Source organism: Scardinius erythrophthalmus, assembly GCF_964197995.2.
Source record: "Scardinius erythrophthalmus genome assembly, chromosome: 14".
Lineage (NCBI taxonomy): Eukaryota > Metazoa > Chordata > Actinopteri > Cypriniformes > Leuciscidae > Scardinius > Scardinius erythrophthalmus.
In genome coordinates, this window is record NC_138234.1 from 13,328,010 (window position 1) to 13,450,858 (window position 122,849).

Consider the following 122,849-nt stretch of genomic DNA (forward strand, 5'->3'; position numbering starts at 1 on the left):
GGTGTACTCTCAACTCTGTATACTGTATTCAATGTATGATTTGGATTTCACTTACTCTAATTTTGCATACAGTTTAGAAAGTATAGTATGCAAATTGGTCATTAAGTAACATTGTTGGCTGTGTTTGTAAGCGGGGAGTTAGTCGTGGAAACTTTGCATAGATGCTCTCACAGTTCCCATGGCGATTTGGTTCCCAATTGGTTGCTATGTGCCATCTGTAGTCATATTTCCTAAGCGATGCCTTTGTAGAGGAAAAGATGTGAATGACTGACTGATGTGCTTCAGAATATTCTTCAATGCCATATGATTCACTCAGCTAACAATGAAATCGTTTCAGGAAATCACAACTAAGACCTTTCAGGCGTTTCTCTTGGACAGCAGTGAGGTTAAATGGGGAGCAACTGGAGATGTTTGCTGAAATCCCCTAGCTTATGTTTCTCCTGAGAAAAAATATATCTTAATATGTGTCTCCACAAAACATCTCAACTGTGCCGAAATTTACCAAGACAACAAAATCTGCACTCAAAAGCAGAAACTCCCTCTTGTGCTTACTCCCTAAACTTGGCTCATTTTAGGCCTCTAAATGCTTATGTTAACAGACCAAACCAAAATGTCAAAGGACAGGTATGTTGTTTCAATCTGGCATTGACATGCAAGTTGTTTATTCAAGGATAAACATCACACCAGAAAGCCTTCAAATGCAATATACGTCCAAAACGTAATCTAGCAAAGCGAATATTCGAGCGTGACTTCTCAACGAAAATCTAAACCTGGCATCAATTATTCATTCTGTCCAAATGTGTTGTTATTGAAAAGCGATGAGACAGATTGTACTGCCAATAGAGACACTGATGTGTTCAATGAGTTCTGGATGGGCTCCGACTGCAGTCCTGAGAGAAGAATCCAAACTCTGAGCAGAACTTCTGCTTCTCTAATGGATGAACATTCGCCACAAGCACAACACATGGTGTTATCAGTTACATCGAATCAATGATGATTCACTTCTTCAGCCCTCGCCGGAGCTTTCAACACCGGAGGGGATGAAAACATTTTTCAAGTCAACGCTCTAACTCTCCTTTCATTTTCAATGAGGCAGAATGTATACAGCTTACATTTTCAACTCCCATTAAATCTAAAATACAGATTCAGTGTATGATAACAGTCAAACTCTAAAACACAATAGTCAGACTTTAGAAAATCATACTGACTTAAACCTTGAGATAAAACAGATATCATTTATCTCTGTCAACAACAAAGGACGTTTTCATATTCAGAATATAACTTTTAACCTTTCACAAAGCCATCATCCTCAGAAAATCAGCTAAAAAATGAAATAAACAACAGTAAATAAATAAAGGATAAACTGCTTTTTTCTCAGACTTTCTATAAATGTTCTATAAGACAGAGTTGAGACAAACCTTATCAAATGTGATGAAACCACAACCCTAGTTCACAAATATAAAAATTCCTTAAACTTTGCATCATATCTATGAATAACAATATTCAAAATATGACCTTTAACCACTTAAAAGTAATGTTAGCAGGTCCTTAAACTTGCAATGTCTCGGTCATCATAAATCCAATAAAAAAGTTAAGAAAAAGCTCAAATAAGGAACAAAAACTGTCAATTAATAACAATGGAAAAAATGCTGTTCATGGGTGCAACATTCTGTTGGAATTAGCGTTTGATAACATGTTTTCTGAATTGAATTTTGAAACTAAGGGCACGTTTACATGACAACAAAGTACTAAAAACGGAAAAGTTTTTTCCTTTGCATTTTTCGCGTACAGACAACAATGTTGTCAAAACTATCGCCGTTCACAAGGATCCGTGGAAAAAAATTCAAACGCTGTATTATTCACGCCAGGCCAGTAGTTGGCGATGTCACTTTGTGAATCGCACCTATAGACTGAACACCATTCAAAATAGTTTCTGACCTTTCATTATAACTATAACAAATGGTGCACTTTTTTAGTTTTTCAATATTGTTCTAAAAATATATGATGTTTTATTAACAAGGTTCGGGAGGAGCAGGTGAAGATAATTAACCCAATCCGCACAAGTGGAGATCAATCAGTAATCAACTCAGGACAAGATAAATAACAGCAGAACCCACCTCTGTTCCTTGACAGTTTATCAGTATCCCACCTCCACCCCATCTCCTCACTTTAGTTCCATCTCCTCACTTCTAGTTCCATCTACTCTTACCAAATGGGGGAGTACTCTGGGTTCGGGCAGAAATTCCGAGCTCGGAGCCCTCCACCCGGACATCACGCCAAATACGCATAACCTTAACCGTAATAATTATATGTAGATGTGAACTCATGAAATGGATGAGATACTGTTGTGAATAGCACATGTACGTCTGCAAGATGTCTGATCACTTCATCTGGAAAGCATCTGCTGTTTCAAAGCATCTGATAGACATCTTTAAGATGTCAGTTTTACATAGGCTACATTCTAAATCATAAACATCTTAAAGAAATTTTCTAAACGTCTATTGACATCTTACAGAAAACGTCCTATAGACGTATTTGCAGATGAGCACACTCTAAAAAATACATCAAATAGACGTCTCCGTGATGTGCGCTATCAGGGTATATCCGTCAACAACAATACGCATGGATCCAATTTAGCATTACGAATTTCTGAGTCAAAAGACAAACAATTCTGAGAAAAATCTTTGTTATCTCGTTGTACGTTCGTCATTTTCTTATAATTTTCTCCATTTAAAATGTTTTACAGGATACAGAACTCACCTGCCGTTTAAAAGCGCGAGCAGCTCGCCCGCGTGGTACAGGTCGTTGCGCGTCACGCGGCCGAAGCGGAAAGAGTTCAGGTTGCAGAAGGTGATGGCAGGAAACGCCATCATTGGTGCTGAGATCTCGTCCAGCTTGGTGACATGAGGATACTGAAAGTAAAACTTGATGCGGTCAGCGCAAACAAGCACCAGGAACGAAAAAGACCCCAAGAAAAAGATGATCCAGAGGCACCGTTTGATGTACTGGCGTTCATAACTGAACATATGTGAGATGCCATGGAGCGTGGACCTGCTGGCAAAAACTTCAATGGGTGCGGGCTGCTCACAGTCCAGGTTATCATCAGACTCGGTTTTAATATCCATGGTTATTGAAGTTTAAAAAATCTCTGAATGAAGCAGAAGGAGATACTTAGAAGATTGGAGGAAGTTACGCCCTCAGATGGTCAGTTGATCTTTACAAGCATGTTCATAAATAAACCTGGTAGACAGAAAGCAGTTGCAACAATCCATGCAACATCTTCACGATGTTCATCCAGCGTTTCAGCAAGTTTCTGCTGTGTAAAGTGAAATGGGACCTACTTCTACCCGATCTAAAATTATGTTTGTTGATCTAAGATATATTCAGGTTGATTTGGTCATATTAAATCACATTTCTGACTTGAATAAAACCGGTGACGTTAGATATTACCACATTAAGCGCATTTAAGCTACTCAAATTAGCAATAAAAGAACAGTTTGAAGAAATCAACCAATAATACGAATTGTTACGGATATATTAGCTCCGATGTTCCCAGGATCTTCAATAAAATAACTCCGTAGTTGCGAGAGTATCATCAATTCATTGTCCGTCCCGTCGATTCAGCGCAAATTACAGAAAAACAAGCGTGATGATAACGCTTCCCCTTACAACTACTGTCATTTATTTGCATACATCCATACAAGGTGTTATAGACAACTGAAACGCATCGCTCGATGTAAAGAGAATGTCTTCACATCTATTCACAACACTAGACACATCCGCGGTGTCAAAACGGCACAGATCGTGTTTCAAGCTCGATACAATAAGCGATCCGCAATCCAACTTCACCACGCGCGCTGTTAACGGCAACACAGATGCTCTCTGGATGTTGGCATCACTAAAATGTCCCCCTCTTTAATTAATGCAGCACGGCGTGCGTATCCATATCAGATAAAGTGTCGGGTTGTAAGTTATATAGTCCCCTTCCGTCCCGTCCTGTGGGTTGGTTTAGATGTAGACAGACACGTCAGGAATGAACGCTGCACACTGCGACGAAGCCTCCATCCAAGTGCCCTACTGTCTGTCTGAGCATCACTGTCTATATGACCCGACCATTTCTTAAGAGAGAGAGAGAGAGAGAGAGAGAGAGAGAGAGAGAGAGAGAGAGAGAGAGAGAGAGAGAGAGAGAGAGATTTCGGTGTAGCCTATCATTATACATCAACTATATTTTATTATAGATGTTTTATTATTAGCGTATTTTATTTATTTTTTAACCTTTTATTCTTTAATATCACACTTTTTATTAGCTATTTATTATTCAGCTATCTTGTTGACTTTTGTTATGTTTTGTTATTTTAGACATTAATTAATTCACATTAAAACAACAATACATGTTTTAGTTATTCTTATTATGTTGCATATTTTATACAATTTGTATTATACATTATTATTTGCATTGTCATTATTATTATCTGTTATACCTGTATGTATAATTTTATTATTCTTATTCCTGTGTCTTTCACTGTAAATCACTCTGTTTATTTCCTTTAGATAATGCAATAAAAAATTGCCCTCGAAGGGACAATAAATACACACTATACAGCTACGAATGTCAGAAACAAACTAAAGTGATGTGCAGTTATTACTGTATGTATATCTGAACTGACAGTCCTGCTGACCAGGAGGTGCTTGAGTGATAAATGAGCATGTATGGAAATACTGATCAGTATTATTTGAGAAACTCACAGCCGAGGGGTGAAAGGGAACCCACCCATGAAATTACACCGAGTGCATTTTAATCCAGGTTTGTGACAGTATTGGCTAACGCTGGGTGTCGCTGTCACTGACCGAATCAATAGCTGTGATGATGTGGCCCACAGCTGATTATCAACTTTCAGATACACGCTTAAGTGTCAGTCTGTTAATGGACTCGAATGAACTCCACGAACTGAAGCAAAATCCCTTACAGCTTCAGCTGAGGTTTAAACGGTCTGTCCAGGTATGAGTCTGTTTGTGACCTGGTTCACTTTGGAGTCTATAAAAAAGGTTTAAATATGATCTGGATGTTTATTGATCCATCATGAGGATGTGGAATATGAAACCAGGCTCTTGAAGTAAGGTGAAGGGTTATTCGCTGATCTACTGTGTCATTAGGACTATATATCATATGTGTGCCTATGGCCTGAAACACACTCTAAGCAAGTATCAAGCTCGATTTTATGATATATAATTCCACATTCGCTATAAATATCTCAGAGTGTATGTAGTATCCACAACGCCATGTTTGTCATGGCAAACCAATTTTTAAGAAAGCCAATAAACGCAGTTTTTACTGCAACAACCTTGAATCTCCACTGATACTGTAAGATAAACGGCTTACAAGAACACATGCTATAAGATGCCGAAGGGAAAAGTTACTTCTAAAAAGAAATCAGGAAACTTTCAGCGATGCTAAATGCTTATATTTAAAAGGATTTCCTGGACACCATTAGTATAACAGCATCCATCTATTATTCACATTTGAAATAAATGGCTCATTGGTCAGAAATTGCAGTTTCCACCCAAAGCATTAGAAACTTATGCAATTTGGCATGTTTCCTAATAATGTCCTGTTGTCCATGTATGCCAACTTTTGTAAAGTTTGGATATTGTTATCACAAAAAACGCCAATAAAACCTTTTAAAATCATTCAACTCTTTTCCTGCCATTGACATAATTTTCTGTAATTTATGACAATACTTGCCTGCCACTGATAGTTTTCACTGTTAAAGGGCTTAGTCTTTGACAAAAACACATTTTTTTTTTATTTGGCTTTTTTAGTGAGACTTTTTGTTTAAAAAGAATGCATGAAGCTAGAAAAGTTTTTGTCGTTGTTGTTTTGTTTAAAAGCAGAGGCTCTGTCCTTTCTTTTATTGTATTTTCAGATATTCATACAACAAAATATACTGGAGGCCATGAAAGTCTTGATCAAACTTAATTAGGAGAGTTAATGTGATAGCACATATTCTGAACAGGTTTTGGTTTATGAGGCAACCAGGTATCTCAGATCGTCTCTGGTGAGCTGAATGCAAGTGGCCTATACAGCTCTTCCCAGAAACATCTGTTTGCAGCTTGTTTCAACTCCCATCATGCTCTACTTGCACCATAACGCATGTCTACAGATGCGCTGTGCGACAAATCAAATGGCTCGTGCACCAAAGCGAAGATAGGCAGGTGAGGAAGGTGACAGGATGCTGATAGCAAAAGGAAAGAGTTTCTCAATGGCATCCTGGGTGCTTTTACCACAGAGTAGTGAAGCGGCAGCTACATGAGGACAGAAGGATACCATGGAAGATAGACTCTAGAAATCAACTGAATCGTCAAGGGGCCGGAAATGGATTATTAAAAGCATGGTTACTCAAAACTTGTGATCTTTCACCGCAGGGAAGTTATAGAGCCATAATCTTCAGAAGAAAAAAAAAACTGTCAGTACGCAAAATAAGCTCGAGCACTTGAGCTAAAGTGGAAAAACTGCAAGCAGAGCAGATTTAAGTTGAAGCACACTGCCAGTAAAGCAGATGTTGGAGACGTGGACTAGCAGTTAGCGTGTGTACTCAGATCAGAGTTGGGGGAAACGACTCAAAAAGTTTGACAAGCTACTCAAAATTCAAATGTATCTTTCCCTGCAAAGTCAACAATCTTGAATCTCAACTGATACTTTAAGTTAGGGTTGGATGAAACACTTTACAAGAATACATAGTTCCCAAAGAGAAAACTAACTTCAAAAAGGAAATCAGGAAACTTTCATCCATTAACATTAATGCAAAATGCTTAAACTTAAAATGATTTCCTTTCTAATGGACAACATTAGTATCACAGACTTATCTGTTATTCACATCTGAAATAAATGGCCCCTTGGTCAGAAATTGGCATGTTGCCTTGGCGTAATGCCTTGTTGTTTTGTGAAGTTTGGACATTGTGCTGACAGGATACAAGCCGATAAGTCATTATGGACCACACCCAAATACATTTCGGATCATATTTGCTAAACGATTAAATGAATCAAAGCTTCTTTTGATAACATTTTGTCAGGAGCATCTTAAGATGGTTCCATTTTCATCAAATTCCTGTGTTAAATCAGGGATTTCATTGATTTACATTGACCTAGTAACTCTAACTATCATTCCGAATCACTAACCGGTGCAAGAGTACTGAGTATGTATTTAAAACAGAGCCAGTTCTGAAAAACAAAAGATGTACAGAAAGTCTTTGTTATGCTCCTTGCTGAGAATTCAAGCAGATGTGGCCTTTCACAGCCTGCCAGATCTCAGGGAACAGGATCTGAGATGAATGAACTTGTGTCTGGTTGACATCCATGTGGCAATTTCTGGATTCCAAGAAGCAAAAAGGCTGTTGACCCCACTGTGTTGTAACCTCAAGCTTCGGCAAACCACAAGCCAGCAAGCATGTCCAAAAGACTGTCGTCTTGGCATTTCGATTGCAAGCCAAGTGACCAGAGTTGAGAGAATGTTGGCCGGCCCTTGAGGGATGGACAGATGGACGATTAGCTATAATGAGGTCCTGCAGGGATCAGTGTGACATGGAGCAAAGACAAGAGACTGCCCAAGGACATACTTGTCTCTGGGAGAATGGAAGCCATTTTAATATCTTTTGGTTTGGGGGAAAAATTTAAACTCAGGGAGTCTTGAATGTTCTGGATCACAAATGCCTCAACACTAAAGCTTTGTTCAGCGTACAACACTATTAAATGTGACGGATACAAGAGAGTACATTGTGTGAGATGCAGTAATACGAGACCAAATTAACCAAACTGGTTTAGTGGTTCATTGGAGATTAATACAATTCTTGATGTTTCATTATTGGTTTTTCAGATAAGTGGGGTTTTTTTTGTTTTGTTTTTTTAACCCTTGTGCATCCTTGAGGACATTTTTGTCCTTTTCAGTTTTGTTTTTTTGATCACTTTGCCTGTGTTAATGCTAACTGCATAAAATTTGGCACAGGTGTGTGTATTTTTATTGGAATTTTACTATTTCATCACCATTTCCTTTAAAAAATCTATTTTGCACTAGTTACACAAAAAACTTCCTCTCAGCGCCTTTTGGACAAAAATGTCCCCATTGAATCCCATTAAAACTGCATTTTTTAATCCCTGTGCCGTTTAACTATAAAATGATGCAATCTTTTTTAATAGGCTTTCATTCTGTTGGCAAGGCTTCAAAATTGACATTTTTACCATTTTTTATCAGATGGTGCCATTTTTTCAGGTTAGGCCTATAAAGCAAATACTCGCTTTATTCCTGTTTTCTGCTTCGGCATATTATAGAGCCAACTGGATAAATTATGCTACGATAATTGTGTGGGTTTGTTGGTATGGATGTCTAAGTGTGGTTTGTATGTGTGTAATAAAATAAAAAGTGTGTTTGTGTGCTTGTAATATTTGAGAGAGAAAAACTCAACTGCAAATCGAAAATCCAATCACTGTGTTCACCAGTGGAGTTTTGCTGGCATCCAATGGGGAAAGTCTGGTACTGCGCCCAAACAAAATCTTACTGAAAGCTCATTTTTTGAGATATCATCCTCAAATTCGGAACACAACCTGTTTAGATTTATGGCTTTGAATTTATATCAGTTTTAGAGTTCCAAATGTTTTATAAAATATATTTTTTATATAAAATATTGATTATAATGTTCATAAATATTTTTCATAAACTTAAACTTCTATAACATTTTTTTGGTTGCACTTTTTTCAAATTTTTCACTTCAACAACAATCCGCCAAGGGTCATCTTTAAAATGAGACCAAACTTAAGTATTTGCTCCCAAGCATAACATTTTTATGAGAGTTTTTTGACTTGGACATTTTTGTCCCTTTTGGACCTATGTGAAAGTTTTTTTTTTTTTTTTTTTTTTTTTTATGTTAACTGCATTAAATTTTGGCACAGGTGTCTATTTTTATTGTAATTTTACTATTTCACCCCCATTTCATTTGAAAAAAAAAATGTTGCACCAGTTATACAAAATACTTGTATATATTTTATATAAAATATTAATTTTAATGTTCATAAATATTTTTCATAAACTTAAACTTCTATAAAAAAAAATTGGTTGCACGTTTTTCACTTTTTTCACTTCAACAACAATCTGCAAAGGGTCTTCTTTAAAATGAGACCAAACTTAAGTTTTTGCTCCCAAGCATAACATTTTTATGAGAGTTTTTTGACATGGACATTTTTGTCCCTTTTGGACCTATGATTAAGTTTTTGTTTTTTGTTACTGTTAACTGCATGAATTTTGAGCTATTATAGAGCCAACTGGATAAATTATGCAATGATAATTGTGTGGGTGTGTTGGTATGGATGTCAGAGTGTGGTTGGTATGTGTGTTATATAAAAAAAAAATGTGTTTGTGTGTTTGTAGTATTGATAGAGAAAAACTCAACTGCAAATAACAAAGCCAATCACTGTGTGACCAGAGGAGTTTTGCTGGGATCCAATGGGGAAAGTTTGGTACTGCGCCCAAACAAAATCTTACTGAAAGCTCATTTTTTGAGATATCAACCTCAAATTTGGAACACAACTTATTTAGATTTATTGCTTTGATTTTCTAGCCGTTTTAGAGTTCAACTTGTTTCATAAAATATATATTTTATATAAAATAATATTCATAAATAATTTTCATAAACTTAAACCTATATAACTTTTTTTTGGATTTACTTATAAAAAAAATTTAACTTCAGCAATAATCTGCCAAGGGTATTCTTTAAAATGATACCAAAGTTAAGTCTGTGCTCCCAAGCTTCAACTTTTTATGACCGTTTTTTGACATGGACATTTTTGTCCTCTTTGGACATATGAGTAACTTTTTTAAATTGATGCACAAGGGTTAAAGAAGCAGAATGTAGATGATCTTAAAAAAAGAGCAAAATCCTTAAATGTTCCTTATAATGTATCACATCTTTATTTTATCCAATGTTGGTTCTTCTGAGGACTTTCTGGTGAGGTTGAGTGTGTGGATGTCCTAAATGACTCCCACAGGGATTTTCCACATTCAGCTCTTTGACACAACTTCTCGCTTAGTTCATGCCAGAGAAATGTTCATCTGTAGGTTAACAACCCACACGCATACATATATATAATTCATGAGCAAGAGAGTTAACTTGCATAGATTTGCACTTTGAGCCACTATCACTGTCAACAGCAGATCTGTATGGCACTTTTTTATGCTGTCCAAAAGACACCTCTTTTGTGAAATGTTGAAGTGTACCCGATTATTCCACTGTTACCGTTTTTTTTTTATTATTATTATTACAGTTAGATTGGGAAATTGGGAAGCAATTTGTGTCTTCCTCCGTGTAAGTCTGATCGGGGCTTTACCTTACGCCACTTCCAACATCCATTTGAGAAATGTCATTAGTTTTTCTCTAAAGCTGTAACAGTCAAAGGTTCACTCACCTTAGCTTTTTCATTATCACTTCATGCTTGTCTTGCATTTGAAGTGCTGAGAGATGAATTATGAAGGTATTTTAATGAAATACCATGTGCACCACACATTCTGTCCTCCTGAATTGTGTTCTTGTCATTATTTCTTTCAGGTGCAGCTCCATTTCAATTTGCAACTCTTCAAGCGAGTAATTCCTAAAAGTTATAAATCAATTCATTTATTTATGTTCTGCAAATAAAATAAGACGCCTGGATGCAAAATGAGCACTTTGTCATTGATGTTTGTGTGCAAGACAGTAGCCATTTAGAATTCAGGATCAATTTACTAACTCAATGCAAGGTAAACATTATATTTGGAACTTACCAAAGATTGGTGTTGGGATAATTGCTTGTTTTGCCAATTAAGGGTGAAATTGGTTAAATAAGCAGTTTAATCAGCAGTTTATTATGAAGAAACTACAGACAAAAACTCAAAGATGCCAGTTTGTTAGTCTCTGGCTTGTCTGTCAGGAGGTCAAACTAAATAATGTATGATTGGTTTTATTTGAAATATTTATCATATTTCATTTATGTAAGATTCCAAAATAGAGGCATAAATACATTTTAAAACCTGTTGTTTTGTTATTTTTTTTACACATACACTTTAGAAAAAGTCTATAAAAATAAGGCCCATTTTTTTAAACAGGTTGTATATTAAATGCATTGCATTGTTTTGTGTTCTCTGTAAACTTAACGAATAATGTCTTGGTCGAAAATGAACAGTACCTTTACCTTACCCTACTCGTACAGTGTCAATATTAAATACGCCTACATATGAAAGTTTAATATTAATAAAAACGAGATTCATAGTGCCATCAAATACACTGTGATCTTCTCACAGACAACTAACATTCTGAACAAGATTTCTTTCCTGATTCACAGCTCATATCCAAGCTTCACGATCAATACGGTACAGGCCTCATTCTGTCTGACTTCACCTTTACTAGAAAAAGTGTTCAATACTCGAAATGATAACAGCCTCTGAAATAATCCACAGGTTTAGCTCAGCGTCAGTCCGCTAGACTGTGAACGCAAGCGTGAGGTTAAGTTACTCCACCTTCAGTCAAAAGCGCGGGTGAATGTTGATACCTGGAGACCGCGCGGTCGAAACGCTCCAGCCAAAAATGCCACCGTTTAAATTTGATTGACATAATTCACAATGGATTCAGAGAACAAAGGTTCCCTGAATGTCAAGATTATGGAGCGGAATACACAAGCCTTTCACATCTCCCGGCCGGACGGGTGAGAAACACGTCGTCTATTACAGGATTTGAGCTGCATGTATTAATTGGTTTTCTTAATTAACACAGCATGCGCGGGCATTAATATTCACGCCTCATAAGATAGTGACGCTCCTCATTCAGCGCTAAATTATTTAGCTGCACTCGGAGCCGGGAACGTGCAGGAAAATTTACATTTTGGCCGATATGTTGACAAAACTGCAATTAGGAGCTGTCTTTTTGTGTTTTTTAATGATTAAAACTTCTGCTGTCTTTCATTAATTATATGTATAGCGACAATAAATAGGATGTTAATAACATTGAAAAACAAAACATCTCCAAACAGACAGAATACATATGCAAATAGCTTAAACAGCGATTAACTCTACGTGCAAACACTTTCCATGTAAACAAGTGAAAATAATTAAAGTTTAAAATGATGTATTATCCTTATCTGCCAGTTTGACGACTTATTCAATTTGACAAGTTATGAGTGTCAACTAGCACTGAATAATAACCTCATTTCTACCTCATTGTCAGTAAGACATTAATTTGCTGTTTGACAGGTTTGGGGCTGAAGAACAAGAGGATAAGACCTACCTGTCAGAAAGAAAAATCACAAATGACTAAATGAAATGAAGTTGACATACTTATCCTTGAAACAGGAAGTTAGCGCAGGACAAGTCGGGAAAAGTCGAGGCCACTTCCTTCACAATTACACAATAAAGACAAACAACAAACAATTTTCTAGTTGTTATTGCTAGTCAGAGGCAGGTCATGTTTCATATTTAGGGGGAGGGGCAATGTCATTCACAAGAGCATTTTACTGGACTAAAATATGGAGTGCAGGATGATGTCATCAATGTTTTTGGTCTGTTTTTCCTAAACAAAAATAGAGAATGTGAACAGTCAATTTTTATAAGTGGACTAAAATATAGAATAAGTGCAACCAGACAAACCATAAAACTCCATTGAGAGTCAATTGAGAGATCTTGAGGTTTCAGACATTGCTCAGAATTGCCAGCAAATATGCAATGAAAAGTCATATATCTCAATATGAACTAGAATATTTCTCATTCAAGATCAAATATCTGAGCTGCCATTTCATTTTTTTAAAGTTGATACTTCAATAAAACACAACTCTTATTTTACTTTAATTAGCTATTTAAGAGCAACAAAACTTTCCTGAGGCAAGAGTTGTTCTCGTGAAGTTGGTCTCTCCAAAACAAATCAGCACGAAGCAGGGCCGTGTCATCAGCAAAGCCTGAATAAATGATGATGTAAAATATCGCCTGTGCCGTTGAGGGTGGGACAACAAATCAGGCCGCAGTCCTCCGCGGCCGCTGACACATTCTGACACTGATAGATCCGCGCGAAGGGCCGCTCTTAATTACCTTTTAGCCCAGCGCTGAAGAGAGAGAGCGAGGTTTAGAGGCGGCCATCGGCCGAACGGCAGCGACAGAGATGAATGCTCAAGACTTCCCACGATCAATCAGCCACTCCGGCCTCCTCTGGATCATCTGTCACGTCCCCATGGAAAAGAAAGAAAGAGAAAGCTCTCATTCTCACCCGTTTCACAAAGAAAAGACACGGAAAGAGAGCGACAAGAGATAAAGTGAAAGACAGTTTGGAGGTGTTTAAGAGGAGACTGCGAAAAGCTCAAGGTGGCGCGCCAACACAGGCTGATATAGTTAGTTAACATGCACTTATCAATCGCCTCTGCTGTGGTTTAATTGCAATTAAAGGTTGCAAATTGGCCCGTGATAATTTTCACCAGCGCCAGGATGCATGAGGACATTGATATCTCACACACACACACACACACACACACACACACACACACACACACACACACACACACACACACACACACACACACACACACACACACACACACACACAATTACTTAACTAATTAAATGAGGACAAACTATAAAAATCTTGTTAAAAGGCAGACATTCAGAAAGACAGACAGACAGACATTCAGAAAGACAGACAGAGATAGATAGACGGACAGATAGATAGATCGATCTCTTGTTTCTGCAGCATGTGATGGATCTGTTGATTGGTTTTGTCGAGCAGTTTCAGGGTCACTGACTGGTGCCTCGACCTTGCTCTCGGACTCGCATCAACATGGTCACATGACCCTGACCTGTGACATCACTCAAGACCACCTACAGACAGAAGAACGAAGAAGTCAATAGACTGCACACCCGAATATCAGCCAGCACCAATCAATCAAAACATCATCCAGAGCTTCGCTCAGATCATTTATGGAAATGCAGGGCTGCCTACTGTAGCTCACATTCTGAAATTCACACATCCAAAGTGTGGATACATGTACCTCTGATGAAGAGTTGCCTCTAATCTGTGTGATTTTCTGCACTGCAAACAAATTGGATGCAAGTCAAAATCTTGAATATTTGTATGTATAACTAGATGCTTACAAACTCACACTCTAGCATTGCAAGTAGTTGCTGGCATCGTTTTACAGTTGCTAAGGAGTATTGAGTGTTTTATAGTGTTGCTATGCGGTTGCTAGGGTGCTCTGGCTGGTTGCACAAGTTTAATACTTGTGGATTTGTTCAAATCACCCTAAATGCAATGTTTCTAAATCAATGAATAACACACAAATACACAATTCTGATCTTACTATACAGTCCTCTCACAATAATTTATACAGAGTTAAAATGGCAGGGGTTTTCTAACCATTTCTTCTAAGACTTATAATAAACAAAAAGTATGTTCATTAAAATGTGACTTGAATAGGCTTAGGCAAAGTTATGTTAAACACATATGCAATGCTTGAAGCTCAAATGTGTGACCTTCTGAGTTTACCATATTTGATGCTAAATTTAAACTTTCATTTTGGGTGTACTATACACATTATACGTTTTGTTGCATTTTTGTATTGCAATATATTGTGACACGATATATTGTTATACCCCATAAATAAATGTATGTGGATAAAGCAGCATGAAGTGTGTTTGACCTCTGTGAATGTGGCGTGTCTCTCGGGGAACACGCGGCTGTTGACATGACGCGCCGTGACGAGTGTGTCCACTCTGAGAGCTTTCACCTGTACCTGCATCAGAGCGCACAGGGGACGCTGTCCGCGGGGGTCACGGCGAGTGTGTGAGATGGAGAGCGAATCCTCGAACCCCGCGGGACCTGCAGCGTTCTTAGCAGCTCGCCAGACAGCGAGGCGCTATCAGTGATGAAAAAAGCTCCTGATGTGGCGTCAAGTTTCCAGTTATCTGATGGAAAACTGGATGATGTGCCGGTACACAGCAGCCTCTGGTGACACTCTCATGACGACAGGACACAGCGGAAGAGAGACAGGCAGAGAGAGAGAGAGACACAGGTTGAAAAAGAGAAAGGCAGAAAGAGAGACAGGTGGAAGAGAGAGAGGCTGAGAGAGAGAAGTTGAGAGAGAGACAGGTTGAGAGAGAGAAAGACCGAGAGAGAGACAGGCCGAGAGAGAGAAAGGTTGAGAGAGAGACTGGTGGAAGAGAGAGAGGCCGAGAGATAGAGGTTGAGAGAGAGACAGGTTGAGAGACAGGCCGAGAAAGAGACAAGTTGAGAGATAGGCAGAGAGAGAGAGAGACACAGGTTGAAAAAGAGAAAGGCAGAGAGAGAGAGACAGGTGGAAGAGAGAGAGGCTGAGAGAGAGAAGTTGAGAGAGAGACAGGTTAAGAGAAAGACAGGCAGAGAGAGACAGATTGAGAGAGAGACAGGCCGAGAGAAAGACAGGCTGAGAGAGAGACAGGTTGAGAGAAAGACAGGTTGAGAGAAAGACAGGCAGAGAGAGAGACAGGTTAAGAGAGAGACAGGCCGAGGGAGAGACAGGTTGAGAGAGAGACAGGCCGAGAGAGAGACAGGTTGAGAGAAAGACAGGTTGAGAGAAAGACAGGCGAGAGAGAGACAGGTTGAGAGAGAGACAGGCCGAGAGAGAGACAGGTTGAGAGAGAGACAGGCCGAGGGAGAGACAGGTTGAGAGAGAGACAGGCCGAGAGAGAGACAGGCCGAGAGAGAGACAGGTCCCTCCTGTCTTTCTTCTCTGGTCTGGACTGCATTTAACGCCATGAAAGAACCTTAGAGAAGATAATGATAAAATTATTAAATGAGTGAGGATCATTCTGCAATAGTGCTGCATAAAAATATTATCATAAATTTTTGTAAATATATATATTATTATATAATATAATATGTGTATGTGTATGTATATATACATATATATTTAAGTTTTATCAAAAACTTTCAACTTAATATTCAATAATAAAGGTTTGTTTTATAAATATATTTAATTTTATAAAATATATGATCAAAATGTATTTTATAATCAATATATAAATAAAAAGCTGAATAAATATGAATGTATGTTATGCACAATATATATGCATAATCTTTATACTCCACAAGAAACTTGGATATAACTCAAAAGTTAAAGCACATTTTCCCAGCTGGTTTGAAGCTGTCTGCAAATCGACATTCATGATTTTTACACTCTGGTATTTACTATCTCTCTTCATCTAAAATTCTGAAATATCTACAGCAAATCAAGTCATCTACTCTCTTAAAAGAGACTTTTATTTTTAGCCTTTAAGTTTTAAGTTTAAGTTTTAGCTTTAAAAATGTTTCAGCAGACGAACCAAAGAGATTACAAAATACATTTCCAGAACACCAATAAAATATCATCTCAATCCCACCAGTATCAGAGCCACATCTGAACATGATGTTTCACACGGCGTACACTGAAAGTATGAAAGGAATCTGCGTTTTGCTGCAGAACTCTCAACTCAGGTACTTAAACTTCTTGGGATCTGATGTGAACCAAACTTCTCACTAAATCTTGACTCTTTTCATTCTCCGTACATGGGAAACTCTTGGAAATGTTCTGAACGCCCCGCCATGAATTTCATCAGAACAAGTCATTAACTTTCAAACCCCACAAACTCATTTGCGGGAGCTCAAATCCTCCCTTCATTAAGTGATGACATTCTATCATGAACAAACATCTTTAATTAAAGCATCAGATCCGCACGTTTGACTCTCAGAGGTGTCGTGAGAGCGACGGATGATCGTGTGGAGTCGTGGACGGGACGCTCCTGCTCTCAGCCCAGAGGCCCTGATGTTGGCATCAATTACCAGTCGGGACGGCTATCTTTCTAATGGACTCTGATAAGAGAATAATCCAAACGCAGGCGCTTTAATGACTTCTGCTTTAATTAGTGACAGTATAAAAGGTGATTTGGTGTTTCTATTGTGCTCGGGTCTTTTGTGCGAGCGATCACGTGTTTGAACGGCCGCTGTTTGCATGGTGAAGTGGTGTGAAAGGAGTTTTTATGAGCTCTGGGATGAAGACTGAGCTGGGAATGAACTGAATGAACCTACAACCAAAGTCAGGGCCAATGTCAAAGAGTTAGACATTCATGCAAGAAACAACGAGAGAAAGTCATGTGTTGAATCAGTTGAATCAGATTCAAAAAACATTGTTACAGTGTTCAAAGTCATAATTTGTATCATATTTTCAAGTTATGTCATATTAGTCAAACCAAAAATGATTCAGACACTAGATATATTTTTTTTACTATGGGTGCAGGACACTATAGTTCATTTATGTAAGTGAGGATAGCAAGGTGTCTGAATAAACTTTGGTTTGACTGTATATATATATATATATATATATATATATATATATATATATATATATATATATATATCCATTGTATATATGCATATGTATATATTTACAATAATGTTAGTTATATTTATTCACAATTATGTATCAATTATTACATTATTAATATTACATATTATAAGATTACAAATCTTACCATATCTATATCTATCCACCATATATATCTATAGAAATGTGTGTGTTATTGAAAGATCTACAAAAATAATAGAAAAACAGGTTTAAACACACACACACACACACATAAGATAAACAATTCAGTCCGACCTGATCAGATTATTCTTGAAGGCACTTCAGTGACCAGCGTGTGACCTTTCATAGGAAGACTAGAGGTGAGAAGAATAAATGTTTTCAGTCGTGGTGAAAGGTCACGTCATCACATTGAGGTCAGCAACTCAAAAAAACACTATCAGTGTAGCGTACCTGTAAACTAGATCTATCTATCTATCTATCTATCTATCTATCTATCTATCTATCTATCTATCTATCTATCTATCTATCTATCTATCTATCTATCTATCTATCTATCTATCTATCTATCTATCTATCTATCTATCTATCTATCTATCTGGTGTTTGCTTCAGCATGGAAAAAGAAAAGAAGTGATGGAAAAAGAAAAGAAGTTAACAGAAGAGTCTGAGTGACACCAATGGAAGTTTCTAGAAGAGTTAGTTCAGTCTGCAGGTTTCAGTTTGCTGTGCGCTGCCTCCCTCTAGTGTTCAACAGGAAAACTGTCACTGCACAACATTCACACAGATGAAGTTATCAATCCTATTTACAGTAGTTCAGCACTGATATAGTGACATGTTCAAGAAGATCAAATCATAGTATCTCTGTAAATGTGTTTAGAGTTTGGTATAGAGCGCAGAAATCTTGCAAAAGAGATCTTGTATAACGCCTCATTCTAATCAACAGGTGACATTTGTGACTAAACTCCTGGAAAAGCCAAATATAAGTCTTATCATGCTGAGGTCACAATTTCCTTATCAATATCAGCACTAAACCTACAAACACGCTCCCTGTGATTCACAAAAGAACAGATCCGTCAGCATAATTAAGAGCGCTAGTTTATTAAAACTTGATCACTTAAACAGCTTATTTAGATTTACTTATAAATTATTTTAAATATTTCCACGCTACATGATAAAAATGTCTAGTACATAAAATGGCAATAAAATATATAAAAATATACACAATTATAGAAAATAATAATTATTGTTTTATAAATATTTTATAATTTTTACTTGTTTTAATATACTTTATATAAATAAATAAATAAATAAATAAATAAATAAATAGTTGACATGAAATACTTTCATTTGCAAGTTCTGTAGTGTGACATGCTGCATCTACAACTACACAAGCTAAACGGCTAAAACAACAGCATTTTTATAATTCTTTAATAATTATTATGCATGCAATGTTTATAGTTGCATATAGTAGGTTTGTTTTTGTATATATTTGGAATTTCATACTTTTAAAAACTTACTTAAAATATACACGTTCTTTATAGGTTCACATAAATAGTACATTAATATCTTGATGTTGACAAAAATTATAAATAAATTTTAATTAAATTAACAAATTCATAACAAATTTACGAATTTAAGTAATACATGACGAAATGCACATTAAACCATGCATGAACTTTATATCAGGTGCAAAAGTGAGATGCTGAGATGTCTCAACTCAAAGCTAACGCAGGTCAAGCCTTTGTGCCAAACTAGATAAACAAGTTTATTCTGCAACTGGAACATTGGCCTTGGCAGTGGTGATATCTGTGGGATTCACACACCTGTGGGCATCAGCCATGAGTAAACACCTGTTCCGTACGGTGCTGTGAACTTCTGAGGGCATATATATGGACGATGGAACAGTTCAGAGTGCAGAAAGACCAGACAGACTGCAAACATGCTGAGGATCTTGTTGTTGAGTGTGCTGGCCGCCCTGGGTAAGACGCCTCTCTCTTTCTGTTGAGAAAACCACTAAATCACTTTTTTTAGTGATTAAACGATTAAACGATTTTACCAAGTTAATAAATGTGAATGTACTCAGCTCAGTCTATATGGGCTCAAACTACAAAATTACTACACTCCTAGTATGTCTAAGTGTGTATTTTTTTTGTGTCCAGCGCTGGCTGAGCCCAGATACATGGAGGATCAGACCATTGAGGAGCGGGTTGTGGGTGGAGAGGTGGCAAGACCCAACTCCTGGCCTTGGCAGGTACGACATTTTTAACATTAACTCAATGCTTTTTTTTGGTGGTTTTCCACAACTTAATGGACATGGTTGTACCAACTTAAGGTGGTCAAGCTATTTTTCTAAATATGGTAAAGGTTTGTTGGTGTCCCACTAACAAGATCAAGATGGTGGTCTACAAATCAGGTTGACCTCGGCAACACAATAATGGCCATAAATGTATAGCTTTATACCAAGTGAAAACTTGAAGCTGATTATAACTGGATTTTCCTACATCAGTAATATCGAATCGGCCCGTTAAGTTACTAAAATACCACTCATATTGAAATTGATAATCCTTTCATATTTTCAAATTCTAACTAAATCACCATCTCTTTCTCAGATCTCTCTCCAGTACCTGTCCGGCGGCAGCTACCATCATACCTGTGGTGGGTCTCTGGTCAGAAGGAACTGGGTGATGACCGCTGCTCACTGCGTTGACACGTAATGAATACACGTCTTTTGTATCTAAATGGTTAAGAAACAACACAAACATCTGATAAACTGAGACAGATCACATGATGAGTATGAATCTGAAGGAGTTTGAGGTCTCTGCAGAACAAAAGTGGGCGTTTCTAAATTTGTGGCCGTTTTCAAACCGAACCGGTGGGGATTTCTAAATCATGGAATTAAAATGATGCGCTTTACCTGACCCAACCCAAACCCTACTGTCACTGTGACGTGGGCAAATCAGGTAACGTGGTTGAAAACACCCCATTATGTCCTGCAGAGACCTGTTGACCTTATTCAGAGCAGCGCCATGCCAGGTATGCAAGCAAGGCTGTGAGCCATAGACTGTGTTAATAGCATTTACTGTAAACAGAATTTACCACAGCTCATGTTGTCCTGAGATTTTTTCCTGTAAAAATATTTTTGCAGTGTTCAACAGCAGAACAATCCCAAAACACATTAAATAACAGTACAACCCTCTGACTGAAGAGATTAATGTATATTCCTCACAGCCTCGCTTTCATTCCCGTTTAAAATCAAAGATGGCGCTGCTGTGAATAAGGTCTATTCTTGATCTGAAGCGCGCCTCATAGGACTGGTGCAGTTCGCCCTCTGGCGGCAGATGTAATACACATTCAATGTGTTTGCAAAACATTTTTGATAGTAGCCTACTCATACAATGGATTCAGATAGCTGTGTATTAACAATCAAAACTGTGATAATTTTGTCAATTTTTCACATTTAATCAGGACCCACACTGACTAGTTAATGGAAGTGTCGTGCCTTTAAGACAGCGTCAATAAAAAAGTGTTCACTTGAACGTGTTTCCTCAGATCGAGAACTTGGCGTATTGTCCTGGGCGACCACGACATCTACAACCACGAGGGTCGCGAGCAGTACATGACCGTCAGTCAAGTCATCATCCACCCCAACTGGAACAGAAACAATGTGGCCTCTGGGTGCGTATAACACTGTATATACAGGAATCTAGAGTAGACTGTATCGATTATACAACGAAACACAAACAACAATAGTCTACTATTTTAATACTATATAAAGTAAATACATTTACTGTAATATATGACTGTCTCGACCATTTAACGTGCGCAGCACACTCAGTTGTATTGATAATTCTTCGCGGCTTTCGGAAATGCTCAATTGTGATTGGTCAACCGTAGCATTTAGCTGTCACAGGTTTACTATTAATAACTTTCACCTGTTCACCCATAGCAACGTTGTAGCCTATATTATTCGGCTGATTTTTTGGCGCCATTTTCATATCTTGTATCACTCCGCTAGCGCTAACAAATTACATCTTGAATACTAGTTTTGTAGTCAAAATACCCTTGAAGGACTTTAGTAGTAGTATAAGTAAAACTCTACATTATTGCAGAGTTTTTTCTACATTATAATGGACCACTTTTTATTAGCGGAAGACTTAAAGATAACAGTAATATACAGGTAAAATTATAAATAAAATAAAAAAAACTCAGATCAATATTTCATGTTCAACACTTAGGGTTCAGTCAGACCACCTTCTCTATTTATTATTTTGTTATTTTTGGTTACACTTTATTTTATAGTGTCCTTGTTACATATGTTACATGTACTTACATAGTAATAGCAGTAAATTATGCATAATTATATGCAGCTAACCCTCAACCAAACCCTAGTCCTACCCTAACATTATAGTAAGTACATGCAGTTAATTATTAATACTCAGTACTAAAATATATAATTACACTGTAACAATGGCACCTTAAAATAAAGTGTAACCCTTTATTTTAAGGTGATGTAGTTATGTTGTACTTACTCAAACAAGTAAGTAATAACTATACTTACTATAGAGTTATGGTTAGGGTTTGGTTTAGGCTTAGTTACTTGTGATTATGCATCATTTGCTGTTATTACCATAGTTGTACATAAAAAGTACATAACATGTAACTACATCACCTTAAAATGATGTGTTACCTTATTTTTGCAGTAATGACAGTAAACACATCATATATCAACAATTACGCATTTAACTTTAAGGCCGCACATGCAACTACTGTATATCTGCAATTACACATAATATCAAAGCAGCATAGAGAATGAGTTTTTGACATAAGTTGCATGACTACCTGGACTTACATCATCGACACAACATCCATGATGGTATTAAAGATTTTCGAAAGTTATAGCGCCCCCTAGTATGAGAAATGAAATGCGCCTTCTAGACTGTGATGTGTCCTTTGTTTTACAGATATGATATCGCTCTTATGCGTCTGTCCTCTGATGCCTCTCTGAACACGTATGTGCAGCTGGCCGCCCTTCCACCCTCTGGACAGGTTCTGCCCCACAACAACAACTGTTACATCACCGGCTGGGGCCGCACTCAGAGTCAGTTTCACTTCACATAGCTTTGACGTTGCCTGAAATCATTTGCATGTACTCATTTCTGATTCCTTCCTCTTATGGATGTGATCTTCATTTAGCTGGTGGGTCACTCTCCGCTCAGCTGAAACAGGCCTACCTGCCCGTGGTGGCCCACAGTACCTGCTCTCGTAGCGACTGGTGGGGAAGCACCGTGAAGAACACCATGGTGTGCGCTGGTGGCGGCAGCTTGTCTGGATGCCAGGTGAGAAAGACTGGCTGACAAACAGATCATGAAGAGTTTCATACTGCAGTAAAATGTCTAATTTTGTCTCCTGTTGTGTTGTTTTTAGGGTGACTCTGGCGGTCCTCTGAACTGTCAGGTCAGCGGTCAGTACGTCGTCCATGGTGTGACCAGCTTTGTGTCATCATCGGGTTGTAATGCCTACCAGAAGCCAACAGTCTTCACTCGTGTGTCTGCCTACAGCAGCTGGATTAGTGGAGTAAGTGCAATTATATCATGATTATAATAAAACTTTACATAAGTAACTAACAAGCAATCAATGTCATGACTGTATCTTATAATACTCTGTTTTCATTTCATATTTCTTGTGCCATTTTGTTCATTTCAGATCATTGGATAAGTGGACAAACTGAGAAGATGAAAGAAAAACATCCTCCATTTATCAGCGCTTAACATCTGCAATGGCAAACAATATTTACAATAAACTTTACATCTAATCTTGGGCTGCTTTTGAATCATTTTAAAGATGTGTGTCCTCGTTTCTGTCACATACTGCACTGAGACACAAAGGTTGAGGATCCAAATGGAGTTTTATTGAACAGAGGGTAGACGTAATCCAGAAAACAGGCAATATGCCAAAAACATTGGGTAATCAGTCCAAACAATAACAGGGGCACAGGGGCACAGGCCTAAAAAGGAAAATCCAAGGACAGGCAGAGATCAAAACCAAGAACATGGGAATAACAGACAGAACGCTCAGAATCGCAGTACAAGCACTAAACAAGACTTCGCAGGGAATAAATGTGAAAACCAGGCTATTATAGGGTGAGTTAAACAAGGTAATGAGACACAGGTGAACGTGATAATGGATGATAGTCTGAACTAAGGATTATGGGGAATGGAGTCTGTGGATGTGTGGTATTGTCCTGGTGGAGTACCCTCTGATGGTAATCCCAGGCACTCTCACTGGTAATCATTACATAGCCCCCCTCCTAAGGAGCGGCTTCCAGACGGCCCAGGCTTGGTAGTCATAATGTGAAGAAACTTAGTCTTGGTAGAGACAATGTGGAGAGGTTCTGGTGTGGGAACCAAAGGACAGGGAGGCACATTAAACACAGGACTAGCAATCATCAGAACTGGGCATGCTGGTGACTGTGGTGGGCCAAGCTCCGTGGACACTGGATCTTGGAGTGTGGTGCCCCTCCCCAAAAAACGTTTAGGGGACATGTCCTCCTCAACCTCCCCAACAGTGAAGGAGGAACCAGTCAAATGAAGGGAACCTAGGAATTCGCACAATGATCCTCGAGGACCACCACGGATAAGCTTAGTAAGGAAACAATCATTGAGTCCGTAACAAAAGAAGTCAACGAGAGCATAGTCAGGAAGGCCAGAGAAATTTGCAATGTTTAAGAAGTCCTGGATGTGGTCCTCAAGGGACAGATTACCTTGCCTCAAACTAATGATTTGCACTGCTGTATCCATTGGAGGCAAAGTCTTCTGTCACGTACTGCTCCGAGACACGAAGGTTGAGGATTCAAATGCAGTTTTATTGAACAGAGACGTAATCCAGAAAACAGGCAAGAGGTCAGAAACACTGGGTAATCAGTAGTGAAGGCAATTTCAAAACACTGCTTCATGAAGCATCGAAATCTTTACGAATCTTTTGTGCCGAATCAATGGTTCGGAGCGTGTATCAAACTGCCAGAGTCACGTGATTTCAGTAAACAAGGCTTCATTATGTCATAACTGTTTCGAAACACTTTGAAATTTCAATTGTTCACCACTGGGGGGCGATGCTCTCTGTCAACACATGAATCAGGAAGAGTCACTGAGAACCAATGAACAAGTGTCTGTGGGTTTTACCTGATCTCTGATCAGTTTAATTAATTTGTAGACGTTTTAATTAGACAGTATAATTAAAATGAATAGTCTCTTATTGGACTGTTAGCTGAGCCATTAATATAACAAACAAAACCAACCCTGACATTTGATAAAAGAACATATAGACACTTGATAATCTTAAAAGACGATTAGATAATTGCATTTAAAAGATTGCAATAGATTTGTAAAAGGTGTTTTTCTGCATGTTTGGTCCGGGTTTTTGTTGCATTTAAACTGTTCTGACCACTAGGGGTCACAGAGAAGACGGATGTCGGATTGTTTCGAAGCTTCGACACAATACGGCACATTTGCTTCAACTGTTTCACAAAGCCTCGACCTGCCCACCACTAGTAATCAGCCCACACAATAACAGGGGCACAGGGGCACAGGCAAAAAGGAAAACCCATGGACAGGCAGAGATCAAAACCAAGAACATGGGAATAACAGACAGAATGCTCAGAATTGCAGAAAAAACAAAAAAATACTTTGCAGGGAAAGAATGTGAAAACCAGGCTATTATAGTGTGAGTTAAATAATGTAATGAGACTCAGGTGAATGTGATAATGGATGATAGTTTGAACTAAGGATTATGGGGAATGGAGTCTGTGGATGTGTTGTATTGTCCTGGTGGAGTACCCTCTGATGGTAATCCTGGACACTCTCACTGGTGATCGTTACAGTTTATTCCAGTTTGATTAAAGGCAATAAATACATTTAGTAGGGCACTTAACTATTTGAAGTTTTTTTTTTTTTTAAAGTGGAACTTTAAATTGTTCATACGTAATGGTCCCGACATATTAACCAGTTCACCCATTCAGACCTTGTGGCCATTGGAATGGACATTGTTTTTTGTTTTTAAACCAATGCACTTTTATGTTTTATATAATATGAGTAATGCATGGTCACTGATTGGTCCCTGATAAACCAAACCAATAACAATTAATGAAAATATGGTGTCCTTTGTTGTGGAGATGTAAAAAAAAATCTAATTCAAATTAATTAATGAGTTCATAAAAATGTGGGTTTTTTTGGGGGGGGGTTTTAGATACATTTTTACATTTAAGATGAGCAAATATCAAGTAGGTAAAAAATGTTTTTGATCAGTGGTAAAAAAAAAAAAAAGGTCTGTAGGGGATAACAACATTTTGGTGAAATTTTGTGAGCAAAAAGGTCCATTGTCAATAGTGACAAACAATGGTTATGTTGACTGTACCTTAAAACTGTATTTTGTTGAAGTAAACTTGAGAATATTTTAGTTTTTACTATCTTTCCAGAACAGACTTCATCAGATTGTGGTTTACAAACCACATTAAGATATTAAGATATTAATACCAGCAGTATATCTGTCTTATATGAATATTTATTAATTGAACAGATATTTTTCACAAATTATTTTGAAATGAGAATAAAATAAAAGCCATTCATCCAAGGAGCACACATACAAGCAGTGAAATAAAAAAAAAAAAAAAAAAAAAAACAGACCCGCAATAAAACTCGAAGCAGACTCATTATAACCTCATTAATATTCAAACTGATAATATTACCAATTATAAATCATTGTCCAATTGACAAGAGTCAGGCAGATTTCAGCCAATAAGAAATATAGCACTGTCTAATACAAAACACACAGTAACAAATACAGTACATTTATGGTCCATACACTAACAAGTTAATGACTGTAGTAAAATAAATTCATAAATATAATATAAAAAATATATGACAATTTCAGTTATTATCACATATGTGCACAAGCACCAAATTAAAATAATTATAAATTCTCTAAAATTGTTTACATGATGTCATACAAAATGTGCAAAAACACACAGTTATATTTAAGCGTATACCTCCTGCTCATCCCCTCTGTCTGTATTTCTTTCTCTCTCTGTAACAAAACAAGCTATAGGTGAAAAAGGTTGATGTCACAGCTACTATTTATAATAAGTGTCAATGTGCAACCAATAACCATGTTTAAAAACCAAGCATTTCTACCTGATCAAAAGAACACTCAAAATAATACACTGCTGAGTGTCAAACCGTAAAGTTAAAATTAACTCTTGGTAGGCTTACTTATAGTTGTCTCTTTACACTGTATTGTGTTTTGTGTGTTATAAAAAAATAAAAACTGTTGCACTGGACACAGTATGAATGACCACGGGACTTCACTTCAGCAGCAAAATGGACATGCGGTTGACATATCACACAAGGACAATGATAACACCACTCCGCCACAACAACCTCTGCTCACGGACTCAATCTCAGCTGAACCCTGCCCACAGAGCTTACCACAGACAGACATATCAGAACTGCTTGAAGATTCAGCACCCAAGGATGACTTCCTGGAAAACAGCCAGGGAAGTCAGGACAGCATATTACAGCCTCCTATAACACCAGAGCAACAGCCCCTTTCACCAGACACGTTATCCCTCTCTCCAGCATCGCCACTTCTGTGCTTCTCACAGAAAATGGAAGAACGGTGTATGCTGGAACCAGACTATCCCACTCTTTTGCTGCAAGCCCCCAGATACCAACCAAAAAAAGACAGGCACCATTACCACCAAAGCCTGCGGGCCCAGCTCGCCCTCCCCCTCCTGTGAGAGCTCTTCGGCCTCTGCCACAACGCCAGGGCCCACACCCTCCTCCATCTGCTCGAGGTGAACCAAAAATTGATTTTAAAGTATTATTACTGGTATATAAATCATTCAATGGCCTAGGACCTCAATACATTGCAGATCCACTGAATATAAACCCAACAGATCACTCAGATCATTAGGATCATATCAGCTAGAAAGACCAAGGGTTCACTCTAAGCATGGCGAGTCCGCCTTTAGCTATTATGCCAGCCGCAGCTGGAACCAGCTTCCAGAGGAGATCAGATGTGCTCCTACAGTAGTCACTTTCAAATCCAGACTCAAAACACATCTGTTTAACTATGCATTTACTGAATGAGCACTGTGCCAATGTTCGTCCGACTGTTTGTACTGTACTGTACTGTACTGTACTGTATTTTTTATTTTTCTAAACTGTTTTAATTATTCTTATTTCTTTTTATAATTTTAATTTCTTCTATGTAAAGCACTTTGAATTGCCATTGTGTATGAAATGTGCTATATAAATAAACTTGCCTTGCCTTGCCTTGCACTTTATATATTTAGCACCTTATAATATTGCAACTAGCTAATTTTTGCAAACAAATTGGTAATTTGCACTTTATATTTGTATATTGTACCCTCTCTGTAAATTGTTTTTTATATTGTATTAACTGTCTTTGCTATGTTATTTTAACTTTGTTATGTAATTTTAACTGTGTAGGACCAGTGGCGTACCGCACATCTCTGAGGCCCCCCCGCAAAGAAGGCGACGGGGCCCCTCCCACCAGCAGTGATGCTAATAATTCTAATTTTGTCAAGAATTATAAAAAATCGTCAATAAGCTCATAATTTGTAAATAGTCTAAATGTTTAGTTTTAACAACAATTTTAAAAAGCTGGCTATGTCTATTTTGATGTTTCTGTGCAAGTTCAGCAGACAGTGAGGTTCGGGTTTGTTCCGAGCTCGTGAGCGGAGAGCTGAACCTATTCCGCTCCGCTCACTCATTCCGCAGGGTCGCTCGCTCAACCCAGAATGGCCTGCTGGTTCGAAAATATGTGGAATAAGGGCTACCTCCGACTAATTTTTTTTTTTCTAGTCGACTAGTAGTTGTTCATTTAAGCCATTCGTGGACAAATCGCCCCTTTATATTAATTTAATTAGCCTACTTAAATAGGCTATAGCCTATGGATAATAAGCGTTATGACCGCACGCATAAAGCTTGCCACAAAGAACCGGTTAAAGTAATGATTATGAATGTGTCTAAATTAGCAAGGAGACGTTTAATTGTTTAGTAATAAACTGGTGTTTTCTGTGTCGCTGCAAAGATGAAGTTGACAATTCGGACTCGCCATGAACGCCAGAGAGAAATGCACATTTCATTTGGATTACATAATCAGAGAGTAGCCTATTTATTTTGGTTTGAATATTTTCGTTTAAAAGTAGACAATTGATTGATAAAACATTGATCAAAATTAAGATACAATTTATACAAAACGAAAATCTTTTAAAAAGAGTTTTCAATAAAACAAAACGTCGTCAAAATCATGTTTTACCAAAAACAGCGCCGTTGGAGGGCGCCAGCGCCTCTGCCTCTCAGCGGCTCTGTCTCGCGAGTGGATGATGATAGCCCTGAAGACGCCTAGCAATGATAGCCTATACATTAGTGGTAGTATACCTTTAGTTAAGTTATACCTTAAGAGTCTTCGTAGCGCGCTAATAGACAATATTTTCGGAAAATGCAGCCCAGGTATGATGCGTAATGGAGATTCGAAAGCGCTCTTCTTTGGTCAGAACCATGGAGAGCGATCGCGGATAGGTCCGTCCTATATGCACCGAAACTTTTAACAATGCAACAAAATATTTAAAGAGCATCAAGCTATTAAAATCTATATTATGTATACGCACGCACAGATAATAACAGCTATATTAGTCAATTTTTTTTTTATTAAGTTAAGCAGTGATTGGATAACGTTTTTTATTTTTTTATTTTACGTTTTTAATTTAAGGCCCACCCACAATTGGTCTGGCTTATCCAAAACTGAAATCCTGGCGCTGTGCCTGGTTGGTCGTGCCAGTTTTGTGGCTATCAAATGTGTAAATAGCATCGCAAGAAGTACACATGACAAAACCAGCACTTTGGTCATCATCTTTCATTATTTCGGCAAATGTCTCCCACACTCCCACAGCTTCCACTCCCCAGTCTTCACCTTTTCTCTTGCCGCCTCCATCTCTACCTGCAGACTGAGTCGTGCGTCATCATACTTCTTGCCAGTTATTCAGCCAATAAAGTGTAGACCTATGTATTTCATTGAAAATAGTGTCTAGTAATATATAAATTACAAAGGTTTAATTGGCATCTTTATTTCAAACGACCCGACCGACCGCGACCCGAATATCATTAAAAATATTTTTGGATGACTCGTAACCGCGGGTGACCGCAGGCACCCGCTCATTTCGGATCAACCCGCGCATCACTGTAGGCTATAGTGTTAATGACAAGTCAAATGTAAGAGAAAATTGATTTTCCCTGATTGCTGTTTTAGAAAATTATTTAGCATTATTAAGAGTTTTTCACGTACTTTTTCAATCATTGCACTACCTTCACGCTTTGCGTGACGTTTCTCCAGCATGACACGGCATTCTAAATTCATCTCAAATTCCATTTGCCGCGTCTTGAGTTTTTCAAAGCAAAAACACGTTCTATCCTATGTGGTGTGTGAACGCCTTTTAGAAGGGCCTGGGCGGGGCCCTCCAAAGAGGCGGGGCCCCCACGCACCGCGGGGGCTGCGGGGGTGTCCGGTACGCCACTGTGTAGGACTACAGATGGAAATTAGCATAGTGCTAAATCTGGTGCAGCCATCTTTTTAATGTAACTGCACATTGTCCTGATATAAATAAACTAAACTAAACTAAACTATAAAGCTGAGAAAGGATAAAGTGTTTTATAACAAAAAGAGTAACATATTTTAACTTTAAACTTGAACAATTTAAATTAATTTTAATAAACTACAATATGTTCATTTCAGAGTGTCTGTACACAGAGCCAAAATAAAAAAAGATCACCATGTTACTCACCATGGATTGTAACTTTATATCTCTTGTATTAAAAGCATCAAAACAGTGCTAAATATGATTGTGTCACTCACCGTGGGCAATCACCATGAATCTCTTGCATGTGATCTTTTTGCCGCTGGTGATTTGTAGTGTATAAACGTCTGAATGTGCTCTGCTGATGTTCCTGATGGTCAGATCTCCAGTTCGCTGGTTTAACTGTAATCTGTCTCTGAATCTCCCATCAGGACCTTCATAGAATAAGGCCTGATTGGTGGCTGCGTTGAGTTCAGCTATGAACGTTTCTTTATCGCTAAACTTCCACAGTATCCGATCATCATTCTTCAGTTCGGAAACACCAGTTTGTAGAGTCACAGAATCTCCAACTGTATATTTCAGCGTATTCACTGCCAAAGAGAGAGAAACATATAGAAGAAACATGTGAATGTGAAAGTAAACCGCACTCTCAATACTGTGATTATCTTGAGCTACTTACGCCAAACAAGAATGTTGAATTTCTTGCATGAAGCTTTATTGCTGCTCTTCATCTGTACTTCGTAAACTCCAGAGTCGCTGCTTTTGGTGTTTGTAATGGTGAGATCTCCAGTTCGACTGTCCAGCTCCAGTCTGTCTTTGAATCTCTCGTCGTCAACATCATAGACGCTGGTCTCATTGATCCATCAACTTGTCTATGAGGGTGTTTTTAGGTTCAAACTTCCTCAGAATCACATCATCTTTCTGTATTTCGGTAATACCAGTCTGCAGATGGACAGACTCTCCCTCCGTGAATTTCAGTGTGTCCACTTCATTTCATAAAGAAATAGAAACAAAATGTGTTGATATGTGCAGATGAACAACTTAGAATCAGAATCAGCTTTTATTGCCAAACATGCACAAGGAATTGTAATAAGAAATAACAATAATAATAATAAATAAATAAATACATACATAAATAAAACAAGGAATACAAATATTATTAATAAAAATAGACATCTATTTTACAATTTAACTGTACATTTAATTGTACATTACTGTAATGAGTGCAAAAAGTCACAGTTTGAACTTTGAAGAATATACAACATAGACTGAGTAGTGTGCGATTAATGTAATTTGTGTGAAGCAGTGTTGATGAGGCCAGTTGCAGATGGAAAGATATTGGCGTGAGGTTTTATTCTTGATGGACTGCAGTCTCCTGCCTGAAGGAGTGCCTCAAAAAGTTTGTGTCCAGGGTGAGAGAGATCAGCCACAATCTTCACTGCCTGCTTTAGAATGGTGGAATTGTCCGGGTCCTGAAGAGATTGCAAATTACAGCCAAATGACCTTCTCAGCAGAGCGAATGACACGATTTAGTCTACTTTTATCTTTGGCAGTGGTGGCAGCGTAGCAGATGGTGAGGGAGGAGGCGAGTATGGATTCGATAGAAGTGCACCATTGTTGTCTTCGGCAGGTTAAACTTCTTCAACTGCCGCAAGAAGTACATCCGCTGATGAGCTTTATTGATCAGAGAGTTGATGTTTAGCTCCCACTTGAGGTCCTGGGTGATAGTTCCCAGGAAGTGAAAAGAGTCCACAGTATATTGATTGGGGAGTCACGCAGTGTGGTGGGGGTATATGGTGGTGGGTTCTTCCTTAAGTCTACCACCATTTCCACTGTTTTTACAGCATTAAAAAAGGATCTTTTTTACTTTGCATCTGCATAACGTACGTGTGGATAAACGCCTGGATAACATACGTGTGGATAAATGTGTGGATATCAAATATTTAGGCTAAATTCAATTATCTTAACAATTGTACCCTTTTTATTTTGGATATGATCAGAACACACACTGTTTTCATGTTTTTGTGGGTTGTACAACAGTGTAGACACTATTAGTAATATATATCTAATTTATACGTATATGCATATAAAGTGGAAAATGTTTGTCATTGATCTTTTTTTTGTACGTTTAAAGGTGATATTACTGTTTAGGTAAATCAAAAATAGAAGAAAGGTAAAAATAAAGAAAGGTATTCATTTTTTTGAACTGGTCATTGACTGATTTTAACTTAGGCTACCTGTTAAACGTAATTTTTTATGGGTTTCTCTGTCTGTTCTGTATATTCTGCATGTCTCCTCAATCAAAACCATCTGATTCTGTCACGAACTGCTCCGAGACATGAAGGTTAGATCCAAACGCAGCTTTTATTTAAGGGGCAATCCAAAGGCGTAATCCAAAGTACAGGCAAAGTCAAACACAGGCAGTACAACAAAACAAAACAAAACAGGCAGGAGGCAGGGAACATCAACATCAACATCAACATCAACTGAGAGTGGAAGTTCTCCCCTTATAAGACATTCTCTGCTTTTATACAGATGTGCGATTGTGTGGTCTGTTCCCAGGCCCGGCTGCAGGATGAAATGACTGAGGGGGCATGTGAAATTGTTAAGGGGGCTTAACTTTATACCATCAATGAACAAACACACTGATAACTCGCTTAATAAAAAGATAAGCCATTTATTATGCATATATTAACCCTTTCACGCTTAATTTTGTAAAATATTCTAACTGACTCCCCAGAGTGAGTTTTTTCAAGGCGACTGTAATTTTAGAACGTCCCCCCTTAATGTTTCCATGGCGACGCGTCATATTTGTCACGTGACACACCGCAGCCACAATAACACTGTATGACAGATCGCTTTTATTTCCTTTTTTATTTCAAAATATTCACAAACTTGTTTACCATGTCATCAACTATCTGATATTCCGATTCTCAAAATTGTGTAAGTGAGTGTGTTTGGATGGGGCTAATATTGGATAAATTGAGGACAAATTACACTATAACATTCAGTGTTAAAATTCTTCCTTTTTTTGGTAAATCTGTTTTTAGTGCTTAAACTTAAACTTCTATTAATTAAATTGAAAAATCTGAATTTATAATAATATACTAACATGAATGATTATATTAATGAATACAAATAAATGTTTATAAATTATATCTAATTAAATGTCTATTTTTGATTAATTTAAAAAAATACATGACATGTAGAAATGCACATTAAACCATGCACAAACTTTATATCAGATGCAAAAGAGAGATACTGTTAGATGCTGAGATGTTAACTCAAAGCTAACGCAGGTCAAGCCTTTGTGCCTAACAAGTTAAACAAGTTTATTCTGCAACTGGAACATTGGCCTTGGCAGTGGTGATATCTGTGGGATTCACACACCTGTGGGCATCAGCCATGAGTAAACACCTGTTCCGTACAGCGCTGCAAATTTCTGTGGGCATATATATGGACGATGGAACAGTTCAGAGTGCAGAAAGAACAGACAGACTGCAAACATGCTGAGGATCTTGTTGTTGAGTGTGCTGGCCGCCCTGGGTAAGACGCCTCTCTCTTTCTGTTGAGAAAACCACTAAATCACTTCGATTTACCAAGTTAACAAATGCGAATGTACTCAGCTCAGTCTATATGGGCTCAAACTACAAAATTACTACACTCCTAGTATGTCTAAGTGTGTATTTTGTGTCCAGCGCTGGCTGAGCCCAGATACATGGAGGATCAGACCATTGAGGAGCGGGTTGTGGGTGGAGAGGTGGCAAGACCCAACTCCTGGCCCTGGCAGGTATGACATTTTTTAACATAAACTCAATACAAATCCTTTAAAAACTCAATCCTTTAAAAAAAAAAAATTGTGTGGTTTTCCACAACTAAATGGACATGGTTGTACCAGCTTAAGGTGGTCAAGCTATTTTTCTAAATATGGTAAAGGTTGGTGGTGTCCCACTAACAAGATCAAGATGGTGGTCTACAAAGCAGGTTGACCTTGGCAACACAATAATGTCCATAAATGTATAGCTTTATACCTAGTAAAACTTGAAGCTGACTATAACTGGATTTTCCAACATCAATAATATCTAATCCGCCCGTTAAGATATTAAAATACCACTAGTGAATTTCATAATCCTTTCATATTTTCAAATTCTAACTAAATCACTGTCCCTTTCTCAGGTCTCTCTCCAGTACCTGTCCGGCAACAACTACTATCATACCTGTGGTGGGACTCTGATCAGAAAGAATTGGGTGATGACCGCCGCCCATTGCGTTGACACGTAATGAATCCACGTTTTTTTTTATCTAAATGGTTAAGAAACAACACAAACATCTGATAAACTGAGACAGATCACATGATGAGCATGAATCTGAAGAAGTTTGAGGTCTCTGCAGAACAAAAGTGTGTGTTTCTAAATTTGTGGCCGTTTTCAAACTGGTGGGTGATTCTAAATCATAAAATGAAAATGATCTGCTTTACCCCTAAACCCTACAGTCACTGTGACGGGGGCAAATCAGGTAACGCGGTATATAACACCCCTCCATTGGCCAACTCCCATTACTGTCCTGCAGAGACCTTGACCTTATTCAAAGCAGCGCCATGACAGGTATAAAAGCAAGGCTCTGAGCAATAGACCGTGTTTTCAATAGCATCTGCTGTAAAAAATCTGTATAAAGCTCCTACTTAGATCAATTATTATTATACCTTTATTTTTACAGGCAAGTCATTAAGAACAAGTTCTTATTTACAATGGCGGCCTGACAAGTGGAATAACCACTTAGGGAAAGGGAAGGAGGGCTAAAATAAATACATTAGAAATACATACAGGATACAAAAATACAATTTAAAACACAACACAGGAGACAACAGACACTTATAACCAGCTAAGTGTACAGGTACATAGAAGTGATAGTGGATGAGTCATCAAAATCTATTTACTGGAAAATAAATAAATAAAAAATAAAATTATTATGTAGAGAAGCAACTGCATATATCCGTGAACAAGGATGATATAATAGTTTTGAAGGATGAAATTGAAATTAGTGTATCCAGTTTAAGAATATTTTGCAGAGCGTTCCAATCGCGAGCGGCAGCAGATTGAAAATATGCAAGACCAAAGGCAGAGTTGGTTTTGGGAACGCTTAATTGAAGATGGAGTGAAGACCGGGTATTGTATGTGACAGGCTTTAGTTGCAGTAGGTGACCTAAGTAAGGAGGTGAGCAGCCGAGAAGGGTCTTGTAAATAAATGTGAACCAATGAAAGTTTGGCAGAAGTTGTGAAGGAAGAGCGGTTTCTGTAAAGGAAACGAAGCTTGGCCTTGACCTTAGATTGCAGCTTTGATATGTGGATGGAGAAAGAAAGTGAAGTTTCCAGCCAGATGCCCAAGTATTTATACGCAGTGACTTGTTCTAGAATAGTCCCATTGCAGGTGGTGATGTTAAGGGCAGGAGGAGGCGTAGTACCCTTACGGTAAAACCACATGATTTTTGTTTTGGAGGTATTGAGAGTGAGTTTGAGTTGTGTAAAGGACTGCTGTAGTTGGGAAAAGCTATCTTGCAGGGTAGCTTGAACAGCATCTGGGGAGGAACCTATGGCATAAAGGATTGTATCATCAGCATATAAGTGAATGAGGGAATTACTAACTGCCTGGGGAATGTTATTAATGTAAATTGAGAAAAGTGTAGGGCCAAGGATGGAGCCTTGGGGGACACCCCTGGTGACCGAGAGGGAATGGGAGAGAAGGTTTTCAAATCTTACATATTGAACCCGGTGAGAGAGATAGTTTGAGAACCAAGCCAGTGAGTGATCAGTGACACCAATGCTGCTAAGTCTGTGGATGAGTGTGTTGTGGTCCACAGAATCAAAAGCCTTTGCAAGGTCAATGAATACAGCAGCACAGTGTTGTTTGGTATCTAACGCGGATGTAATGTCACTGAGCACTTTAGTGGTAGCTGTAACACAACCATACCCTAATCGGAAGCCAGACTGTGCCCCAGAGATGATACCGTTCACATTAAGATGATTGATTAGTTGTTTATTGACAAGTTTTTCCAGAATTTTAGACACACAAGGCAAGATGGAGATTGGCCTGTAATTGTTTAGGTCAGCCTGATCACCGCTCTTATACAGAGGAAGCACAACTGCTTCTTTCCAAGCAGGTGGAATCTCGGCGGTATGGAGGGAGAGATTAATGAGGGCAGTTAGAGGAGCCGCAATGACAGGGGCAGGAATTTTGATGAAGAAAGCAGCAAGATCATCTGACCCAGCTGCTTTATTAGGGTCCAGAGCGGTCAATTCCTTCAGGACATCCCCCACTAAAACAGGCCGGATGGAGAAACTGTGATGAGGTGCTGCAAGGCTGCCGGTATTAGAGGCTGCAGGGGCTATAGCAATAGGGTTTAACGCCTTGGAAACAAAGCCAGAATTTATGAAGTGGTGATTGAATGCTTCAGCCATGGAGTTTTTATTAGTAACAATTATGTCATCCACTTTTAGGGACAATGGTGTGGTCCGGGGTTTGTTTTCAAGTTTTTTTATCGTATTCCAAAATGCTCTTGGATTCGCACCACAGAGTGTGAACTGTTCTTTAAAGAAGCCAGCTTTAGCCTCCCTCACCATTTGTGTGGCCTTGTTCTTGATTTGACGAAATAAAAGATTGTCTTTGGCAGAATGTGACTTGCGTGCTTTGCGCCAGGCTATATTTTTTTGCTGAAGCAGAACAGCTAGATCACGATTAATCCATGGGCTGTTGCGGTTTTTTATGCGTATCTTTTTGTTTGGGGCATGTTTGTTGATCACAGCAGTAAAAATATCTTTAAACAACAACCATGCATCATTCACAGTGGGAATCAGGCTGACTCTATACCAGCTTACATGGGCCAAATCACGTAAGAAAGCTTGAGCATCAAAATGTTTCAAACTACGTTTAGTTGTGATTACGACAGGCTGTTTGACAGAAAGATGTTTAATTATAATTTCCCACATGCAGTTCATGTTGTCTGGACTGTGGAGTTTTTTTTTAAGTTTCTTGGAAATATATTTTTTCATCAGTGTTTCATCAGCAGAACAATCCAAAAACACATTAAATAACAGTACAACCCACTGACTGAAGAGATGAATGTCTATCCCTCAAAGCCTCGCTTTCATTCCCTTTAAAAATCAAAGATGGCGCTGCTGTGAATAAGGTCTATTCTTGATCTGAAGCGCGCCTGTTCATAGGGCTGGTACAGTTCGCTCTCTGACGGCAGATGTAATACACATTCAATGTGTTTGCAAAACATTTTTGGTTGTAATTTGTTCTTACTCTACCTATGTGTTTCTGAACTTGTTTTCTATGCAGCTCGAGAACTTGGCAGGTTCTCCTGGGCGCCCACGACATCAACAACCATGAACAGTACTACAGGTACATGGACGTCAGTGAAGTCATCATCCACCCCAACTGGAACAGAAACAATGTGGCTTCTGGGTGCGTATATAACATACAACACGTAACATTACATGACTTTGGCGACAATTATACACAATTTATACACGACTACATCTACAATACACTTATATTTTTTAACTCAACAAACTAGACTGTATCGATTATACAATGAAACACAAACAACAATACTATTTTAATACTATATAAAGTAAGAAACTTAATGTATATGACTGTCTCGACCATTTAACGTGCGCATCACACTCAACTGTATTGATAATTCTTCGCGGCTTTAGTAAAGTAAGTAAGTAAAGTTTATTTCTAAAGCGCTTTTCACAGATAAAATCACAAAGTGCTGTACACGAGAAAGGTAAAACAAAACAATATAAAAAATGTATATACATATGTAAAATCACAGTGACACTAGTGAAAACCCATCAACCAAAAGCTTTCTTAAATAAACAAGGCTTCAGATCTTTTTTAAAAGAGTCAACAGAGTCTGCCAGACGCAGAGACAGGGGCAGGGCGTTCCACAGTCTGGGGGCAACAGACTGAAAAGACAGGTCCCCTCGGGTCTTATAACGAGTCTTGGGGACCATAAGCAGGTTCTGGCCAGAGGACCGAAGAGTGCGGCTAGAGGAATACGGGGTCAAGAGGTCCTTGATGTACTGTGGGGCCTGACTGTTTAAGGCCCTGAAAGTCAGCACTAAAATCTTAAAATCAATCCTGAATTTTACAGGGAGCCAATGGAGAGCCAACAAAACGGGAGTGATATGAAGCCTTCTGGGGGCACCAGTTAGAAGTCTAGCAGCAGAATTTTGAACCATTTGCAGTTTGTTCAGAGCTGACTTATTCAAGAAGGTAAAGACAGCGTTGCAGTAATCAAGTCTAGTTGATATAAAAGCATGAATAATAATTTCCTGATCCTTCATTGACAACATTTTGCGTATTTTAGAGATATTCCTAAGGTGATAAAAGCAGTTTCGGACAAGCTGTTTTGAGTGTATCTCCATAGACATAGACATTCTTCGCGGCTTTCTGAAATGCTTGATTGTGATTGGTCAACCGTAGCATTTATCTGTCACAGATTTACTATTAATAACTGTCACCTGTTCACCCATAGCAACGTTGTATATTATTCCGCTGATTTTCAACGCTATTTTCGTAGGCCTATCTCTCGTATCATTCCGCTAGCGCTAACTAGCGACATCTTGAATTAGAGTTTTTGTATTCAAAATAACTTTAGAGGACTTTAATAGTAGTATAGCTGTATATTATTGCAGTTTTTTCTACTTTGTAATGGACAATGGACAGGGGTCATGAACTGAGAATTCATTTTCCTTGATCTTTTGACAGTTAATAGTTCGTTATACCATAAAAATACCCTGTAAGTTTCAAAACTCAAAACTTCCTTGTTTTTCCAAAAAATTATTTTATTGAAACCAGGGACAGTGCTAGGGGTGGGTTAAGAGGGCTGCTGGAGCCCCTAATGTTTTTATTACCAAGCCTTTGTTAGGGGTAAACAGTTTAGGACCCATGGACCAGATGTTTGAAAGAAGACCCGGAGTCAGAATTATAAAAAAATTGAAGAAAAGTTTTACTGAAAATAGTTTGCAGTTTCATCAGCAGAAGTCAGCTTCAAGACTCACACAGGAGTTCGTAGGCCGCCCCCTTACAGTTACAAAGATCACAGCAGTTATACCATTTCCAAGGTCTAAGCTACGTCATTACTTTACAGGCTGAATGATTCTCATTGGCCAAGAAATTGATAAACATAGTAATTTTCCACACATATACAGATAGACAGAAGCATATCTCCATAGATTATGCTGCTGACACGTCGTGACCTTCTAGGTCGCAGATTTGGGTTGCTGGGTGCCAGCATGTCTCGAACACCAACTCAGTCAATCTCCAATAATGCCAGTGGTTCCTTAACCTGTAAGCAAGAAGACTAACACACACACCCGACACACATCTTTTCCAAGGTTGGATTTGGCCAGGCTCTAACTATAAACAGGAGTCTCGTCTCAAAACATCAAGATAACAAGTTCTTTCTCTCAGGATAGGACACTTTAGTCTAAATGGAAACTATAGGATTTAACTGACAAATGGTCTCTTAAACTATAGACTTCAATGACCCCTATGTGTTTTAACATGTTGAAGACCTTTCTCAAACACAAAACCAGTCCCTATTTAATTTCTGGAAGCAATGGACAAGTAATGTAAATAGTAAATAGGCAAGCAATGTTACTACATTCAAATATCAAATACTGACATTAAAGAGAATACATGAAAAGATAATTTCAGTAATCACACTGTTACACACATAATTCACTTCCATAACAAAGTAAAATCATTTGATATTTAGAAGGAAAAAGTATTGATTAATCCCTTGATTATAATCACTCATTACTTATACACTGAAGCAGCAGTGGATTCCAATCCACCCCCTTCACCTTGTACTCACCATCACTGAGTTTTCAAGTTTATGAAAATAATTTATATTAGAACCGCAGATTTGCTCTCTCACATCTACATTGTCAAATTAAGTTGTCATTCAAACCTGACAAAAACCGCCCACTGAGGCTAGTCCTTCTGACTGACATGTAAACTGGCCAACCATCGATGAGAAGTTAAGTGTCTTTACGATCCTGCAAATGAGATTAGATCTTTTGGAGCCAGGCAGTTTGTTATATACAGTTTGTGTATAGTATTTTACTAGATCAATTTATTTAAAATGGATATTTCAAAATTATATATAAAAAAGGAAGTAAAACACCCCCAGCCATCACTTAAACGCCAAGATACAACAGCTTCAGGTATCTGTAACTTTTAATCTTATATTAAAACTTTTAATATTATATTTCTTAATCGGTTTTAAATTGTGTCTGATTTGTGTTTTTGAGCATCTAACAGTTAACGGTTGCGCAACACAGTCTATATAGGACACACACGCACACGCATTTAGAGTGTTTATATTTTTGGTACTTAGCATGGTCTGTGGCAGACTTTCCGTGTCAACAATAAACAAGATTATAATAAAAAATATATATATTTTGCTGACGAAAATGGTGATGAAATTTTACCTTGTTTATAAAAACAATTCAAAACATTTTATTTAAAGGTGCATTGTATGTAATATTTAGGAGCATTTGTTGACAGAAATGCAATATCATATACATAACAATGCTTTCAGTGGTGTATAAAGACCTTAATGAACCGTTATGTTTTTATTACCTTAGAATGAGCCATTTCTATGTACATACACCGCGGGTCCCCTTACATTGACATGTTTCTACAGTGGCCCTAAATGGACAAACGCGTTTCGTCACTATGTTGTTCTTCGTGCAAAGAAGCTAGCTAAAGTCAGTGAATAAAACACTGAAACAATGATGAACAAGTAACAATAATATTCGCAACACCATATCATTTTACTGAATAATTAAGTAAACATAATTTCTTAATTTATCTTTGTAAAGAAACCTCATTGCCTTACTGCCTACTTTCTGCTGTCTCAGACGATGACATCTTTTCCTGTCGGCCACCATAACTTCTGTTGGTTGCAATTTGCAACCTCACCACTAGAAGAAAATCACACACTGCACCTTTAAAGTTTATCCCGTGTACCCTGAAACACATATGGATTTCTCTGGGCTAAGCCCTGGATATCCATTCACCACTCACAAATGAAATTAAATGAAATGTGGAGGATTTTATCTTTGACAAGATGATTGACAGGCCAGTTTACTGAGACAGAGAGAAGCCAAACCATGATGCCGTGATAGTATGTCCCAAAGCTTGTCTACTTTCTGCTACACACTCAAAAGTAGCCTATCTACTTTTTCTTCACAAAAAGAGTAAATACTTTTAGGGTGTAGTATAAGTGTTGTGTATTGCATTCTTAAAGTTGCATGTTTTGTCCTTATGACACTCCGTACTGGTTCCCTGTTGTATTGTAGGCCTACATGTGCAGAACAACTCAGTGTGTCACCTGTATAGTGAACGAGTCAGTAAAGCTGCCATGTGAAAATGCTTGTGTCAGTGTGATCAATCAAGCAGTGCACGATCATCGTTTAACGATGTAACAAAACTGGTGACGAGGATTAACACTCTCTTCTCTCTCTGCGAAACTTGTAAAAGTAAATGTTATTCAGCTGACAGCGACTCCTTAAACACTATAAGAACGTTTCCTCTGCGGTCCCCCTATAGGTTGGAAGCGGAATTGTCCATTACCGCTGTCGTAAATAATTTCGCCGCCCGCAGCCTACTGTTGAACTCACACTCGCTGTTTATCTAGCACCGGCTTTGGAATGAACAATGTCCACAGACTATGGCAAGCCGTTTTAACATTTAATCATTTTAACCGACTAGTCTCTATTTTCATGCTACTAGTACTTATTTTTTAGATACTAGTATCTATTCCATTAAGTACAAGTACTTATTCATTAGCTAGTAGTGCTTATTCTTTAGGTACTAGTGCCTATTCTTTAGATACAAGTGCTTATTCTTTAGGTACTAGTACTTATTCAATAGATACTAGTTCTTATTCATTAGATACTAGTACTTATTCATTAGATACTAGTACCTATTAAATAGATACTAGTACTTATTCATTAGATACTAGTACTTATTCATTAGATACTAGTTCTTATTTATTAGTTACTAGTACTTATTATTAGATACTAGTACTTATTCATTAGATACTAGTACCTATTAAATAGATACTAGTACTTATTCATTAGATACTAGTACTTATTCCAATAGTTACTAGTAACTATTCTTTTGTTACTAGTAAAAAAAAATTTTTTTGCCATTGACTTCTATGGGGATCTGTCATTCAGATATCAACTATTCAGTTCTGACTAGTATGTATTCCAATTGTGACTAGTACATATATATTAGATACTAGTAGTTATTAATTAGGTACTAGTACTTATTTTTTAGATACAAGTACCTATTACTAGATACTAGTATGTATTCAGTAAATACTAGTACTAAGTCATTAGATACTAGTACCTATTAAATAGATACTAGTACTTATTCATTAGATACTAGTACTTATTCAATAGATACTAGTACTTATTCTTTAGATACTAGTACTTATTCATTAGATACTAGTACTTATAAATGAGCTACTAGTACTTATTCAATAGATACTAGTACCTATTTATTAGATACTAGTATTTATTCCAAATGTTACTAGTATGATTTTTTATTTTACTAGTAAGATTTTTAATTGAACTCTCCAGTAGCCATTCTGACTAGTCATAACATAAGACGAGTAAAAAAGCAGTTGTGACTAGTAAAATAAAAAATCTTACTAGTAACATTCGGAATAAATACTAGTATCTAATAAATAGGTACTAGTATCTATTGAATAAGTACTAGTAGCTAATTTATAAGTACTAGTATCTAATTAATAGGTACTAGTATCTAATGAATAAGTACTAGTATCTAAAGAATAAGTACTAGTATCTATTGAATAAGTACTAGTATCTAATGAATAAGCACTAGTATCTATTTAATAGGTACTAGTATCTATTTAATAGGTACTAGTATCTAATGACTTAGTACTAGTATTTATTGAATACATACTAGTATCTAGTAATAGGTACTAGTATCTAAAAAATAAGTACTAGTACCTAATTAATAACTACTAGTATCTAATATATATGTACTAGTCACAATTGGAATACATACTAGTCAGAACTGAAAAGTTGATATCTGAATGACAGATCCCCATAGAAGTCAATGGCAAAAAAAAAAAATGTTACTAGTAACAAAAGAATAATTACTAGTCACTATTGGAATAAGTACTAGTATCTATTTAATAGGTACTAGTATCTAATGAATAAGTACTAGTATCTAATAATAAGTACTAGTAACGAATGAATAAGTACTAGTATCTAATAAATAAGAACTAGTATCTAATGTATAAGTACTAGTATCTAATGAATAAGTACTAGTATCTAATTAATAGGTACTAGTATCTAATGAATAAGTATTAGTATCTAATGAATAAGTACTAGTATCTATTGAATAAGTACTAGTACCTAAAGAATAAGTACTAGTATCTAAAGAATAAGCACTAGTAGCTAATGAATAAGTACTAGTACTTAATGGAATAGATACTAGTATCTAAAAAATAAGTACTAGTAGCATGAAAATAGAGACTAGTCGGTTAAAATGATTAAATGTTAAAACGGCTTGCCATACACAGACAAGGTAGAGTATGTTGCATGATTTCATGAAAGTATGATGTATTGAAACAAAACGAAGAAAAACTAAATGTCCTGAGATTGCTGGTTCAAAGACAAAGACTGCAGAAACTGTGGAAAAAAAGAGAATATTGAATGTGTATGCCAAAACAAAAAGCAAGATGAGAAATTAAATCCAGCTAAACCTGTGGAGTTTAAGAAAAGCTATGTCAGAAAATTCAAAAAGAAAAACATAAATCAGGTGGAATATACAGGGAAACAACAAGAGGATGAATCTGATGAAAATGAATACTCATATGTAATGTCTGTGTCTTCAAATTCTGATGGCTACTGGGTGACGCCACTGCTAGATGGAAAAGCTGTTACCATGCAAGTGGGCACTAGGGGTGGGCGATATAGCCTCAAAATTTATATCCGGATATTTCAAGAATATTTGCGATAATGATAGGCCTATTTATGACGATATAGATTTTTTTTTTCTTATTACATTTATCTCACCTAAATGTTTGCTCACTCATTGCGTTTTTACAATGGGGTAATTTTGTTGTTAAGAGTTTACACAACACAAGGAAGCTTGATTTCAATCTTTGAATTAAATTGAAAAAAGTAGCAAAACATTTTACAAAATAATAAAGATACAAATGAAGAGGAATAAATAGTCTTTGGGTAGGTTTAACACTAGTATTCAAAAATACTAGAGAAACTGAATAAAGTAATCAAATGTAAAATAACACTCGTTTAGTCCTGAGTCCTGACTAAATTAAATACATAGGCTATGTATTTAATTTAGTCAGGACTCAGGATTAAACAAGTGTTATTTTACATTTATAAAAATAACATATTTATATACTACAACATGTATATAATATATAGCCCCCCCCCCCACACACACTGCTGGCCCGATTGTGCAAGTGACAATTCAGTCATATCCGACTCCTGAACGTGAGAGTGTAGTATCGCCTGCAGCGCTTGCCTTGTGCAACACATTTTTAGAGACGAAAGAGAAGATGCGGCAACACTGCTGAACACTCAAGTTGTTTGTGAAATTGCGTCTAGGAGAAAGTTTAGTTGTACTCAACGGTGTGTTTTTGCTTGTTGTGTTTCCACTTTTAGCGGTAACAGGTTTTTTTGTGTGCATATTTTGAAAAATATTGTGCTTTGTTAGGTCTGACCTCTTGGAACCAAACCACTTCCATTCTATTGAAGTAGAACCCTTTTTCATCGGAGGCTGACATGCTGCTCTTACTCTCAGATGTGTTTTCATTGTGCGAGCTAGGGAACGTAAAGGCGCCATACGTCATTGCGTCCCTATATCATTGATATCGCGATATGACACCTTTTTATCATGTAAAAATTTATACCAGTATTATCGTGGAGCCGCTGTATCACTCATGGCGGAGTCAACTTGCCAAGAGAAGTGGCCATATCTCTGTCTCGAGGAACCGAAGCTGACACAGGTGAGCTTGTACCTCTTTCAGGAGTCATGGGTGTGGCTGTAGAGCTAAGCAAACAGAAGGTAAACTTACCACTGTGAACGCAGTAGTCACACAGCTCTGATGGGCCGATCATGGCTAGAGAAAATAAAGCTAAATTGGCAGGAAGTACATTTAGTGGTGAAAGAGTCTACCAGTCTACAACATATCCTGAGGAAGCATGCAGAGGTGTTTGGAGATGAATTGGGAAACATGAAAGACATCACTGTAATGTTGGCCATTAAGTCTGATAGTGAACCTAAGTGCTTAAAATCTCGCCCCGTTCCTTACGCGATAAAGCCTAAGGTAGAAACTGATCTAGACCGTCTGGAGAAAACTGGCGTACTGAAGAAAGTGAATGTTAGAGAGTGGGCCACGCCAATTGTTCCTGTACTGAAGAAGGATGGATCAGTCAGAATTTGTGGCGATTTACTGTCAACCCTGTTTTAACTGTAGAACAAAACCCCTTGCCACTAATTGAAGATCTTTTTGCTGGATTAGCAGGCGCCAGAAATTCAGCAAGATAGACTTATGTCAAGCTTACCTCCAAATGCAGGTCGATCCTGCTTCCCAAGAGCTGCTGACCATCGTGACACATAAGGGCCTGTACAGATATCAGAGTCTTCCTTTCGGCATAACTTCGGCTCCAGCGTGCCATGGACCAGATTCTGAGTGGATTGAATGGAGTACAGTGTTATCTCAATGATCTGTTAATCACAGGAAAAGATGATGAGGATCATCTCGGGAACTTGAATGCAACACTACAAAGGCTAAAAGAGTATGGCATTCGGGTGAAGAAAGACAAATGTGACTTCTTCCAGCCCACCATCGAGTATCTAGGACATGTAATTGGCAGTGCTGGTCTTCACAAAAGCACCATCAAAGGTAAAAGCTATCGTGGATGTGCCATCTTCAAATAACGTAAGCCAGGTGCGATCATTCCTAGGACTGTTAACATACTATGCAAAGTTCATGCCAAACCTTTCCAGCAGACTTCGTCCATTACATGAACCGTTAAACAAGTCCAACTGTACTTATATCATCAACACAACATCCATGATCATATTAAAGATATTCTAAAGTTATAGCGCGAAATGAAATGTGCTTGAAATGTGGGAAAAAAGTCTGTGATGTGTGTTCTTTGTTTTTCAGATATGATATCGCTCTTATGCGTCTGTCCTCTGATGTCTATATGAACCCATTCGTGCAGCTGGCCGCCCTTCCACCCTCTGGACAGGTTCTGCCCCACAACAGCATCTGTTACATCACCGGCTGGGGCCGCGTTCAGAGTCAGCTTTCACTTACTTCACTTCAGATAGCTTTGACATTGCCTGAAATCATTTGCATGTACTCATTCCTGATACTTTCCTCTCATGGATGTGATCATTTAGCTGGTGGGCCATTCTCCTCTCATCTGAAACAGGCCCTCCTGCACGTGATGGACCACAATACCTGCACTCGGAGCGACTGGTGGGGAAGCACCGTGAAGAGCTCCATGGTGTGCGCTGGTGGCGGCAGCTTGTCTGGATGCCAGGTGAGAAAGACTGGCTGTCAAACAGATCATGAACTGCTTCATACTGCAGTAAAATGTCTAATTTTGTCTCCTGTTGTGTTGTTTTTAGGGTGACTCTGGCGGTCCTCTGAACTGTCAGGTCAACCGTCAGTACGTCGTCCATGGTGTGACCAGCTTTGTGTCATCAGAGGGTTGTAATGCCTACCAGAAGCCAACAGTCTTCACTCGTGTGTCTGCCTACAGCAGCTGGATTAGTGGAGTAAGTGCAATTATATCATGATTATAATACGATTTTACATAAGTAACTAACATGCAATCAATGTCATGACTATATCTTATAATACTGTTTTTATTTCATATTTCTTGTGCCATTTCATTCATTTCAGATCATTGGATAAGTGGAAAAACTGAGAAAATGAAAGAAAAACATCCTCCATTTATCAGCTTTTAACATCTGCAATGGCAAGAAATATTTACAATAAACTTTACTTAAACTTTACAGCACTTAACTATTTGAAGTTATTTTTTTAAGTGGAAATTTAAATTGTTTATACGTAATGGTCTTGACATATTAACTCCTTCAGACCATTTGAAACAAATTTATTTTTCTAATATGAGTAATGTCTGGTCACTGATTGGTCCCTGAGAAACCAACAACAATGAAAATATGCTGTCCATCGTAGTGGAAACCTCTATTAATTAATGAGTTCGCAAAAAAAAATAGTTTTTTAGATTAATTTTTACATTTAAGGAGAGCAAAATATCAAGTAGGTAAAATTGTTTTGCTCAGTGGTTAAAAAAAAGGTCTGTAGGGAATAACAACATTTTGGGGAAATTTTGTGGGCAAAAAAGATCCACTGTCAATAGAGACAAACAATGGTTATTTAGACCAGTGGTTCTCAACTCCAGTCCTCGGGACCCATTGCTCTGCACATTTTGTATGTCTCTTCTCGTACAATAGTATCTATTGAATAAGTACTTGTCACGGTTGTGAATTCATTGTTTCCTCTGTGTCTCGTGTCATTGTTGTTTACATGTCTGTGAGTTTGCGTGAGTGGGCGTTGTCCCGCTCACGTGTTTGTTCAGTGCTCCAGCTGCTCGCAATCTTCTCATTCTCCACCTCAGCTGATTCACATTACCGTTCCCTATTTATACTCACTCACCTCTCCATTCCAGTGTCCATCCGTTGTTTGCCTGTTCCTGCCTGTATGTTCGTGTCGTCTTCCGGGTTGTCGTGTCTACAGTGGATCCCTGTTGTTTCACCGCACCCGAGCACAGACCACCGAGCACCTGCACTCAGCACCGAGCACTTGACCATCGAAGTCCCTGTGTGTCCGAGTCTGAGCGTCTTCCCCTGTGTGGACCGTCCGGAGCTGCTGTTTACTCGCGAGATCGCGACCACGCCTTGAGAGGAACCTTCTTTCCTGAATTGTCTTATTCTGTGTTGAAGTTCCAATAAATATATTGTTCACCCGCAATTGCTTCCAGTTTTGTATCATGACAGAACGGATGGACCAAACGATGGGAGCAGCGGGTGATTCATCGGCTTCCTTAGAGGATTTCATTCGAGTGTGCATCGGCCGGATGGATGCACAGGAGCGCAGCCAGGGGGAGACAGGACGCGCCATCCAGACTCTGGTCACACAGGTGTCCGAGCTCACCCAGCGATTCCATCAGCTACAACCCCCCACTGCGCCAGCACCTCCAGCAGCACTTGCAGTTCCCCCCACACCACCCGTGCCTCTCTCCCAGTCGGAACCCAGACTGCCCACGCCTGAATTATACTCTGGTGAGCCGAATTTCTGCCGTCCATTTCTGACACGTTGCAGTATGCATTTCTCATTACAGCCCAGAACTTTCGAAAAGGAGGAGGCGAAAGTAGCCTTCGTGCTGACGCTATTGACTGGGAGAGCGGCGCTTTGGGGAACTGCAGTGTGGGAGAATCGAGACCAGTGCTGCTCCTCGTTCCAAGCCCTCTCGGCGGAAATGAGACGGGTCTTCGATCGAGCCGTCGAGGGGAAGGAGGCTGCCAGGGTCTTGACTGACCTACGTCAAGGAGACCGATCGGTGTCAGATTATTCCATCGAGTTTAAGACCCTGGCGGCCGGGTGTCGCTGGAACGAGGAGGCGCAGTGGGACCATTTCCTGCATGGGCTGGCCGAACGTGTCCAGAGAGAAATCTACGCCCTGGACCTTCCTTCAACGCTCAATGGACTCATAGACCTGGCCCTGAGAGTGGACGCCCGTCTGTCCAGGATAGGGCAGAGAACAGCCACCAACCCAGTTCCGAGTAGGAGTGAGAACCAGCGGTCCAGCGGCCTGGACACGTTCGGCTCCCACGATCCCGAGCCCATGCAGGTGGGGCGAGCTCGGCTTTCCCGGGAGGAGAAAGAAAGGCGGAGATCCCAGGGCCTTTGTCTCTATTGTGGTGGCAACGGACATTATGCCTACAGCTGTCCAGTAAAAGGCCCAGCCCGATAGTAAGTTTGAGGCTACTATCGGGTGGGATCTCCGCAGGTAAGACCTCATCCACTTCCACCATCCTCCCGGTAAGACTGAGATGGTCAACTCTGGATCACCACTGCACTGCACTCATTGACTCTGGGGCAGAAGGTAACTTTTTGGATCATCAGTTTGCACTTCAATTACAGATTCCCCTTCATACACTTTCCCAGAAGATCACTGTCAACGCATTGAACGGACAGACTTTACCCCCCATCTCCTTGGTCACCGAGAAACTTACACTCATCACTTCTGGAAATCATGCTGAAACCATATCGTTTTACATCACTGACTCTCAACTCACACCCATAGTTTTAGGACACCCTTGGCTCAGTTTACACAACCCCCGCATCGATTGGAAGAGACGTACCATCTCAGCTTGGAGCACTGAGTGTCACAGTTCGTGTCTTGTGTCTGCTTGTTCTGTTGTTTCTGTTCCTGTGTTACAGGAGGAAGCGGTGGATTTATCAAACGTGCCCGAGGAGTACCGTGACCTGAGTGAAGTGTTCAGTAAGTCTAGAGCTGCTTCTCTCCCTCCGCATCGTCCCTATGACTGTGCTATAGATTTATTGCCAGGTAAGTCTCCGCCTAAGGGCAAGATTTATTCACTTTCAGTTCCTGAGAGAGAGGTTATGGAGAAATATATTTCTGATTCTCTAGCAACCGGGTTCATCCGCCCTTCCTCTTCTCCAGCGGGGGCGGGGTTCTTTTTTGTGGGGAAGAAGGACGGTTCTCTGCGACCTTGCATTGATTACCGAGGGCTGAATAACATCACGGTAAAGAATACTTATCCTTTGCCGTTGATGTCTTCAGCCTTCGAGAGGTTGCAGGGAGCGTCTCTCTTCACTAAATTGGACTTGCGTAATGCTTATCATTTGGTCCGCATCAGGGAGGGGGACGAATGGAAGACTGCTTTTAACACCCCCAGGGGGCATTTTGAATATTTGGTTATGCCTTTTGGGCTTTCCAATAGTCCCGCAGTCTTCCAGGCACTAGTCAATGATGTGTTGCGAGACATGATCGATCAGTTCATATATGTTTACCTGGATGACATATTGATTTTTTCTTCGTCTCTCCAGGAACATGTGCAACACGTACGACTAGTACTTCAGAGGTTGCTAGAGAATGGGCTTTTTGTCAAGGCGGAGAAATGCGTTTTCCATGCACAGTCAGTTCCTTTCCTGGGACACATCGTGTCGTCTGAAGGTATGCTTATGGACCCTGACAAGGTTAAGGCTGTGGTAGAGTGGCCAATCCCAGATTCCCGCAAGGCCCTGCAGCGGTTTCTGGGATTCGCCAACTTCTATCGGCGTTTTATTCGCAATTTCAGCCAACTAGCCGCACCTCTGACCGCCTTGACCTCTCCCAGAACTGCGTTCAGGTGGTCAGACGCAGCTGAGGCTGCGTTTGCCAAACTCAAGAGCCGCTTTGTTTCAGCTCCCATTCTCATAGCCCCTGATGCTTCACGTCAGTTCGTGGTAGAGGTCGATGCGTCGGAGGTGGGGGTAGGTGCAGTGCTTTCACAACGTTCACCTTCAGACGACAGAATGCATCCCTGCGCGTTTTTGTCACATCGATTATCTCCTGCCGAACGAAACTATGACATTGGTAACCGGGAGTTGTTGGCAGTCAAGTTAGCTTTGGAGGAATGGCGTCACTGGTTAGAGGGTTCAGGGGTACCCTTTACAGTCTGGACTGATCACAAGAATTTGGAGTACATTAGAACCGCTAAAAGATTGAACTCCAGGCAGGCTCGGTGGGCACTTTTTTTCGGTCGTTTCGATTTTACACTTTCCTATCGTCCGGGTTCCAAAAACGTCAAACCCGATTCTTTGTCGCGTATTTTTGATCGTCCCGAACACGAAGCTACTCCTGAGCGCATTTTTCCTGAGAACCTGATTATCTCTTCGCTCACATGGGAGGTCGAATCGAAGGTCAAGAGGGCCTTAGAAGGGGTAACGCCTCCGATCCGGTGCCCACCTAACCGCTTATTTGTGCCGGAGGAATTACGATCAGAAGTCGTCCAGTGGGGTCATAGTTCCAGTCTAGCTTGTCATCCAGGGGTGAGTCGTACCATATTTCTAGTTAAGCAGCGATTCTGGTGGCCCCTGATGGCTCGTGATGTTCACAATTTTGTTTTGGCTTGCTCTAGTTGTGCCATTGGTAAGTCGTCCAATCGACCCCCAGCTGGGTTACTTCAACCGCTGTCGGTGCCTTCGAGACCTTGGTCCCACATCGCTCTAGATTTTATCACCGCCCTCCCACCCTCCCAGGGTAACACGGTAGTTTTGACCGTGGTGGACCGATTCTCGAAGGCAGCCCACTTTATTCCCTTGCCCAAATTACCTTCAGCCAAGGAGACAGCGGTGGCAGTCGTTGATCACGTCTTTCGGTTACATGGCCTCCCGACAGACGTGGTTTCTGACAGGGGACCCCAGTTTGTGTCCAGATTTTGGCGAGAGTTTTGTAAGTTACTGGGGGCGACGGTCAGTCTGTCCTCTGGGTTTCATCCCCAGAGCAATGGCCAAACTGAGAGAGCCAACCAAGATTTGGAAAGATCATTACGATGTTTGGTCTCCAAGAATCCCTCCTCCTGGAGTCAACAACTGTCCATGGTGGAGTACGCCCACAATACGTTACCAGTGTCATCCACGGGCCTATCTCCGTTTAAGTGTAGTGTAGGGTACCAACCACCTGTTTTTCCTAGTGCTGAGTCCGAAGTCGCGGTCTCCTCCGCCCACGCCTTCATCCAGAGGTGTCACCGTACTTGGACGAGGGCCCGTGAGACTCTCCTCCAAGTGCGGGAACGCACCAAGGCCAAGGCCGATCGCCACCGGTCAAGGCCTCCCGTATACGTCGTCGGTTCCAAAGTGTGGCTTTCTACTAAGGACATTCCGCTCCGCTCCGTTTCCAATAAGTTGGCACCCAAATTCATTGGCCCGTTTTCTGTCACTAAGATCGTTAGTCCGGTGACAGTCCGCCTCAATCTTCCTCCAGTGTACAGGAGGATTCATCCCGTTTTCCATGTGTCCAAAATTAAGCCCGTCTTTTTTGCACGCATTAATCCGCCAGCCCCGGTTCCCCCCCCGCCGCGTCTCGTAGATGGGGAACCATCCTATTCGGTTCGTCGTATTCTGGATTCCAGGCGGAGGGGACGCGGATTTCAGTACTTGGTGGATTGGGAAGGTTACGGTCCGGAGGAGAGAAGTTGGGTTCCTGCTCGTGACATCCTGGATCACTCCCTTATCGATGATTACAATCGACAGGTAAGGAGTTCTGGGAATGCCGTGAGGCATTCCTAGGAGAGGGGGTACTGTCACGGTTGTGAATTCATTGTTTCCTCTGTGTCTCGTGTCATTGTTGTTTACATGTCTGTGAGTTTGCGTGAGTGGGCGTTGTCCCGCTCACGTGTTTGTTCAGTGCTCCAGCTGCTCGCAATCTTCTCATTCTCCACCTCAGCTGATTCACATTACCGTTCCCTATTTATACTCACTCACCTCTCCATTCCAGTGTCCATCCGTTGTTTGCCTGTTCCTGCCTGTATGTTCGTGTCGTCTTCCGGGTTGTCGTGTCTACAGTGGATCCCTGTTGTTTCACCGCACCCGAGCACAGACCACCGAGCACCTGCACTCAGCACCGAGCACTTGACCATCGAAGTCCCTGTGTGTCCGAGTCTGAGCGTCTTCCCCTGTGTGGACCGTCCGGAGCTGCTGTTTACTCGCGAGATCGCGACCACGCCTTGAGAGGAACCTTCTTTCCTGAATTGTCTTATTCTGTGTTGAAGTTCCAATAAATATATTGTTCACCCGCAATTGCTTCCAGTTTTGTATCATGACAGTACTAGTATCTATTTAATAGTTACTAGTATCTATTTAATAGGTACTAGTATCTAATGACTTAGTACTAGTATTTATTGAATACATACTAGTATCTAGTAATAGGTACTAGTATCTAAAAAATAAGTACTAGTATCTAATAAATAACTACTAGTATGTAATAAATAAGTACTAGTCACAATTGGAATACATACTAGTCAGAACTGAATAGTTGATATCTGAATGACAGATCCCCATAGAAGTCAATGGCAAAAAAAAAAAATTGTTACTAGTAACAAAATAAGAGTTACTAGTCACTATTGAAATAAGTACTAGTATCTAATGAATAAGTACTAGTATCTATTTAATAGGTACTAGTATCTAATGAATAAGTACTAGTATCTAATAATAAGTACTAGTAACTAATGAATAAGTACTAGTATCTAATAAATAAGTACTAGTATCTAATGAATAAGTACTAGTATCTATTTAATAGGTACTAGTATCTAATGAATAAGTACTAGTATCTAATGAATAAGTACTAGTATCTAATGAATAAGTACTAGTATCTAATGAATAAGTACTAGTATCTATTGAATAAGTACTAGTACCTAAAGAATAAGCACTAGTATCTAAAGAATAGGCCAGGGGTGGGCAAACTACGGCCCGCGGGCCACATGCGGGCCCGTTAGGCTGTTTAATCCGGCCCGCCGAGTATTTAAAAAAATTGCCTTAAGATCGCATTAATTTTGCCTTTTTTCTTGCAATACTTTGCGTTATATGTATATATTGCGTTGCATATATTTGACAATCGGAATATCAGATATTGCATGCCATAGCTAACAATGTAAAAAAGAAAAAAAATGACATAAAAGCAGATCATCATTCATTCAGCGCTGTTGTGGCTGCGGTGTGTCACGTAACAAGTAATGACGCGTCACCATGGAAACCAAACAGACAGCGACTTAAGCGCATAGACTTGTTGCACGTTAATGTTTTTTCCTTTTTTGGAAACTCAATGAGAAAAAAAATGTTTGGTAACCGCTTGCACACCTTAGTTTTTCCTTTGATTTGTCTGCTATTTAGTTTCTTTGCTCCTCTGGATTTGTGGATGTATCCTGACTGATTCCGTTTACCGAACTTTATCGTCCGGCTTTTGACTACGCTCGTCTGCCATGATGTACAGAACCCCCTTTTTTTTTCATTAAATGTTCTGATTTGCTTTTGCCTTTTATGTTTTATTTTATTATTCTTAAAATAAATTTGTATATTCGTTTATTTCGTTTTTTTCCACAAATGTATGACTTTTGGAAGTGCAAATTGCCATGCAGTTTTAATAAAGTTGAATTAACGTAACCTGTAATTTTTACTCTTTTAAGTGTACACTTGCAGGTGTTTTGTTTCTAATTTACTGTTAGGCCCATTAAATAATAATGAGGATAAACAATATTTAAAAAGTATAGGCTATAATTATCTAACATCTTTAAAAATGAACAAGACATAACATGCTAAATGGGGGATATCTAGCATAAAAAAATGTATTGTCAGAATGTCGTCTCTCAGTTGTCTGTTTGCTCATCCCGATCTCATGAAAGTGCGAATACCACGAATTGTATTTGTAGTGCATAATATGTTTTCGCGTGCATAGGATACGCACTTTATGGCCTGTAATAGGCACGCACTCCGCACCCTTAATCCTAACCAAGGGGTTTACAGTGCGCAGCATATGCACGCAAAAAAAAACAAAAACATTTTTGGTATATAAATGGCACGAGAAATAAAATTTGTGGTATAGATACGCACTTTCATGAGATCGTGTTTCATAATCTGCTACTGGGCCGGCCCTCTGTCAAATTTTTAAAACCCAGTGTGGCCCTTGAGCCAAAAAGTTTGCCCACCCCTGCACTAGTACCTAAAGAATAAGCACTAGTACCTAATGAATAGCCTAAGTACTAGTACTTAATGGAATAGATACTAGTATCTAAAAAATAAGTACTTGTAGCATGAAAATAGATACTAGTCGGTTGAAATGATTAAATGTTAAAACGGCTTGCCATATGAACTGTTTATCTTTACTACTGACAACATAATAGTGAATAGCAGACACAATCCTTACATTACTGTAATTGTACTTGGAGACGGGTCTGTGTTCCAGTGAGTCATTTTAAATGAATATGGAAAATATGTATATTAAGTGGTCTGGTAAAAGGTAAGGTTGGCAATTTTGAAGAGGCTAGCAATAGCAAGCTAGCTTTGAAAGCATATCTTCTAATAGACCAATTCTGTTATTGTTGTGTTTGATTTTTGTTCATTTTTTACCTTGCATGGCCTCAAAAATGAAAAACTTTACTACAATAAAAATAAAACAATATAACAATAAAATAAAAACATTGTACTATACTGTTATTTAGGCCTACATTATCTTTTGTTCTTTGTCAGAAAGATTAAAGAATATCTATCATCTTTTTTTTAATAATACATCATAACAGGACACTTTTTTTATAATACATCATAACAGGACACTTATCACCATTTAAATCATATTGTTAAAAAAAAACACATTTAAAATTAGGCGTAAGGCCACTGAGCCTGCATGCCAATGTTGCAGATAAAATATAATTGTTCATAACTGTGCAAAGAATTCAAAATCCTTTAAAAACTCACATGATTCAGCATCACACACCATGAGATGGGTTAAACACACTAAAACAAATGCATGTCTCTTTGTAGTCTCGAAAAGCTGTTTTATCAGCAGCATCCACAACAACAACAAAAATGTTGTAGTTGAAAAATGTTTTTGCTCAAGTGCACTTGCTAAATGAAGGCAGATTGTATGAAATGGATAAATCAAAAAAACGTTGTTTATTAACGAGCTGTAGTCACGCACTGACAGAAACGCAGTTCAAGTTAAGTCTATTGGTTATAAGGTGCACTGATACTGAATCTGGTTCTCCAGTTTCAGTACAGAAGGTGTTTTTCCACAGTTTTAGACTGTCCCCAACACACGCTCATACTAAAAAGAGTATTTTATTATTATTACAGTTTTTCTCAATTGCTAAAACACTAAAACCCATTGGCTGAACAAAGTTCTCAGTTGCCTGAACTCGTTTAGCTAATTGTGCAGTCTGTTGTCAATACCTTAAACCATTTCACATGGTAAAAACACAATTTGCAAATCTCACTTAGACTTTTCAGCAAAACTCTAAACACATTCTCATTCTCAAAACACATTCTGCACTCTAATGCACATGTCATCCATACTGGTAAACACAAGTGGCAACAATCAAATACAAATAGAGAAAGACAAGAAAGAGGAAGAGGAAGAAGAAGAAGAGGAGGAGGAGGGCAAGAAAGAGGAAGATGAGGAGGAAGAGGAAGACAAAGAGTGGAAATTTCTGATGAAATTCGAGCAACAGTCATAGACCATGTTCTTGTCCATGGACTGACAATGAGAGAAGCAGGACTTAGAGTGCAACCCGATTTGAGCTGATTTTCTGTGTCCACCATAGTAAGGGCATTCAGAGAAGAGAACAGGTACAGTATACTACTGTATTTTTGTAATTGCAAATTTACTGTACTACACTATATGCAACTGTTTCAATAGACATTTGTAAAGTACATCACTGTATGTATAGTACTGCATGATTTTTTTTTTGTAACTGCACATCTACTTTTTTTTAGAATTGCAAGGCTGCCATATGCAGGTGGAAGGACAGCTATATTCACTCAGGAGCAAGAGGCCGTTATAGTGGGCATGGTCCTTCAGGATAATTTAATACAACTCAGAGAAATCCAGGAACGGGTGATACAAGACAACACACACTTCCAGGGAATCGACAGTGTGAGCATTTCCACAATTGACCGTGTCCTCCATCGTAACAGGATGCGAATGAAACAAGTATACAGAGTAACTCACCAAGGAAGAAAGAACTGCGAGCTCAGTATGTGCAAGTAAGTGTACATTCAGAAACATTTACTGTAATCCAGATTGTCTACAGTACTAACACATATATGTGAATGACATTACTCTTCAGTACATACAATGTATGTGAATCAGAAGTGCATACAGTAGGCCTAATTGTACTCTACAGTATATCACTGTCTCTGTACGACTTACAAAATTCTAAATACAGTATATTGTATTTCTACACAGACAATATTTGACTTGGAATCCTTGGACAGACCCCATGAGTTCATCTTTGTCGATGAAGCAGGCTTCAATCTAACAAAGAGGAGAAGGAGAGGCCGAAACATGATTGGACAGCAAGCCATTGTTGAAGTCCCTGGTCCCCCAACTTCATTGTTGAAGTCCCCCAATCTGTGCTGCTATCAGCAACCATGGTGTTCTACATCACCACGTTACACTCGGGCCATGTAACACCCAGCACCTTCTAAGATTTATGGCCAATCTAAGAGATATTTTATTTGAGCAGCAGGTTCAAGAGCAGCAGGGTCAAGAGCTAAATGAGAATCCCATTCCCACCTATGTGATAGTGTGGGACTTTCCACCGAGCTGCTCAGGTAAGGGAATGGTTTAACATCAATGGGCAGTTTATGAACTTGTACCTCCCTCCATACTCGCCTTTCTTGAATCCGATTGAGGAGTTTTTCTCCTCTTGGAAATGGAAAGTTTATGATAGACAACCCTACACCAGAGTAAATCTGCTGCAAGCCATGGATTTAGCCTGTGGTGATATTGGTGAGGAATCATGGATATGACACACAAGAGGCGTTTTCCCCCGTTGCCTCAGGAGGGACAATATTGCTTGTGATGTCGACGAAGTGCTCTAGCCTGACCCAGGCCAAAGACAAGAAGCACATTGATCACATGTTTACTCCTTTCATTTGTGTCCCTTTGAGTATTGTATACCGTAGTACAGTGCATTGATGTAGACTGTACAATGAACAAATTGAAAAAATGACTGTACAATGAAAAAATATGAAATTTGTTTTGAGATTAAAAATTTAGTTCTCCCTGAGAACTATATGTTTTGAACAATGTGTTTTCTATTTTTTGGTGTATATTGTTTACTGACTGCTTGATAGTGTATATCATTTTGATCACTTTGTTTATGATTTACATTTATTCATTTAGCTGACGCTTTTATCCAAAGCGACTTACAATTGCTATACATGTCAGAGGTCGCACGCCTCTGGAGCAACTAGGGGTTAAGTGTCTTGCTCAGGGACACATTGGTGTCTCACAGTGGATTCGAACCTGGGTCTCTCACATCAAAGGCATGTGTCTTATCCACTGCGCCATCACCACCCATTTTGATTTGAGAGCAGTATTTGATTTTGAACACAGGTTAAACTGTTTTGAGGCGAAAGTTTCATTTTGCAAGAGGAGTCAGAGGTTTTGTAAATAGTGCTTGAAGATGAGGTTTTGTGTTTAATGTTTTCAGAAAATGGAGCAAGGTTTCAGAAATTGTGTTTTAGCAATTGAGAAAAAAAAATATATATATATATATATATATATATATATATAGCGACAATGCCTGACATGCGGTCACATGCTGTTCCAATTAGTAATTCCTTGTTTCCAAACACATCCTTCGTTGTCTTTTTAGACAACGGGTCTGTCCACGACGTCGCTAAGTCTGCTTGGACATGTCAAAATTGCAATCTGTGTTCCCCAGAGGGACATTTTAGTCACAAAGGAACCCTGTTCTGGAGAATCCCTTGTAAAACCCCCCATTTCAGCATGGACTCCCTGTGACTTTACAGCCTCATGACATTCCAGAAGACACACACACACACACACACACACACACACACACACACACACACACTCGTGGACTTTCAACCAGAAACCCACCAGGAGATGCAACTGAAGCACATTTCCATATATGGACTTCCACATAGTAAAATTTCATTTTACCATTCGTTACAAATTTATAATAGAGGTGTGACTTGCTAGAGTAAAATCTTTAATTCTGAAGGTTCATTGAAAGAAAATCACTCCATAGTGTCTTGTAACTCGACCTGGTTCGGTCTGGCAATTTGGTCATAAACTTTATGACCCAAAGCTGCATCTCATCCAGTTCCTCTGCAAGCCAACATTCCAACACCTTAACACACATGGAACATTTCAGAGAAAACTCTTCAAATGTTTGATATGTATTCCTGTGTTTCTCAAGTGTCTTCACATGCCATAACGGAAATACTGACCATTTTATTGTGTGTTTAATCAAGCTTTATTTGTGTGTAATGATGCATATGAACGTAATGTTATGTGTGTCCAATATCTACCTGTAATTCTTGGTATCTGTCTGACCGTCCTGTTTTAATTCAACCAGTCCCGCACATAGTATTATCATAAGATGTATTATTCTGTATGTATAATCTTAAGAGGAAATATTAATTATTTCGCTCAGAAGACATATGATACAAGGGGGCGTGTTGCTCTTTACACAAAGAAGACGTCTTCCCGCTACAGATCAGAAGTTTTGATTCGCTCTGTCACAAAACAAGGCGTAAACAGATTGTCTGTTAAAAGGAAGAGACCCCCACTTCTCGCTCTCTTCTCTCATCGATCCCGCTTGACCTCCTCCTCCTCCTTCTCCACGTGCAGCGCTGCTCCGGTTGGACAGGCATCGCCTCGGCCTCTGGGACACATGGCCCGCGTCATGTAAAAGCCTGCCGTCTTTGCAACCAAGCTTTGCGTCCCGGGAGATGAACTTTCTCGGTAACGTTACAGTCAGTAAGCCTTTCAAACTTCCGTGGCACTGGAAGACGCAGCAACAGGACCACCCTCGCTTTCCTGCCTCAGCTTCACCAGAAAGAGCAGAATACTGCAAGTATATTGAGTTGATAAAAGCTGTTTTCCCGGCGTCTCGTGAATCTAGGTTTCTGTATGTAATAATTACTAGCTTTTCTTTCTTTCTTCCTTTCTTTCTTTCTTTCATTTCATGTTATCCTGATCACGTATTTTCTTGTTTGGTTAAATGTGTGTTTGTTTTATTGGTTTGCATTTTTACGTACGTTTATATTCGTAGCTCATATAATCTCTAGTTTTGCATTTATTAAAATTCATAAATACTTTTCACTGTCTCCGTGTTTGAAAACCCACTATTCTAAAGTCAATGAAACAAAAGATCTTAAGCTACAAGCTCGATATTAGACTACATTCAGTAGTTTTAATTAATAAACTCAATAAAGTTTAATGTTCGTGGCCAGGACATAAACTTCCTTGAAGTTTGTGAATACCTCTTCTTGACTGTAATGATTTTACATTTGTTTCGCTGGACGAATTAAATGTTGGTCAGACCAGTTACAGAACAAGGTAATCTCGATAATTGATAAAATAAATGTACATGCGACTTATGAATTATGACCATGAGTCATAAATATTAATATTCCCAAGATTCCCCATATTCTTGAGCTAATTCATATTTACCCAGAGTCGTATTCGTTACAATATATATATATATATATATATATATATATATATATATATATATATATATATATATATATATATATATATATATATATATATATATATATAGGCTATATATATATATTTTTTTTTTTTACATTTCCAAAAATGTATATATTAAACGAGTAAAATCATTCTTGCTAATTGAAAAATGGAAGGAACAAAAAAAAAAGAAGTACATTTTCTATTATCAATTATTCTAAGTGACTTGATTAAATATTTTACTATTTTGATTAATATTTCTTAGATATTTAATAAATCATTAAAAGTAGGAATTTTCTTAAGAAACCTTTGTTTGTGAAAGTAAAACTTTGCCACAAGGATAAGAAGTTAACTAGATTCTAAAGATTTGTTTGGGTTTTCAAAAAGACAAATTAATGCAATATAGATTACCATTCATATTCATTCTTACAGAAGGTGCATAGGCCTACATCAGCTAAATCACAGTATTTGGATATGCAGAATTTTAAAATGCACTTCTCTCATTTCATTGCTCCTGTTGCGTTGCTTTCATCCTCTATTGAGTCTATACAAATTGCGTTTACAAAAAAAAACACTAAAATGCATCGCACGTCTTTGCACACATGTTCTATAGATCTGCGATTGAGTTACGTCTTCCTTCCGATGGCTCATAAAACGTTCTGTGCACTATGACCCCAGGGTTTGTCGCATGTTGTGACGTCACAAGCTGCGACATTTGACTCCCATTTGCTGCAGGCGGGAAGGAAGTCGACCGGAAGTTGAAGCCGGTGTGGTATAGTATTCTGTACCCGTATAGTATTCTGTAACCCTGAGGACCCAGTTAGTATGCCAGTAGTATGCCTGATCTAAATCTGTTCTCGCGATAACTTGTAGCTAACGTGAGCTGTTTAAGTGTTATTATGTGGTAGCTTTATGTAGAATGCTAAATCCCGCTGCTATATGCAAGGTAAGATTGAATTAAATTTTATGTTGTATATGTAAATTGTGTATATTCTATAGCTAATATTTAAAATCTCAAGTTGCGTCAATAGCAGGAGAAAGACCGCGAAATTTAAAAATACTACTCTTATTGTGTCACGAAATGTAGTTTTAAGAGTTTTTCAGTCGAGAATGTAGTTATTTTAATCTCAAATATGTTGTTTGTTTATACAGATAGCGCCTATTTCAAATTTTGATCTGACGTTTTCGGAGATGTGAGATCCAAGGGATCACCGGGCGCTCAGCGCTCACGTATCCCGCCTGGCAGAGTCTTATCTCGGCTAGAGCTGCTGACGTCTGCCGCTGAGTCTAGTGCACTGTAAAAAATAATTCTGTGGCTTAGTAAATATTACAGAATTTTTTTACTTTATTAACTTAATAAAATCTCTGAATATCATTTACTTGATTGTTTGAGTTAAACATACCAAAATAATTGAGTAAAAATCCAACAGTTAATTTTATCTAAAATTTACAGATACATTTAAGTTTTTTTCAATAAAATGATTTAGTATTTGACTAACCAATTATTTCTGTATAATATACTTAATATATTTGTGAAATTTCTATTAAAATATTTGAGAATGTTGAATTAAACTGATTTGTTTCAAGAAACAAAAATATTACTTAATTCAAATCAATATTATTAATATATTTAACACGCTCTTAAAATTTAGTAAGTTTACTCAATTAAAACAATTCACCCCTCCCCCACCCTCTGACGTGACGACAACTCGACGGTTGGTTGAGTGAGCGCGGGCTGTTTGAACTCTCTCCAGACAGTCTCCAGTCCAGTCTCCAGAACTACAATTCTCTTCTCAGCGTCGCAGATTTGGTGCATTTCCTCTGTGAAATTCAGGTTTGTGTATGTTTTATTTTATCTATAAAATCTTTACTGTGCTTTAAATCATATTTAATGCAAAACAACATACAGAGGCGTAATTCGACACCTAAACGAGAGTCGCGCCTGTCTTTTTGCGTGATTGAAACGCTTCGCATTAACAGTACACACGACTTCATTACTAATGAAAATGAATATAAATAATTATTATCATTTGGATGATAAAATCTCCTCAGAACTGTCACTTTTTGTTTATTGGCAGGTTATGTCAGTCGCTCGCAGTATCTTTTGGCTGAGTGAAACGTTGGACGGCGGTATGAAGTTTGAAGTTCACCCGCAGAGGCGAGTCCGTCTCCGGCACGAGGACCAGCGTAGATTCGGTGGATATTGGATACCACCAGACTGGTTGATTACATTTGAATTAGGCTACCTGAATGTTTAAATATTTAATTTTTACTTATAAAATGTTTGTTAACTGAGTTTAAATGCAGGCAATATTGTATACAATATTGTTAAAAACAGTGTAAAATGTGCTGTATTGCTGTAGTTCATCATTGACAATAAAGGCCAATGTCATGTATACTGGTGGTTGTGTGGAGTACTATTTTACAAAGGTTTAGAGAAAATAAAAAAGTTAATATTACTCATTAATAAAAACAGTTAATATTACTCATAAATATTGTTTTTTAAATGTTTAAATGTTAAATTATTTCTACTCAATTTTATTTGTTAATGTACCAGATGCAGTTACTCAGATTTACTTAATTTTTTTACTTGCATTTACTCAATTCATGCAGTATATTTCATTGATTTCACAGCTTCAAAATTTACTCAATTTTTTTGAGTGTAAAAATGTTTCACCAATAAAATTGAGTAAATAATAGTTGAACTTTTTACAGTGTGGAGTGGTTAAACATGAGATATAATTCGTCTTGTGTAGGCTATGTCTAACGGACGATCTTTGATCTCATTAATCTATCATTTTCGTTTTGGCGGGGGGCAAAGTTTAGTTTTATAACTTTATATAACGTTAAATTGTTTAGGCTATTTATCTTTAACGTTGTGCCTGCTGACTTATGTTTGACTTGTCGTGGAAATTCTTTCACAACTTTAATAAATAATTGGAAGACAGCTGGAAATTTCAAAAGTTATAAAGATCTTTATTTCTTGCAAGAAATTGGCAGTTCACACATCAGTCAGAGTCTGATATGAGAAGGGCGCTGACTTCTCCTTTTTGCCCAGCTTTTATACCCTTAACACATCCTGGTCTGTCTCAAAAGATCGCCTTGGTTTACCTTAAAAGGCAACACGTCTTTGTTCGAGATCTCTGTCTAACATAAATTCTATCTAGACAGAACAATATCACGTCTGCAAACGTTTCCTGTTTTTAGCTGCTGCTCTTATTCACACATTTTGCTTATATCTATTTCTATCAAAGCTGCGCACATACTTTTCACACTTGAAGTACACAATAGGTCACTTTGAGTACACATAGTCTACTAAGTCTCCTATAACCCAGAACATTTTGTTCCTGCATGCTTATCTTAACTTATGCATTTCTAAAACTTGGTTACATATATTTAATAATGCACTTTAGCTTATATGGTTATATTCCTTTAAATGCTTATGAGTAAAAATAAGTATTCAATGTTAATACAAGTGATGCTCATCTAGAAGTAAAAAAACACATCTAAGTAAAAAGAATACATCTAAATGTAAAATTTCCATAACACTCCACCCCATGTTCATTCAAAGAACATTCACACAATTTGACATTTACTTCTCCATAATCATAGTAATTTACAACAGGTAAATTTTCCCTTGGTCATTTCATTTCTTAGTCAAACTCATGTTCGCTCTCGTTCTCGTATACCTCTTCAGGCACTGTAACCTCAACTTCATCTTCTTCCCAACATTCTAATTCTAGCAATCTAATTCTATTTTCAAAAAAAAAAAAAACTAATCATACCATAGTACATTGCCTTTTAACTTTGAATCAAGCTAAATTTTGAATCACATTGATCTATTAGGCCTTTAACAGGCTGATACCTGCTGATTAACCATTTTTCTTAACCTTATTTTGCTAGCTTTTAATTCAAGTAGGCGATTGTTTTACTTAGTCAGATCTATTTAAGGATCTGTGTAATAAAATCTAACCAACAAAGTTCCATAATTTTCATTTTTATCCTTAACACAAATATCAATAGTTGTATTATCTTGTTTCAAACAATGTCATTTTTTTTTTTTTTTTTTTTTTTTTTAAGTTCTCTCACCCAGCTGTTGCCATGAGAATACCTTTAGCTGCTGATGTGCCATTTAATCATTAGTTACCAATCCTAAAATCCTATTTTTCCAGAATTAACTGATGGACATAACATGTCCTGTCTCTATTTGTTGGCAATGCGGAATAATTCATAATGGATCCATTGATCCAGATCATTAAATCCGTAACTTCATTCTGAATTAAGAGAGCTTTTTTAGAATTTTGCTTTATGAGCAAATATTCTATTTCACTGAAATGTCTTAGATTCATTTTAGTCTTTAAATTTAACATGTTTGAGTTACATTGTTCTTGGTCTAGGTTTTAACTTTGTGCCCCCTACCTAATTTCTTTCTCAACAAAACAAATCCATATTTCATTTCTGGAAACCGGGCTAAATAAGCAAGCACTGTTACTGTATTCCTAGATAGACTAGACCCGCAGTCACCTCTCAGATATCAGATACAGAAATTAGACAATACATGAAAGGAACATTTCAATAATCACACTGGTAACTTCTTTAACTAACAATAATCCAGAAATTAAATATGTTTCCCAAAATCAATCTCCTTTTGAAAGTTTTTCTTTTGCTATTTTACCAAATGGAAACACCTAAAAAATATTTAATTTAGTCATTAATTAATCGCTATATAAGTTTACCCAATTATCTATTCGGACCTAGTCCGGCAAAGTAACTTATCCTCTCTTATTAAAGAACAACTATTACAACTATTAATTATTTTTTTAGCATCTATGATATCTGAATTAGGGTTCTAAAACCCTCAAGTTTCTTCAAAAATAGTCCCTAGATTATTTATTATCTTTACAGTAAGGTATCTATTTAGAGTCCCTATAGAATTAAGATATTTTCCTCTTCTTAATTTACGTGTACCTGAAATATTTTCAAATTCATCAGTAATTGTTCAAATCATGAGATCTAAATACTCAGTCCTACAGTTTGATTGAAACAAATACAACATCAATAAACATCACACAAAATTAATTATTACAGTATTCTAAGCCTAAACCATTAGTTGGTTCACATCCTCCAGATGTGTTGATCATCTCGTTGCCCCATGGACGTTCCGTCTTCACCAGGGTGATTCTTTTGCGAATCGTCGCAATGGGCTTTCCCACGTTGGAAAGGGAGGAAAGTTACTAGCACTTCCTGTATCCCCCACTTGATGCTTTGCGTTGTCAGGCGTTGGCGTTTGGGGTTGTTGAGGCTGGTTGGTGTAGTTTAAGTCGATATGCTTGGACGGAGGTGTCACACACTGCAACCTTGCTGATAGTTTCAAGATTTTTCCTCAGAACACAACCACAGTCCACTGGACCTTGTTTGTGGAGTGAACCATTTCCTGGCTGCTTTCACCTTTGAATGGAGACCTTAAGTATTTTTGTTAGTGACAACATGTATCATGTCGCCAGACTCATCTACTTGTCTGGCCGGTCGTCCTTTCTTGATGAGACCTGTAAAATTTCATGTTAAACAGTAACAGGACAATACTTTATACATTTGGAACAGAATCAGCTCTGTTCGATGAGATCCATCATGACATCCTGTAAAAGGAAAAAGTTAAGTATGGGGTGGACAGGGCAAGCTTGCTTGCTCTCTGCCTTCCCAAAGTTATACGCTGCGCAGGTGGCATTGTTTATTTCTGCCACAACAATAACCCAGCTCAGGATAGTTAGCCAAATTCATCCATGGTTGTTATTTTATTGGGAATTATTTTCTTCCCTGTTGGGTCATATTTTAACCTGTTTAGATACAGCTGTTTTGATTGACATCATTTATGTCTCTGAACACCATAATTAACACACTCACTTTCACACACTCCACACACCCCTCTCTGGCCAGAGATTCATTCATTCATTCATTCTTTGTCTGCCTTAGCAGTTTATGAACTGAATGGGGAACATATATTTATTAGGAGTGGAATACCACCAAATATGAACGGTAACAAAGTTCGACGACGACAGAAACTACTGAACGTAGACACACTGTGGCATTCCCCTTGCGACAGTGTCTGAACGTTAGGATATAAATTTTCAATTGCCCGATGCAGTCGCCATGTGATTGAGTTTACACAGTGAACGTAAACCTAACTTTTCAAAATCAAATAGATTAAACACTTTAAGATAATCATATAGACCTACAATTGCAGTTGAGAGAATGCGTTTTAATTTCTCAAATGCAATTTGTCATTCTTTGCACAATTTCAATTTTCCACTTTTTGTTGTTGCTCATAAGCTATTTAAAAGAAGATTTGGAAATCTTCACACAATCTTTGATCCATGGACAAAAATAAAAAAACATTTCTATCTCGCTGATGATGACAGCATGTGATTTCAAATGTTTATAATTAGAAAACATTGTTTCTATTGTATCCAGAAAATTACCTTTTAAATGAAATGGAGTGACCAATATTTTGGTCAACCCACAATTTATATTTAAAGTTGGTCACCCAATCTCATTCTCATATGCACAATGCACAAAAAAAAAGTATCTTAGTTAAACATACAGTAAACCATTGACTCTTAGAATCTCATAGATCAAAACCATTTTTCCACACTGTCTCCCAGGGATAACGGGATACAAATTCTAGACGCCTTCATATAAAAAGTATAATATTTAAACACGTTCAATTCATATAGTACTATTTATTCATCACTTTAACAGTTCTGATTCCCTTAATATTTTCTCTTATAGTGACTGTTTGTAAAACCCTGTGCTCTCAGATGGCCACACATTTTGTCAGCCACCAATCTTTTAGTCACACTGTTTCACAAAAAGCCCCAATTCTCTCCACTCTGCAGTCAGTGGTTTAGCTAAAGAGATGTGAGGGACTTCCCCCTCTACATCATACAGTGATGCTTGGCTATCAGTCAAGTCAACCTTTACAGCACACCATTTATCTGACCAAGCTAACTCTGAGGTTTTCAGTTCCTCAATCTCTAGTTCAGACCATTTTTCAGCAAACATTTCATCTGGCTCACTGCTAACATGACATGTGCAATGCAAATCACTTTCTTCCATGAAATCATGGTCAGGAGGCATCCTATTTGTGGCTTTGTTTTGCAGACCACACTGAGGAGTGCTCCATTCAAAAACATATAATGTTTCAGTTGGCATTCGCACCATGCTCATATCAGCAGTGAGGCCACTGTCATCACAATACAAGTCCAGCTTTAGTTTACACATCAAATCTCTTCCCAGAAGATTACAAGGACAGGTATTAGTTACAAGAAAAGCATGAGAAAATGAGCGATCACCAATCTGACAAGACAAATCTGCTGTATATGGTTCCTTTACCAGATGCCCTGTGGCACTTCTGGAGGTTGCCCATTTTCCAGATAATACAGTTAAATCAGGCAATTGTTCATTTTTAATTACTGAGTTCGTCACTCCACGGTCAATTTAGAACTTAATTTTCTTTCCCTCGACACTAATGTCAATCATTGGTAATTTTGCAAATGCTTTATACATTCGTTCAGTATCAGCAAGCGAATTTTCTTCATTGCAAGAAAACAGCAAGCACATTTTCTTCATTGCAAGGAGCAGAAAAAGAGATAAGATTAGACATATTTACCACCTGGGAGTCAGACCCTTCACCGTCGCTCCCCTCCCCCTCCTTCTTTCAATCTCCTTGTGGCTTTGGTGGCTGTTGGAATCCTCTCTTCTTTGGAGGATCCGGACAGTCATTTCTCCAGTGTCCTTTTCACCCACAATTATAACAAGCTTCAGGGTCCATCGCGGGTTGGTCACCCATTCCACGTCCTCTTCCACCCCATCTTCAGCAGAGCCAGTTGAGTGTCTTTGTCAGTCTTTTTCTGTTTGTTCTTGGCTTGGTCTCTCAGCAGCTGTTGTTGATGCGTTGCGTGTCGTCGGATTTCTTCCAGCCGCGCTTGGTGGTACCCCACACAAGACGTTTTGACCTTTTTCCCTATTTCAGGGTCCAGACCGTCCAGAAAAACAGTTTTCAGATACTTATCTTTGATTGTCTGGCCTGTGATTCTCTTTGGGTTGGTGAACATTTACGAATTATGGAGATGGAGGAGTGTAGTCTGGAGGAGCAGAGGGCAGGGTAGTCGAACCTCGCAAGCTTCGATGTTCAGGGTGTCTTGGTGGTCTTGCTTGCAGACTCGTTCCCTCTTCTTCTTTGTCTTCCTCAGGATCTTGACCTCCCATTGCTCCTGGTTGTCTTTGTGGTTCGTGGAGGGCCACTGCTGGTGGTGGTTGGTAGGGGGAGTAGGGAGCCGGACAGCGGTCGTCCTCAGCCAGGCGGGTTTTCATGCATCTCATTTCCTCGGAAGAATTAGAAACAGAGTTTAGTAAAGTTTTTCTGGCTTCCTCTGCCTTTGTCTCTCTACTATTTGTACTCTCTAATGGTGCTAATGCTGCGTTTATCTGTCTTCTTTGTCTGGTAATTGCCTCATTTAACCATACATCTATAATTCGACCATCAAAGTCATAATTATCTTCTTCCTTTCTTTTTGGACTTGTTTTTGTCCAATTTTCCTTTGTCTTTTGCAGATGGCTTACACTCAGACATTAAACACACATTAAATCCATAAGATGAATTAACTGTGGTATCCTATGATGCCACCCCGTTCCATTTTTCTTGGTAATGGAACAATAATTCCCTTTTGAGAAATCCACTGTCTCCAACTCTTTATCATTACTCATTTTTGCACTAATTTTACTCAACAGTATTTGTATTTGCGTATTTAAATTCTTCAGTATTTATATTTGCGTATTTAAATTTTTTCCCCGCGTGGTCACCACGCACTATATTCACTGTGTCAATTCTTTCCCCCAGCGTGGCCACCACGCCTGCCTAAATCCGTCAATCTAGGACTTTCAAAAATGCCCACATCCGTCGATGCTAGGTCTTTTTCCCAGACAAGTGCCTTCTCAAATGTTTGAAAATTACTGTCAGGCTTATTTCAAACTGCACCTTGTCTAGACGTTTGAGAAACTTACTTTCAGGCTTATTCTCAAACTCTGGCCCTTCTGGGAAAACAATTAACACCTGGCATTTGAGAAAATTACTTTCAGGCTTATTCTCAAACCCTTTTTGGAAATTACTTTCAGGCTTATTCCAAAATCCTGACCCTTTTAGGAAAAATATTCAATACGCAAATAATTTTCTTATTTACCACGTAAATAATTTTCTCTCACCGTGCTTTTTGCAGCTTGGTTCTTTATTCGCGATCGCGTCCACCTAGGCCTGCCGTGGTGTCTACAATTCTCCCGTCCCTTGCAGTTTTAGCGTTGGGGTATCGGAGCCAGAGACTTTCTTGTCTTTGGGATGTTCAATCAATTGCTTCGTCCACGGAGGTCATCAGCTTTGCGAATCCCAATCCTCGTCGCCATTTGTCGTGGAAATTCTTTCACAACTTTAATAAATAATTGGAAGACAGCTGGAAATTTCAAAAGTTATAAAGATCTTTATTTCTTGCAAGAAATTGGCAGTTCACACATCAGTCAGAGTCTGATATGAGAAGGGCGCTGACTTCTCCTTTTTGCCCAGCTTTTATACCCTTAACACATCCTGGTCTGTCTCAAAAGATCGCCTTGGTTTACCTTAAAAGGCAACACGTCTTTGTTCGAGATCTCTGTCTAACATAAATTCTATCTAGACAGAACAATATCACGTCTGCAAACGTTTCCTGTTTTTAGCTGCTGCTCTTATTCACACATTTTGCTTATATCTATTTCTATCAAAGCTGCGCACATACTTTTCACACTTGAAGTACACAATAGGTCACTTTGAGTACACATAGTCTACTAAGTCTCCTATAACCCAGAACATTTTGTTCCTGCATGCTTATCTTAACTTATGCATTTCTAAAACTTGGTTACATATATTTAATAATGCACTTTAGCTTATATGGTTATATTCCTTTAAATGCTTATGAGTAAAAATAAGTATTCAATGTTAATACAAGTGATGCTCATCTAGAAGTAAAAAAACACATCTAAGTAAAAAGAATACATCTAAATGTAAAATTTCCATAACAGACTGAATCGTTTAATTACTTTATTTCTTGACTTGTATGGCTACTTATACTTTCATTATTGCTATTATTGATCAATAAAACTGAAATTTAACAAAAAGAGACAGGGTTGTGGCATTTTATTTTATATAGCCTATGTAAGAATATTTTAATATATATATAATATGATATCACCAACACGGCATGTATTTTTCTTTTCATGTATGGGAAGTATTTCAGAGTATGTTGTCTTGAAAGAAATCAAGCATCACTGACAAAGGCTCAAAAGAGACCATGACTTTCTAAAAGATCTTTTAAATATAGATTGTTTGTGTTTTTGTTTTACTTTTAGGACTGGAGAACATCTGGTAATGAGATGTCACTTTTTTCTGTTTGTTAAATGCTTAGTTAGGGTTGGGATCTCTGCAAAGGAATACCTTCTCACAACATAGCGATGATAGCAGTAACACCAAAACGTACTTTGCAAGATTAAGCGCTGTTTTATATGGATTAACCCTTTCATGCATAGTGGTCATTACAGTGGACAGCTATTAAAAAAAATTAAATTTTGTTTTGATGGCATAGTTGCACATCATCCTCTTCAGTGGACCCATCCTGGTGCATCATCCTATATATTTAAACCAAGTGGCAAGCCGTTGTGTTTCGATTTTTCCCCCTCCAAACCAAGATGGCAAATGGTCAGTCAGAAATGCCAAGTTGCTCCGGAATATCCACCCATTCCTTCTATCCTAGGAGACTCTTGTAGGTAAAAAAAATATTGCAGCATCAAGCAATATCTAATGAGTCCTATCACAGTTGGGTCATTATACGTAAACGTGCCATTTTGTGTCCCTTAGGGAAAAAAAGCTCTGTAAATCTTAATAAACCATAAAACAAATAAAATATTTTATAATTTAGTTTCCGTAATATGTCTAATAATATAAGAATAAATTAATTTCTGTTTCTTTTGTTTTTAAAGGATTTTAATCACATTTTTTGTGCAAAGCATCTTGCAGAAATGTTGAAAATGGCATGTCCCTCAGTATGATTTTTCTACTTCTGCTTGTATCATCTGCCTTTCATGAAGTTGATGGTAGAAGACAAGTGTTCTCTTCTTTTCTTTGAGTTTATGTAATATCTGAAAGACAGGGACACACTCATTGTGTCAGCCCTGTTACCAGAAAAGCATACGTTAAAAAGTTATTTGTACATATTTAAAAAGGGATCTCCATATCTCAGCTCAGGAGAGGAGAGGCAGGACTTGCACTCCTCTCTACGCCTCATCGCCCTCTATCAGAATCCAAGGTTTCAAGAAGATCCGAGAAACTTTATTTTTCGAACCAAAAAAACTATAAGGCCTTCTTCCCCTGTCGTTTTTTTTGGGTCAAAAAATAAAGTTTATCTGATCTTCTTGAAACTCTGGATTTGGATAGAGGGTGCTGAGGCGCAGACAGGAGTGCAAGATTGGAGGCTCTAGAGCCTTCCAGAGCTGAGATATGGAGATTCCACGAAGCATTTGTTACACTATGTAAAATAGTGGTTTCGCGGACAGTGGACAGTGTGCTTAGTACATGTGACGTGTTGTGTGTGTGTTTTTGCAGAGTTCCTCGTGCCAGTCCATCCACGGCACCCAGGTTCAACGAGCTAACTACGTCTGCTGCTGCGTTGCACCTTTGAGTTTGCTTATCAAAGCAAAAACAGTGAGTGATGTTCCACAGCACTAAAGACTGCAAGTGTTCAGTTGCATGTGACGTGTTGTGTGTGTGTTTTTGCAGAGTTCCTCGTGCCAGTCCATCCATGACACCCAGGTTCAACGAGCTAACTACGTCTGCTGCTGCGTTGCACCTTTGAGTTTGCTTATCAAAGCAAAAACAGTGAGTGATGTTCCATAGCACTAAAGACTGCAATTGTACAGTTGCATGTGACGTGTTGTGTGTGTGTTTTTGCAGAGTTCCTCGTGCCAGTCCATGACACCTAGTCCAGCCTCCTCACCTACCAGGTCACGACCGCACCATCTAAAGGGGAAACTGACTGACTGCATCATCTAAACCTTAGGATGGTTCCACAAAGAATTGACTGCACATACAACATGAATTTACTTCAAACTAAAGATCTGACTTTACATACAGCAAAAGACACTGCATCTATTTGTGTCTCATTAGCTCTCAAAAAACTTTAACCTTACAGTTCATTAAATATTTTAACACAGCTAACTCAACATTAATTGTTTTTAAATCTCCACAATGTATAGCCAGAGGACTATCACAAAAAGTGTTTAGGAAAGTAAATACATACTAGAGTATGTTTGTTTAAAGCTGCTTTGTATTGTGTATTTTAAAAAGCTCTATAAATGTCCTAAAACAATGTGCATTTTGCTTGTAGTTTTGTGTTAATAAAAATGTAATATATTACATTTCATAATTCAGTTGAATTCATTATGTATTGTATTGTATTGTGTAATTTAATTAAATTTTTATATAAGTTTTGGTTCTCTCATTTTATTACATTAAATGTTATTGTGTTGTATGATGTTCTGTATTAAGAATTAATTATGACATAAATCATATGCATTAGTACACAAATGACATGCTTGTAATAAAAAAGCAATTTATGCCCCATTGCTGAATAACAAATAACGTTGTCACAAAACATACTTTAAAAATGTTATTTCTTTCAAATAAAAGATTATTATATGAATTAAGGGGTTTGATTAATTACATTAAAAATTGTGATTCCATAATTTTATTATACTGTTCTTTAGTCAAGGCTAGATTTTATATTTTATATTTATTTATAACCCACAACACACCCACTAGCATTCTGTAATTTATTTAAATGTCTAAACTGTTAATACGAAAAATAGTAATATACACAAATAAGCATTATTTTAATAAATAAAAGTGTCAAAAATAATTACATAATTATAATTGCATTACGAATGGCTGTTAATATGGTAAGGCGGTATCAGTGCAGTATAAGCTCAGGAAAAGCTCATAGCACGAATCACGATCATCGGATAACGTTAGCTGTATGCAATGATATTATCTAAGCTAACTAAAAAACACTACCAACGAGAAATGTTTAATTTCACAATCTATAGCTTCGGTTAAATACTAGTATATGAACCGTATAATTTAAAATACATTAAATACATTAATGATTCGTTATAACGTAGTACAAACGTCTTCTATAATAAAGTGATTTTGTATGATTTGTAACCAGGCACTAAAGCGATTACCCATAAAACGGGCTTTGAACCAATCGGATTGCTTGGGTCCTCAGCCCGGACCCATTACTATTCGGTTGTTAAGTCGTGACGTCACCACTCTCCGATAATACTGTTTCCGGGTCCAAAGTCCGCGTCCTCTCTATCTACCTACCGCTTTCGCTAGTGTTTTTACAATGCCGCAGTGCTGTGTCCCGTGTTGTTTGAACAGATCTGAGTTAAAAAAAGAAAGTGACATTCAGCTGTCGTTTTACCGATTTCCCTGTGACGACAAAGAGAAGAGGAAATGGCTGCAGTTGATAAGGTAAGTTACAAATCTTAAACGAATGAAGAAATTTTGGCGCCAGTGGGTGCTAACGTTAGCATCCACTGGCGCCGAAGCAAAACCAGTGCTTTGAGAAAAAGGCTCATGTAGTCTATGGGTTTTATGTGTTGTTTGTTGTTATAAACCCAAATCTTGCATCATGTTAGGATTGTCAGGCATTGTTCTGTGCTGCCTAATTAAGATGAAACTAGCTAGCTAAGATTAGCTTTGGCAATAACGCTAGTCAAAGATAAGCTGAAGCACGAAGATGTCTGTACGTAGCAATGATAATCTGCTAACGTTTCTCATTTCTATAATACATCTAGGACATTATTAATATAACTCCGATTGTATTCGTCTGAAAGAAGAATGTCATGTACACTTTTAGGATGGCTTCAGAGTGAATAAATCATGGGGTAATAACATACATGCATTAGTTTCTGAAAATTTACTTTGAGAAATCAGATTTAAAAGTAAAAATACAGGTAAATGGGTGTAACGTTAATGAGAAATGTTAGCATATTATCATACTTTAACTGGTTTAATGTTTTTTTCTTGCTATAATTGAGTATTGTTGGAGGGAGTCTGAGATATAAGATCAGAATCATGATTAATGGCCTGGTATGTTTACATATTTGACTCTGATCTTTGCTCTCAGTGTACATACACAGAACAAGCATAAACTAACAGGACAACAAGCTAAATAAAAACTGCACAAACTACAGTGTTCAGTACACACATGCACACAATTCAAACAAAACATTTGTAGACAGCAATTATTGCCAATGAATGCTTTAATGTTATTGTAGTGTGTTCACATGAAAATTAATTTAAGTAATTAAAATGTATTTTGTTTATAATTTTTACAGGCGTGAAAACTTCACCCCAAACTGCAAACTGCAACTCTAGGGTGTGCAATTGGCATTTCCCCAATGGAAAAGCTGCTGGGCCATCGCGATTTGCTTGGAATGAGGGGAAGACTTTCCAATTCCCTGAGCACCTCAGCCATCTCCCTAAACGGAAGAAACAAATGGTCCCAAGCAGTGGTGAGGATGAGGGAACGGATGCTGACATGGTAACTGAAGAGACCCCATGTACTTCAAAAAGTCTTGTGGCACTTGAGGTGGAGAATGAGGTGGAGAATGACATGCTGAGGAGAGAGAATGACCAATTGAAAAGACAATTGGAGAAACAGAAGCAAACTTTTTCCTTTAGTCAAATTTCTTCCAGCCCTGACAGAGTTCAATATTTTACTGGATTGCCTGATGCTGCCACTGTCCTGTTTTTGGAAGCACTTCTTTCTAAATTTGAGTTACAATATCATTCCGATTGGACTGTCCAAATTATGCCCCTAGTTGATCAATTGCTCCTGACCTTAATGAAGCTTAGACTAAATTGCGGCCACGTAGACCTTGCAACCAGGTTTAATTGTAGCACAGCTACAGTAACCAACATCTTCACTACTATCATTAGTGCCCTGTATGATGTTTTGTATGTTGGTTTGCTTGAGAACAACATCCCCTCAACAGCCAAGAATCAAACATCACTGCCATACTGCTTCCAGCCCTTCCCCAACTGTAGGATCGTGCTCGACTGCACAGAGGTTGCCGTCTCCAACACAGAGAGACTTGAAAGTTTCAGAGTCTTTTGCTCTCTGAACCACCAGAATTTTGATTTTATTAATAAGCTTTCTTACCATGATGCGTTCTTAGCCTGGCCAACTGTTGCTTCCTCAATCTGCTGCTTCTCCTGATCATTGACAGCAAGCATTGACAGCACATATAGAGCCTTGTCCTCAGCTTGGACAAAACCTGGGCTGGTCATCAGCCCATCAAATGTCTTGATTGGGAGAGTCTAGATTTAACGTTAAGCACAAGTTGTGAAGTCAGTGAGGTGTCCACATACTTAGCCACATTGTGTTTACAAAATACATTTGAAATGAAAGCAATGGTTTACATACATACATGTGTGTAGTTTACCAATATTTTAAATGAGCCTAAATTATGTAATGTTAGTTTTTAACTATAATAAACAGTTTGAAACACTTTTCAAATTTCAAGAAATGATTAAACATAACATTGTACAAAATTGGATGACAAAATTCTAGCTGAATTGTCATTGATATAATGTAGTGTTATTGTAATGTTTCTACTAATTTTAAGGGAACATGAAAGTACAAAAGTAAAAAAAAAAAAAAAAAAAATACCTGAGGCGTCTCTGGACTCAAAATCCACCCCATCCCTGTAAAACGCCCAAGTTGCAATAAGGACGCCTGAGCCCATTCTTTGTCCTCCTGGGTGACAGGTCTTTTAATGCCAGCTGAAATAATGGTATAAAACTGGTTATAAAAATGAATAGTAGTATTTAAGATAATTTCAAGTGATGATTCTCAATTCAACTGCCTTTTATTATGATCATTCATTCATAGCACAAAATCTAAGCTTTTAAAAAAAAAAAAAAAAAAATCAGTGTACATCTCAGCCTCACAGTCTTGCAACTATATTTCAATGTGGTGATAAAGCTCACAGTCATGATTTTTAGCTGAATTACAACACACCGTGAGTGTATGTTAGAAGAGTTTCATGAATATGATTAATCTTATTAGCAATAGCTTTAAACCACATTAACGTATTTAAGAAAATAATTAAAACCAGGCAAACATCAACAAACTTATTACAAACCTCGTGTTGTGGTTGGTGTCATCTCAGACACTCTCTTGGATGCAATTTCGTCCCCCTTCGGAGTGCTGGCCTTCTTCCACACACATTCCACGTCGGTGCGGGACACATTTTTCTCAACCCAAATCAACAAAGCTGCCATATGATGGCACTTGTCTCTGCCGATTGGGCACTCGCATGTGCTGTACTTGACTGCTTGGCCCTCAACGTGAACCTATATTGAAAACAATTTAACCCTAACACTTCTAAAAAAAAAACCTATGTTTATTAATTCTGTAGCCATCCCGGTGCTGTCAGATCATACTAACGTTACTAAATTGACTAGCCTAAGTTCACTAACTTAACTCTCTAAAACCTGGCAGTCACATATTTGCCATTTCATCTTCGTTTACATCCACAGTTATAGCAGTTTTGAAATACTTTTGAAATACCTCATCCAGAACATGGAATATCAAATGATGTCAACTAGCTAGCTAGCTTACAGCTAACTCACCTCAACCTCGTAAATCTTCTTTTTCATCGATGCCTGGACTCTACCCTTAATTATGCCACCTGACTGATGAGCTACACTAACCACTCTGTTGGAGTTAAAAGAATTTAAACCCTTTTTGACCGCCAAGGGTGCCTCACTAAAGAAGGACGTGATCGTAAATAAATTTACTGGCTCCGCCATTGTTATTTCTGGACGAGCGGTCGGAGCGCTTGGACCCGGAAAAGGCTAAACGTCACGCGTGACGTCAGACTTAACAATCGGATACGGGTACAGAATACTATACCACACCATAGACAGTAAAAGAAATGGACACAGCGACCCCATTGGAACTCAATAGAGACAAGTGAAGCCCATTTTCAGCGATTTTTTAGCACTTCCGTTTCTGACGCGCAGACTCAAACTAAGCTTGATGACGTCAGCAACCTGTCTGCCAGATGTAAATCTTCTAGTAGCTGTGCATGCAAACTGCCATCATTAATCTTGCAGAGACGGCAAACTTGAGCGGGGAGTTCTTTGGCGTGAGTGAGCAGGAGTAAGTATTCTGATTAATTATTTTGTATAGTATTTTATAATGTAACGCCAGTATAAGTTAATGCATACTATTAAGAAGTTATGTAAAATTATGTTCAAGAACTGATATGAATTCATACGAGCAGGAGTAAGTTTTCTGATTAATTATTTTGTATAGTATTTTAAAATGTAATATATAATATAATATAATAACATAATATAATAATATTATAATAATTATAGATCGTATCATATTACACTATATATTATTACAATATGACATCTTACATTAAAACATTATAGGCCTGGCAAAAGAAGTGGCTAAAATCGACTTTTATTATTATTATCGACTCTGAAATTATAGCCTATTTTTGGATTGTAATTGTTTGCCTTTCTGCAGTAGCCTACTTAGTCATTTTAGTTAGTTAGTTTAGTTAGAGACTTTCAGAGTCAATAATAATAATAAAAGTCGATTTTAGCCACTTCTTTTGTCAGGCCTATAATGTTTTAATGTCATATTGTAATTATATATAGCGTAATATGATACGATATATAATTATTATAATATTATTATATTATGTTATTATTTATATATATATATATATATATATATATATATATATATGTATATATATATATATATATATATATATATATATAGGCCTATATATATAAAACATATAACAAAGAACATGTACAATCATCCAAAATGATTAAAAGTGATTCAAATAGCACACACACACATATGCATAAACGCACACATTAAAAAAAAAATTTCGTTTCCTTCTATCTACATCAAACCGAATAGTAACCCATCCAAAACAGACATATATAATCCCAGGAAACAAACTGTCAGTATACAATATTCCCTCGAGTCATTTTCGTATCGATTCCATATAAGCTGTTCATTTATAGTCTCTTAAAATTGCTTATTGTTCTACATGATTTCATCTCTTCACGTAAAACATTTGCCCATAGGCTAATATTCAAATAATTGTGAGCTAGGTGTTAAATCATGCAGTTTTGGCTAATAAATCATGGTCAAAAACACTTGAACAAAAAACTTTTTTCTTTATTTCACGTTATGTAGGCTATGACATTTTGTAGATGGCTTCCGACCAGGATGAAAGGGATCACATTCATCTTCAAGCGTAGATCTGTAAATAAATAAAGTAATGTTAACCGCGATTGACATTGAGATTTTTCTTACACTGCCTGTATAATTTCCTGATAATTTCTCCATTGCCCGTCAATATACCGGCCGTTACCCATACTTCATTATTTAATGAAGTAGATAAATTATTATAGTTCGTGGATAAAAGCTACTTCATATGTATTCACTTGCCACATACCGAATTATTTCCAATTACCCAAAAACGTTGTTGAAATATTTTGTCCCGTTGCTTTTATGGACTGTATATCTATGGGCTTCTCTCTTGACGTCTCCCCAATTGCCTGCGAGCTTCTCCTCCTGTCCATACGGTAATCTCGCTACTGTGCGACAGAGAGTCGAGTGGTTATGACGCAATCGTTAGCCTACTTTTACAAAAACTGCTTCTACGGGGCCATAACATAAGCTACAAGGTAATGGAGCATTTTATACATTGTCCTGTTTCTTTAGAAATAAAAAATGGACAAATGGAGTCTTCAAACGCCTCAGATGTAAAGTTATTCGCTGTCAAAGTGACGCCAAAATGAATGGAAGTCAATGGGATTGCTAACGCAAGTGAAGTTCCGCTCAAGATGGCGGCACCCGGCCGACTTCAACTTCCGGTCGACTTCCTTCCCGCTTGTACCACACCGGCCGCGTGCCACCATCTTAAAAGTAGGCTAACGATTGCGTCATAACCACGCGACTCTCTGTCGCACAGTAGAGAGATTACCGTATGGACGGGAGGAGAAGCTCGCGGGCAATCGGGGGGACGTGGAGGCAAAATGACAATATAATTAATCAGAATACCTAGCAAAAGTTGCTCCTGCTCAAAGCTCATGGACAATTCCTACTCACACTCTCCGTCACTGCAAGATTCGGAAGGGAATGATTCAGATTTCTCTTAGCACAGCTACTAGAAGACAGACGGGTTGCTCACGTGGTCCGTGTAATGCTTTGCTCGGTTTGAGTCTGCGCGTCAGGAAAGGAAGTGCTAAGAAATCGCTAAAAATGGGCTTCACTTGTCTCAATTGAGTTCCAATGAGATGGCTCTGTCCACTTCTTATACTGTCTATGATTTGCTGTATATGCCTGGTATATGCTACCAGAGATGCTACTCTCTTTTATCATTGCTTCATCATTTTGACTCCACAACGCACTGTTTATAAAAATGAGTGTATCTTACAAAGTAATTAACAGTTCAAATCAATTGTGTGTAGTTTGTGTGTAATTATGCAAGTTTTTTACATTTACAAGTTTGAGGTTGACATTTGTGATATTTCTGTATTTACAGTTTTTTTCAATTGTTTACACGCAATTTTGAAAACCGGGTTCTTTTTTTCAAAACAGAATCACAATTATCCAAACACCACACTCAATTTGCATAATTCCTAGATTGTTTGCAAAATGACACACTTCAGTCAAAACATACACACTTCAGTCAAAACATATACACATATTTGTGAAAATGCTATTAGTTTTAATTTAACCAACACAGTCCTCAATGATCAGACACTATTGCAGCCAGTTACACACAGCTGTGATAAATATAAAACACATTTGTAAAAAACTAATTTTAGGAAATAGCATGAGCTAGATTTTTGGCCAGACATTGTTATGTAAGGGATAATTTAGATGACAAAAAAAATAAAAATAATAGTGACATACCCACAACATTCTTCATGATTAGTTTGAGATATAGGGAGAATGTACACAAATAGGCCTACTATAAACTTACAAAGCACTGCACAACACTGATGCTGCAGAATGAATATTTCAAGTATTTATTTCAATACTTACACAGTATTTCTTACCATAATCAGTTACAGTAATCAACCAACAATGAAATTAATGAAACAAATAAAATCTGTAGACAAATAAAAATTACTGCATGAAGTACATACACTTTGACTCTGAAGAAAAACTACTGTAAAAGCAACAAGAATACTGTAACTATTCATCATCTCTCCGTCTGGCTGGATCAGGCCATAAGATTTCATCCACATCACAGGCTATGTCTTCAATGGCATAAGTCCTTCCCTACCTCTTCCTCTACCTAGGCCTCTTCCTCTATCTCCTTCTTCTCATCTTCCTCTACCTGGGCCTCTTCCTTTACCTCCTTCTCCTCTTCCACTACCTCCTTCATCTCCTCTTTGAGCTCCCCCTCTCATTCTCACTCTTCTTCTTTTTCTTCTAGCTCCTTCCATCTTTGTTGAAGACAGGTGAACTCACCTGCTGCCTTTTATAGCACACCTGAGTGCTGCGTTTTCAAATTAGCACATGTGTGCTTCCACACCTGGTGGTTGTGTTTATCCAGTTCGTTCATTAGTGTGGTCATTGGCAATCCGGGGCTTTGTAATGACAAGGAAGTAACCTCACAATCCTTAACTGTGTCTAAGGTGTGAAAATGTGTGTAGAGTTTTACAAATCACTGTGTGTAATGTTTTGCAAAAAGGGTGAAGCAGACATTGTGTGTAATGTTGTGCAAATCTGTGGAGGTGTTTTGCTCCTTGGAGTAGAATTTTGCAAATTGTGTGGAAATTTTTATTTTAGTGTGTAAACAATCGTAAAAAACTGTAATAACATATGTAGAAATGTTTTCGTTTTTTGTTTATTGCACTTTTGAGCTATTTATTTAGTTACTATTGATTTATAACATAAATAGCCTTAAAATTGGGGGTGTAAGGATTGTTTTGATGTATGGCATATGAAAATGCTCAAAAGAATGACAGCGCAGCATGTTACAGTTTTTCTCTATTGTTTACACACATTTTCTGAAAGCATGCCTCATTCTCAGAACTCTACACACAAATCAAAAAACACACAAACAATGGGCAAAACCCCTCAATTCTCCTGCAAAATGAAACTTTACATTCAAAACAATGTTATTTCTTCTTAAAATGGTATTTTGTTTTCAAATGACACACACAAACCATCATATGAATAGACATTTATAAGAACCAGTTGAACACTGATGTGCACAATGTAAAACACTATGATGAATGGAAAACACTTCTCCATTCATCATAATGACTTAGCCCTTTTTTTGTTCAGTGTTACACTTACTACAGACAGTACATACATAAGTGTGTTGTAAAATATTTGAGAATATTGTTTTTATACTCAGAACACACAAAAACATGGTAGCCTAACAAATATATTTAATTTTCCCCACAAAAACAATGTACACAGTGTACATCCCAACCAACACAAAGGTGTACATACAGTGGTCTACATACAAAACAGCAGAAGAATTGACTGTATACAGTTACAGTAAAAAAAAAAAAAAAAAATCCACTGTTGGCATCCATTGCTCCATTGAAGAGCTCACCTGTTGCCCTTTCATGCTAAAGCTCTGATTGTAAAACTGTGTGACGGGTGTTTGCCCATGTGATGAGTCAGTGTGCATATTTGAATGGCAGTGTGTTCCTTGTGAAAACAAGAGATTTTCTGCATGAAAATTGTGTTAAAAGCAGAGAATTGTGTGTAGTGTTTTGAAAAAAGTGTGTTTTAGAACTGCAATTTGAGTGTAAAGCAGGAATTGTGCTTGTAGTTCAGCAGAATTGGTTCAGGGGGTTGGTGAATGAGTTACATGTTGTGGTCATTGTGTCTCAAGTACCAGTATTTGTGTGTAAACAATTGAGAAAAACTGTAATATACTAAGAACTGGCGGAAATGTTCTATGGCAGGTGTGTTTGTCCAGTAGGGGGCGGTGGCACACTGTGTTTGTGAGCTGTAGCACTGTTAAAAGCAGAGATGAGTCCTAATAAAAAAGAGACCCTCCAGAAGTTTTCGTTTTTAATTGGTATCTACGATACAACATATGGCGACGAGGATAAAAGTCAGAACTTTGGAGCAGCTGTTTCCTGAGTGCAAATAAAAAGCAGACGCCAACTGGGTGAGCTGATGAAAGTTAATCGCTACCAGTACCACCTGAAGCCTACTGACTGAGCTGAACTACCCATGGCTGGCATGGTGGGATCCGTGACACCATTTGATAATAAGTCACAATCATGGGATGAGTATTGTGAAATATTGAACCATTTTTTTTTCGTGGCAAATGATGTCGAAAGTTATCTTCAAGAAGAGGAGGAAGATCAGTCTGAAACCAAAAAGAACTTGCCTGAACTCAAAACAAGCTCTCTCAGTTTAAAAACATTCACTGGACAGTCAGTGCACTTTGTAGGCACCACCAAGGTTAAAGTCAAACACAAAGGGCTTATCAAAGAACTCACAGCAGTGGTCGTAGCAGGATCTGGGCCTAATTTATTAGGACGATCATGGCTCATAGACCTGGAACTCAGCTGGGCAAAAGGGAGTAAAATTAAAGACAGCTCAGAGTTGTTGCAAGACATCTTAAGGAAGCATGAAACAGTTTTCAAAGAGGAACTTGGAACATTAAAAGGAGCCACTGCTAAGATTCATGTACCAAGTGATGCAAAGCCTATTTTTTTTTTTCAAATCAGGGTCACTGCCTTTTGCTATGAGAGAGAAAGTTGAAGCCGAACTTGATCAACCAGATTAAAGACCATATTATAGAGCCTGTGAGATTCTCAGAGTGGGCAGCACATGTTGTGCCGGTTTTAAAGCTAGATGGGTCAGTAAGACTTTGTGGAGACTACAGAGTAACCATTAACAGAGAGTCGTCACTGGAGCAGTATCACATTCCTCGAATGGAGGACATGTTTGCAGTTTTAGCTGGAGGTGAAAAACACAGCAAAGTTAGATATGAGTCATGCATACACACAAAGGATTGTTCACGTACCCCAGATTACCTTTCTGGGGGAGTTAGTTCCAGTCCTGCAATCTTCCAGAGGACCATGGAAGGGGTCCTGAAAGACATTCTAAAGGTCACTGTATATCTGGACGATATCTTGCTGACAGGACGAGATGATCAGGACCATTTGAGGACACTGGATCAAGTGTTGCAGTGGTTGGAGGAGTATGGATTGACGTTGAAAAGGGGAAAGTGTAAATTCTTGGAAAAGGAAGTGAAGACTAAATTTCATCTTTGAATATAATTGCATTATTTTATATTATGTATCTGTATTATTATTCTTTATTACTATTCTTTATTAGTTTACTATTCTTTATTAGTTGTATTATCTTATGAAGTTTAAAATGCACAAGTTAGACTAGATTGCATGGACACGTGTTTAAGGAACATATTTTGGACACAAGGAGGGTAGCTCTGAGGATTTTGTTTTCTGCTTAAAGGTATGTGTGCAATGCAATGTTCACTTAGCAGAGTTCCAATGATGATGATACTTCAAATGTGTACAGTTGGTATGCTCTTTGCGAGAAGAGGAATGTTTCAACTAATGCAAATGTACCATTTGTATACCACTAATGTATTAATGTTTATACAGAAGGATAGTGGATTGCACCATGTGTAAGAATTAGGTTTACATTCCATTTTTAAACATCAGCTATATGTTTTTGATACCTTAAAAGGAAGACAAAAGTTGCTCAGTTGTGTATTTAAGCTCAATCTTACTGTACTGCAGCAGAGAAACATGGAAACGCATAGACCTGGTATGAATCTCAGAGTTTCTCTCCTGACATATAAGAATAAAATTCTTCTTGGCAAGATAACTGGGGCCTGTACCATGAAGCCGGATTAGGTGGCTAGCCAGCTATGTTTCAGTTTAGTTTCCGCCAACCCTGGGTTTTAGGTACTATGAAAGTAGCTTGGCTTTAATCGGTGTTCGTCGCCATGGTATCTTACGCTGCACGGCTAACCTGCTCCGGGGCAGGTTATGTTCTGGATTCAAGATCTCAGACTGAAGTTTGACCAATCAGCTGAGAGCAAAGAAACATATAGGTTTTTTTAGTAGTGTGCTAAATAATGATATTTCCTTAGAAGAAGTTCGGAAGGCAATTGATAGAACCAAACCTAATAAAGCTGTAGGTGTGGATGAACTTTCTAATGAGGTTCTTAAATGTCCTAAGTTGTTAAATACTCTGCACATGTTATTCCAATATTGCTTTAAGAGAGGGACTGTTCCCTCGGTGTGGTATAGTTCGATCATCAAGCCTATTCCAAAGACCACACAGGCTGATCCAAGAGTACCTTTGAATTATAGAGGAATAAGTTTGCTAAGTACAGTATGTAAAGTATTTTCTGGTATTCTTAACAACCGACTCAGTGAATATATCGAGATCAATGGAATTTTGGTGGATGAACAGAATGGTTTTAGAAAACATAGAGCATGCATTGATCATATTTATGTTTTATCATCTGTCATTAGAGCAAGGTTGCAGGAAAATAAAAGTACTTTTGTTTGTTTTGTTGATTTTAAAAAAGCTTTTGATTGGGTTAACAGAGATCTTTTGAAATATAAGTTACTTTCTATTGGTATTACAGGTCACTTGTATAATTCCATCAGAGCTCTGTACAAGGCTCCAGTGGCCTGTGTGCAGATTAATGACATGAGGACAGGATGGTTTCCCACTCCATTTGGGGTTAAGCAGGGAGATGTTCTTTCACCCACTCTTTTTGCGCTTTTTGTGAATGATCTGGCTCAAGAGATAAAATTAGCAAATTTGGGTATTGACATTGATGGCTTTAACCTCAGCATTTTATTATATGCAGATGATATTGTTGTTTGCACAGATGAAGAAATTAAACTACAAAGAATGTTGGGCATTATGAAGGATTGGTGCAGTGAATGGAGACTTTCTATAAATGTGGATAAAACACAAGTAGTCCATTTTAGAAAACCATCTGTGTCACGCAGTGAATTTGATTTCTTTTTTGGACAAACACAGCTTATGTACTCCAGAACTTATAAATATCTTGGTTTTCTTTTTCACGAAAATATGACATTTTCAGAAGGGAGAAGGGTTCTGTCTGAGTCTGCAGGGAGGGCCCTGGGAGCAGTTATTAATAAGATGAAGCTTTGCCCTGAAATAAGTTTTGTAACATTTACACAGCTGTTTGACACTATGGTGGGATCTGTTTTGTTCTATGCAGCTGGGGTCTGGGGCTTCAAAGATGCTCCTGAATGTAATAGATTGCAGAGCAGAGCCATGAGGTGTTTCCTTGGAGTGCACAGATTCACTACTAGAGCTGCGCTAGAGGGTGATATGGGTTGGGAGCCTTGTTTGGTGAAACAAAAGGCGGAAGTAATGAGATTATGGAATCGCCTTATTAGATTACCTGAAGATAGACTTACTCGGAAAGTTTTCAATTGGGATAAAGCTCACAACTATCCTTGGTCAATGGAGGTCCTTGGAATACTCTCATCAGCAAAAGCACAGTATATATTTACAAATAACTTACAATGTAATATATCTCAGGTCAGACAGTTTTTGTTTAATTCCTATAAAGAGCAATGGCAATGGCAGGTGTTACAGTTTTTCTCGATTGCTTAAACACTATAACCAGGCTTTTGAACTAAAATTTCAAAACCATAACGCCATTTATCAAAAAGCACACCCATTTCACTAAACTATAAACACTATTCCCTGCTTTGACACATGAGTCAGATTTGTTGAACTGTCACTGCAAAACTCTACACACAAATCCCTTCATTTCTCATTGCTTAGACCATGTTGTCATTTAGAAAGCACTAGCATTCAATATTGTTCACTCAAGTCAGCACAGCTTCAGCTCAGTTAGCACACAATTATCCAGGTGGAAACACTAAGAGTCAAAATTTAACACACATCAATCAGAACCTTCAATAGATATATAAAAGGGCCCAAATCAGATTATTGCGTTTTGGAACAATGGATCCAGAAAGACATGAAGGAAGAGGGATAAGAATGAGGAGGAGGAGGAAGGGCAAGGACAAGAAGACAAGCAGTCTCAGATGAAATTAAAAGCCACTCTAGTTGCCCATGTCTTTGTCAATGGTATGACTATGAGGGAGGCTGGACTACGAGTAAGGCCAAATTTGAGTCGCTTTACCGTCGCCTCGAGAAACTTCAGGGAGGTGTGGTGGCAAACAAAATTCTATCACTGAATAAGAGACAAACATTTCCAATAGTCTTTGATGAGGTTTATTTTCTTGCAAGAAAAGGCCAGCAGTCGTACAGTCACACAGAGTGGCTGCAGAGTGTGACAGTGAAGAGAGGGCATCCTTTCTCCTTTATAGTCTTGACTCCCAGAATGTTATCTTTCTAGGCCAATGATGGTATTTCAACCATATGTGGAACATTCTTAGACGTGTTCATCATACTGTATCCTTGAGTGGAGACCCTCCTGTCACGACCAACACTCTTTACCATTCCAATACAATTCGAATTCCATATTAGAATATGGTTTGTGTGTGCTCTTTTACTGTCATATGTTGGTCACACACATCTTACTGTAAGTAAATATATAAAAAAGGAGAGAGTAAAAAAAAAGAGTAAAAAAAAAAAGTAAAACAGGAAAAAAAAATATTTTTGTGTGTGTGCACCTGTGTATGAATAAAAATGTGCCAATGTATCCACTGGTTGTGTCTTTTGTGTTCATCATGTGGAAAGGTTTGTGATGGGGGAACCACAAGCAACATAACTTAACAGTTTTGGAAATGTTGTTTTGAATTTATTGCACCAGTGTCTTAGACTATGTTGTAGTGTGTGTGATTTTGAGGGCTTGTGTGTCCAGTCTGAGGGCAAAGTTTGGTTTTTCAGCAAGAGTGAATGGTTTTGAGTGTAGAGCTTCATTTTGACCTGAAAATAGGAAGTTTGGGGAATTGGGTGAGACGTTATGGATTTGTGTTTACAGTTTTGAGAATACGAGGCATAGTTTCAAGAAATGTGTTTAAGCAATCGAGAAAAACTGTAAATAAGTCTAAATTGAGAAGCTATGTTCATTTTAAAAATGATTACTCCACAGAGCCTTATGTCAAATGTTGGTTAACCAGATTACAAAGGTCTTTGTGTGCCCAGCTCAGAGCAGGGGTGTTGCCTTTGCAGATCGAGGTGGGGCGCTATAAAGGTGTACCAGAAGAGGACAGATTATGTGTTTTGTGTGATTTAAGGGTCGTTGAGGATGAATGCCATTTTTTGTTTTTCTGTCCTGTATATCATGATTTAAGAATGGGTATGTTTGAGAGAATTCAATATAAAAAGCCTGATTTGTTTTGGATGACGGATGGGGATATGTTGAGCTGGCTCTTTGAAAATGAAATTTATAGTTTGGCTAGATATGTGGAAAAGGCGTGGAAACTTAGGCAAAGGAATTTATATCCTGGCCTAGATTGACAGTGTTTCTTTTTGTTGGTTTATATTGTGAAAATGATGGTAATGTACTCTGTATGATGGTCATCTTCCTATGTACTTTGTATGATGGTCATCTTTCTATGTTATGTCTGTTTTATGTCAATAGTGTCTTTTAAGCCTAATTGGGCTGGGCACGTAAGTGCAAGACACTTTAATAAAAATCAATTCATATAGGTGACGTAACTTATTCCAAGTGTCTGTTGCAATGACTTCACCTTTTCTTCCAAATCCGGTGGACATCTCAGCGCAAATTGTTAGACGAGCACTTCGTAGAGAAAGAGTTTTTAGCCAGACAAAATCCCCTTGCCTTAACTGATAGTTACTTGTATGAAAGATACAGATTTTCTGCGGAAGGAATGTCTTATCTTCGCGAATTTCTTGAGAGCCGCACATAAAGAATTTAACACGTCGAATTCATGCACTTACTGTACCGCAAATTGTATTGCGTTGCGTTTTTTTTTTATATAAAATTGCCGGTAAGATATATTGATAGGGTGACATCACATGAACACTTGTTTTTTTTGTTGTTTTTTTTGTTTTGTTTTTCAAAAAGCAAATTTCACAAATGTACTACAATATAATACATGTTAAGAATTATTTTGAATCTTTTTTATTATTATTCTGTTAATCTTATGATAGGATTCCCAAGTCATTGCAACATGTATGCAGTCTATTGCTCCAATCTCCACTGCTCTAGGGGAACATGAGGCAGATTGTGTTAATAGGAAGTCCTATCACAGCCATAATGTTCAGGTAGAGATATGTTAGATCTCTATTTTCTGTGAGATGAATCTTTAAATTAATAGTAACTTTAACAGATATAACAATGATTTACCAAACACTTCATCTGCAGACGACTTGTGGTCATGAACATATGATCAAGTTTGGATGCCAAATGGCCTGGCTCCAGTGCTTGTCTCACAAATTTTCCATGAGTCTGTGTTGTGTCAGCGCTTTGAGGAAAGCAAGTTAAATTTGGTACAGTACAAAACACTTAAATTGAACTGAGCTAGAAAAACCTACACAATAACCCCCTATCATGACCCTCAGACAGGGCCACAGCACCGCTTCAGTGTGGCCCTCAGTAAAACCAGAGTGAAGATAGAGATGACCTTTGGCATCCTAAAAGCACATTTCAACGGTGTTCGGCGCTTCAGAGTCACCAGAGCGGGCATCAGAGATAGTGGCTGTATGTGCCATTCTGCACAATATAGCCACCAGTAGAAAGGAGCGAGAAACACCACAAAACCAGCTTCTCCCCGATGAAACTGACCCGATCACACTTGACCACCCAGCTGGTGCAGATGTAGATGCAGTCACCATACAATATTACACTTAATAAAAGCACACTGAAACTGCAGATAGGTCACAAACTGTTTTATTGGTTTTGTGGGATGGGAGGGAGAAAGAGAGCAAGAGAAAGTTGCATTCATAAATATTCATACTAAAAAGTGTTACTTGGTTAAATAAGTTATACTAATATATATATAATATAACTATATACATACTGAGATCAGTTTTATCAAGCTGTTTGATTTTGTTTGGAGCCTCCTCAGCTCACAGTCAGCTCCTTTAATGAACAGTCTAGTTCAAGACCCCTTTAGTGTGCAGTCTAGTTCAAGTCTCCTTTAGTGTGCAGTCTAGTTCAAGACTCCTTTTGTACAGGGCCCTGACTGAGTCTGTTTCCACCTGAAACATAATTCCACTACAAACATGATCATTACAAGTTTTCTGGAGGCTCATCAAAATCACAAAAAGTTCCTTGACTTCCTACAAACACAGGACTGACTGTAATTTATGGCAAGGGTTTTAAATCCTTACACATTTCTTCTGAAGCCCATTGAGGTAGAGGCCTCAGTTTCTGGGGCAGGTTGTGAAAAATCCTACAATAAAAGAGATGTGTAAGGGCCAGTCCCTTTTTTATGCCACACATTCAAATGTTTGCCATAATAAAAAGCCCAGTGCATTCACATCAGCAACTGTCTCAGAACACACAGACAGAGTGTCTTCATCATTTCCTCCACCCTAATAAATAAAAATAGGCCAATGTAAAGCATAACTGTTGTAAAGCAGCAGTAATATCTACTGTGTGGGAGACTGTGTGTATGTGTGCTGGCTTCAACAGGGACACTGTATTTCCCTCTACTGCAGAACATAGTCAGCTATATTTAAAACTTAAAAAAGTAGTAATGTATTGCACACGTACCCAGTGTTACTTGCTTAGAGGAGCCAGCACCAGGGTCAGATTGTACAGCACCTGTAATCCCATCCATAATCGGCCGTCCCTTATTGCCTACTCAGAGCCAACTCCTCCGCCACAGTGTATTCTGGTTTTCTGAATTTAATTCTTTATTTCTGTTTGCTGCAAACAAGTGTTTGTGATAAAATGTTCACAAAAGTAATAAAAGGTTGTGGTAAATACTCACCACTTTGAATTATATTTTTATATTTTGTCTTTATCTGCTGCCAAGAACATTTGGAGTTGGGGTTGCATCTAAAAATCAATGAATATTAATCTTTCTTAGTACATACATGCACATTTGTTATATATTATAAAAATAGGCTATAGGCTATATTACACATAGGCTACACATACATATACACACATTACATACATAATTTTACATAAATATTGAACGTATTTGTTTAACTTACGCATTAACAATCAGCAATCTTTCTCCAACAGTCTTCTCTTGCTTTGGCAGCAGAGAACATATTGTTTCGAGCTTGAAATACATATTTAAATTCATCGTAATTCTGAATGATTATCTCTTGCTCCTCCGCGGAAAAATAGGCCTAAATCGCTCTCGCTCTACCCGCGATTGGTTGTTCAGTGTCGACGTCACTCTTTTATGTGCACGCACGCGTGGAGTAATCATAGCTTGAGGATCAAAGCCTGAGTTGACAGAGAAAGTTGATGAGCTGCATCATGGTACCAAGAAAGCCTGATTGCATCGGTTTGGTTTTGTCAACTCAAAACTAATCCTGTAACCCCGAGTTTGTTCAGCTACCTTCATGGTACAGGCCCCTGGTGTCCGGCCCTGTAAATCTAATAATAAGGGGAAAAGACTAAATTCCAAGTCTACAGGAAGGCATTTTCCTGGGACACAAAGTGGATGCCACTGGTATTCATCTATTTCCCGAAAAAGTCCAAGCAGTTCAAGATGCACCAAGACCAACATCAGTAACATCAGAAAGCATATTTGGGACTGTTGGATTTCTATAACAGTTTTCTGCCAAACCTCTCAACACTGCTTGCTCTATTGCACAGGCTTTTGAAGAAGGACGTCCCCTGGGGTTGGAAAGAAGAACAAAAGGAAGCCTTTAAAAAATCCAAAGAGTTACTGCAGTCTAACCGTGTGTTAATCCACTGATGAGAAAAAATAATTAGTGCTTTCTTGTGATGCATCAGCGTACGGTGTGGGAGCCGTGTTAGCACATCGTATGGCAGATGAAACGGAGAGACCCATTGAGTTTGTGTCACGAACACTTACAGTAGCAGAAACAAATTACTCTCAAGCTGGAGAAGGAGGGTTTAGCTGTAGTGTTCAGGGTAAAGAAATTCCATAAATATTTGTATGGCCGTAAATTTGTGATCTCTACAGACCATAAACCTTTACTAAGTTTACTGAATGAACTGAAAGCTGTGCCACAGATGGACTCTCAAAGAATTATGAGATGGGCAGTGATGTTGGGGGTATACGAGTATGTCATTTTTTACAGAGCGGGCAAGGACGATGGAAATGCTGATGCCCTCAGTCGTCTTCCTGTTCCAGAGATTCCAGAGAAAGAGTCGAGGGATTATGTCTTGATGTTGGACAGCATTGTTAGTCCTTTGACGACATCAGAGCAAATCAAGCGCTGGACAACACGAGATCCTGTCCTCTCTGGAGTGTGAGTGTGTGCTTAAAGGTTGGCCTGATCACAGTAATACAAATGAATTTGCACCTTATAAACAGAGACAACAAGAGCTCAGTGTTCAAGACGAGTGTGTGCTGTGGGGAGCCAGCATCATCGTTCCGGAGCAAGGACGTTCAGGGTTGCTGGAACGGCTACATCAATCTCACCCAGGTGTGTCGAGAATGAGAGGCCTGGCCAGGAGTTACCTGTGGTGGCCAAATTTAGATGCTGACATTGAGGCCCGAGTTAAAGATTGTACTGTGTGTCAAGAACAGAGAAAAGACTTTCTCTCTACCCAATACCCCCAACCTCACACCAAAATGAATATCAGGCCCTGTAGATAGGCTAGCCTACATAAAGATCATTTAGTAAGCAGAAATGTGAAATGTACCTTAGCATATTAGAGGAAGACGCTGATATCTCCATTGAATTGATGCCTGAAGAATGCACTTACACAGCAGCCACGAGTAACAGCAGAAAGGCTAGCGGTTAAAGTTTTCTATGCAGAATTTGATTTCACACTGTAAAATAGTGTTACTGGATTTGGTTTAGGCTTAGTTACTTGTAATTATGCATCATTTACTGTTATTACTATAGTAGTAATATAAAAGTACATGTAGTAACGTGTAACTACGTCACCTTAAAATAAAGTGTTGCCTTATTGTTTGCACTAATGACAGTAACACATCATATATCAACTATTACGCATTTAACTTTAATGCCACACATGCAACTACTCTATATCTACAATTACAGATAATATCAAAGCAGCATACTTGACTCTATTGAGTTTTTGACATAAGTTTCATGCCTAACTACCCATTCTTACATCATCAACACAACATCCATGATCATATTAAAGATCTTCTAAAGTTATAGCGCCCCCTAGTATGAGAAATGAAATGCGCCTTCTAGACTGTGATGTGTCCTTTGTTTTTCAGATATGATATCGCTCTTATGCGTCTGTCCTCTGATGCCTCTCTGAACACGTATGTGCAGCTGGCCGCCCTTCCACCCTCTGGACAGGTTCTGCCCCACAACAACAACTGTTACATCACCGGCTGGGGCCGCACTCAAGAGTCAGTTTCACTTCAGATAGCTTTGACGTTGCCTGAAATCATGTGCATGTACTCATTTCTGATTCCTTCCTCTTATGGATGTGATCTTCATTTAGCTGGTGGGTCACTCTCCGCTCAGCTGAAACAGGCCTACCTGCCCGTGGTGGCCCACAGTACCTGCTCTCGTAGCGACTGGTGGGGAAGCACCGTGAAGAACACCATGGTGTGCGCTGGTGGCGGCAGCTTGTCTGGATGCCAGGTGAGAAAGACTGGCTGGCAAACAGATCATGAAGAGTTTCATACTGCAGTAAAATGTCTAATTTTGTCTCCTGTTGTGTTGTTTTTAGGGTGACTCTGGCGGTCCTCTGAACTGTCAGGTCAGCGGTCAGTACGTCGTCCATGGTGTGACCAGCTTTGTGTCATCATCAGGTTGTAATGCCTACCAGAAGCCAACAGTCTTCACTCGTGTGTCTGCCTACAGCAGCTGGATTAGTGGAGTAAGTGCAATTATATCATCATTATAATAAAACTTTACATAAGGAACTAACAAGCAATCAATGTCATAACTGTATCTCATAATACTGTTTTTTTATTTCATGTTTCTTGTGCCATTTCGTTCATTTCAGATCATTGGATAAGTGGAAAAACTGAGAAGATGAAAGAAAAACATCCTCCATTTATCAGCGCTTAACATCTGCAATGGCAAACAATATTTACAATAAACTTTACATCTAATCTTGGGCTGCTTTTTTAATCATTTTAAAGATTTGTGAGATTTGTCCAGTTTAATCAAAAACAATAAATACATTTAGTAGAGCACTTAACTATTTGAAGTTGTTATTTTTTTTAGGTGGAAATTTAAATTGTTTATACGTAATGGTCTTGACATATTAACTCCTTCAGACCATTGGAAACAAATTTCTTTTTCTAATATGAGTAATGTCTGGTCACTGATTGGTCCCTGATAAACCAACAACAATGAAAATATGCTGTCCATCGTAGTGGAAACCTATATTAATTAATGAGTTCGCAAAAATGTAGTTTTTTAGATTAACTTTTACATTTAAGGAGAGCAAAATATCAAGTAGGGAAAATTGTTTTGCTTAGTGGTAAAAAAAAAAAGGTCTGTAGGGAATAACAACATTTTGGGGTAATTTTGTGGCCAAAAAAGATCCACTGTCAATAGGGACAAACATTGGTTATTTTGACTGTACCTTAAGGTGAATTAATTGACTATTTTATTGAATTAAACTAGAGAATATTTTAGTTTTTGCTATCTTTCCAGAAAAGACTTCATCAGATTGTGGTTTACAAACAGATAATAATACCAGCAGTATGTATCTATATATTATATGAACTTTTATTAATTGAGCAGAATTTTATACAAATGACTTGGAAATGAGAATAAAACAAAAGCCATTCATCCAAGGAACACACACAAAAGCAGTGGAATACAAAAAGCAAGACCATAAAAAAAAAAACAGATATGGAATAAACCTCGAACCAGACTCATTAGAACCTCATTAATATCAAAATGTATAATATTACCAATTATAAATCATTGTCCAATGTCAAGAGTCAGGCAGTATGCATGCATTCAGCCAATATGAAATATAGCACTGTCTAACACATAACACAGTAACAAATCACTGCTATACAGTACATATAAGGTCCATACACTAACAAGTTAAGGACTGTAGTAAAATAAATTCACAAATATATAACATAAAAAAAAATAGATTAACCATTTGAACCAAGTTCAGTTATGATCACATTTGTTATGTTCACAAGCACCTAATTAAAATAGTCGATGACAAATTCTCTAAAATTGTTTACATAATGCCATACAAAATGTGCAAAAAATTCAGTTATATTTATATTAAGCGTATCCCCTCCTGCTCATCCCCGCTGTCTGTATTTCTTTCTCTCTCTGTAAGAAAAACAAAGAATACTGGTTAAAGGTTGATGTCACAGCTACTTTAGTGTCAATGTTCAGCCAATAAACGTGTTTAAAAAACAAGCATTTCTACCACTTACCCGATCAAAAACACTCAAAATAATACAGTGTTGAGTGTCAAACCGTAAAGAATTGAGAAATTGAGAAAATTAAAGGACAATTTAGAAAATGAAATCTTGCAATTCTAAAGTAGTCCACGGAAGGTGAGCCTGTTGAGAACCCAAATGCAGTTTATTTATAAAAACGTGATCAAACTGAAAACAAAAGCACGGACACGGCGCTTATCTAACAGTGGTTACAGGAAACAATGCTTGACAAAGACACATGGCAAACACGAGGGCTTAAATACAGACAAATGACTAGACAAAGCACACCTATGAACAATGAAACAATGGACCAATGACAGCATGACACATCAGACAAGGGAACACATGGCAGGATCACATGACTAACAGGGAATCATATGACAAAGACATGAAACATGACTGACACGAAACAAAACCAAAACAAGACGTGACAGCAATATGTTCATTTCAGAGCGTCTGTACACAGAGCCAAAATAGAAAAGATCACCATGTTACTCACCACGGATTGTAACTTTATATCTCTTGTATTTAGATATAGATCTATCGGAGCTACTCACCATGGACAGTAACAGTGTGTATTGACTAAGGTCTCAGTGCTGATGATCTTTATATAATAATCTCCGGAGTGTTTGGTTCTGATGTCACTGATGGTCAGAGATTCAGTCTTATTGTCCAGCTGCAGTCTGTCCTCGAATCTCCCATCATCAACATCATATAATGAGACTGTCTGAGCTGTGCCCTCGATTTTAGCGATAATGGAGTTTTGAGATCCATACATCCACATCAACAAAAATATTCTCTGCATTTCAGTGACATTAGACTGCAGAATGACGGAATCTCCCTCTTTCACTGACACTTGTGTCGTCTCCCCAAACACACCTGAGAAATAATAAAAATGTAGCTGAAAGTTTTCAATATCAGTAAACTACGTAAACAGTACAATCTTAAAAATAAAGGTTCCAAAAGGAGGGTTTTCTCAGCAGTGCCATAGAAGAAAGAAGAGCAAGAACCTTTCAGTGATCAGTTCTTAAAAAGATGTTACTCATAGTGTAAATTAACATTTAAATAATGTAAAGAACCTTTTGTGCAATGGAAATGTTCTGTGTAAGTTGGTTCTTCATGCACATAGATGCCAATAAAGAACCTATATTTTTAAAAGTGTAACGCTGCAGTCGATATTTAAATATTAACGATTATTATCCAATCAGAACAGCCAACTATTCCTTGAGAATACACTGAATAGCCTAGGCCTACTATAAAATTAAATAGCATCATAAAATGAAAATCTTGTCATTGTGGAATTTGTCCACGAATGATTGCGCAATATTTGCATAACAAGAACAGAAGCAGTGAACCGTAAGGCTATGAATGAATGAATGTACATTCCGTCATGAATTTATCTTTGACCAGTTTAAAATAAGTTTATCATACGTTGATAACCTATGGCTATAACTGTTTGTGTGGAAACCCGCCCCCTAGATTATTGTAGAACAGACAAAAGCAGTGATTTAGCTTTTCTTTTATTCTTTGCAAATTATTTTCCTTACATGAAAATGTTCCGATTCATCAACATTACAGCGACGGTGAAATTCGTATTTTTCCGAATCTGTTGAAGCCTAATACGTGACATTTTACGTATAAGAACATAGGCTATAACCCTGAATGTGAAACCGAAAGAATGACGAACCGATGACTTACCGTGAAAAAATGCGAAAGAAAAGAGCAATAACAGTTTCTTCATATTGTTTTAGAATCCTAGATCATAACCATTATTTTAGTAACTGTTTTAATAAAGCATCATCAGTTGTGACTGTGAATCTTTTCCTATGCTTGTTCTCCAGGTGTGTTTGGTGTTGAGACCAGTGAAACAGAGACAGTATCAGTGATGGAGGGAGATTCTGTCACTCTACACACTGATGTTCCTGAACTACAGAGAAATGTGATAGTGTGGACGTTTGGACCGCAAGACACTATCGCTAAAATCAACAGAGTGCACAATGAGACCTGTCACGATGGTGCCGATGAGAGATTCAGAGACAGACTCAAGCTGGACTATCAGAATGGATCTCTGACCATCACAAACATCAGCACAGAACATGCTGGACTTTATAAAATCGAAATCTTTGTTGAAAACAAGGTCTCGATCAAGAATTTCATTGTCACCGTCTATGGTAAGCAGAGCATTATACTGTGTGCACATTTGATTTGCCTCTTGCCATGTCCTTATTTCAGGTAGGATTATTAAATTATCATAATATATGTTAAGATATGGGGTAAAATATGGGCTAGTGGGTAAATTGAGCCACCAATTAAACTTAAAGGTCCCATTCCATGGATTATTTTTATTATTTTATAATGTTTCCAGGGGTGCCCTTATAATGTTAGTATGTTTTTTAGATCAAAAATTGTTATAATTTAGAAATAAAAGGCATATTTCCTAGCCTGATTTCATTCCCTGGTTTGAACACTCTGTTTGAAGGGGCGTGTCTGCTGTGAGACTTCAGTGTAAACGCCCTCTGCTGTGATTGGCTGACATGCTTGCATATGAAATATCTGGCATTACATGTGGAACTATCTGGAAAACTTTTACTATTACAGCTATTATACGTTTTTACTATTACAGCTATCGGGATTAACGAATCATGAGAAGTTTTTTAAGTATTTAGATCTATTCCCATCACATAAAAGGTTGCAGTTATGAGCATTGAGCAGATGACAGTCTGTTGATCGCGTGAAAGATCTTATCATTGCAACGCAGTTTCTGCACTCTCACTAATGATTTCACCAATGCAAACATGAGGCATATAAATACAGTAAGAGCTTCGTTGTGCAGTGTAACAGCGTCATTGATTTCATAACGAGTTTTGGCAAGAGTCCAGATAAACTCGCGCTGTGTCACCGACAGCAGCTTGGGCGATTGGAAAGGGATTGTTCTTTGATCGCTTTCTGTATATTAATCACAGTTTAAGTAAGATTATTTTCATCCTACTAAGAGAAACGAACGATGTGAAGAGTGATCGCTACTTCCATATTAAATCACTACTTACCGCTTGCTGGCATATAGCTGAAATTGCCCCCTTCGTCAGTATGAAACGCTGAGAGAAGCCTGCTTGATATTATTCCAGGTTAGAAAACAGTCCGTGGTGAAATGGACAGAGCAAACTAACAACTTCGAATTAAACTTTTGCGGTATCCGATTATAGATAAACATCAACCGTCTGTTGACATTTCGCCATCAATACGCCTGTGTTCCTGTGGGCGGAGGTTAGTCTAAACACGGTTCTGGTGATGTCATTAATGAAGGAAGTAGAGGGGTGTAGTCCAATCCAGCCGTTTTTTTGTAGTCAACTTCTGTTAAAGCTCCAATATGTAGGAATTTTGTAATAAAATTTCCGAAAATAACTTGCACAGTGTGATATATTTCCTCCAGTTGTGTACTTACAATATCTCAAAAGTCTCCAAAGATTTTTTATTTCAGAGAAATTCCGATTTTAAATAACTGGCCGTCCCGGAAAAGAAATGTCGCGCCTCAGTGACGCAATGTCCGCTCTATCCTTTTTTTCCGGTGTGGACCATGTGATAGGATATTCCACCACACCGGATTTTTTTTTTTTTTATTATTTTTTTTTACAACAACTTTATTGAGTTTTTTTTCTTATCACAATAAACAATAAAGACGTCTGACAAAGAATAAAAAAAGAATAAAATAAAAAATATGACCCACCACACCGGAATATCACATGGTAAAATGCGGAAGTGGTGGTTAAAGCGTTATAGCCATAGACTGTATGGTTATAGCTGTTATGGATCACGATTACTCTTTGGCGAGTATTGAAGTGCCAACAAAACGAAAGCGTCCATATTCGGATACACGCGGAGTCACGGACTGTGTGACAAACGGAGGAATAAAACCCGGATAATATCAGCCAGGCGTTTTCGAGATGGAGAGAGCTGCGCGTCAATCTTGGACTTGACAGAGACTCTCTCGCGAGTGTAACGTTATTGATAGACAGGTAAGACATGCAACTGTCAATAATAGCACTTATAAACAAAGTTATATTGCTCTTTGTACTTCGGTAAGGCTTGTTATCACGTGTGGTGACCGAGATTATGGCAGTACAATTAAATACAATCGGATATGTTGTTAAAAAAATATATTTAGTCATTACTTGCAAATGTTCGTTCAAATTTACTTTTAGATATTGGTTTGAACACGTTAAACAACACGCCATTAACCATAAAAACGTAAAACTGCACAACATAAACCAAACAAATCATTTGACAAATAGCTGTATGTTGTAACGGGATAATATAGCATAACATTTCACGTTCCTTGCAGTTCATTAATTATGATGACATAAAATAATACGATCAGACATACAGGTAATACAAAAACGAATAAATTACCTCATCCGTGATCATGATTCATTAATTCCATTTAGATACATTGCTATGGTGAAAACGCATTAAAAACGACATCTCCCATCGTCACCTCCTTCATAGCGTCATCAAGCTTCGCCTTTGTTATTGTTGAAACTGCGCCCTCTTGTGGTCAAATACCAAAGTTACATAGTGGAGCTTTAAATAAAATATCTCACTTGGCATTGAACTTTGAGCTTTATAATTTTACAGAAATTATTTATACTCTAACAACAACATTACACACTAACTAAAGTTTGAAACATGGGATCACATAGAACGGGACCTTTAAGGGTACAGTGCAAAAGATGATTTGCCAAGGATAAGGCATTATGGCATGACTTCTGTAAAGTTGCTTTGAATAAAATGAAAACAAAAATTACTTGATAACAAAAATGTTATTTATTTAATCATATATGGTGCGTGGTTTTATTTTAAAATATCTAAAAACATGAGATGGGAGGAAAAAATATATTTGAATGCTTTTTTGTTCTTTCGCAAAAGTCTTGCAATACCCTGATAAACTTTGCATTCGCTCGCAAAACCTTTGCGTTCCCTCGCAAAACTTTTGAGTTCTTTGCGAGAGAATGCAAAGTTTGTCTGGGGAACACAAATGTTTTGAGAGGGAATGCAACGGTTTTGTGAGTGAACGCAAAGTTTGTCTGGGGAATGCAAAACTTTTGCAAGAGAATGCAAAAGCACTGAATTTTTTTCCCTTCCATCTCCTATTTTTCCCATCATCACCTGTCTCTATTAAGAGCTCCATACTTTGTGCCTGACATGTCATCTATTCTATGGCAAATCTTCCACTTGGTCTGTTATTGTGGTATTGCCTAATCTACATTCCTAAATGTCATTTAAAATCAGAGCTATAGCTGTGGTTGGTTGCTTTTCATGTTGGTCAAACTTTTCTCTTTTTTAATTCTCAGTTCAGAATGAAAGCTTCAACTGATGATGGGTGATTCAAAGAGTTTTTTACTAGACTTAATCATAATGTGAGGAAAATAAAAAATCCTTTCGATGAGGAAGTTCACAATGCAAAACTCACCACTTCTCTGTTCAGGCAAATGGTGGTTCAAATATGGAAATTACCCAAATACTGTATTAAAAAAAAACAAAAAACTTGTTCAGTATGGCATCTTCTATAAGCTAATTTTGCAACTATATATTTCACAGTTGTAATTTTACTTCTAATACTTGTGACATCTTAAAATTGTGACTTTATACTGTATTTCACAATTATGACTTCATATCTCATAATTGCAACTTTATTTCTCTGAAGTGCGTTTTTTTTTCTTCTTTTTTTTTCTTATAATTCTTTGTTTATAAACTGTCACAATAAGACACTGGCACTTACTATTCTGACTTTATTTTGATGTCTCTTTATTTTTTTGTGTTATTCAGCTCTTCTGCACATTCCTGTCATCACCAGATACTGTGCCCAAAATCCTTCATCATCCAGCTCAAAATGTTCACTGCTGTGTTCAGTGTTGAATGTGTGTGATGCGACTCTCTCCTGGTACAAAGGAATCAGTGTATTGTCCAGCATCAGTGTGTGTGATCTCAGCAGAGGTGGGAGTAAGTCACACATGTGCAAGTCACAAGTAAGTCTCAAGACAAGTCTTAACCTTCAAGTCTCAAGCAAGTCCGAGTCAATTTTGTGAAAAGCAAGTCAAGTCAAGTCAAGTCACTGCTTTATGTCAAGCAAGTCAAGTCAAGTCATAGCTTGGGTCACAAGTCACTGGCAAGTCATACAAACGTTTGACGATTTCACTGAATTTATATATTAAAATAAGTTAAAACTACATAAGCTGTGGACTATGGTTTTATTTGCAACATTTTTTTTTAAATATGCATTTCCACATACAGCTGAGTGGTTACTACAATAAAAAAAAAAAAAAAAAAAAAAAAAAAAAAAATTCAAACTACATAGCCTAAAATGTAAATGTAACTGAAATTAGGCTAACATTAAAGCATGAAAAATAAATATGCCTCAAACATTGCAGAAGACCATTAAAAGGTATTACACAATTCACAATTCTAGTATAATGGTTCCTATGCCACCAAATGGCATTCTTCAAACTGGCATCCCCTTTATGGAACATGAACACATCACAACAAGTTAGATCTTTCCTTTTTAACAAAAGAATAACAAGAAAAAAACAGTAATAATTGAATTGACACAAAACTTACACCTGTCAATCAGGTGGATTGACTATTGTACAATAGTAATCTGTGTGAGTGAGTGATTTATTAATATTTGTGAATGAATGTGTGTGTGCATGTGTATGTGTGAAAAGTGTATTGTTTGCATGTCCATGGTTGTGTTTGACTGTGTGCGTGTGTGTGTGTGTGTGTGTGTGTGTGTGTGTGTGAGAGAGAGAGAGAGAGAGAGAGAGAGAGAGAGAGAGAGAGAGAGGTGATTTGATTGAGTGTGATTGATTCATTAATATTTGTGAGTGAATGTGTGTGCGTGTGTATGAGTGAAGAGTGTATTGTTTGTTTGCATGTGTGCATGGTTGTGCTTGCAAGTTTGAATTTTTGTTTTGTTTATTTGTGTATGCATGGTTCGGTTCGAAAGTCTGTATGTTTTTTTTCTTTGTGTGTAGGTGTCTTTTCACAATCTTTTAGTGGTATTAACTAGCGATTTCTTTTTACTTATATGCCCTATATACTAGCGTTATAAGCTAAACAGTTTTTAGAGATAAAACTCTTTACATTCGATTATCATGAAAACAAATCCCAGAGAACGGTAGACTGTATAATGCATTATTAATTATTATTAAATTACAGTTAAATTTTTTTAAATATTTCTTTTAACATTCAAGTCAACCCTGGGATAGCAGACTATATTGGTAGCATATAACTAGACAGTACAAAGGGATGCATGCAGGTAAGAAAAACTGGAATATGGCATATTTTAACATATTTTAACCCGATTTTCATTTTCATTTTCAAGAAAATATTTTTTCTCTGTGCTTTTGTATGTAAGGGATTATTCAGATCATAAAAAAATCATTAATCCAAGGCACTCGAATATTATTAAAAATATATAGAAAGCCTTTATTTTATCATGGCTTTAATATTTTAAAATCAGGTGACAAGTTGCACAACTATGCGTTGTGGCTAATGAGCCTTTGTCAGGGTGTGTGACCAAAACCCCTAAAATACACGGATAAAGTGACCCAAGATTTGACCCGGGTTCGTTTGATTTAGGTTCATTCACTGCCAGTCTATGGAATTATTCTTGTGCCAATAATAATGAACGTAGCTTTTCAAGAAACTAATGGAAATATAAATTGAAACTGAATAAAATATCTTTGAAACTGAAAAAGAATAAATCGCAGGCAAATTTTTTGACTTCGTTTTTAATACACTGCATGTTTTGCTAACTATTTCTCATATTTCAATCGCTGATCTGAACTTACAAATGCGCTTCCAGAGTTTTCATTTGCGCTTCTGAAGTTTTCGTTTACGCTTCTGGAGTTTTCGTTCGCCGTTCTGACACATTTCTCTCGTGGGGGTGGGGCTAGTGGCAGTGTGTTCTCATTGGCTACTGAGGTTTTGACTGGCAGCTTCTTCACCTGGAAGTGAAGACGTCAGTGTTGTGTTTACATGTGTGGATTTAAGCGGCTGTAATCGCAGCTTTCTATTTCATTTTAGTGATATTAAGTTAGGTTTGTTTTTTTAATTTTATCTGTATTTACCTGCTGCTACTACTTTGTCGATAGAAGCTTTTAGGAGCACAAGAGATCTATTCAGTCTATTCAGGTGTAATTGTACATTAAAGTACTGTATATAATACTTAAAATATTGTAGTGTCCAATGTTTTCAGAGAATATTTGTTTATTCCTGATTATTATTCTGCATGTTAGGCTCTGATTAGGTTGAGCTGTTACAATTTAAAGAGAATACTAGCAAACGTGTGTGATATATTCATCCGTCAAGAAAGTTTCACTTAAGGTAATCAAGGTTGGCAACCATGGCCATCACACTACTCATTGTTAGCATGATATACATTTACACCATCAAAATTAATGATCACTTAAATAAGAGGAATTTAAACAATATGAAAATTACAATTCTGGCCTGCTGTCAGATGATACAGACCTCAAAGGGCATTTCCTTACATATGTCACCCAAAGAATGTTCTTGTTGCCATTTTTTTTTTTGATAATTGAATTTAGTTATTTCATTTAATTAATACTATCTTCTAACATTTAAAATTGTAAATATATTTTAACAGTCATCAACCGTTTCAGTTGTGACTTCTACAACCAGTTAAATGAATGTAATTGAAAATAATGAATTCCAATAAATGTACATTCTTTATTGTCACTAAAGCATATACACAAGTATCAGAGTGAAGGTCTTGGATGCAATTATGCTGTGACAGGAAAGACCAGAATCCACAAAACATTAACTGCATAATATACATGTAATGCACAGTATTCTCATCATATACATTACTATACAAAGTGCACAATTACAAATACAGAATACATTTAAAAAATTCATATACATTTTCAATGTTGCAATGATTCTTTGAGCAGTTCCTGTTGCAGTACAAGTAACAAAGCAGTGACTGGATACAAGCAGTACAAGGATAGTCCACCCAAAAACATGAGCATTCTCTCATCATTTACTCACCTTCATGCCATCCCAGATGTAAATGACTTTCTTCTTCACATAAACATAAACAAAGAGTTTTAAGGAAATAATCCTGTGAGTCCATAATACAAGTGGATTGTAACCCATGTACGTAAGACAGTTGGTCGGAAGTGATTTTTAATAGTTAAAACAGTTTACATTATTAGTATTTCTTTTATCTAGCCTGTTGTTTGACTTCAGAAGGCATTGATTCATCCACTGAGGTCGCATGGATTACCGTCACGCTCACTGTGTGTGGTTTAAAGCGTCTTTAGGTCTCACAGAGATGGATTACTTTCCTTACAATCTTAATTCGTGTTTATCTGTAGAAAGAAAGTAAAATGCATCTGGGACAGCATGAGGGTGAGTAAAATAAGTGAGAATTTTATTTTTGGGTGAACTATGCCCTTAACATTCATATGCTGTTGGTATGCTAATCCAAGATCAGTAATAATTAATAAGAATAAAGTGCAACCTCTTGTGTACTTGTGAACTGTGTTTGTTTTAATCTAGAGGAAATTAAAATATTTGCTAGTTTATAATATTAAAATAAAATAAATCAGGTGTCTGAAGATCAAGATCCCAGTCATTCAAAGGTGATGTGTCTGAACAGAGTAAGATTATTGTCTGATAGGGACAGTGGATCTCTGGTACTATCACTCCATCCTCTGTGTCAGCATCATAATTCTGTTTATGGAAAAGTTGCTCCACTCCCTGGAAAATGAGAGAGGAAATGTATTATAATCTAACAATACAATGCTTTGAACTCCCACATACAGTAACAAGTTGCAGACTTAAAATATTTATTCCAGAACAAATTATATGTTTTAAGAGATTTTACAGTACTAAATATTTACCTCGGAGTCATGCAGCATTTATCATCTGTAATACTGTTGTGTAACCAGTAGATGGCTGTATAGCCCTATATATAAACATCCATGGCTGTGTATTCCCTAGTTGCTGGATGTTTTCAGACATAATTACTTGCATGTATTAAGTTTTTAATTTGGATATATATTTATTATTAAAGACTGTTAAAGATTAAACATTTTTCTCAGAAATGTTCATTTGAAGTGCAATTTTTTTTTTTTTTATCAATTATTATTATTATTAGTCAAATATGGACACAGAAAATGCCTTTTGTTACTCATACTACCTACATATAATAGCTTTATCAGTCATCTTTATCTCACAGAAATAATCAGAATAAATATTGCGACTAGGATACTTCAAAATAATTGAGTGTTTACATATTATGAACAGAGATGTGTTCTGTGGTCAAGTCGTGTCTCTCCTCTTTCAAAAACTCTGCATCGCAAATTAATCATAAGTTGATAAATTCAGGTTTAAATAGCTTTATTGGCATGGTAAAAAAGGCTTTACATTGCCAAAGTTGAATCAGGCAGTGATTGACAGCACTCTGGTCCTATGGCATCGGTCATTGACTGATACAGTACTTTGTGTAGTGTAGGCTACAGTACAGATACTGTACAGTACTCTAGCCCAATGTTGTTTGGGGTGGCTGGGGGGAAATATGATCTAATCGAAGACTGTAACTGAATGTAGATAAACAAGTCATGTAATGATTGGGCTAACAGTCAAATCAAGACAACATAGCTGTATAATGTTATGGGCTCTCACTGAGCTCTAAAATGCCTCTCCACCTGAAAAAAGCCAGTACTGTATTATTATAAATAGTATTAGTAGCCTATAGTATTTTAAAAAAAATCAGACTTACCACGAGTAGGCTATCCAGTATCCTGATGGCGACGACGATGACTAATGATAATGATATCATTCGTCTGTACTATTCCTTCTATTTTAAATCATCTCAACAATATAGTGTAGCAGCAAATAAATACAGATATAAACTTAATATCACTAAAATGAAATAGAAAGCTGCGATTACAGCCGCTTAAATCCAAGCGGGAAGGAAGTCGACCGGAAGTTGAAGTCGGCCGGGTGCCGCCATCTTGAGCGGAACTTCACTTGCGTTAGCAATCCCATTGACTTCCATTCATTTTGGTGTCACTTTGACAGCGAATAACTTTACATCTGAGGCGTTTGAAGACTCCATTTGTCCATTTTTTATTTCTAAAGAAACAGGACAATGTATAAAATGCTCCATTACCTTGTAGCTTATGTTATGGCCCCGTAGAAGCAGTTTTTGTAAAAGTAGGCTAATGATTGCATCATAACCACGCGACTCTCTGTCGCACACTAGAGAGATTACCGTATGGACGGGAGGAGAAGCTCGCGGGCAATCGGGGAGACACGGAGTCAAAATGACAATATAATTAATCGGAATACCTAGCAAAAGTTGCTCATGCTCCATGCTCATGGACAGCTCCTAATCACACTCTCCGTCTCTGCAAGATTCGGAAGGGAATGATTCAGATTTCTCTTGGCACAGCTACTAGAAGACAGACGGGTTGCTCACGTGGTCCGTGTAACGCTTTGCTCGGTTTGAGTCTGCGCGTCAGGAAAGGAAGTGCTAAGAAATCGCTGAAAACGGGCTTCACTTGTCTCAACTGAGTTCCAATGGGGTCGCTGTGTCCATTTCTTTTACTGTCTATGTATGCATCAGACGTTTAGCCAACGTTCCGTGGGCGTGACGTCTGAGGCTGAGACTGTTATACTTGACGCGCTCGCCGTTGTACTATTCTGTGAAACGACAGGGGGCGACTCGAGTAATTGTCCTCTAAACCATCAGGAATCAGCAGTGAGAAGAAGAAAGCTATACACACGTGATAATGTTTATTTTAGTACACCACCACCAATACCACACTACAAAAAGAATCGTGTAAAACCCAGTAAACCCTGTGATACTAGTGACAATAAAACAAAATATATGGATATGAGAATGTGTATAAAACATAACTAACTTATATTAACGATCTCTTACATATTTTTTAATTTCACTAAACATTTCATTAAGTTTCGTGAACATTTTTATTAAACATCCCAGCTAACAATGACCTGGCGGTCCACCAGCGTTTTTTGGGCGGCACAAAGTTAGCAGTTTGACACGGCCGGACCTCCGGCGGCACACCATCGGCAACCCGACCAATCTGAAAACCCCGTCGGTCTGCCAGCGTTTTTTGGGTGGCACGCCACCAGCGGTTTTCCGCGGCTGGGCCACCGTCGGCACACCAGTGGCAAGCCGATAGTCGGTCCACGTGTTTCTGTGCGCTTACAGGACATCTTTTATTTATAAATGTATATTTGTTTTAATTTATTTTTACAGTTAAAAAGAATCTGAAAGCACAGAATAAAAAAAATGGTGAAACTGACCTAGCTGCAGCAATATCAAAAGCAAAATGTTGGTGATATAAAAAATACTGCCTATGAGCATTTTTAGCATGCGTTCAAATGAAATATGGGGCTTGAGTGTTCGTAAAAACAACAACAAAAAATATTTAAATTATAAAAAAAAGCCACAATTGTCCCACTATCACGTGCAGTTGTGGTAATTTGCACATATGAATGGGTCATAGAACTTCAAAATGAGTTTTAAATTCATGATTTAATAATGAGATTTTTATTCAAGTAATTTCTTATTCTAGATGTTTATGTTTGTAAATGCTGTGTGACTGTGACGCGTTATAATGTGCGTGCGCGTGAACACTCGAGTCGCCTTCAAACCCATGCTTCAAACACGGAAGCGGAGATGAGTTGCCATGGAAACGGCGCGGGACCGCACTACTGCAACTGTCAGCAAAACTCCGTCTCTCGCTGTTGCTTTCACTGCTTTCAGGTGAGTTTAGCCTCTAAAATCACACAAATAATACACTCAACTGTTCTTGACACTTATCTTACTTGTAATTGACACGCTTCTGTTGAATATTTACTTTATAGAAATGGTTTAGTGTCTTCGAAAAAGTCCGTTAGCATCTCAACTGTTTTCAGAAGAGGTAGGCTAGCTGCTAACTTTATAGCTTGAGCTTTTGTTTATGAAAGTTTGGGCCTTTAATCACATCTAAATGTGTAGATGAGAGGTTTTGATAGTTTTGTAAAGATTTTGCTTGGACGTGAGCTAATTTATTTAACGTAAACGTACTGTTAATCGGTGACGTCACTTACATGGAGTGCTTAAAAATTGCTGAAACTAGCTCAATGGTTAACAAATAAGTTATTGATAAAAATTGTTCTGTGATTTCAGCAGCAACACAAATAATCCATGTAAAACAGAGGAAAGCTCCAAAATGTCAACATTTCTGAAGAAAGCTGCTGCCAGAGAAGTGGGAAACACAGGTGAGGTGAGGAAGCTCATTAAATAACAGAAGATTTTCTTTTTCCCGAAAATACTAGTTAATGTTATCTCATTGGTATTTTTGTCAACTTGTTCTCTTTCATTTAGGACTAGTTTTATATTTCTATTTCCATCTGATTAATCGTGGGCCTCATTAATGAGAGTAGGCATTTATGAATAATTTTGGAAATATTAAATAAAATATGAAAAATATTGCACTGTTGATCAAACTAGTCTAATGTTTCAAAAGGAAGTTTGATTTGTTTTGTGTGTATCAATGTCAGATGGATAAATTGATATTAGATGCAGTTCAGGGTAGGATCAAGTTTCTCTCTGTGAAAAAGAATGTGTGTAATACTCCAAATAGTTTCTGTGTTTTAATGTGTGTGTGTGTGTGTGTGTGTGTTTGGGTAGCGTGTGTATGCATGTATCCACACATGCTCAGGTCCAAGGGCTCAATGTTTGCAAGCACACATACACATATGTGTACATAAATATAATGAACATGTTCATATTTTACTTAATATTTCCAAAATTATTCATAAATGCCTACTCTCAGATAAATGAGGCCCACGATTAATCAGATGCAAATAGAAATATAAAAACAGTCATAACTGAAAGAAAACAAGTTGACAAAAAGATTGAATCCAGAATTGGGTGATAATATAGCATAACAACTGATTTATAAGCTATTTTTTGTAGGCCAGTTATTTTTGACCGGGAACACCACAAGTGTTATAGGGTTTTAAACACAACACAATGAAAAAGTAAACCTAAAAACATACATTTTGTTATCCTAATTAAGAAATCATTGTCTATTTTTTCTCTTTTCTGCATTTCACTTCTGCTGTAGCTTCTTTCCTTTTAATAAACCTGTCATTGTATAATAATATTGTTGGCTCTGTGACAAATGGTTTGTTGTGTTCCTAGATCCTCCCATGCTGATGTCCTGCACCATAGCAGAGTTGAGCTGATCATCATATCTGAGGCGCTATCACCCATATGACTAGTGAGTAAAACCAAGCCAAAGACACATTTCCACTTGTGGACAATAAAGGAACTAAACTAAAACTTCAAACATACTCTAATGTTGTTGGTAAAAAAAATAAAATGTTTTGAATGAAGTCTCTTATGCTCACCAAAACTGCATTTATTTAATTAAAAATACAGTAAAAACAATAATATTGAGAAATAATATTAAAACATTTAAATAACTGTTTTCTATGGAGAAGCATCACATTATCCTTCAGAAATCTTTCTAATATGATGATTTGATGAAACGTTTATGATTATTATCAGTTTTGAAATCAGTTGTGCTGCTTCACATTTTTTTGTTTTTCAGGATTATTTGATGAATAGAAAGAAAAAAAAACATTTATTTGAAAAATCTTTACTCTCTCTTCTGGTCAATTTAATGCATCCTTGCTGAATAAAAATATTTATTTTCTATTCTTATAAAAATAATAATTCTATTGAACCCAAACTTTTGAATAGTAGTGTAAACTACCATTTATATATGTTGGGTCTATTTAACAATTAATCCTGGAGAGAGAGAAAAGAAAATGGATTAAACTGTTAGACTGGTTTACACAGAAATATTAATCAGCACAACTGTTTTCAACATTGATAATACTCAGAAATGTTTAGGACGTTTGCATTGTGAGAATGTATAGTATTCAAATATAAAAATGCTGACTCGTTAGGTCATGTTTTCTCATTAAAATCTGACGATTTCCTATTAATTCAATAGAATGTAAGGGAATAACTCTAGAATAACCTTCCTGATAATGTTTGGGGCCCAGAAACATGATCCTAATTTAAATCTAGATTAAAGACACATTTCTGTAGCCAAGCATTCAATTTACACATCTCATAATCTTGCACTTCAGTTATATGTGATGAAATAATAAAAAGTGCACATGATCATCTTTTGCCTAAAATAATATGACAGCAGCTATGCTAATCTTTCTCCTGTTGCTTCCCTGTCTCTATCTCAGGATGCTCAGCAAGTTCACTAGAGATTACAGCAGCTCCAGTGTGGATCCAGCCTCACTCGTGAAGACTTCTAATGACACCAACACTCACAAAGACTTCAGATGGTGGCAACTATAGATGGACACAAAACTGCCAGATATTATCCTTACACTGCATTGGCCCGGTTTCACACACAGGGCTTAGATTAAGACAGGATTAGGCCTTAGTTAAATTAGGATATTTAAGTAGCTTTTTAAAATGTACTTTAGACATTACTGTTGTGCATCTTGAGACAAAACAGTGGCCCTGAAATATTTTAAGATATGTGAGTGCAAGTTGCTTCCAGTTAAGACAGTTCAAACATGCATTTTAGTCTGGGACTATCTTAAGCCTTTTCTGTGAAACCGGGTAAGGTAAGGGAAGGTTTGCATGACAGTTTTGCTGACAAATAAACAGGAATATCTTAGTACACGTAACTAAGAGAAAGAGTAAACATTGTTCTAACATATTACCAACATTGTAAGAATAGCGAGTTGAAAATCTGCAAACTTACCCTTTAAAAATGTTGAAGGATAGCAATTAGGACTTTAAACTCATGACTTGTATTATCTTATGGACATTACTTTGTTGCCAAAAGATGCTCTCCAGTGAGTAGCAGTCGCCTCCGGCTGATTAAAGGATATTTTGCGATTGTATAACCTTGAACATGCATTTTTTGTAAAGCTGCTATGAAACAATTTGTATTGTGAAAAGCACTATATGGTTTTACTATGGTACAACTGTACCAACCATGTTATTTATTTATTTTTCAAACCATGGTTCAACTAGTAATATTGCTGTAAAATTATGGTAATCATGACTATAAACGTATGTTTTTAAATCTTGGTTGTTGTGAAACCATGGTTCATTTTGTTAGCAACTATGGTTTTACTGCAAATGCTGTGGTAGAACCATGGTTAATTTTCATAAGGGTACAACTTATAATGTACTTGACTAATAGTCACATTGGATAAAAGAATCTGATAAATGTAATGCAAATGTATCCATTTCATCTGTTCACTGAAAATTAATTTAATAAAAATAAATTTGCAACTGCTATTGAGACTGGTGTACATTGCTTTTTTTATCCATTATAGTGAATTTTGGTTAGCATGAGTAACTGATTATAAACCGTGGACCGACCGTGGTCCGCCAGAAAACACTTATTATAAACCAGCGGCACGATAGCGGACCACCGTCGGGAAAGCGGCGGCTGCCGCTGGAGGTCCGCTAGAATAACGATGAGCAAAACGCCAGTGATCCGCCGGCGGCGTCCGCCAGTGGGCCGCCAACTTTGCCACCGGTGGTCCGCCACTGGCCCGCTGGACTCATGTTAGCTGGGATGGACCTTTATGTTCATTAAAAATACTTTTTATGCTATTGTATGCTCATTTTTTTATATGTAAGCAACTCATTTAGACGTGCAAACTGAGATGGTGCTCGATGCAGAGCCAAATGGGAGGAGCTAGAGCTCCAGCCCCTCCCCTTGCTGGAGCTCCAGCTCCTCCCCTCGCTGGATTTAGTGAGCGGGGATTCGCTGCAGCTAGAGGTCTAGCTCACCCTTGCTGGATCTAGTGCGAGTTCAACCGTGATGGAAGGACGAGTTTGTTTTGATGCGCAAGATGCTGGCATACATCATATTGTATTTTTCTCTAATATTTATCGTGATTATGATTAAATATTTATCGTTTCTGTGACAAACGCGTAAACACCTAATAACAACATTACTCACACTATGTGTGTGTGTGTGTGTGTGTGTGTTTGTTTCTAAAAACGGTTGAAACTTTGTATCTATGTATTATTTTATCTTTATAACGGTTTCGTTGTTTTCCTCACTTTTAAAGCTGCTTTGGACAAAAGCGTCTGCTATTATTATGTAAATTACTAGACTTAAAAGGCAATGTGAAAGCTTAGATAGTGCACGGTGTGCACCCCTATTTATTTTTTGTCCACCGCATTTACGTGTGTGTTATTTGTGAATTAATCTAAATCATCTGATTAATTTATGAAATAAAAAATAATAAGACTATACCTAATCTGCCCTATTTGTAGAAGTAAAAGCATACTCCAGCAACAGGCCAGTTGTAATTATTATTATTTTTTTGTTATATTGTAAATTTAAACTGTAATTTTGGGTAGACTCAACCTTCATGTGGTAGGCTATGCATGAAGCTATTTTAATGAAATGGAAACCAGCAGTTTTAAAACCAGCTATGTGACCCCCCCACACAGAGGAAAAACAAGATAACAAATGTGCTCTGAGATTAGTGAGGCATCCACTCCAACCACATTTGGGAGAAGATATGTGATTTAATAGTCACATACTCTCCCACAAGAGTTGAGTTGGATTTATTATCCTAAATTATTTTTGTATCTTCTGTTATAAAGAGAAGATTGATATTTCGTTAATGAAATAAATAAGAACATATTGGAAAAAATGAACAACTCAGGTTATGTTATGTTAGATGTGTTTTTGTTTAATTATGAAGATAGCCTATTAACAAATATACATTTTAATATATTAGCCTATATAAAAAAACATTACAGGACAATATAAAATATATTTAAAAATAGGGCCTCACTGATTAATTTTGCCTGGGGTTTTATTTATATGTGGAAATAAATCTGATATTGGATGTGCATTTTGGACCTGCCGTGTGCGGACAGATCATTCTGGCAATGTCGTAGGCTACGTCATTAACGTGATAGGCCGTTTCTTTAAGCTTTTTCCTTCTCCATATCTTCCCAAGAAACTGTTGCATATCGCTAAAATGCAAACGCATATCAAACTGATCTTTTCTCTCTCTTTTGCTATTTATCTTGGCCTCACTGTAGAAGTAACCATGGCAACTGATAGAGTTACCACCTAAAATGGCGGCGCCTTCCCGGAATGCAACGCTGCGGGAAAAGATCGTGACGTAACTCTTTGATAGCGAGAAAGTTAACCTGCGCATGCGCGGCCCCGCCCACTAAATCCAGCGAGGGGAGGGGCTGGAGCTCCAGCGAGGGGAGGGGTTGGAGCTCTAGCTCCTCCCATTTGGCTCTGCATCGAGCACCACTTGTGCAAACTGGGTGCTGCGTGGTGAGAAGTTCGAGCTCGGCCAGATTCGGCTCGAAGTCATATCTTCGGATGCGGCGCCGCGCGCGTTGTTACAAAAAATGTCGCGCACACCGCCAGGCGAAATTGGGGCTGCGTTCCAAACCGCATACTCAATGAGTAGGTACTTAATTTCAATGAGTACTTACTTAACGAGCGCTAAAAGAGTAGGTACTTTATAGCCAAATCTCGTTGAGTATGAATGCGAACCGGACATCTGCCATGTTGGCGTTATCATGTGACCTACGACGCGTTATCACACGCGCAACAACTTAAAAGATTCGAACGGACACGTTTAATTCATCTATCTGTAAATATCTTGATATTGATTAAACTTGCTCATTTTGTGGTCTTTTTGAAGAAACTGCTGCCCATTTATTTTGTGAATACATTTAGGGTTGATTTAAATTATTTTATTTAACCTTACTAATGTGAACTACCGTTTTATCCATAACGATGTTATTTATTTTTATTACGAAATCCCAAAATTGTCATCTCTTGAATATGTTGTTAATTTTTTATATCCAAATATATTCATCCACAAGCAAAAGTGGCTAACTGCTTTATTTTTTCCTCTTTTTCTTGTTGAATTTAACTGTCGTTTCATCTCTCAGGCCTATAAATAACAAAAAATGCTTTTTTTAAATGTATTATAATGAATTATTTAAGGAAATATATATTAAGATATTCAACCTTGTAGGTTCTTTTTTCCTATGTAAAAAATCTCATATTATGTATGCAAACCAATTATATATATATATATATATATATATATATATATATATATATATATATATATATATATATATATTGGGTTTGCATACATAATGAGATTTTTTACAGATCTCATAACATCAGTAACTCAACAGCCCTACCTAGAACGGGTTTCCTCAGCGTTTGTAATGTCTGCACAAAGGGCAGCTGTGCGAAGATTCGCCTTTGGAGGAAAACTGTTGATTTTATACTCGAAAATTTTAAGTATCATTAATATTAAAAATGAATATTACCTCAGAATGAATTGCATTTCTATCCCACCCCAAAACATACAATAATAACAACGATAAATGCTGACCAATACTTAATTATATGACTTTTTACTGAAAATTATATGATCAATAAAACAAACAAATTGTAATGTATGTCATATGACATAGCTATGCATGATTGAATACACTCTAGATGTGTATATAATGAACATATCTACATCTTCTTTCAAACAATTAAATCAAACATTAATTAAATAATTATATTTTATTTACTGACAACAATGAGAAATATTAATAAATTAGTAAAAGAATGAATGAAAGTCACCATCACACAATAAACAAATGCATAAGTCAACACATGAAACAAGCTTTATTCAAACTACAATCATGTATGTATGTAGACTACAGGCACTGAACCCCACATCCTTCTGCCATCTCAACACAGTGGTTCCCATTCTGCGGCTTTATTCTGATGAATCAGCTGACCGCCAGAGGTGAGCCGTTCCCTCGTGCCGGAGGTTGTTGCGTGATGTGTTGTGCTTCACAATCTGAGGCAAGTGGAGTGATGGAGGGACCATCTCCAGGATTCAGCTCTGTGCTCCTCATCCTCAGTGCGTCACACCAGCCCGCTGACATTTCAGATCCTACAAAATGCACAAACATAACACAAAAGCAGTCATTTTAACCACACAATGTCATTTGATTTCAGTATTATTTAGAAGACAAAAACGCTTTTTTTCCACAAATGCCGCCATCATCTTCCCTTGCAGGTCCTGCTCCACCACAAAAGTTGTGCGGCAAATGCACAGAAATCAAGAATCAGAAAAGTGCTGCAATAGCTCTGTTTGAAACTACAATAATTAAAATAAACTACAACTTAAGATTTAAATAGTTGTTATTCATTTCTGTAGTATACTCACTCAAAGCCTTCATGAGCAACTCTCCACCAGATAAACACACATCTGTTCATCTGACCCTGTAACATCCAGACAAGATCCACGTTACCTCTGTGATTTATGAACTCAACACTACATTTACATGTTGAGGTTGTTTTAACTTTTTATACAACATAAATGTTCCTCAATTTATCAACAGTACTAATGAACAAATAAAATAGATAACTTATGTTTAACGTTAGTTACTTTATAGATTTGTTCTACATAATAGCACACATTTCACTCAGATGTCTATTTCATGTTGTGATATTTCAAGATTTTCCTGTCAGATGTAAATAGACATTTAAAATAAGCGTCTTTTATGTATGGTTTGTTTATGTAAATCCACTTTAGAGACGTAACTTACGTGTCCTTACTGGAGCTCCCCTGTTAGCTAACGTTATACATAATAAAACGTGTTTTTACAGCAAAATCACGACTATACTATACTGTGTAACGTCTTTACACCTTCAACAATTCAACAGTTTACTCTACAGTAGTTCAACACTTGCAATTTTAACAAAAGGAACTGTGTTTACTCACATCTGAAAGCACCCGCGTCGCTGATCTCTGCGATGTTTTATAATGACGTATCCTCTCGCGTGGCTTCCTGGGATAGAAGAGTATCCATCGGATGAGCACTCAAAAATCTGGCCGGAAGAAGTAAGCCATCCGGGAACTTCTCGCCTACTCTTTTATGAATACTGATGTTTGGAACGTACTGCTTCCTTCACGTACTGTTTTCGCCTACTATATAGTAGGAAAGTAGGCATATTGGAACGCACTTAAGTCCGAATCTCGCGATAATTCGTACGTCACCCAGGTAATTCTCGCCTACTCTTTTGGATTCGTACATACTTTTTCGCTCGCCTACTCTTTTTCCCATACTAAATAGTAGGGAAGTATGCGGTTTGGAACGCAGCATATGACTTTACCGCTAAACAAGGAACTGCATCTCATCTCGGCAAGAAACAGTTTCAGGGTTCATTTCAAATAAGTCTTTACCTCTTTAGACTCGTGAAGGGTTAGCAGGTTGCAGGTTCTTGAAGAAAATGCATCATACATTTGTTTTTTTTTCTGTCTGTGGATATTGTACTTAACTGGTAAGGTGTAAAGGTTTGTTTTTTTAGTTACTGTTTTATTAAAGCATCATCATTGTGACTGTGAATCTTTTTCTATACTTGTTCTCCAGGTGTGTTTGGTGCTGAGGCCGGTGAAACAGAGACAGAATCAGTGATGGAGGGAGATTCTGTCACTCTACACACTGAGGTTCCTGAACTACAGAGACATGTGATCAGGGTTCTCAAGTGTTATCAAAAGCTTGGAGTGAGATCACATGTGGTTGGGGGAGGAGCCTAATGGAGCCCCGCCTCCACCTGTCCCCGCCCCCCAATTTTACCCATTGTTCATAATTAACCCGCACAAATTGAAATTATAACAATTGGCAAATCTAATAAATGACAGAGCAATTCATCACATCAAATATACTCTTTAATGTTATATTTCAAAATTACAAATAAGTTATACAAAAATTACAAAAATATAATAAATTGCTCCAAACAGTTTGGAAAAACAAATATTTTTGCATTTTGAATATGTCTAGTCGAAACGGTATAATGATTTATTGTGTGGTGGGACATTGTGAACAAATGACATATTAGAGTATTATTAAGGTGTGTGTGTGTGTGTGTGTGTACACAAGAGTGTTTGAAAAATACAAATGCAATGGCAATGATTAATGTATGTTTTGACAGGATATTACCCAGAGCACTCTGCTTTAATACGTATGTAGCCTTAATGTAACTAGAAATACTATTAATACAGTACAATATATAATTTAAAATAAAATAAAATAAATAAATTTAAATTTATTTAAAATAAAATGAAGAAATACATACCCAGAAATACATCCTTCCCATACCCACTAACATTTCCCTTAGTTTCAGATAACGTAAGCTAGCCAAACTGAGCCAAAGCTTCTGGCCTGGTTGCAAAGTAGTTGTAGAGTTTTTGATTGCATCAATAGGCCTTTTTCACGGAAGTTAGAACACACATCCGGTTCAGCGTTTGTTGTGTAAAGCGACTTCCGGTCGAAACAGCAATGGCTGAAGCAACATCGAGGTGTCACTGTAGCATCCCTCATTGCACAAATAATAATCAGTGACAACCATATTTGAGTTTTAATGCTTTTCCAAGCGATGACTGTCTGACAAAGAAGTGGATGCATGCTATTTGACACGTAGAGGTCCCGACGTTTAAGATCACTAGAAGTAGCACGTTTGTTAGCCGATGCTAATTACACTGCCGCTACTTATATTTTTGTTTCTTTACAAAAAGACGCCACAAAGTACGGCGTTCTGTGGTACAAACGCCGCAAATTACGGCTTTTGCAAAGCAAAATCGCCGTCATTATCGCTGTTTTTTTTATCCAGTCAACAACGCCGTTTCTGACGCCGCAGGCCATCCATAATGCGCCGTAATTTGCGGCGCTTCTGTCTGACAAAGACGGCGTAAAAAGCGGTGTTTTGTATAATATTATAATCAGCCCCTCCCTTTTCTTCAAAGTTCAGCCCATACAATGAAGCAAATGGAAAGACATATGTAGTAGATTGTCGATCTGAGTGATAGGGTTCTGTTTTTCTAACGTTGTTAGGACTAGTGTTTGGACTTTTATCGTGTCATATTTTTTATTTCTTCATTATAAAGAAGGTGCGTGTATCCCCCTTTTTCCATGTGGGCTGATTTCAAACTTACTACCTTCAATAGGGCATTGGTCTGCGTGCACGGGCAGTGATGTTGTTTTGCTCTTAGTGACAGGGGTTCGAATCCAAGGTCCGACCGTATTATTTTTTCTCCATTTTGTTTCTTTTGTATTTGGTCTGTTGCTGTATAATTTTGGAAGACTACCCGGTAGCTGACAACTGATTGAATAGCAGGCGGTATATGCTACTTTTTACGGAAATGACAGCTGGTAGCCTAAAACAATGTGCTTTAATGCGTGTAGCAACTGTTACAGTATGCCTGCTTTGTGGGTCCGTTTGTATTGCTGATTATGATTTAGGCCTAGATGCTTCACGACATAGTCCATCTCGCTTTTTAAGATCATAAAATGCGCAACTTTTTTAAGCCTTCTTACAGTGGCCATTGTGGGTCCGTTTCTATTGCTGATTATAATGATTTGGAATGGATAGGCCTAGGTGCTTAACGATATAGTCCATCTTAGAGCTTAGATCGGGCCCAAAAAAATCAAGCCCGAGTGCCCGACCCCACCGGAGCCCGTGCACGTTGTGTCCGAGCCCTGCCCGGCCCGACACAAAACTGTAATTATGAGCCCGAGACCGATTTAAACTCGACCATTTTATAACCAGGGGCGGCGCCGGATAATTTTTAACGTGCTGAGGGGGTGCTAGATAAATTGCTATATAATACTATTAATAAATGAGCAAACATTGGCCACTTAATATTTAATATTAAATTATTTTAATGATCACAATTATTAAATTGAACAGGCACAACATTCAGCATTCAATCAAATATTCTTAAAGATTTATTATTAATAATGTTATTTCAACATAATATATCGTTATTTCAACTTAAAGGTGCATTAAGCAACTTTTCATGTTAAAAATACCCGTTTTTCTAACCCATACATGCTTAAACAATTGCCTGATGGGCTGAATGAGCCCTTCTATGATCTCTGAGATTGCCTCTATAATCCTGTACAGTAAAATAAATAAGAGGGATTCGGGACGGAATCGACTGGGCCTGACTTCATGCGCGTTCACGCTCACCTGGCTATGTCTGGCAGGTTTGTGTATTCGCCACCATTATCCGCATCAGCGAAGACAACTCAAGCGACTTTGGCAAAAGTAGAAGATGGATTCAAAGAGACCGGCTTCTAGTTCATCCCAAACCCCAACGCAAACTCCACGTAACCGCGTGCACAACTCTGGTTGCAGTTTCGCGTGTTGCCAGAAGGGGGCATAGTTCTGCAAAAACTCAGAGACTTGCGCAATGCACCTTTAAAAATGAGGTGATCAGTCAGTTTTTAAATGAGTCAGAAAAAGCAGCAAAGCCTGCAGGCTTGTAGTTTTGACACTGATTATTATATCATTGTGATTTCAAACAGAATTACATAGCAAATTGAGAAAGACTTTCAACTTCATGTCAGATTCCGGAATCCATTGCTTCAATAATGTATTTATATTCTTTTGAGTGATTTATAATCAAGTTAGTAATCAATAATCAGTATTTTTTCTTTCATATTAAATAATTTGAATGACTTCTTAAAGCATTTATTTTTACTTTTGGTGAATAGTGGTGAATGTTGTCTGCACCTCTCATTGAGAGAAAGAACATGTTATCGGGATGTTTTTGGAAACTGTTCTGTTTATAGTTCAAGCTTGACCAATTTCAACCATGAAGAAGCTGTGTGTGTGTGCCAGTATTATTTGTTACAGATCAGTATTGGTGGACAACTGGCACTATTGGTGAGGTGAACACAAGATGAAAGGACAAGCTGGCGTCTAGATAAAGCAGTTCTGTGACCTCATGGTGTCAGCCGTATCATTAATGAAGAGATGCTTCTGCCTATCAGTCCATTTGTGGAAATTTACTGTTTATCTATTTCTTAGCCAATCAGAATCATTCAACCTGACATGATGACGTAGTTAGTGACGTGTAAGCAGAGCCGGCCCTAGACCTTTGGGGGCCCTATGCAAAATTTGGTTGGAGGCCCCTTTGATCATTTTAAGACCTAAAGAAAAGCAATGACTACCTAATAACTATACGGTACATATTATTATTATATCTACTATGTTTGATGTCTAAAAGAAAAAAATTATGATACCACTGACTGAGCTGAGTGGCAGTGCAAGACTGAACACACACTAAGGAACTTGCTGAATAAAAAGACTGATAAAGTGATTTTCACTGACCAAATATAATTTATTTGACAACAGAGTTTAAGAGTCACAAACTACAGCATATATATATATATATATATATACATATACAGTGAGGAAAATAAGTATTTGAACACCCTGCTATTTTGCAAGTTCTCCCACTTGGAAATCATGGAGGGGTCTGAAATTGTCATTGTAGGTGCATGTCCACTGTGAGAGACATAATCTAAAAAAAAATCCAGAAATCACAATATATGATTTTTTAACTATTTATTTGTATGATACAGCTGCAAATAAGTATTTGAACACCTGTCTATCAGCTAGAATTCTGACCCTTAAAGACCTGTTAGTCTGCCTTTAAAATGTCCACCTCCACTCCGTTTATTATCCTAAATTAGATGCACCTGTTTGAGGTCGTTAGCTGCATAAAGACACCTGTCCACCCCATACAATCAGTAAGAATCCAACTACTAACATGGCCAAGACGAAAGAGCTGTTCAAAGACACTAGAAACAAAATTGTACACCTCCACAAGCCTGGAAAAGGCTACGGGGAAATTGCCAAGCAGCTTGGTGAAAAAAGGTCCACTGTTGGAGCAATCATTAGAAAATGGAAGAAGCTAAACATGACTGTCAATCTCCCTCGGACTGGGGCTCCATGCAAGATCTCACCTCGTGGAGTCTCAATGATCCTAAGAAAGGTGAGAAATCAGCCCAGAACTACACGGGAGGAGCTGGTCAATGACCTGAAAAGAGCTGGGACCACCGTTTCCAAGGTTACTGTTGGTAATACACTAAGACGTCATGGTTTGAAATCATGCATGGCACGGAAGGTTCCCCTGCTTAAACCAGCACATGTCAAGGCCCATCTTAAGTTTGCCAATGACCATTTGGATGATCCAGAGGAGTCATGGGAGAAAGTCATGTGGTCAGATGAGACCAAAATAGAACTTTTTGGTCATAATTCCACTAAACGTGTTTGGAGGAAGCAGAATGATGAGTACCATCCCAAGAACACCATCCCTACTGTGAAGCATGGGGGTGGTAGCATCATGCTTTGGGGGTGTTTTTCTGCACATGGGACAGGGCGACTGCACTGTATTAAGGAGAGGATGACCGGGGCCATGTATTGCGAGATTTTGGGGAACAACCTCCTTCCCTCAGTTAGAGCATTGAAGATGGGTCGAGGCTGGGTCTTCCAACATGACAATGACCCGAAGCACACAGCCAGGATAACCAAGGAGTGGCTCTGTAAGAAGCATATCAAGGTTCTGGCGTGGCCTAGCCAGTCTCCAGACCTAAACCCAATAGAGAATCTTTGGAGGGAGCTCAAACTCCGTGTTTCTCAGTGACAGCCCAGAAACCTGACTGATCTAGAGAAGATCTGTGTGGAGGAGTGGGCCAAAATCCCTCCTGCAGTGTGTGCAAACCTGGTGAAAAACTACAGGAAATGTTTGACCTCTGTAATTGCAAACAGAGGCTACTGTACCAAATATTAACATTGATTTTCTCAGGTGTTCAAATACTTATTTGCAGCTGTATCATACAAATAAATAGTTAAAAAATCATACATTGTGATTTCTGGATTTTTTTTTTTTAGATTATGTCTCTCACAGTGGACATGCACCTACGATGACAATTTCAGACCCCTCCATGATTTCTAAGTGGGAGAACTTGCAAAATAGCAGGGTGTTCAAATACTTATTTTCCTCACTGTATATATATATATATATATATATATATATATATATATATATATATATATATATATATATATATAATTTAAATTAAATATAGCAAATAGAATAACATTTAAATAAAATATTATATAATATAATAAATAGAACATTCAAATGTTTGAATTTTTCAAATAAACAAAACAATAACATCTAAAACACCACAAACAAGATCAATAGTAACAATAATAATAATAAAAACAATAATAAGAATAAGGTAACATTTCAATAGAACTATTCAAATCCAAACTTATTTAGTACTTATGTATTTGTGTGCGTCTCCTTGGGAAAAAGTAAGTCTATTTCTAGGTTAAAATAAAACACAGAACTTACCAACATTGTTAGCTTCTTGAGTGACATGACTGTGTTGTGAACTAGGATATGTGGTTGATGGAGCTGCAATGACATAAAGAAAATAATTATATATAAAGGTAGAATTAATTTTTAAAATGCAGAAGGTTATCATTTTACAACCCCTTTATACTCACCAACAGCTGGTGCTTTGTTTACTGGTAGCATGTAACTTAACGTTACTTTAAAAGTGCTCCTGGACATAAGGAATAAATTAATGTTAACGTTAGCCCTTTAGTGTAGAAGCCAAACTGGGTTTATATTGCTGTTAAATGCTTTAACACCACATCGAATGATATAGGCATGATACTAAACCAATTTCATGCAGCAGCATGTTATTAGCATGTAAACACTATAGCATAATGAAAGTTAATACAAGCACGATTTTGGCTAATGTTAATATGAAGCAATTCCTAACGACTTTTGTTAGTGCAGATAGGTTAACATTATCCATACAGGTATCGGAAAA

General features: G+C 37.8%; 3 protein-coding genes across 5 annotated transcripts in view; 2 read left to right on the forward strand and 1 right to left on the reverse strand.

The window, feature by feature from the left end:
- asic1b (acid-sensing (proton-gated) ion channel 1b) overlaps positions 1-4,103 on the reverse strand; it is a 220,704-nt gene extending 216,601 nt beyond the window's left edge. For 2 of the 3 annotated variants that reach the window (XM_081384052.1, XM_081384053.1), the window contains exon 1: positions 2,761-4,103. In XM_081384052.1, coding sequence (XP_081240178.1) covers positions 2,761-3,125 — 365 coding nt within the window. In that variant the 5' untranslated portion in view covers positions 3,126-4,103. Of the gene's footprint in view, positions 1-2,117; positions 2,180-2,760 lie in introns of those variants that run through there. The other variant, XM_081384054.1, reaches the window with a different exon arrangement.
- Positions 4,104-19,286: 15,183 nt separating this feature from the next.
- Positions 19,287-23,177, forward strand: cela1.6 (chymotrypsin like elastase family member 1, tandem duplicate 6). The gene is made up of 8 exons (XM_081384092.1): positions 19,287-19,346; positions 19,527-19,618; positions 19,977-20,077; positions 20,917-21,042; positions 22,329-22,465; positions 22,561-22,703; positions 22,792-22,941; positions 23,071-23,177. Exons 1-8 carry the CDS (start codon positions 19,307-19,309, stop codon positions 23,080-23,082), a joined length of 801 nt encoding a protein of 266 aa, XP_081240218.1. The 5' UTR covers positions 19,287-19,306; the 3' UTR covers positions 23,083-23,177.
- A 10,348-nt stretch (positions 23,178-33,525) lies between these two features.
- On the forward strand, positions 33,526-93,689 carry LOC308702134 (elastase-1-like; the record flags this gene model as incomplete). The annotated part of the gene is made up of 7 exons (XM_081384802.1): positions 33,526-33,565; positions 33,718-33,809; positions 34,196-34,296; positions 37,358-37,483; positions 92,879-93,254; positions 93,343-93,492; positions 93,622-93,689. 7 exons carry the CDS (start codon positions 33,526-33,528, stop codon positions 93,631-93,633), a joined length of 897 nt encoding a protein of 298 aa, XP_081240928.1. The 3' UTR covers positions 93,634-93,689.
- Positions 93,690-122,849: the final 29,160 nt, after the last annotated feature.

What these genes read in the sequence shown, in the direction of transcription:
- cela1.6 (XM_081384092.1), top strand. Translation starts at nt 19,307, where the DNA reads ATGCTGAGGATCTTGTTGTTGAGTGTGCTGGCCGCCCTGG. An exon ending in CGGCTGGGGCCGCACTCAGA is followed by an intron (nt 22,466 to 22,560) that starts GTCAGTTTCACT and finishes ATCTTCATTTAG; the next exon opens with CTGGTGGGTCACTCTCCGCT. An exon ending in GCAGCTTGTCTGGATGCCAG is followed by an intron (nt 22,704 to 22,791) that starts GTGAGAAAGACT and finishes TGTTGTTTTTAG; the next exon opens with GGTGACTCTGGCGGTCCTCT.